Genomic DNA, 125,632 nt, shown 5'->3' on the forward strand with positions numbered 1-125,632 from the left:
CGAATTGGGGTCTTCATGACATAGACATTAAAACTTTTATCCGATTTGCATGAAATTCAAAACGTAGAGGTACTTTTGGTCCATTAAAAGCTGTGCCGAATTTGGTGTGAGTCGGTCAATGTTTTGGTACTTTTTTCGAAACAAGTGGTATTTGTTCGGCATCGTTTTGCAATTCCAAATTGTGGAGTCTACACGTTAAATCTAAAGCACAAGGGTGCACAAAATTTTCCTCCAGAACACGTAGAATTTTATAAGGATTGTAGTCCTTCTAGACTCAAAATACTGACCCCACTTTGTTCAAATTTTGCAAAAAAATAAATTGTAAGGCCCTATCTCGCAAATATTAGATATATTCGCACACATACACAATCTTTTTATGGTAGTTTATAAGCTCTATCCAGCAAAGCAAAAATCATGACAATCGGTGCATAATTGCGCGTTTGCCAAGTAACACTAAATTGCATACATCCGAGGTGTCCAACTTCCAACGTCTATAGACCAGCCCGTGAATCCACTAGGGACCTACAAACCTCTAAATATAGAGAAAAACATTTCAGCTTTGGCACAAAGAAAAAAATATGATGATATCTTAATCCATTAAAAAGTTACAGATTTATTTCCAAAGAAAAAAGCGATTTGGAACTACTTTAGTTTGGAAAATTTGAAAACAAATAATTATTTTTGTCATGACACATCTACAACTTTTACTCGAAAGAATTTGTCGAGTAACTTGTAGTAAAAAAATTTTAAAAGAGACATGCATTTTGACATTGTTCTCTTAAAATTGTTTACTACTTTTACTATTTTTTGGGGTTGAGGAACGGTTTCTAGTAAAAACTAGTAAAAGTAGTAAGTAGTAGTACGTAAAGGAACACAACTAATGTCTGTTTGGTGTCATAGCAAAATAAAAATGCAGTTCTAAGTACTCGAGAGAATAAAAATTTCCACTTCATTTAAAATTTCCACTTCATTTAAATGTTAGACGTATTCGTGAAGTTCAGTCCTAATTTGGAGATTAAGCTTCAAAAATGGAAAAAAGCACAGATAGCACCTTAGCGTAGACAATCGAGTATTAGACTTCTATTTCCATATAATGACGGCGTTTCAAATTATATCCTTGTTCCTTTTTTATAAGAAATGTTGTGTAAACCGGCGTGATGAGTGTCGCGTTTACTAACTCCGGACATAAGGCGAAACATTGAAACTATTTCTGCTTAGTATTAAAAACTTTTAATCCAACTATCCAAAAATGTTGTTCTGCACTCATAGAAAAAAGTCTGCTTAAAACAACAGTCGATGTCTGCTGTTATATTTTTGTAATTCAGGACCTAATGAACAACAAATTATAAAATGTTTATAAAATTTTCCTCGAAGCATATTTAAGAACCAAAAGTAGTTTTTGGTATATTTTTGCACTGTAATATACTTACAAGCTCCTAAATACGATCAGCAAACATTTTGTTTGCTATTATGCCTCAATTCGATAAATATTCAGATTTTTGGTCAAATACTTTAGATACTCATAAAATATTGTTTTAATCATGTTAAGACAATATATGTCAGTTGACATTTTTATTTGTTTCAGCCAAAATAAAACAGGTTTTGCTGTAATCGAGCTTAAAAATAGCAGGGAATGTTTGCTATTTCAGCAAACAGTTACTGCTGTCCCTTTTTCAGCAGACTTTCTGCTGTTTTAGCAGACTTTTCTGCTGTCCCTACTAACAAATTTCTTTGGGTGTGTTATCGTAAATATTTGAAAATTTTGACATGAACTTTATATTTTGCCCTCTATATACCCCAAACATAATATTCCAATATCTAGATTTAGTTTCGTAAGTGTCCTTTATATGGATTTTTAGTCCAATGCATTTGAATTTGCTATCACAGGTGGTGAACTTCGCTCTTATTAATGTGTCCCTAACACGGTTGCCACTCGAGCCAAAATTAATCTACCAAAATTTGAATAAAAAAAAATTACCAAAAAACTACCAAATAAAAAATCTTATTTTGCAGTGTATGGTTAAATTTTTGCGGTAATTATGAAATAAATATTTCTTCCAAAGAAAGTTTTTGTTTTTTATTTTAGAATTTTATTATATGATGCTCACTCCTAATAGCGACAATTTTTTGTGGGTGTATAAATATCCCTTGAATTGTAAATGTGTCGAGAAAAGGAAGAAAAAAAAAATGAGACTTTGGTAGTATGGCCTAAAACGAAAATAAAACTTTTTATAGAAATTTCGTTTCGTTTTTTTATATGAAATTTTGTTACAATTTTCTTTTCGATATGATTTTTTTTAATTCTGTCAAAATTTAATTTCCACTGAAAATTTGATCAAAATTTTATTTCTATAGAAAAATTTGCCAAAATTTTAATTAATAAATAAAATTTTTTTTCTATAGAAAATTTTGTCAAAATTTTAGTTCTTTAGGAAATTATGTCAGAATTTAATTTTTACAGAAAATTTTGTCAAAATTTTATTTCTATAGAAAATTTTGGCAAAATGTTATTTCTATAGAAAATTTTGTCAACATTTTATTTTTATAGAAAATTTTGTTAAAATTTTATTTCTATACAAAATTTTGTCAAAATTTTATTTCTATACGAATTTTTTTTCAAAATTTATTTCTATAAAAAATTTTGTCATAATTTTATTTCTACAGAAAATTTTGTGAAAATTTTATTTCTATAGAAAACTGTAAAATTTTATTTCTACAGAAAATGTCAAAATTTTATTTCTATAGAAAATTTTGTCAAAAGTTTATTTCTATAGAATATTTTGGCAAAATTTTATTTCTACAGAAAATTTTGCCAAAAATTTATTTCTATAGAACAATTTTTTATTTCTATAGAAAATTTTTATTTCTATAGAAAAAAAAAAAATCTACCATTTTTGATAGAATTGTACCAATTGTGGCAACCATAGAGACCACGGTCTCTATGTTTAGGGACTCATAATGTTTAGGGACTCATTTGTATAGACCAGTCCGAACCGAGTATAGAGCAATTCAACTTTTTAGAGAAAGCTTTGAGACACTCAGAAAGGGCATCAGCATTACAGAGAGGATACAAACCACCACCTAAAACTAGAAGATAAACCCATGTCCTATGAATTCAAGATGGGAAATGGAACCACCTTGTTAGCTCTCATGTATCTCCAACATCCAAAAGAGTGTGGTAACGTCAAACCTGTTGACACTCGGACAACTTTTAGGATATTTAGTTTTTTCTGGGACTATCTCTAGATGACTTTGTCTTTAGACCACTCTAACATATAGCATCCACAGTTGGCTTTCTTTGCTAGTTACTACCAAGGATTAGGTTGTTAGATTTTCCACGATGACAAATATTTTGGAATGTAACTCATACATTTAAATCAAAAACTTATGTACTTAGTTCATTTTGGAATTTAGCTTTTCACTTTATCATTTGTGGTGAAATTACGTAAGAATCGAAAGAGAACAAATTATATCTCACTTTCGTTTTACTTTACAATGCGGGTGACTTTTACTTTCTTCTCAATAAATGCCACCAATTGAACCCCTACTGTGTTAAAAAAAATCCCAAAATATATATACAGAAAATTCTATATTAGGAAATTACTTGAGTACATTACCATTTGGGAGGTAGTAGGTTATTGACCATCTTATATTTAGGAAACATTTGTATCGTAGTTGTACGACAGAACATACATATATAAACAAAATGTAAGAGGGATAGAAGGCGTGTCTCCGTCATGAAAAAAGGTCATCTATAAATAGATGTAAAAAATCAGAAGGAATGTTCTTAAGAAAATGCAAGGGTGCAATTAAGTAGAAGTAACGCGTAGAAAATGCTAAAAGTGCGTTTATTTGTTTTTATGTTTTTTTTTTCAAAGTAATGCATTTTTATGAATTCCCTAATTTAGTTGAAATGGATAGGACAAGCATGTTATATCTCATTAGGTTTATTTACCAAATGTTGGCCCCAGTGTTGAAAAAATATGAAGTAACATTATTTGGTGATTATATGAAAGATGTTCGAATTAATTCTTGTTAGCAACAATTTACTCAATAACTGCTGAAAAATGGGAAAAAAGTCGCTTTGATCTTAAGTATAAAAGTAACTTTTAATTAAAACTTAATTAGATTGAAACATTTTAGAAAAAAAATTGAAAAAAGAATATTCAGATCCAATTTTTTAATTTCTGAAAATATGCACAACAAAAAAATTTTCTGGTTCAATTACGAAATTAATCTAATTATTTTTTTAATTGAAATATCTTCAAACACGAAAATAATATTATCAAACACAGTTTTAATTGGACAATAAAAAATATTTAATTAAAAAATTAATTGATTTCATTAGCAAATTTCAATTAAAAATTTATTTGATGTTGATTACAAAACTCAATTAATTCTTTCATTTAAAACGTAACTAGTTTCGATTACTTTCTTAACTGACTTACCCCCATTTTCATGAAGCTCCGTTAGTGCAACGTTAGCTAACGAACTTTTAAACCGAACTAGAGACATATCTGTCATCTTGTATATATATTCCATATGCCAGGTAAGAGCTTATCTGCTGGAAATTTTTCAGTTAAAGTTAACTGAAGGGAATATATTTGCAATTTACTTTCTGTTAACTGGCAGTTAAAGCCTAACGAAGCCACATGAAAATGGCCGTTAGAGGTTTTTATTTGTCTTTAATTACCAATGTAATGTTCAAGTTTTCAATTCTTTGTAATGGGCTATTTTAGATTGATAAAATATTTGAAAGTTTGAAATAAATCACTTTTTTAATTGGCTTCGTCTTCCGAGTTTGATTAAGAAGTTAATTCTTTCAATTAATTTTGTTAATTAAAATGTTTTAAATTTTCAATCATTGTCTTAATTAACTTAATGCTTCTATATTGATTAAAAAGTTAATTGTATGAATTAATTTATTAATTTCAAAAAATTTCAACTTCAATCAACTTTTTAATTGGAAATATTTTGATGTTATTTTTTTTATGTAGACTACAAACTTTATTTTCAACATAGTTTGATTTTATTTCTATAGTTGACACGATAATATATTGGTCAAGCGGTGAGGGAAATTACTTATTGAGCAACCATCTTGGTAGAATTAAAAAAAAAAAAGACTAAAATCAGGCAGACACAAAAAGGTCTATAGGTAGTATATTCAGTTTTTCCAACCAAACACTAATTTAGAAGTGCACAGAAAATGTAAAGCGACTATCATATTTTTATCACATCTGGTCAAATCATTAATGGAAAAAGATTCTGGGTATTAATTACGAAACATTTCTAAATGCATTACTTATAAAAAAGGTTACCTTGAAAACCAGCTGGGTTTCGGCGCGAAAACCGACCATAGTGTCCAAGCAATTTCATCTCTGAAGTCCCACAAATCTCCTGGTCCAGACAGCATACCTCCAGAGTTATTGAAAGCCGAAAGTTCACTGAGTGCCGAACTTTTACAACCATTTGTTTTACTTTGCTCCCAAAGAAAGGCGACCTATCTCTATGCAAGAAAAGGGGAATCACATTATTAAACATGGCCAACAAAGTAATTTGACATATCCTAAATAAGCGGCTATCAGACTTTGTGATGTGTCCTCTCACCACTCCTCTTCAACATACTTGTCGATGTAATCATGTCACGAGTATCTGAGAGTCACAGAGGAAAAACCTGGGGACTACAAGGAAACCTCTGCGATCTCGACTACGCCGACGACATTTGCTTTATTTATTTATTCATAAGGGCACAGAAATCCAAGGAATGCTGAACGATCTAAATAAATATGCGGCGACTGCTGGAATGTCCATAAATATGAAAAAAAAACAAAAGTCATGCGAATTAATGCGAGCAACAACGATATAATTGCAGTAGGTTAGGTTAGGTTAGGTGGCAGCCCGATGTATCAGGCTCACTTAGACTATTCAGTCCATTGTGATACCACATTGGTGAACTTCTCTCTTATCACTGAGTGCTGCCCGATTCCATGTTAAGCTCAATGATAAGGGACCCCCTTTTTATAGCCGAGTCCGAACGGCGTTCCACATTGCAGTGAAACCACTTAGAGAAGTTTTGAAACCCTCAGAAATGTCACCAGCATTACTGAGGTGGGATAATCCACCGCTGAAAAACTTTTTGGTGTTCGGTAGAAGCAGGAATCGAACCCACGACCTTGTGTATGCAAGGCGGGCATGCTAACCATTGCACCACGGTGGCTCCCATATATTGCAATTGTAGTAGAGGGGAAGTCAATTGAAAATGTAAATACATTCTGCTACCTGGAAGCATTATGACATTCGAAGGTGGTACCTCCGAAGATATAAAAAGTGGCCTCAACAAGGACCGAGCCGTCCTAGAGAAGGTATGACATTCAGCATACATATCGAGGAACGCGAAAATTAAAATCTTCAACGCCAGTATAAAATCAGTAATAATGTATGGCTGTGAGATATGGAATTCCGCAAACAAAGAACTACAGGCTAGTCTATTCAAGTGTTTATTAATCGCTGCCTAAGGAAAATAGTCCGAATATTTTGGCCAAACACTATCACTAACGAAGACCTATGGCGTACCACCAAGCAGCAACCTGTATTATTGGAAATTCGAAGAAGAAAATGGATGTGGATCGGGCATACCTTGAGAAAGCCGCACGATGACATAATAAGAACAGACTGGAATCCACAGAAAAGCCGAAGAAGAGGGAAACCAGCAAACACGTGAAGATTAGTAGATGACGAAGTACACGATGCGCGATACTCATAGCGTGAACTAAAAAACTTAGCTAATGACAGAAGACAAGGAAATGCATTTGTTACGGCCCTATGTTCCTCCTAGGAATTTCAGGAAAATGTATAAAGGTGGGTATTAAGTTCTAGTTTAGCCGCTAAAATCGCAATGCAAACTTAAAATAGTTAATTTCGCTTTGGCAAAAAAACATGTACACATAAAATAAAAATTATTTTAATTAATGATAATAACAATATAATAATAATATGAAGTAAATATATACTTCATATTTTTCATATCGTTTCACAATTTATTTCAAATTGATTAGTGTACAACTTTTTTGCTGTATAATTTACATTTTAGTAGTGGAAAGCAAAGACAATAAACTTTAGGAAGATAGGAAATTGGCTACTGAGAAGATCAAACCATTTACGGTGTTAGTTTCATACTTTTCGTTTATCAAACCAAACGTGTATACGAAAGTATTGACATAGCATTAAAATGCAAATAAAATGAAATTAAGTGCAGGAAATAAATTTCCATAAACGAGAAAATGTAATTTTTTTGTTGTTGCCTAAAATTTAACATTGTTTCATTAAGAAAATTAAGTTTTTCATTTAAAAAATAAAAACGAAAAACAAATAAAAAAATTACAAACATGTATGGAACTAACATGATAAATACATTTGGTATGACGCAAGCCAATTTCCTATCTTCCTAAAGTTTATTGTCTTTGGTGCAAAGTCAACGTAAAGAGTTTACCCAACGTAAGTAGTTAAATTTCTCAAAAAGCTTTGCATTATTTTCATTCTTAAAACAATTTATTTATTAATACTACAAAGCTATACTAGTAAGATTTTTTTATTTAAGACTGATCCATATCATTTTTAGTTTCAATTTCACCATTTGTGGATGATATACGCTTTCCATCCTTATCAAAACGTATGTGTAGGCCATGTTTAATAAAACGACCTGCAGCTCCTTTATCCAATGTAGGGCGTATTGTATTGCGTTCATAGATTTCTTTATCTCGCAATATTGTTTGGCGTGTGCGGGATAATTCGTTTTTAATTCCATGCTACAAAAAAAGTTTTCCATTATTGTATTTACATAGTTTTTAAATTGGGAAATAGCATCGGTGAGTCGTTATTTTATTTAATACCTGAAAGGTTAACGCACCATAACAATCCCTCTGTTTTATAATGCATTAATATTTACCTCATTTGGATCCAATCCTTGAAGTTTTACATACATCCAATATAATGAATTTATCGAATATGCCAAATAGTTGTCCAGTTTAACACGTTCTTGTGTCGATAACTCATCATAGTCCTTAAAATTCACAGCCTCCAATATTGAAGCTTCAATTTTGTCCAAACTCGAGTCAAAATTTTCTACACAATTTATGAATTTCTCATCATTTTGAAGTTCTGCGTAGTCACGTTTAGAAGACATTTGGTTTTTTAATTGAACTACTTCAAACCCGATACCCTGTCAAATCTACGGCAATAACTTTCCTTCTTTTCCTTTGTCCAGTTACTTCCGAGGAAGAATTATTTGGCCAATAACTTTTGTTTAAAAACAATAACATGTGCGATAGTGATGTTAACGTGTTGAGTATTTCTGCACCGAATACTCAATGTCAAACATGTTTTTCGGTATTTAATACATGGTCGGTATTTAATACATGGTTTTATCCATAGACCCTGCCAGCATTTCAAAGTTCCATTTCAACCTCATCGTTACCACAGACTCGTAAATGTCACTTCAACCATCATGAAAAGGTACATCAAAAAGTACATACATGTATTTTGCCATCACTACTTTTACAAAAGCCATTTTATTTTTTGTGAAACGCCAAGCGCAACCAGCTTGTTCCCTGCCAGCATTTCAAAGTTCCATTTCAACCTCATCGTTACCACAGACTCGTAAATGTCACTTCAACCATCATGAAAAGGTACATCAAAAAGTACATGCAAGTAATTTGCCATCCCTACTGTTAAAAAAGCCATTTTTTTTGTGAAACGCCAAGCGCAACCAGCTTGTTATATTTTAATTAAATAAAAACGAAAATAAAGTTCTGAAAACATAGATTATACGCTTAAAATTGTGAAAGGTATATTGGTGAACAATTTGGTGATTTTCCAAATGGAATAAAGTGATTGTTTTTCAGATATTTTACAGACACGCTGCCTCCATGGAATAAAAACACTGGTTGATAGACGCAGCAACATGTAACTCGCTACTTGTAACTCAACATCATCATTAATGCCAAAAATTATGTTAAATGTAATGTGATAGTGGTATAAATGTTATATTTTTAAGAATTTGTAAATGTTTAATCAAATTAATAAATATCTAAACAAACGTGTTTTACTCGACCACAATGATTCTTTTACAACTATCTTAAAATGCACTTTTTCTGATTGTTTGGAGGGTCCCTTATTGGCGTCGTTCTAAATTGATCTATAAAGGCACCTAATAATTGCACTCATGCGAAACATTTTTGTAGTAACTTGGCGTGGTACAACTTCTCAATAGTGACGGCGCTTTTCCGACGAGTTTTTGATGTCGTATATGATTGTTTTCGACGTAGTGGGGATTCTCAAAAGAGTCCCCAAATTCAAAAAATGTTGGCAGGGTATATATGAGGACATCAAAGTAAAAAATGGGCGTCTGGGTCACGAGTCGTTTCACGAACTCAAGTCAATGGTCAATGTAATATACCAAAAAGACCCAATAAACACAAGTATGAACATGTTTCGCGTGCAACGTTCTCACTAGACAAGAAAACATTATAAAGGGGATTTTTTACCGAAATGCTGGCTGGCAAAATATGTAGATATTGGTCATTTAGCAAATTTACTGAAATATATGTGGATTTCGACAAAAATCTACTGTATGATTTCGTGTCTAGGGTGAACGGTCGCAAAATTAAAAAATGGCTGATTTATATTCTTTAAGACAATTTGTTTAGACAGACAAATACAAAATTATGTTTTTACGGAAGAAAATGTTTAATGTACAGTAGACAAACATTTGCGCTGCGAATTGTCTTAAAACGTCGTTATCGTTCTTGGGCCGTTTCAGTGTGTAAATATAATCATAGCGATAGGCGGTAGGCGAAACATTTTTGCCGCAACGGCAAATAAAATAAGCTTGACGGCGAATAATTCCCTCTTTCACGTTTCCTAGCGTTTTTGTTGTCAATACAGCACGCTTTGACAATATTAAACAATGAAGTTGAATAAAAACATACAATGGCTTGTTATTTGTTGAGTTGAGGCAACAGCATTTCCTAGTGGCGAGTTAAAAAAAATTGATAAGCGATGGCAACACTATACCAGTTTTCGCCAAGGAGTTAGAATAAGTTTTAATTTAGCGACACGCCGCTAGCCGTCACGGTATTCCGTCGCTGATTTTGGGCTTCCCATAAGAAATACACGTAAATAAGTGTTCGCCTACCGCCTATCGCTATGGTTATATTTACACACTAATTAAGTGTTCCCGCCTATCGCTATGGTTATATTTACACACTCACTATGGTATAGTGAAACGACCTCTTATTGTGAACGAAACATACTCTACGTTACTGGCAATAAGCACTAATCAGATCTTGAAACACCTGATTGGAAAATATTACAAACAAGTGAAATATAAACATACTTCTCATATTTCTGGTCTCGTTATGTTTAAGGAAAGTTTCAAATACTACAAATCCAAGTGGCCTATACCCGATTTTAAAAATGTTATAGATTTCAAGGATCAAGGGCTTGATGAGGTTTGTTTTAAACTGCTCAAATCAGATCTATTTTACATATCTGCATTGCTTTAATCTAATAATATTCGAAGATTTTATCTAATACCTATTTCCGTATTATATACGATACATAATAGATTACAGAAATCAGTTTAAACGATTGTGACTGTGTTTCGTTGCCTCTGGGTCTTAATCCGGTACATTGTTGGCGCTTATTTACACTGAACTCACATCCAGGTTTGATAATAATACGTCATGCATTCACCACACATGGTCAGAGATACTGGATGGCACGTAGTCTAAAGGATTATCCGAAAGCTCCGAATCGTGTCAATTTGAATGAACGGCTATTTCAAAAGTCTGTCATCGATGATTGGTGGTCTTCATTGCAGAACTGTGAGGATAAAGACGAAGCTAGACGTATGAAGATATCCATGAGATGGACAACTTTGGGTTACCACCATGATTGGGATACGAAAATTTATAGTGAAAATTTGCATACTAAATTTCCAGACGATTTGTACAAACTAAGTAGTTTTTTCGCAAACATCCTTGGCTACAGTGATTATCAGGCGCAAGCAGCTATTGTTAATTATTATCCTATTGGAACAACACTTGCCGGCCATACAGATCATTCGGAACAGAATCTAGAAGCTCCATTATTTTCTTTCAGGTTAGTATTTTACAATAATTTCTTTTCAAATTAAAGAATCAATATGGCTATATTTTCTTGTTGTTAATAGCTTTGGTCAAACGGCCATATTCCTTATTGGAGGTCATACGAGAGAAGAAAAACCCTCAGCTTTACTTATTGAAAGTGGTGATGTGCTGGTCATGTCCAAAGAATCACGTCTATGTTATCATGCGGTACCTAGAGTAATGAAAGCCCGAGAAGAAATTTGGAATACATTCATTGAAAAATCAAACAAAAACGAATCACAAGTTGAGCCACCTACACAGCCTACTAAACGTTTACGCACAGAAGTTCCACGTATAGATAGCCCTGAAACACATATAGCCCTACAATGGGATATGGATCCTATTCTATATCACCAAGTGGCTGATGAGTATTTTTGGTCACCATTCAAAAGTTATCTACATGATTCACGGATTAACCTGAATGTGAGACAAGTACTCTACCAAAATCAGTTGACTTTAAATGGAAGTGTAGAAGTTAATTAAAATTAGATGCGTATGCAAAATTTGTTTTCTATTGACGTAGATTATAATTAATTTATATTTTCATAAATTGGAAAAAAAAACAATTATTTTGTCCCTTTTTCTATGTTTTTAGGTTAGATCAATATTTTCAGTATGGTGGTATAATATTGTCAGTTCTTATTTTTCCTTGAAACTTCATTTTTGAGACATTTGGGGTATTTTCTTAAATTTGAATTGTGCTCCAGAAAGCATATATGGTCGCCATAAATGCTGTGAATGAACAGGTAACAGATGAATCAGTCCCAACAAATCACATGTAATCGTTCCCAGAACAAGAGGCAAAAATAATTTCCCCAACGATTGGCTTTGCAGGAGATAATTGCCATTTGTATGGGTGCTCTATGGAAAAAACGCCAGTACATATTTTATGGGAATAATGAATAATTTGTGTGAACTTACATAAACCCTATTGTCAGGCATTGTTTTTATATGATTTTTATTTTTCTTTGGTTTTTTGTAAAATTCTTTTCAATATGTTTAAATTTTTATTGTATTACTTGTAGGATTTTTTGTTTTTGAAATTGGAAAATTTTTATTTTTTTATTGTAATCCCTGTCAGCATTTCAAAGTCCAATTTTAACCCCATCGCAACCATAGACCCTTAAGTAATGGGAAATGTAACAACAAATTTTAAATGTATTTTTCCCCATAGTAGAAGATCCATTTTGATATTTTGCGAAGCGCCAAGAAAAATGGCTTCATATAAATTAGGTGAAGAAAACCAAAAAGTCAGTACTGCATAGTTATTGCATTTAAAATTGTGAAAGGTACATTGGTGAAAAATTGTCGGCATCCAAAATGGAACAAAGCGATATTTTTCCAAAGATGCTGCCTCAACCAAAGATAGACTCTGGTACATACAGAATCACTACGAAAAGGAAAATATCTATGGTGGGACATTAATTTTTCATATTTTAAAGAGTGCCAGCTATATGGGGTTATTCTAAATAATTTTCTAAATTCAGCCTAAATTTGGATGGCCATTGCGTTTACAGTCTTCAGTGCTCCCTGGTAGCTTCGTCAAATGCCAAAACGGGGGTCTACAATTCAACCACAAAAAATGAATAAACATCTTTAAATATTCTGTGAACGGCTGAAAGTCTTTTAGGACTGTCATTCGGAATCGATTCGGAACAGAATAAATCCCGCGATTCGGGATTTCAAAATATTGAATCACGGAATTTTTTCGGGATTCTTTAAATATTCTGAGTAATAACAATCTACAGCATCAAAAAATAAAGTAAATTTGGTTTAATTAAATTTTATCAACAAAAAACGTAACAAAAGAAGATGATTAAATTAAAAAGCAATTTCAAATTGCTACTTTTAACAGAAATTTGAAAAAAAAATAAACTAAAAAGCTCTTTCGTATTGTTTTCATTTTAAGTAACCTCTTCAAAATATTAAGGCATCCAAAGTTTCATCAGAAAAACATCTCTCACAGTAGACACAAGTGTTGCCAGGGGGCTCTTCTCTCCCTAATATATTTTTGACAAGTTTTTATAAAAAAAATAAAGAAATAGGCTCTGCGGTAGAAAATCGTTAAAAATAAAAAAAGAAAATATTCTCACACCAGCTTGCGAGCTGCAATAAGATCAACATTTCGAACCCCAACACTAGGTGACCGGTGATTGTCTTCTAAATATTCGAAAAATTAAAATGGGGGCTTGTTCACCATGCATTTATGGACGTACATTTATTACTAAATGATGATGAACACGGATGAGAGGGCAACATTTAAGCCCGAGTCCTCACAAATTGATTTCGCAATTGTAGAAAAATGTCTTAAGCTGATTAAAATTATAAATTAGCGGTTGGACCCCCCAAAAAATCCTGTGTCCGCTTCTCGTCCAAATGCTTCATTTGCACCCTTTCGTATCTTTTTATTAACGTAGAAATAAACCGAATATCTTGAAAATCATTAATGCAACCTGATTTATTATACTGAATGGATGTCGAGAAAATCCCCAAATGTATGGAAATTCCCCACCACATTCCCAACTCAAAAAGTCGTCCCCATTCACGACAAAATCAGCGTTGCCATAATTGTTTCACCAAAAACATCTAGATTTGGGCGGGGCAGACTATGTTATACCCTGCACCACTTTGTAGATCTAAATTTTCGATATCATATCACATCCGTCAAATGTGTTGGGTGCCATATATAAAGGTTCGTCCCAAGGTTCGTGATGCTACAGAACTATCTATTAACTCCCATCTTGAATATATCGCGGGACTTTTAACGACAAATGGTCTTGTCATAAATCCTTCCAAAACAAAGGCAATACTTTTTCAGCCCAGGAATCGTTCAAATTTTTCTCTTACACTTTCCATTTTAGGTCAGACAATTAATTATGTTGATTCTTTAAGGTGCCTTGGTATTATTCTTGACTCCAGCCTTTGTTTTGACAATCATATTGATAATATGGGTAATAGGGTATGTCTGACTTTGAGGAGACTATATGCTCTGCGTGCATATACGCCAAAGCATGTTCGTCTTCGGTTAGCACATTCTTTGTTGATGTCTCAGCTTAATTACGGTATTGAGGTTTATTCCGGGACCTGGTCATATAACTTGGATCGAATGGAGAGAGTCGTGAGGAAGATCGTCCGATATGTGTTCAATTTACGGGTTCGGGATCATGATCTAGTTAACCAGTGTATTCCTGATATCTTAGGATGTTCCTTCAGGAACTATATTAAGATGAAGTCTGTTTTTCACTTTTACAAAATTTTTAAGTACGGGAAGCCGGAAGTTTTGACCCGTGAATTTACATTTATTAATTCAACAAGAAATGTACAGATCGATGTACCGAGAATTCAGTCTAACATATACGAACAATCCTTTCTGGTCCGAGTTTTTCGTTTGTGGAATCGATTGCCTTCTGATCTAAAAGTTTTCTCTTGTTCTTGTAACGAATATAGAAGGAAACTAATTGACTATTTGAATAATATGAGTACGGTAAACTGACGCATTGATGTCTGGCACTTATAGGACTTTTTATTCTTTTATTCTTTTTTTGTATTAATTATATTATATTCATGTGGCTGGGGAGCCATATACTTTTGTTATAAAATAATTTCTAGGTATTTAAAATTAGTTTTACAATATCTAACATAGCTTCTTTATTACAATACATGTATAATAGGCCTTTAGTGGCTTCCTTTGTATTGATGTTTAATAAAAATGAAAATGAAATGAAATGAAATGAAATACATACATTTAAATATCACTCGATTTGGACAGAATTTGACAGACTTTTACAAAATCTATAGACTCAAAATTTAAGTTGGCTAATGCACTAGGGTGGAACACAATTTTAGTAAAAAAATATGGGAAACATCTAAATCTGAAGCAAATTTAAGGAAACTTAGCAAAAGTTTATTTATGATTTATCGCTCAATATATATGTATTAGAAGTTTAGGAAAATTAGAGTCATTTTTGCAACTTTTCGACTAAGCAGTGGCGATTTTGCAAGGAAAATGTTGGTATTTTGACCATTTTTGTCGAAATCGGAAAAACATATATATGGAGCTATATCTAAATCTGAACCGATTTCAACCAAATTTGGCACGCATAGCAACAATTCTAATTCTACTCCCTGTGTAAAATGTCAACTAAATCGGAGTTAAAAATTGGCCTCTGTGGTCATATGAGTGCAAATCGGGCGAAAGCTGTATATGGGAGATATGTCTGAATCTGAACCGATTTCAACCAAATTTGGCACGCATAGCAACAATTCTAATACTACTCCATGTGCAAAATTTCAACAAAATCGCAGCAAAAATTTGGCCTCTGTGGTCATATGAGTGTAAATCGGGCGAAAGCTAAATATGGGAGCTATATCTAAATCTGAACCGATTTCAACCAAATTTGGCACGCATAGCTATTGCTAATTCTACTTCCTGTGCAAAATTTCAACAAAATTGGAGTTAAAAATTGGCCTCTGTGGTCATATGAGTGTAAATCGGGCGAAAGCTATATATTGGAGCTATATCTAAATCTGAACCGATTTCAACCAAATTTGGCACGCATAGCTACAATGCTAATTCTACTCCCTGTGCAAAATTTCAACTAAATCGGAGTTAAAAATTGGCCTCTGTGGTCATATGAGTGTAAATCGGGCGAAAGCTATATATGGGAGATATATCTAAATCTGAACCGATTTCAACCAAATTTGGCACGCATAGCAACAATTCTAATACTACTCCATGTGCAAAATTTCAACAAAATCGCAGCAAAAATTTGGCCTCTGTGGTCATATGCGTGTAAATCGGGCGAAAGCTATATATGGGAGCTATATCTAAATCTGAACCGATTTCAACCAAATTTGGCACGCATAGCTATTGCTAATTCTACTTCCTGTGCAAAATTTCAACTAAATTGGAGTTAAAAATTGGCCTCTGTGGTCATATGAGTGTAAATCGGGCGAAAGCTATATATTGGAGCTATATCTAAATCTAAACCGATTTCAACCAAATTTGGCACGCATAGCTACAATGCTAATTCTACTCCCTGTGCAAAATTTCAACTAAATCGGAGCAAAAAATTGTCCTCTGTGGTCATATGAGTGTAAATCGGCCGAAAGCTATATATTGGAGCTATATCTAAATCTGAACCGATTTCAACCAAATTTGGCACGCATAGCTATAATGCTAATTCTACTCCCTGTGCAAAATTTCAACCAAATTGGGGTAAAACTCTGGCTTCTGGGAACGTATTAGTCCATATCGGGCGAAAGATATATATGGGAGCTATATCTAAATCTGAACCGATTTCTTCCAAAACCAATAGGGTTCTATTCTGAACCAAAACACATACTTGTGCCAAATTTGAAGTCGATTGGACTTAAATTGCGACCTAGACTTTGATCACAAAAATGTGTTCACAGACAGACGGACATGGTTATATCGACTCAGGGACCCACCCTGAGCATTATTGCCAAAGACACCATGTGTCTATCTCGTCTCCTTCTGGGTGTTGCAAACATATGAACTAACTTATAATACCCTGTTCCACAGTGTGGCGCAGGGTATAAATAGCTAAAAAAGCTTAAAAAAATGTTTAAAAAAAAGCTAGAAAAAAGCTAAATTTTGTTGTATCAAAAGTCACATTTTTGATTGAAATTTAACAAACTCAAAGGCTCATAAGGCTAAGCCATATGAGCTCTGTTTGCGTACTCGATACATTTTGATTACTATCCCAAATTTTTACTGGAAGTCCGTCGTTTACATTTCCCAGTAAAAACTTGCAATTATCAACTGGTTAATCATCAACAAATCCAATGTGCGATATATTGCACAATGTCACATACACGCTCACAAAAAATCGCTTCTGTAACATATACTCCCAAACATATTTTGCTTCAAGCATATACATTTTTGGGTATTGCCCAAACATTTATATGTTTGATCTCTTCCAATATATAATATGTTTGAAAGCATATTGGTCTAAAAAATATATGTTTGGGTAGTCTAAGTTCCAAACATTTTGTATTTTTGCATCCAAATTCAATAATGTTGTCTTCCAAAAAACAATATGTTATTATGTGACCATATAATATGTTTGGAAGCATTTTGCACCCAAAAATATTATATGCTTAAAAAAAATTCTCCCAAACAATATTGTGCTCAAAATTTTATTTATTTATTTATATATTTACAATCATAATGAATTATGAAAATAAACAGGTAATATAGGTGCTAACAACATAGGTTTTCGACCTGATTGCTCAAAATTTTGTTTCTGCCTAATTGTATATTCCCCCACATCTTTCTCACTTCCACGAGATTTTTTAGTTCTTAGCACCTTTTTCTGTAATACAAACATTGTAGAAGAAATTATTCAATTTTACGATTTTTTTTATTTTAATTTTACCTTTTGCCGGACGGGGATTCGAACAGCGGACCACACAGTTTGTAAGGATCAAAGAAGTAGCTGATCAATTGCCCAAGGAAAAATAAAATGTTAATTTTGTAATAACAAGCAACAACCACCAACTTAATTCAATATCGCTCCCTGTTAAATAGCGCTCCAAGCTACCAAACACATATATGTTTATAGGCTATTTCTAAATTAATATATGTTTGCATCCAAGCATATTATATTTACAAACATTTTATGTCCCAAACATAATATGTTCTAACATATTAACATATATGTCCCAAACATGTTATGCTAGTTTATGAACATTATATGATTGCACTCAAAAATATTGTGTTTAAAAATTTGTGTTCCAAACATATAATGTTTATAGCCAAACATATGAAAAACAGCCTTTTTCATCCGTGTAGAAGTGCATTAGAAAATATCAATATATTTAGTTTTAATTGGTTTACAGCCAATTTCTCATATCCGAAACGAATGCTTTCGTTCGACTAGAATGCCCAAAACAGCTGAATTTATAAGGGAAAATCAGCTGTTTTTGGCATTTCAGTCGAACGAAAGCGTTCGTTTCGGATATGAGAAATTGGCTCTTAAAATCGCTGAATTAATGGTAAATTCGTGAACGTGTACACTTCTTCTAATTTTACCCAAGATAATAAAATCCATTTTTACTGTCTTGCAAGTTTATACTGAATAACTTTTATTGGAAAATTACCCAAATAAACCTATTATTGTCCAATTTTCGTAAATGTAAATCCATTCTATTAATAAATAACAGATTTGTTTATATCGCGCTTTTAAAAATGTTTTGATCCTATCAATAAATACTATTTTATTTATTGTATTTTTTTGATGTTAAAAAAATAATGCCACATTCAAAACTTTATTTTCTTAATTATTTCTTACGTACACTGAAAGAAGCATGTCCGGTTCCAAAGATTTTATACACTAATGATTTTGGTATTGATTCCGAGTCAAATTTTAATTTATTCGTTTTTTCAGCTTTTTCTTCATGAATGAAATAAAGTGCTCAAAAACATCTATTTTTGAAGGCTTTTTTGGTTTGTGATCAAGATACAAAAAATCCACAAATTTAAAGACTATTTCATTAATTTTAATAATATTTTAGAATTGACCCTAGCCTTGTTTCATGTAAAGATAACCATTTTTAAGTTGAATCAACTTAACCATAAGGAAACAACGACTTTATCGGCTTTTGGACAAGGAAAACAGTTTATATAAGAGAAATTCACAAATTCTATTATAACCAAAATTCGCGTTCGTATTTTAAGGACATGAAATCATTGGCCTCACGACAATATTTTTTCAGAGGACAAAGCAATTCATATCTACTATTTTAATTTAGTAATATCATAATAACTTTAGAATATTATAATAGGATAAACGAGTCAAATGCTAATATTCCTAATAATTTAGTGACAGTTTATTTAAGGAATATGTATCTGTATCTACCATTAGATTTAAAGTTTACGATAATTTTTATGAATATGAGGAAAAAACTTTACAACAAGGCTGGGATCATTATTAATGTTTGAATTGAGCTTTGAAATATGTGGAAAACCTTTTTCTGACAGCAAGGCTTAGATAAAAACGCCGTTTTATCCATATTTCAATAGAAACATGTCGAAAATAAAAAAGCCAAAAATAGCTAAAAGGGTCATGAGAAAAAGCCAGAAAAAAAGCTAAATACATTTTTTTCCCGCTAACGACTTCAAAAAAGCCAAATCTAGCAGGAAATAGCTAAATTGGCAACGCTTCTGGCAACACAGATCTAAGGGACGTTTATACTGAATGCATACACCAATTTATTAATAAAAAAATCCTAAAAGCAGATATTTAAAAAATTTAGATAATTATTTCGGGATACCGAAAAATCCCGGGATTCAAAATAAAAAAAAATCCCGAATGACAGCCCTAATGTCTACCGACGGTCCATTCTTACAAGTACGATGATCTTACACCAAAGCGAAAAGGTAAATATTCGAATGAAGTGTAGTGAATTTCCACGAGAAATTTTTCCGAATTAAGGATATGGTCACACTAGACAAATATTTGCCCAAAATGAGGGTCAAACTTTTTGCCAGGATCACTTTCGAAATATCTGTATACAGTCTTAAACAATACTCTTATTATTACATATTATTTATAGAACCAATACGAGCTAAAAACTTTTGTTGGTTTAACTGTGGTGACGCATTCTTTTTTGATTTCTGTCAAATATTTGACCAGTGTGACCACACCGTAAGCAATTCGTTTACTAGAAAAATATTCCTGTTTACTTAATCAAAAGCACAAACAAGAATGGGGTTACTCAGAAGGCGTCTCTACAATTGTTTTCGCGATCGTGGCAAAAAGAAAAAAATAAAAAAAAAAATCCCGAATGACAGCCCTAATGTCTACCGACGGTCCATTCTTACAAGTACGATGATTTTACACCAAAGCGAAAAGGTAAATATTCGAATGAAGTGTAGTGAATTTCCACGAGAAATTTTTCCGAATTAAGGATATGGTCACACTAGACAAATATTTGCCCAAAATGAGGGTCAAACTTTTTTCCAGGATCACTTTCGAAATATCTGTATAAAGTCTTAAAAAATACTCTTATTACATATTATTTATAGAACCAATACGAGCTAAAAACTTTTATTGGTTTAACTGTGGTGACGAATTCTTTTTTGATTTCTGTCAAATATTTGACCAGTGTGACCACACCGTAAGCAATTCGTTTACTAGAAAAATATTCCTGTTTACTTAATCAAATGCACAAACAAGAATGGGGTTACTCAGTAGGCGTCTCTACAATTGTTTTCGCGATCGTGGCAAAAAGAAATGGACTTATATGGAAATTTTGGTGGTAGTCTATAAAAAGGAGATCTCTCCCTTGTCATTTAGTACTCATTGATAAGTGAGAGAAGTTGACCGTTTGTGGCACCATTTACATATATATAAAAAACAGCCCAAAAATATTCTATATATTTTCTTTTTTTTATTAAATCATATTTGTTTTTCCTTGTTTTAAAGTTGTTGCTGTGGTTGGTTGCAATTCATGTTTTTGTGTAGTTTGTTTCGTTTGAAATGTTACAGTTTTAATTACAGAAATATAAATATGCGAAAAAAAAAATGTTTTTGAGTTTCTCTCTTGCATAATCAAAATGGGGGTTTTTGTTTTGTTTTTTTTTTTTTTTTTCAAATAATTGTTGTATATTTTTTAAATCATTTTTTATTTGTTTATAAATAATCCGTAAAGCTACTTAAATTAAATTGATTTTGTTTTTGTATTCTCATATTAGTTATAATTTAATAATATATGTTTTTGAATGTTAATATTTTCTTGCATTTATTTATTTTTTTTTATTTATAGAAATATTGGTTTTGTTTGTTTCCTTCCATATATATACGCATTATAATATAATGTATATATAGATTTTTTAATTGATAATTAGTTATGTTTTAATTTTAATATTCTTTCATTTGTTTGTTTGCTTGTTTTGTTTTTCGTAAGTTTAGAGATGGAGAATCCTATTTTATAAAAAAAAACTACTAAAAATTTTGTGTGTTTTTTGTTTACTTTTCTACATTGTATATTCATCATCATTATCGTTTTTTATATATATATAACAGTATAAATTGTTTCATTTATTTATAGCAAATTTGTTAACATTATTTGATTTTTTTTATATTTAGTTTGTTTACAATGCGCGGTATTTATAAGGGGGGGTGGGTGGAGAGGTTGGTAAGGGATTTTGATGCCTACAGGAGAGGGGGGAGGGGGAGAGTTCAGGGTAACATGTGAAAGAAAAAAATCTTTCTTCTTTAATGGGAGTTTTGTTTTTGGATTTATCTTTAGAACAACATTTAGTACAATATTTATTATAAATAATAATAAGTAATAATAAACTATACAAATAATACAAATGCTCTAATTATGAAGCGTCCTATTTCCTAATAAAATAAAAATAATAATGGTAAAAATAATAAAAATAGTTAATATATATGTATATATATACCAGACCAATAAAATGGTAGTTCTTGTTATTTTTTTTTTCTTTAGATTTTACTTAATAATAGTATATAATATTGCATAAACGTTTTATATACTTTGTTAATTGTTTAGCTTGTAATTTTAAACAATTATGTATATATATATGTGTTTTTTGTATTTTGAGTTTATAGATTTTTTGTATGCCTTTAAATTATCTTTTGGAATTAGTCAATTTTTACAATAGCAGGGGCTGTATACGAAAGTATAATAGGGGAAAAAAATAAGAATTGACACTTATGCCAATAGGTTTAAATAATAGGCTTGGATAGTCAATCTGTTGGAAAGAGCAGAATGAATTTCTTTGTAAACAAAATATTATTAGTTAACTTTTATACACTTCTTCCAAAAACTGGAGAAAAATAAAAATGGAAAAGAAATTCCTCATCCACTTTCTAAGGAGGCGATTTATAATAAAACAAAGATATACACAGTTCTTATATAGAGTTCTTTAGAGTAGGTATGGGGTGTGGGCCAGTAACCTATTCCCATTTTCTTTTGCTGTTGCTATAGTCTATAATACAAAATATTTTCTTTTAAAGATTACTTGGTCTCGTTTCAAGCTTATTATTGTTTTTTTTGATATCTTTTATCATTCATATTTGGAAATTGCCTGTGCCACCACCGACCGTTCGATTCGTTCTCTCAGGTTAAGTCAATGAAAGAAGCTTTTTTGGCCGAACTAATATCAATTTATCATCGGCCAGGCGCTGTATTTGCTTGATTGGTGGTGGTAGGTGTCATGCCCATTACTGTCTGGGGCGATGCCCCGGGCTCTTCTTTTTTGGGCTGCATCATTGGATCCACAACCATGGGATGTGGCATTCCTCCTAAACTAGGTGGTTTCCCGCTAAGCGATGATCCTGGAGGAGGTCCTGGAGGTCCACCGGGTCCTGGACCCATGGGGCCTGGTCCCATTGGTCCCGGTTGTAAGCGATGATGTGGAGGCGGAGGTGGTCCCAATGGCCCGCCCACACCGCTGGGCGGTGGTATGGGTGATGGTTCTTTGCCCCTTAGATGGGCCGCCGATTGTACTGCATACATGCTCATGGCAGCTTTATGGCGTTCTTCTTCATGCCTTAGAGCCACTTCCATTAGGGGATTGTAACGCAGAGCTGACATTGCATAAGGATCTCGGTATGGGTCCATAGGCCATCCAGGTCCGGCTGGTCCGAAATGTGTTATGGGTGGTCCCCCAAGAGTTGGACCCATCATTGTTCGTGTTAGATGCGGAGGTGGTGGTCCCACATGGGGGCCATGGCGGCTAGCCATAAATGAGGCATGGTGTGCAGCTGCTGCGGCATTGGCTTGGGCCGCCGCCAAAGAATTATGATACCGGGGATCTGCTGCTGCCGCCGCCGCAGAGGCCCTCATCATCATGGCATCTTGTTCTTCCTTGGTCCTAGGCATCTCCTCTTTGATACGCATTTCGCCTCCCACCGGACCACCAGGGCCACCTTGCATGTCAGTAACACTACGATGAGGAGATCGCTCACGTGCTTGATTCATTGCAGCTGCTTGAGCAGCAGCTTGAGATAATTTGTTGCTCTCGTTAATACGCTGTTGTTGCAGCATTCTTTCTCGTTCCATTTCCCTTCGTTCCATTTCTCTGCGTTCCCTTTCTTTTCGCTCTCGTTCTCTTTCTCTTTCCCGTTGTTCACGTTCTTGTTGCTCGCGCTTAAGTTTCTCTTCCTTCTCTTTGCGTTCGCGTTCTTCACGCTCACGTTGTCTCTGGCGTTCACGTTCCCTTTGCTCACGCTCCCGCATTTCACGTTCTCGTTCACGTTCTTCAGCCTCACGACGAGCATTGTCTAAGGCGGTAGTGTCGGGCTTCATGGGCCAACCAGGAGGTGGAGCACCTGGATGATAAGGCACAGCGCGTTGTTGCAAAGCCGCCCTAGATAAATTTGAGCAAAATTAATGCAATATTCTTTGATTTGTTTTTTGTTATGCTACACTTACGCTCTCCAAGGATCATGCATGGTACCTCCAAGAGGTATTTCTCTGCCAAATGGTGATAGGCCAAAACCAAAAGGACCCACATAACGTCCAAAAGGCGATACGGCAGTACCTAGGGCAGAATCACAAAATATACGATTTGTAAATAAGTAAAAGGGGGATCCATGTCGGTTTTAATGTTGGACATACCTATATGGCTCGGAGGAGCACCAATGAAACTTGCCGATAATGGCGATGTTTCGAAAGGTGATCGACCCTGCATGGCTGAAGCATAAGCACTTGGAGGAAGTTCGCCAGGTCTGTGCATAAGGTGTGGTGATGGCCCAGCACTTAATGTTAAGGCCGGTGATGATTTCATACTTAACGATGATACAGCCGATGGTGAAGGGCCAGCCCCTAAACTTGATGATACAGCAATACTTTGAGATACCGTTGTGGATGTGGGTGTAGCATTGGCACTGCTATTTGCCGATATTCCTGGTGTAGACGGATTACTTCCCGAACCAGGGCCCACAGATGCCGTACTCGAACCTAACTTGTCGGAATTTTGTTTGTTTTGATGATAGTAAATTTCCCACGCTATACGAACATGCATAGCATTCCAACGACCAGTTTTCTAAAGAAGATATAAGGTAAAATAGCGTTAACAAAATGGTATAATGGTTGATGGGGTTACGTGAAAATAATGTAATAGCTGCTCCCCGTACCATCGGGTCAGCAGCGATGTTTTGTCTAAAGCTGGGCTACAAAACTATGAACTACGCGAAGTTTGGAAAGTCTCCAATATATTCCATCATTCATAGTTTTGTAGCCATGCATTAATGTCCAAATTATATATCCAGGCAAATGAATGAATGAAACATACCGTGAATTTAATAGATTTTGAGGAGGAATCAACAATGTTGGTTGGTAATGGCGGTTGAGGTTGTTGATGAGGATTTGTGGAAGGCGATGGTTGTATCGTCTATGATGGTGATGATGGAATGGATGAAATTTTGGATGGATGGTTTTGTTTGTTTTTTTTTTTTTTTTAATTTAGTTGGTGGATAGATGGTGAGCATGAAAAACGAGGAAGGAAAGTATAAATGTGTGTGTGTCTTTGGTTATAAAAAAATGAAGTCTATAGAGAATTTATTAGCGTGTATGCGTGTGTGTTTTTTTTTGTTTTAAGTTAAGAAAAGGCAAACTAAAACTAAATGAAATTTGACAAATGATTCGCCACAGTGGCGAGGACATACCTTTGGCGCAAATGAAGTTAAATGGCTTGGAGGCATAAATGGTGTAGCACCTCCCAATCCAGGATGTATTAGCCCAGCTGGACTGTAACCGGTATAGCCAGGCAAGCCAATGCCTGTACGATAGAAGGGTGATTCGACGGCAGCAATTTTGGGAATGTCTTTGAATAGTGGTGGGGGAAAGAGGGGAGCCGGGGCTGGTGGAGGTGCTGCCGCTAAAGCCGTGGGCAAAAGTTGTTGATGCTGATGCAGATGGGTGTGCTGATGTTGGTGATGATGCAATTCTTGCCTTAGATAGGGAGATGGCACAGCCGCTGTGGGTGCATGCGGTAACGGAGCCGTTGGTTGAGGTGCCGATGGTAAGCTACCACTGCTAGATGTGGGAGGAGGAACAGTTGCTGGAGATGCATTGGCCGCAACCGAAGGAGATGCTGCCGCTGCTGATGTTGTATTTTGACCACTTCCTGTAGATCCATGACTGCTAGGTTGTTGTTGCGTACTACGATCTAAAAATCGATTATCCAATTCACGTCGTAATAAATCAGCTTGATCATCTAATGGATAGGAAACGAAAACATAAGAAAATAAATTATTTGACCACATTCTTATTCTAATTTGAAGAAATCCACTTACTTTTACTTGGTTGGAATAGAGATTCCGCTGAGAAAGGATGTGGAGCGGAACTTTGTGTAGTTGTTGTCACTGGAGCACTGTTGGCCGCTGTTGTTGTCAGACTTGAAGAAGGTGGCAAAGATGTTGCCGATGTTACAGCTAATGCACTACTTATGGAACTAATTGGCACACCGACCATAGCTGACGACACCGGAGGAACTGACGGCATAGGAGGCACAAAATACTGTGGATGAAACCCACTTCCCGCCGTAGGAACACCTGGCGGAGGTATAGCCGATGAGGAATGCATAGTTGCAGTGTGCGGTGAAACCGATATTGGTGGTGGTGGCAATGTTGCCGAGACCGCCGCTGATCCTGATGTCGTCGGCGGTGGTGGTGTGGGCCTTGTTGGTATGCTTGAGGGGTGTGAAGTAACAACAGACGATGGTGGTTGTATCGACGACAACGACGAGGAACTGAAAATTGTCGTACATGTATTAAAATAAGAAAGTTACATTTATTGATCTACAAATCTTACCTTGGAGGAGGCCACATGGAGTGTTTAGGAGCACCCGGATATGTCATACTACCCGGAGGAGGCTGCGGCAGTTGTTGTGTAGCCATCATAGGCATCGCACCTGCCGTAGCATATGTTGTTGTAGGCAACGAAACCGTGGAACTATAGGAGGCATTTGTTAAAACCATGGAAGCAACTGAATGTGGTACAGATGACGACATGGACGAAGGAGCCATTGATGTTGCTATATAGGCAGCCGTTGATGATGGGGGGAAACCACTGAGATGAGTATTGGCAACAGACGAACGTGGAAGGTAGGCATTATTATCACTACGCTCTTTAGTTGGACTTTCACTTTGCGGTGAAATTCCTTTATGAATCACAGATGCTGAAGAAGTAACCGTCGAATTCGAACTGGTCGGTGGCGCCGGCGCTTGACTACTATTAGTGTTCGGAGTAGTTGTTGGAGAAGCCCCCCTTAGAAGAGCAGAGTGTGTGGGTGGCGGAAGCATATGTGGTGGCAGAGGGGGCATATGTGGTGGTCCTAAATGGGGATGCGTTAACAAGTGAGGCGGAGGTGGACCATGCAATAGTTGCGTTCCATCTCGGCCCATGGATGGTGGATTCAATCCACTTGTCATAGCACTGCCACTTAGTGTGGCACTAAGTGGTGTTGATGCTGCCGCTGTTGTTGTTGTCACGCTCGATATACTGCTATGAGCGGGATGGGAAACAGATAGGGGATGTCCCATTGCCGTTGAGGGATGTGGAAAAGGGGGAGCGCCTAGTATTTGTGGTGGTATTGGTAACGATGCAGGATATGGAAGATGCGGATGATGCAATAAGTGGGAGGCCATCGAAGATGTAGGCATACCAGGGGGCGCACTGTGACTTATGCTGGTCGAGGTTGCAGTCATAGATGTAGGTGTTGGAACAGATGTAGGCGCCGAACTAGTGGGAGTACTAGAGCCGCTATTACTATTTTGCGGTTGGGATTGCGGCCCCTGTGTAGCGGTTGACGAAGATGATGACTGACTCACAGGCGTTGGAGGCCTTATACTGGGCGCTTTAGTCATTTGTGACATCATTGGAGATTCTCGACTTGTTCGTGGCGAGGCACTTGGCGATGGCACTGCAGGTGGCAAATAGTGACTATGGGGCAACCCACTATATGGAGCGTATAACGCATAATTGGGATAGGGCGGGCGATATGGCGATGCGTGTAATAGCATTGGTGAAATGCCATTAGGTGGTATTCCTCCAGGGATCATACCAGGATGTCCAACACCAGGCGGTAAGCCATGTGGCAAACCTCCAGGACCAAAAATCCCAGCTGTTGATTGCATGGGAGGCAAGCCACTACTGCTATGAGGCGGAAATTTAGCCATTGACGTGGCTATTGACGATGGAGGCATCGTAGAAATTATAGAAGAAGACGAGGGAGGAAGTGACGAGGCAGATGAATGGGGAGAGGCAGAAGTTGTTATGGCATTGGAGGCTTTACTGGTAGCAGTCGAAGATGATGAAGATGGCGGGTGCGATAGTCCAGCACCAGGAGGCGTTGCTGTTGCTGGTATACTATTTGGGTGAGGTGAGATCCTAGAGACACCACTGGTTGCTGATGAATTCTGTCCAGTGACAAACGGAGGCAGATAACCATTTATCATGGGTGGAGGCACAGGACCACTGCCCGCACTGTGAGTACCTCCTTTGTCACGACTTTCCGGTTCATTTGATTTGAGAATCATAGAGGAGTTTGCGTTGACATTGGAATGCAATGATGAGGGAGGGAATGGATGCGTAGGGGGTGGTGGGCCAAGTCTGCTATTTATGGATCCTGCTACACTAAAACTACCGGGACCAGGACCACCGTGTAGAGGAGATCCAGTTGCTGATGGCGGCATTTGCGAACCAGGAGGCAGTTGTAAATTGGCTGGCGAACTTGGTGCTACTGTTGACGGTGGTAAACTAGAAGTGGACTTCGAGTGTATACTTGGCAATGGCGAAGCATTGGGTTGTGGTGGAGCGGGAGACATGAGATTACCTGTAGCAGATGACGGCGATCCTGCCAAATGCTTTGGTCCAAACGGACTATCACTAGAAGCATGAGGATGTTGAGAATGCGGCGAAGGCCCCGCAGACGAAGGCGACGCAATGGCACTTCGAGGATCACTCAGATGTTGCTGTTGTTGGTTAACATTAGAAGAGAAAGCCGGAGATGAGTGTGCAGAATGTGGTGGTGGGCCCAGTGCAGACTTATTCTCCGATGTATTTGGCAGGCTCGACGATGAAACAGGTGGTCCAAACACAGAATGTGTTGGAGGTGCTGATGTTGTCGCACCTGTTGTTGGTATACCGGCACCATTTGATGGTGGTCGACCATCATGCATATGATGACTGCCGCCCGAAGATCCCCCGCTAACCTGAGACAAAGGTCCACCAGGTAACATAGCTCCACTAGTGGGAATAGAAAACTGTTGTGGAATTTGTTCATTGCTGGGAGGTTTCTGTTGTAAACCGGAGCCGCCAGATGTTGTGGAACTTGTTGTATTGGAACTTGTCGCCGATGATGATGCAGTAACTGTTGCACTTGTCGCCTGTTGAGGATAATCAGACGATTTTCTGGGAGTTGTAGGACTCGGAGTTGCATTTGTAATTTGTTGAGTGGGCGTCGAAGGAAATACGATGGCTCCTAACTTTTCAGAACCCTGAGAAAAAAGAGATATAGAATAGAATTGTTTAATATTTTATAAAATTACAACAGAACAATTTAGTTGTAGGTTTATAGATGTGGCAAATATGTGAAAGATCAAGAGTTTTTTTGTTTGTTTTGCTATAACATTTTAAATTTGCTATTTCCATATTTTAATAAATATGTTATACTTTTTTAAAATTTTAAATAATTTTTTGGTTTAAATATATTTTACACTGTTGTTTTTGGCACACTACTACCTGTAGTAGTTTTTCCCATAAGTGCTATGACACTTTAGCGCCATCTACTAGCAATAAATTTATAAACCATATAATTCAAATACCTTGACAGTATATTGTTTCTCAGTAATTGACCAATATTGCCATCGATTAGAAATTTCATTTGACAACTCACCGTATGGCAACAATTTAAAGGCTGATATTATGTTCGTTTATCGCATTGGCACTTTCTAGTTAACTTTTTTTTAAATAGTGAATTTTAAATCCCGCATGAAAAATATATTATTTTGTTATTTTATATTAATAACAAAAATAATAACAAGAAAATAAAATGTACAAAAAATAATACATCATTGTTTGGCTGGTCTTTGTTATGTGACGACGAGAGAATGGAGGCCAAAGTTTATCATTTATGTTTGACTGCAGCCAAAACATAAAAGAACAACTCACCTTTTGCACTGTTGACGTCGTAATTGTCGTCGTCGTTGATTTATTAGAAGACAGTAAGAGCAGTGGTGTTGTTGCTGAAGTGGTACTTGTCTTCGCCGATGATGACGATGTTGTATTGACGACGACGGTGGTGGTGTTGTTGTTGTTAATGTTGGTGCTGGAGAATGTTGAAGATTCGACAATTTTGCCTGAAGAGATGATATTGGCGGTGGTCGCGGAAGCAGAAGATGTTGTTTTTTTACTGTTATTAAGGCCCGATTGCATGACGGCAGATGCCGTTGTCGCCGCATTTGCCTTTGTGGTATTGGTATTACTATGACTTCCGGAGGAGTTCGCTCCTGAAGATTGGCGTTGTTTGGCTTTGTTTGATGTTTTGCTGGAAGTGGAAGATGATGAAGCAGACGATGATGATGAGGATGACGATGTTGTTGTCGCTTTTCCTGATACCGCTGTTGTTTGCATTGTATTGCGAGTACCCGCCGTACCAGACGATGTGGAGGAGGCGGCCTGTAAATTTGCCGTATGCTGAGTTTTTGAAGAATTTTTTGACGAGAGGGCCGTTGCGCCCGCAACGACAGCGGCAACGGCTGTTTCAGCGGCAGCAGCTGCACAAACACCATCTTGTTGTTGTGCATTGCTACTGGAAGACTCGACACGTACAATAATCGCTATTTTGTTAACTTGTCACAGATGTCGCGTACCGTGTTGGTTGTCGATTTTTTTAGGGCAAAAAAATCGAATCAACACGGAATTCTCAACACTTCTCAATTAAAACAAAAAGGATGAGGAAGGGTATTAACAATGACCGGTTAAAATGACGAAGAAAAGTTCATGGATTTAAGATGTCCTCCTCCTTTGGTAATTTCGCAATTTTCAAGGATGGTAATTTTTTTTCAATAATTTCTGTCAGTGGATTCTGTTTCTCGGATTCGAAGTCTTCTTCAAATGCAACGGGATTTTATACAAAGTGTTGCCAACCCATGCGACACATTACACAGTCAATCACTATGATTTTAATATTGCGGTGCTTTATAAAAAAGTGTTGCCACATCTATGCGACACATTACATTGCCAATCACTAGGTTTTTATCATTTGATTGCTGTATTATAATTTTAATATTTTTACAGTAGTTTTAAATTCTTCTCACTGAATTAAAATGTTTTTTTTATATTCGTTTATTATACGTTATAATTGTGGTATATACTTTTTTTATTTACAACGTGGTGGTGGTGGTAATACCCACTCTGTCATCACTTGAGCGACATTCATCACATTCTTTTTGTATATTGTTCTGTGGTTTCCTTCTTTTGTTGAATTTTATTTTTGTAGGAATAGTATTTTGAGGTTTGTATAGATGTATGTGTTATTATTGTTTTATTGACGCTTAAGTTTATTCCATAAAATCATTATGTTCTTATCTGGTGATGGATGCTGTTGCTTTTTTTATTTCTTGAATATTTCATTCGTCGCGAGGGTATATTATCATTTGGCCATGGGCGAAAAAGAGTTCTCTATTAACATTTGATGTTCGCCCAAATGTACAGCAACGAATGTTTTGTATACAGATCTTTAAGTAAAAAAAATTAACATTCATAATCACTTCATTTGGAAGAAAGACATTATAGATGTAGTGTTGCCATTATGTCCTTTCGACACCATCATACACATATCGTCTTTTTTCATTTGAAGTATTGGCATGTCTGTCAGAGCATGCCTTTCTACTGGATGGATGGATGCTGAGTATTTCTTTTTCGAGTCAATTTTCATTATTTCACTTTCTTATATTCGTCATACTTGTCATTTTTCCCGAAACTTTTTGTACTACCTTTATACCTACATCCCACCATTGAGCTTTTCATCCATTATTTTGTAGCTTCATTGAAATTCATTTGCAATTGTATGCACTTTGGTCGTTATCAGTAGTAGCAAAACTTTTGTCAGCGTACCAAGCGAAACAAAACAAAAAAAACTTCAAAGGAATGTGCACAACCAGTGATGCCAACTCCCGAAGGGCAAAAAATCACCAAAAATATTTTATAAATTCTAACATACCAGAGTTCCCACTACAAAAACTACACCAGCCTGGTGAAATTCAATATGTTACTACTACTAAAAAAAAAACAACTTCCAAAGATGTATTGTAGAACTTTTGGCTATTGATTTCATTTGAAGCATTTTTACGAAATTATGAATACCTATCCACGTGTACATCTTTATAATTGTGATTGCTTATTTTACACTCATTCAATTAATTTTTATCAGTACTATGTTTTTTGAGAGGAGGAAAAAAAAGGTTTCGGCATTAAATTTGGAAATACATATTAATATTTGCTTGAAGTCTATTTCTTATATCAATTATGCGTGTTTTTATGAATTTAATACTAACGTTTTTAATGATATCTGTATCAAGTTCAGAAATTCTGCACTCGTCCCTAGACTTTTAATAAGAATAACAATATTGATTAAAAAAGGAGCAATACCACCTTCACAACAATAAAATTCCATGTCAATATAGTTGAGTTTCTTAAGCTTTTGACAGTCTAATCAGAATTTTTATATGAAAAAAAAATGTCAATTATACTCAATACTGTTCAAATTGAAAAAACACCAAAAGTATTAAATGAAAACGTCAGAAAGCACCAATTTGACGATTTTTTTTTTTTGAAAAGGCACTAAAAACCAATTTGGTGATTTTTGGATATCAAAAAAGCACTAAATTTGGTGCTAAAAACACCAAATTGGCATCACTGAGCACAGCAACAAAAATATGATGATGTGAATATATTGTTTGTTTGGCTTTACAGTTAGTGGCAAATGTAATCGGGTGTATTGGAAAAGCGATAGACATGCGATCAAACAAAAACCATTAACTACAAAGATAATAGAGAAGAGAAGATGGTAAATTGGCTTGCGTCATATCAAATGTTGCATTTACGGCACTAGGACTAAAGTGGTTCCTATTATTTGTTTGTATTTTTTCCCTTAAAAAGTACACACAAAAAAATATCATCAAAATGTTTCCAATTAAAATTTTAATTGAATTGTTAAAAAGGTTCAATTAAAAATCTAATTGGTTCAGCGAATTTATTTAATTGAAACAAAAATCAATCACAGAAATTAATAGTATCAATTATATTTTTAATTGTGTCAATTATATTTGTAATTGACGTTGGTGATTGATACTATCATTTCTATGATTGAAGAAATTTTAATTAACAATTAATTGGATCATTGAAGATTGGATTCTGTATATAAAGTGGCAAAAAAAGTGTCACACGCAATAAAAGGTGGCGAACAAACTGAAAAAAAAACTAACAAAGTATTTCCAATAGATTGATTATCTCAATTCCTTGGACCAATATCATACAGTAAAGCAACTTTATTTAATTTTTCAATTATTGCACTAAAAAACCTTTACATCCATAAAAACATTCATAATGTGAATGAAATATTTTAAGTTTCTTAAATTTTCATTTTTTTTTTGTACACAATAGTGTGAGTGAATAATGTGCACACAACAAATGTTTCGACAATAGCAAAAATAAACCTACTATGCCAAAAAATATGCAGAAAATCATAGAAACTAACCTAAAGAAGTATGTATGGAAGCGAAAGAATGCATTGTATAGAGAAATGCCTATGCATAGCCATACCACAGATACCAAGCCATCACCATGTCAATGTGACAATATCATCAACGGCAACTTAGAACAACAATAGCTGAGGAGAGAAAAACAAAAAAAACAAGTATATACGGCCGTAAGTTCGGCCAGGCCGAAGCTTATGTACCCTCCATCATGGATTGCGTAGAAACTTCATCTAAACACTGCCATCCACAATCGAATTACTTAAGTTGCGGTAACGCTTGCCGATGGCAAGGTATCTTAAAACCTCCTAACACCATCTTCTAAATTGTATGTAAGTCCATACGTGGTATATATTAAATAAAAAAAAGATCGATCCAATACGTATATAATTCAGTTTGACAAAGTGGACATCAAATTTTGACAAAATTTTCTACAGAAATAAAATTTTAACAAAATTTTCTATAGAAATAAAATTTTCACAAAATTTTCTATAGAAAAATTTTCTATGACAAACCGAATAAAATTTGAACAAAATTTTCTATAGAAATAAAATTTTGACAATGATGAAAATTTTATTATGAACCGAATAAAATTTTAACAAAATTTTCTCTAGAAATAAAATTTTGACAAAATTTTCTATAGAAATAAAATTTTGACAAAATTTTCTATAGAAATAAAATTTTGGTAGATTATTTTTGGATCTAGTGGCAACCATGATTATGAACCGATATGGACCAATTTTTGTGTGATTGGACCAATTTTGGTATGGTTGTTAGCGACCGGATCGGATGAATTTTGCTCCTCCAAGAGGCTCCGGAGGTCAAATCTGGAGAATATTTTATATGGGGGCTATATATAATTATGGACCGATATGGACCAATTCTGGCACGGTTGTTAAAGATCATATTCTAACACCATGTTCCAAATTACAACCGGATTGGATGAAATTTGCTTCTCTTGGAGACTTCGCAAGCCAAATCTGGGGATCGGTTTATATGGGGGCTATATATAATTATGAACCGATGTGGACCAATTTTTGCATGGTTGTTAGAGACCATATACCAACTTCATGTACCAAATTTCAGCTGTATCGGATGAAATATGCTTCTCTTAGAGGCTCCACAAACCAAATCTGGGGATCGGTTTATATGGGGGCTATATATAATTATGGACCGATGTGGACCAATTTTTGCATGATTGTTAGAGACCATATACCAACACCATGTACCAAATTTCAGTCGGATCGGATGAAATACGCTTCTCTTAGAGGCTCCACAAACCAAATCTGGGGATCGGTTTATATGGGGGCTATATATAATTAAGGACCGATATGGACCAATTTTTGCATGGTTGTTAGATACCATATACCAACATCATGTACCAAATTTCAGCCGGATCGGATGAAATTTTCTTCTCTTTGAGGCTCCGCAAGCCAAATCTGGGGATCCGTTTATATGGGGGCTATATATAATTATGGACCGATGTGAACCAATTATTGCATGGTTGTTAGAGACCATATACCAACACCATGTACCAAATTTCAGCCGGATCGGATGAAATTTGCTTCTCTTTTAGGCTCCGCAAGCCAAATCTGGAGATCGGTTTATATGGGGGCTATATATAATTATGGACCGATGTGGACCAATTTTTGCATGGTTGTTAGAGACCATATACCAAATTTCAGCCGGATCGGATGAAAAATGCTTCTGTTAGAGGCTCCACAAGCCAAATCTGAGGGTCCCTTTATATGGGGGCTATACGTAAAAGTGGACCGATATGGCCCATTTTCAATACCATCCGACCTACATCGATAACAACTACTTGTGCCAAGTTTCAAGTCGATAGCTTGTTTCGTTCGGAAGTTAACGTGATTTCAACAGACGGACGGACGGACGGACATGCTTAGATCGACTCAGAATTTCACCACGACCCAGAATATGTATACTTTATGGGGTCTTAGAGCATTATTTCGATGTTTTCCAAACGGAATGACAAAGTTAATATACCCCCATCCTATGATGGAGGGTATAAAAAAAATTGTTGATGTCGGCAAAATGAAGAGACTACTCAGAAATTGACGGCGGCTAACAATTGGGTGCGGCGGCACTGCAGTAAGACAACACTGCGAATAAATTTCAGGTATTGTAAGGTGATATGTTTTCATAAGAAATTTGAATGTGGATAATGCATATTAAATGGACAATGCCCACTTTATTATTGGCTAACTAAAGCTTTTTGTTAAATGATGACTTTGTGTTATTGAATATAAAAATGGAAATACATAGAAAAATTAAGTTTTTTTTCTAAATTTGAGTACGTAATAAGTTTTAGATATAGTTTCTGGTTTGTTCTCGTGAAACCCTATCATACGGTCACTAAGATAAAAAAGTTAAGCACATATCGATAAGAGATAGATTTGTCACGAAAATGCTTGTCGGAAATGGATAAAATCTGTGACTCAACATGAACATTAGTGTGTAAAAACAACCATAGGGATAGGCGAAATACCATACCACGACGAACAAATACCATAATAACCTTGTCGGCAAAATTGTCCTCTTTTTCTTGCTTCCGAGTGTGTTTTATATGAATATTGCATGTTATTTTTCTTATATACAACATTGAAGTTGAATAAAACTTATTATTTGTAGAGTTATTTGAAGATGAAATAAGTGCTACGGATCAGTCAATAACAATGCCTTGCAGTGAATTAAATATTTTGGTAAGTGATGGCAACACTATCCCATTTTCCGCCAAGAATTAGATTTTAATTTGGAGTGTTGCCCGGTTGGGGGTTTTCCCCCCAAATTTTAGGGGGATTTTTAGGGGTAAGATTTATTTGGGGGATTTTTGGCGGTAAAAAATATCATTGATGTTATATAGTGGAGCAATTCTCAACCAAATTCGGAACAATTCTGGCATGAAAAAAAGATCAACCCAAGTTCCTAAATATAAGCAAGTACAGTATGTCAAGAGTCTTTTGACATTGCCAAATATTTCAAATTCCAGAAATAATTGAAGTAAAAATCGAGTTGTTAATTCGTTTTGAGAAAAATAAAATATGTATACTTTGCAAAATACATAATAAAATATTTTTTAAAATTAAATTATATTTAATTTTGGAACAAAACATAAGTTTTATCCTATTGTCAAAACACTTTCTTGACATACTGTATGCAATAGCACTATTTTCGTTATCTTTTTCAAACGCTTCTGTTGAAAGGGCAATTTCAATATTTGACACAATTAAAAACAAATTCAAAATGGTACTTTAACTTAGCAGCTGAAAGCATTTTAAGAGCTGAATTTTCATTAAATTATTGGTCTTATAATTTCTCGCCTAAAATTTTGGCGAATAACTTTAATTTTTGTTTATTTTTCTATTATTTATACTTACAACCCGTTTCTTTAAATTAATTTGATTTAAAAGAATTATACATTGAATTATTTTGTTTTGCCTGCTTTCCTTTTTGTTCTATTTACATTCTTAAAAAAGTCTAAACCAATTTAGGGGTTTTTTTCTTAAGATTTGGGGGGAAGAATCAACACTGCGGCACAGTATTCTGTCGCGTATTTTGGACTTCCCATAATAAATGCACGCTATGGTTGTTTATACACATAACCTTTCAAGTTCAGATAACAAAATTATTTTATGTACAACTTTTTTTTATTAATTTCACTGAAACTGACATCATTAGAAGTCAAATCGACATTGTTCATGTTTTATATAAAATACCCAAAAGGTGGTACAAAGAATTTTGTAGTCTGAACGTCGCAATTAACATACCTACCGATCAGAGTATAAAGCCGAGTTATTTTTATCGGCGCCGGTTCTGAGCCAATATAATCGGCACAGATATTTGATTAAACTAACGGTACCCTATATATTTCGTAAGAGAAATCGTTATAAATTTCATTGTTTTTTTATTATTATTTAAAGAAAATAGGCGGAATTATTATTTTATAAACAAAATTCATACTAGGAAACTGACACATATTTATGTCAGATTTTTTTACAGCCCCTGTTCAAATGTAAATTTCAAATAAAAACATTTCATACGTTTGCTATATATTATTCACGACAACTCACACTTTCTACCCCACGTCACTCCACTCCACGAAACTGTGGAATATCCAAACAACAAAGAAATACTGCAAGACCCGTACCACACATACGACTGTCTGACAATTTTTATACTATTTAAATATTCATTTGGCACTTTAAATTCCCTTAGCGCCACTTAAATTTGTTGTCACATCTACACCCACCGACAAGACCCTCTAACACTACAGAGAGATTATTTCATCGTTGCAAATTCCCAATGTGGGATTTCAATGACCACACCTGGAAACACTATACCCAATGCACAACAAAGAGTATTTAAGTGAGCATATAGTGGTTGGGACGCGGCCAGGTCTACCTTATAAGTGCGCGTTCAAAACAATTTGTAAAGTAAGTTTCCATTTTATTTTGTACCCCCATTCTGGGCACTGGTAAGGGGTTTCAATTTGCACGAGGAGACAATATAGTACACTGTAGCGATGGCTAGGTTTGGGTGGTTAGGCGTTGGTAATACATGTATAATAATAGATCCCAAGAGCTCGTGGTAGTATTCTATATAGGTTGCTGCATTACAACGTACATGCCATAGACTGTTGCCCGAGAAGGAAGCAATGGGAGAGAGAGAAGAGGCCTCTGAGGGTCTTATGTTGTCTTACTTTACAAAGCTTTGCACACTTTTGCGTTTGTACGCTCTTGTGTTCTTCGCTCATTTGTGGGTTGCTTGATTTTTTGCGTGTGGGATTTTGCAGGAGGGTGGGAGTATTTTCATTTTACACAAACGTCTATGTCAGTGAATCTCTTGTTTGTTTGTGTTTTTATAGCAGCAGCAGCTTCAATCGCTGTTGCTGTGGTTGCTCTTATGGTTTCTACAGGGTGATTTTCTCTACGACAAAGAAAATGTAAAGGAGGAAAACGTCGTTGTCGTATGAAAAAAAATCCACTTAAGCTGTGTGTGGTGCGCATAGTAAAGCACTTAATTAGAGAAGCGATTACTTTACTACTTGAATGCTTAAGCTGTGTTTTTTTGTTTTGTTGAATGCTTGTAAGTTTATATGTATATATATATGTGTGTGTGTGGCGACTACCAAGGGTTCTAAGCTTTCTCTTTTCATATTTTCCCCTCTGGACTTCACAATCATTGTGAAAAGAATTTGTTCTTTCTTTCATTCTGGTAGCGTCTATTCAACAGTTCTATTTATAAAATGAATAAAGATGTAGAACGTAACGAGTGTATTATAATGGTATGTGTGTGTGAGTTTAAAGTTATGTTTGTTATTAGCAAATGATAGTGATGCCAGATTTGTGATAACATAACCATTTAGATATCCGTTCCTTTACAATAAAAAAATACAAAATTCGGGTTTAATCACGAATATAATTGAAACAATTAGTCTATACTTGAAAACTCTTCAATCCAAAAATTATTTTATCATTCTTTTGAGTCAACTAGAGTTAGATGACTAATTAAAAATTAATTAAATCAATAAAATGATTAAAAATATAATTAAAACAATGAAATGCATATGTCAACTCAATCAGTTATTATATAGATCCACATCCATTTTTTTTTGTGGATTTTTTTTATGTTCTTTTGTTATCTCACAAATTGCACCCTGAACCAATTTGACGGCAGGGAATAAATAGTAACTGTAATTTAAAGTATGCAAAATCTATATTCTTACATGAAAAAAAGTTGCTTTCACATTCATTTTACTTTTTTGATTCTGATTTTGAATTTAAATTTTGCATATTGCATACATTACTATACTATTTGGTATTAAATCAATTTGTAGCTGTCAAAATATTTGATCAAGCGAAACGAGCATCTTGTTCGTAATTACTTCAATTTTATAATTAACTCAAATATCTGGCAACACCATAATACCAAAGTGAAAGATAAACACGATGGGATAATGAAGAGGAGGGGAGGCCTTTAGGCATTTAAGCCGAAAGGCATTAAAAATTGCTTATAACACACAATCATACTCGCGCTCATACAAATGCAAACAAACAGCACTCTTTTACTGCTTGAGCAAAGTGAGAAGTATGGAATAATAATAAAAACAACACACACGCTCATACACACATACCAAGTAACCGACTTGTCGGCATGTTTCTCGTAATGTTGCACTGCAACGTAATTAACACTGTAATCCGTACCGATTATAAATTAAGACAAATTGATGGAGTGTGTCGACGAGGAGGTATTATAAAGTTTTTTTCCTACTCTTCTTTTTTTGGCAACAATCCACGTAAATGGGAATGTGTGCACAAACAGGCTAACCAGCGGACTACTGCTATGCCATCACAAACAAGGAGGCTGCACAGAAGGGGGAGATACAAAAACAAGAAAAAAATAAAACACACACACAAACACTCGTATTAACTCACTTATATGCTCAGTCAACTCATAAAAATGGTAATGTATGGACAGATGAATGGTTGAATACAGGAAGGGTCGTTTATATGACTCTTTAAACAACCAAGGGAAGAGATGGATGAACAAAAACACCAAGGAGGGACGATGAAAGCCAACAAAAAAGGAACACACACAGCGGGTACCGGAAGAAGAGAGGTTGGTGGTTGATGATTTGAGAAGGACGAAGCCAAGAGGTAGGTGGATTTATACATCGTGGCGCGTATAAACGCAAAAACAACAGAGCTTTAGCCGCTAAAAACAACACAAGGCAAACGGGACGAAAAGTAAGTAAGAAAACTGGCAGCAAGCGTACAAACAAAAAAGTGGTGTTTGCAAATAAATTCACAACGGGCAGCAATATTAAGCACACAAGCGACGACAATAACAACAACTACAGTATATGCTCGAGAATAATACTCATGAATATAACAACAAGAAAAACCTCAGCGCAGTAAGTCGTCGTAGTCGTCGACATTGTATGAATCGTATGCAAGTAAGCAAACGGGCAAGGCAAACAGTCAGGTCAGGCATACGGCAAACAGCCAGCATACTTAATCCCCCCAACCCCACCAGACGTGCCTTTGCGCCTCTCAGCAACAACAACAATAAATGCCGTAACAGAAACAAGTCAAGACAAAAAAAAACAAACAGTGGAATTTGCAAGATAAATTCATTGCTCTAGGAAATGATTCTTTCTATGTGACCACAGAATAGCTAAGAAGAGGAATATCTTCACAGATCAACCGGTTTAGAATTCAACAACGTCGTTGTTATGCTAAGCGGAGAAGCCACTACTAAGCATTTATCATCGCATAATGAAGAATTTAAATTAAAAGCATACATTGAATCTGAGACCCAATGTCTCCTCTGGCACTTAAAAGACAATGCCATCATCACCTTGGGATTATGAGATTCGTGACAAAAGACTAGAACATTTAATAGCTAGAATTGGACAAAACAATTGAGTTTTATAGTTGGACAATAGAAATAATAGAATAACAATAATTATTGGCATATTATCGAAATTTTCGTTTGTAAGTTTGTAATAATTAAAAAAAAAAAAAAACAATGGCAACACTGTGTCATTCTCAGCCAAAGAATTATACCTGGAGTAGGAATATGATCACTTCAAAGATATTTTAATACCAAAATGCGACATTTTCACGGTGAACATATACAATATGGTTATCGTAACCATATTATTTTCTCCGAAATTATCCAAATGAGTTCGGAATATATTTCTCGAGAAAACAATATTTTTGTAACGAAAATGTTCTATGATCCCAGTGAAAAGCTTAGATTGTGAAACATATTTGAGTAGATCATTTTCCTTTTTACTGTTTAGACGATTTTGCGGCATGCTCTTAGCCACCGCGCATTTTGGGATTCCCATAAGGGAAATTTATATTAACATTCACGATTACGCAGCCCAATATGAACCTTAAATATCAGTATATGGGATATAGCGATATTGATTCATAATCTTGAGATTCATAAAAAATTGTTCAGGAATATTTTCCTTTATCCTTAAACCACTGTCGCCAAATAGCTCTGACAGGAAACAAGGTTCGTTCAAACAATTTTTGTATTACCAATAAAAAGGAAAAGTACAAATGAACAGACATAATAGACTCTTGTACCACTTTACAGAGGCGGCAATAAAAGGAAAAAATTCAATAAGGAAAAAAAGTATTGCCAACGATTATACGATGACTTTGTTGATGATTTTATTTTTTATTTTTTGCTGTTTGACAACAATACATAATTTTGGGAGGGAGTCCATGCATGTGAATGGATGGTGCCCCAAATAAAAAAAAACACACTGAAGAAAAAGTGAATTCTTTTTATTATTTTTTTTATATATTTGTTTTTGTTGCTTTTGTATTTAATGTTTTTTTTATTTTATTTTCATTTCTTGTTGTCGCTTGTTGTTATGCGCAACGCGTACTTATGCAAATTTGCAAATGAATAAAGTACAACAACAAAACTGCGACGCCATGCAATAAAAAAAAATATATAGGAGGAAAAAACCAGTACGATAAAAAACGTAATAAATGAGTGGACGACGAACGAATGTTGATGATGATTGCCAAAACCGGCCTGGCTGACCATACCAAAGCCATTCAGCCATCTTCTACAAGGGGTATACGACGACAAACGGGCCGGTCATGCTGTCAGACCAGACGACCGACCATGTCCGATGTGCAAGCCAAACAGCCCAATCAACAAGGCAAGTAAAAGAAGCTTAAACGTTTGGATAATTGTTTTTAACCACACTGGGGCAAAGAAATTTGCAAACCATTTTTTTTTCTGGAATTATTATTGATTTTATATGACGAAGATTTTTATCGTAGATTCATAATTTTTCTACACAAGGAAAAAATATTTTTTATACAAAAAGTCAAGGCGGGAATAATTGTTATTTTTGAGGTGAACTTTGAAGTATTGTGGAAAACAATATTCTGACAGCAAGGGTTAGATAAAAACATATTTCAATAGAAAAAAGGCTAAAAATCGCTAAAAAGGGCATGAAATGAATTACCTCTAAGACTTAAAAAAAAGCCACATCTAGCGGGAAAACAGTCAAATTGGCAACGCAGTTCTCTGCACGCAGAGAAGGAATATGATCACCTCAACCATGTTTCGAGAGCTAAATGTCATTTTTGGACGGAGAACATGTAACATGTTTGCGGCAACCATGTTATTTTCTCAAAAAGCCTATGTCTGACTTCGGCAACCATGTTTGCCGAGAAAACAACATTTTTGCGACAAAAAAGCTCCATGGTCACCGTCCAAAAATAACATTTTGCTCTCCAAACATGGTTGAGGTGATCATATTCCTTCTCTGCGTGTGCACTCCATTGATGGCGCCTATTTTTTGTAACGTATTAATTTTTAATTTGTATTTAATTTCTTTTGAAAAAAAACTACGAAATTACTAAAAAATTCTAAAAATTATGAAATTTTGCAAACAATAGACTTGAGGCGTTTATACCTTCCTTGGTCTACAATAGCATCTCAGTACAAATGTTTTTGTTGCTAATAAATATAGTTTTTTTATTCACAATGACAACCTACTGTCATGTTAAATAAATGGTATTCTCAAAAGTAAAACATAATAAAAAAATACTTTTTATTGATATTGGGGATGATATGATGATTAATTTGTACAATTAACAAACGCCAATTATTGTGAATGAGAATTGTACACAGAAAAAAATTTCACCAATATATTTCCAGTTAAAATTTTAATTGAATTTTCAAAAATATTCAATTAAAAATTTTATTGTTTCAACAATTTTTTTAATAAAAAAATTATCATAAAAATTAATATTATTAATTAATTTTTTAATTGGATCAATTAATATTTTAATTGATTTCGGTGATTGATACTATCATTGAAGACATTTTAATTAAAAATTAATTGGAATAATTAATTTCGTGATTGAATCCTGTGCTTATTTTCTTTTAGTACTGGATACCCAAGCCGTGACGGACAAAAAGAAAACAGAGTACTCGTTTATCCACGATATGTTCAGTGACACAAGCTGTTTAAAAACCAGTGAACATTTTTAATGTTTTTTTTAGTGTACAAATTGTAGTAATTATTTACTGCTGCGATTATTTATGACACTTTACCACTTTTAATTTCATGTTATTCGACAAATTACTCAAAATAAATTGCTATTGTGAATCGAGGAAACGTCGCTTTATCAAAATGCAATCTGGTAACACCGATGCGATTTGTACTGATGAGATGTTCGGGATGGAACACCTGAGCAACGATGTTTGGGAAAGCTCGTACAAATCTTGCATCGAGCATTAAACGAAAACAGGCAAATTTCGCAATGCAAAGAAAAACTTGAATTGAAAAATTTTTGTAAGATGAAGTAAAAATTTTTTACATTCTTCCGTAATGTATATCCATAACTATCGTAAGTAAAATATCGCATTATTTTTCCTTGGGAATTTATCCCAACTGCATTTTTCTTTAGACCCCAATGTTACAATTACAATCCTAAGAATTAGGGTGCCAACAGTATAAAAAAACATACAACTAGAGATGGGTCCTGTTGGTAAGATTCGAATAAAAAAAAAACAAAATATGCCACAATAAGCGCTACTACGTGCATTACTTGATGCAATCTGGTAAAATTGCCGTTGATGTTTTGCTCGTTGTTGGCTTCTCTTACAGTATTTCGGCCGACCAGCGAAAGATTCTTTATCAAAAAAAAAATGCTGATCCATGCACAATGGGGTATACAAACGACAAACTCAACATACCTTTGTATACCATATATGTGTATGTAGATGGTATGTATTTATGTTCTCATTTAGTCGTACCAAATTGCATAGATTTTTGTTGTTGAGTATGTTTGTATGTAATTTGGCATGTCTACCATGTATCAACATACACATTAACTGCACAAAACCCCAATGGTCGACACATAAAAAAAAAACAAAAACGATGGGGAAAAAAAACTTAAAATGAATGATCAAACATATTGCATGGTAGATTCTATGGGCCTAATATTAAAGTAGGGAGGGAGGAGATTTGAGAAATGTCAACATTTACTAAACTCAATTTATTGTGACTCAAGATTTCTCTGAGAGAGACCAGAGGACTTGTCAGCAGTGCTGCCAATAAAATATCTAGAAAAATTATCACTATTTTCCGAAGAAATCGTCATAATCGGCACTTGCATATTAAAAATCTTCAAAAAATCGGTAATATAAATAATATTAATATAAAACATATTTTTTCGGTTAAAAACAACACATGAATATTTATTTCATACAGAAAAACAGAAAATGAACACGCACAACTATCCATTTCAATAATAAACTATTTCGAATTAAGTTAATTAAATTAACTTAATAACATTGCAGATCAATGCAGATCAGAAATATTGATTTTAAAATATATACCGAACGGCTCAGAATAACCTCCTAAGTCGATCTAGTCTTTTGTGTCCATCTGTCCATGTATTTATTGTTTGCAGAATTCCGGTCGCAATTATTAACCGATTTTGATGAAATTTAGTTCAGAGCGCGTTTTTTTTTTGGCAAAAGGACGAACAACTAATGCATTTAAAAAAAAAAAATCAAATCAACTTTAGATATAGTGCCCGATTTCAAGAAATGGGGTCGTATTGCATTTATTTACAAACTGATCGTTTTCAACTTGAACACAAAGTAATTTTTTAAGCACCCTTTAAGCAACATTTTATCGAAATCGATTCAGATTTGGATATAGCTCCCATATACATATATGTATCGTTCGGTTTGCTCAATCTTGGCCTTAATATATTTATTTATTAGCCAAACTTACTCAATTCGATCTAACTAGATTTAGATATAGCTCTTACATAAATAAATATTGTCCGAATTATACAAATTTTGCTATTTCATATTTTTTTGAAATCTCCAGCAAAAACTTTCAATTTCTTGAAGAGATTTTATATCGTCATTTTTGGGGCAAAAATCAGAAAATCGGCATTTGCAATTTGTTTTAGCAAAACATCGTCAAAACCCGATAAATCGGCAAAATTAACAGCCCTGCTTGTCAGCTGATCGTTTTATGGATACATGATTAAATAAAACAGGTAGTGTCACTTCTACAAAAATACACTAGTTGTTCTCAAAAAGTTACACCGGGAAGTAGTCATAATTGTGAATATTGTAATTTATTAAAAATGGGAGGATTTTCTTTCAGGGTTGGGGAGATTTTTTGGTAGAACTTAAAAAAATAAATAGTCGACATGACGTTTTCAAATTTTTAGTCAGCTGATTTATAATTGTCTGTTCATTGTATCTTGAACTTTGATTGTACAAAAAACAAAAAAAAAAAAACAAAATAAAGTTTCATTTGAAATATCTTTACATCATAAAATTTCATATCGACCCATCTTAATATACTTGTGCATTTCGAACACAGAAACATTTCGAGGCTTTGAAAAAAAGAGGGTATGGCCTCCTTTTTTTCGTGGTTGGTGGTGTTATCGGCTGGCTGGTTGACTGGCATCATATCCGAGAGAGAAAGACAGTGGCGTGTATATATAGGATGGATGGTAACATACAGAAAAAACCCATGAATATTCTCCCCAAATAAGCATTGCATGCACACAAAAGAAGGGATCAAACGAACATAGAATTTATTGCAATTATCTGTTAAATGATGAACCTGATTGGGGGGAGAGGTTATTAAAATGGCATCAGCCAGTTTTAATCAATTTTCCCCATTCTTTCACCATTACCATCATCATATTTACATTGCACCTCATACCATAATCGGCATTCTTATAATCGAGAGCGGCAGCAGAAATCTGTTAAATTTAATTTTATTATATTGCAGTATGATGGGGCCTAGATACATGGGTAAGTGGGGAAAATGCATATTGTTCGCAGTTGTTGCGTATGATGATGATGTTTGATTGGTGTTATCAGTCCAATATAAAATTAATAATTAAATATTGCTAATTGATGTGTATGAAAATGTAGCATGGGTAATAATATAAATGCTAGTAAAGGCGAGGGATGATCTACACTGAAAAAAAAAAGAGGAGCGAACTTTCAGACAACCGAAGTTATTTTTGTTCTTAAAGAAAATAGGGATATTTTGTTTGTCTTATTTAACGTTTTTGTTTATTGATCTATAATTTTCATGATTGAGTTTCAGTTCAAAATTAATTGGATCCTATATGTTCATGATTATGTAAAAAATTATTGCTTTCTATAGCTAAGTTTGCAGGTGAAAAAATGGGGTTTAATAAGAAAGATTGTGTGACCACCCCCATTTTAGGCCACAAAATTTACTCCGTTAATGTAAAGATATTTTAATTAAGCCAGAGTTCTTTGTGTATCAATTTGTTTCATTAAACTTAGGATACTTGGCTATGAAATTAATTAAGACGAATATCTCTGCATTGTCTATACAGAAAATTTTTTCTGACTTACGGCCATTTTCTTGTAGCTCCGTTTGGCTTTAACTGCCAGTTAACAGAAAGTAAATTGCAAATATCTTCTCTTCGGTCAACTTTAACTGAAAAATTTTCGGCAGTTAAATTTCTAACTGGCATGTGGAATATATAGGCAAAATGACAGATATGTCCATAGTACAGTTTAAAAGTTCGTTAGCTAACGGAGCTTCATGAAAATGGGTGTTAAAGAAATAATCTTTAAAAAAAAAGGAATTTTCCTTAATAAAAATAAAAACATTCGGATGGTAAACACGGTTGCCACTCGAGCCAAAAACAATCTAACAAAATTTAAAAAATCTTACTTTGTCAAAATTTTATTTCTATGGAAAATTTTGTCAAAATTTTATTTCTATAAAAATTTTTGTCAACATTTTATTTCTATACAAAATTTTATTCAAAATTTTATTTTTATAGAAAATTTTGTCAAAATTTTATTTTTATAGAAAATTTTATTCAAAATTTTATTTTTATAGAAAATTTTGTCAAAATTTTATTTTTATAGACAATTTTTTCAAAATTTTATTACTAAAAAAATTTTTTTCAAAATTTTATTTTTCTAGAAAATTTTGTCAAAATTTTATTTCTATAGAAAATGTTTTCAAAATGTTATTTTTATAGAAAATTTTGTCAAAATTTTATTTTTTTAGAAAATTTTGACAAAAGGAATTTTTTCCAAAATCTACCAAAACATGAAGAATTATACCAATCTACCAAACAGTAAAAAATTTACCAATTTTGGTAGATTTCTACCAACTTTGGCAACCGTGATGGTAAACCTAAATTTAAAAGAGAATTGAGTCTGAAATATGTATTTAGTGTAATTCTCTGCCTAGGGATCAATACCAAATCATTGAAGCAAATACAAAATCTTTGAAGCTGGATATAGAAAAACTATTTTTAATATCGATTAGTTGAAAGATTGACTACGTTTATGTTATTTTGGTTATTACAATGAAATTTTTGATTCAATACTTGGATGATATATTTGGGAACCCCTATGGCGTAATGATTAGCATGCCCGCCTTACATTCAAAGGGTCATGGGTTCAATCATAATTTCGACCAAACTACAAAAAATTGTTCAGCAGTGGATTATTTCAGTCAGTGATGTCATTATTGGGGATTTCCTCCAAATTGGGAATATTTTTCGTGGATGGGAGCGACATTTTGAGTTTAGAACTTAGGGTTTGGTGGAGATTTCCATAAATTTGGGGGGTTTTTGTGGAGACTTGTTTTGAAATATATTCAGTGTCATAAATCAGGTAAATATGACATTCTTTTTATTTCTTCATCAATTTTCTACAGAACCACAGCGAATCCTCAAAATCTTTTTTCCACGCCATACAGTAGGGTGCAAGTAGAACATTTGGCCTACAAGCGGATTTGGAGGCCCAAGCACTAATTCATAATTTTCTTCAATTACACATTTTTCTGCATTTGTCAAATCATTCAGTGAGGACTCGGACCTAAATGTTGTCCCATCATTAGTGTTACTCACTGATTTGGACAATATATGTCATAAATATACTGATATACCACCCATTTTGATTCATAAATACATGGTGATCGAATTGTCATTTTCATTTCTTGAGCATTTAGAAGATGATCACCGCTTTTATTAGTTTGTGCTTCGAAATCTAGGCTCTATTACAAACTAGACTATGACAAAACTTTTATATCTTTAATTATTGATTTTCTATACACTGAAAAAAGGCATGCCCGGTTCCAAAGATTTGGTCTTTACTTTAAAATTTTTATTATTGATTCAGAGCCAAAGAAGCGAAGAATACAAGTAAGGATACAAAACTTTGGGTTTTGCGTACTTGATTCTAGGAAGCAAATTTTAATTTTTCGCTTTTTCAGCTTTTTTCTTCGTATGCTATTAAAGTCCTTTAAAAACGAGTTAACAACTTTATTTTCCAAATTGAGACTCGACTTCCAGTAGAAATTATTCTATGTTTCAAGTAAAAAACGTCTTTAAAATAAAGTGTTGAAAAACATGTCCTATATTTGAACGATTTTTTGTTTTGTAGTCAAGATGCAAAAAGACAATTTTTCTGAATTATTAAAGTCAAGTTGACCTTAGCCCAAACATTTTTTCTTTCATGTTATGATACCCATTTTAAAGTGAAATCACTTAATTATAAGGACAATACGACTTCATTGAAAAGTTTATCGACTTTTAGACAAGGGAAAAAACTTTATATTAGAGAAATGCGTCTTCTATGCTAAGCAAAATTTGCATTCGTATTTTAAAGTCATGAAATCTTTGACTTCACGACAATATTTTTTTCAGTGTAGAAAAGCATATTTTTTCATAAAAACTTGTCAAAATTTATTGGGGAGATATTTTAATTTAAATTGGGTACAAGAGCCAGAAAAATACTGGCAACACTGCTCTAAGTAATGCTGAGAGAATCGGGCAGCACTCACTAAAAAAAGAGAGATGTTCACCACTTGTGGTATCTCCTGAATAGTGAGTCTGAATGTCCTTTTTTCGATTTTATAGATATTTTTTTTTTGAAAACAAGGACAATATTGAAAGCGCTCACGACAAGTTGTCGCCATGTCATGATTTTGTCGATTTTTATACACCCGCTATAAGATTTTTCGGACTACTATTGATTTGAGCGCCGGCAGTTTTTCAATTCAAAAAAATTGTTAATATTTATTTGCTGTTATTCTTTTTTTGTGGGGTTGCTTGATATATGTTTTATGATTTATTATATAAGGGCACATTAGTGATTTTCATACACAAGAAAAATCCGCATGATCTTGACTTTAAATCTCCTTATTTTAAAAATTGAAAATTTTTTAAATGAAAAGGAAAATTTTCAGATTCTTGAGGGATTTGGATGCATATGGAGAAATATGGGTTTCGAAACTATGAAGCGATCTTAATGCAAACCCTCTCAAAAAACTAATTATAACAAAACTCATTGCCGCCGACCTTTTTTGAACTGAACCATTTCATCAGACGTCTCTGAACATTGATTTACAGGGGGTGCTTACACATCGTATATGTGAACAGTTTAGGAATACGAAGCAACATTTTGGTTGTTTTGTTGATGAGAATGACGAGGAGTACGATAAGCAATCAACATGCAACCACAATAAACCACAACAGGCTACCAATCAGCCAGTTAAGTCAGGCTGTTAGTTGTTCTCCTCTCCTTTGCTTATCCGCCCATTCATCCTGCATTTTCTCTCCGTAAGAGTGTCGAGCAATGAACAATTGCAAAAAGCAGAGAGCCTGTGGGCCACAACTATCATCCTGACCAACTAACAAACTGTAAAACAGCCCCTGTTTGTACGAATAGATGTTAATGAAAAACAAAAATGCTGAAAACAGCTAAAGCCGGCCCTCACGCAATGGTATATGGTACCGGGAGAAAGAGCGAGCCAATGTTGCTAAACCCAAAGCTTTGGTAGTGCACACACACACACGACACTCACTTTTGTGACTGTGGCAAATTTACAAAACGAAAAAACTGAAAACACCGAATTGGCAAAATAGCCCCAAAATGCACACACACACACACTCACTCTCAGTCAGGCATTAAAGAAGATTGCAAATGAATAAATGTTGATGCAATGGCATCCAAAACAGAAAAAAGTGACCAGAGGAGCACATACAAAACTACATCAACTGATATCCAATGTTAGCATTCGGGATCCATTCAATGTACACAGTAACCCACACTAACCCAAACGCACACACATACACACACAGCCATCACCATCTCATCTCGTCGTTCTCAGTTAGTCAGAGCCAAACATACGAGACATGACATGAAACGTAAATGGGTTTATTTGCTTGTTGTGCTGTTTGCTGTTGCATACTTTTGTATTTGTTGTTGTTTATTCTCTGTAGTTTATTCATCTGTCCATATATCCATCCATCGGTGGTCTGGTCGAAACGTTCGCTTGCGCTAGTCTATCTAATCGTACAAATCCGTCCGTTTGTCTGTCCTTCAGTCTATTCCAAATGATGATGATGATGTCGAGGATAAAATACATGGCAAATATACATCAGCAGCAAAGTATCAAACATTCCAAAATTTCTTTTCATATTCCACAAGAGAAATATTTATTTTTATTTATATTTGTTTACTTCTTTTTTTTTAATCTTTGCACATATTATATTATTTACACTGACCACATACACTAAATAAATCACAATGAGATTGTGTTATTATAATGCCGAAATGAATTTTAACAACTAAGACGACAAATCGATATCAATTAATCGCTGTCACACATTGAATTATTCATATTTTTTTTTTTTATTTTCTATACCGAGACAATTCAATCGACGATTCGTATCGTCTGTTATAGCGTATCGCGTACCGTCCGTTAACAAAAATACCAACGTGAGTGGAAAAAGCTCTGACTGCTTTCATATCACGAAATACTCTGAATGCTAAGGATTTTGCCGAGCATTCGACAACCCAACTTTGATTTTCATTTCAAAGATATAAAATGTAAACTCTCCCTCAACGTATTTCACTCTCTTTTTTCTCTTTTAGTGAGTAAGAGACAGAGTTGCCAAAAGCACGAGCATTGTCTAATAAAAAAAGTGCTGAAATTGTGTAAACTGAAGACTAAAACAGAAAATAATTTTAACTAAAAATTAAATTTTAGCGACCCATAATTCACATTAGAAGTTTTTTTTATGAATAATAAGAAATATGCATTCGTGAGTTATTCTCCTAAAAACAAACTTAAATTTATGTTCTAGCTTGATTTTGGATTTTTCAAGGGAAGTCTGTATAGCATCTTTACTTCACTAATGATTCATTGCATACATACAATGCAAGGTCAGGGTAGACACATGAAAATTACGATGTGCGTGGTGTAGTATTGTCCTGATAAATAGCGTAGCCATTTCTGTTGACCGTTTTCTTTTTGAATACTTGCTTCAATATCATCAGTTGTTGATGATTTGATAATCAATAGTACGACCCTAATGTTTTTTCGAATGTTATTGTCGAATTTGATCCACTTTACGTCTCATGATACCATTCGCTTCAGAAATCGTTTCTTTTCTTTGCAACAATTCACATAGACTTTCAACTACCCACTATTTAATTGTCATTATATTTTGTATATCAGACGTAATCACTGTGGTAAACACAAAGATTTTCTGACGAAAAGAATAATTTTTAAAAACTTTATATAAGACATAATTTTTGCTACAAAATTTATTTTTTTTTTCTAGAAATTTACACTAAAAATTGTTTCAGAATTTAGAGTTTTATACTATGTACTTTCATACTATGCTTGCTTTTTGAAATTTGCAAATCGTCTTTGCATACACATTCGAGATTTCAAATGTCAAAAAAGTTTGTTTCGTTTATATTCTGTACAAAGACAATCTAGATACATGATAAAGCCTTGTGCTCTGAATATAAGAGAACAAATGTCAAGGGCTATAAGAAAAAATTGCGTTTTTTGTAAGATTTTTTCAAGGCTACCCTGCCCAGCTATATTGGTAAAAAAAACACAATAAATAAAGGATAAGGGTCTAAAGTGGCAATATAACGGAAATCGTTTTTTTAACACCACCTACAAAAAACTGACTTAAATAGCTAATTTTTCCTCTTAAAATGGTGTTTAGCATTGTTCATAGTTTGTATGACTTGAAGTCAATGTGTAAATCACTAAAATAGAAAAAATCATATTTTCCCTCTGCAAAGATTTGTTCTTAAAATTCGTGTAAAATTAAGTGACCCATGGCAACTCTGTTCCATTGGCATATTCTCTCACAAAAAGAAAACAATTTGTAGCTCACTCAAATACTATGGCAATGAGTACCACCATTGTTGATGTTATGCGGTTGAGGGGTACTCTATATAGCACAACGTACTCCCTTCGTTTTTGTTGGCCATGTTTTTTGTGTGAGTAAATGGCAGTATTAAAATTTCAATTCATGCTTAAGCAGTAAAGGCAGCCGCCGCCGTAGCAGTAGCAATGACGATGGAGATACAATAATCCCCAAAAAAAAAAAAATCTAGACAAGAAGAGCTAAAAAAATCACAACATTCACAATAAGTATATTGTAAAACTACTACCATGGTACTCTTCTCCATTATGGTGGAGGATACTTTTAAGAGATTTGTTTTGTTGTTTTTTTTTTTATTATTTTCCTGCTTTCTTGTTTCAAGACTAAAGAAGATATCGCCGATGTTGTGCACAAATCTTCCTGGTTTGTGTTAGGGAAGAAGCAGTGGCAACGGGAGTAGGGATGACTAGTACGAAAGAACATCTTCCACTGCACACAATAGAAAAGAGTAGTTTAATTTAAAATAGAATCGCATTGAATTTAAATGGAAATGGAAAGGAAAACGAAGTCGATGAATATACCATAAAAAACACAAAAGGGTAGGAGAACCAAATTGTAATATTGTGCAGAATGACATAGCAAGCAAGGCAGCAGCAACAGCACATTCCAAAGAAATTTATGCTATAAATTGAATGGACAAACGGATGGATGTAGTACATATTCGTAATGGTACGGATAGCCAAGCTACGACCACTAGGCTATAAACGATAGCGAGAAGGTGGAGGAGAGGGGCCGTGGCCACATCGTTTAGCTTTGCATTCAAGTGGGATTAGACTAGGACTGGGTATTTCGGGGAGGTTGGGGGATAAAGGTAAAAACAAATGAAAAGAAAAAAAAACTCACAACGTATGAAGAGAGAAGGGGTGATTTTACAAAACCACAAAAGGAACGTCGAATTCGAAAAACTATGAACAGAAAAACCCTACGAACTTAAATCTACACTACCCTTTTTTTCAGCCCATAGTGTGTGATTGTATGAAAATATGCGGACATTTACATGCAGTGTTGGTGCTGTATAGTTGGTACTACACATATAATTTGATATTCAGCATCAGTATAGCTATCAAATACGAGTATGGCAAACATAACGAGAGATATTGGCAATAAAAACGACAGCAACAGCAACAAAAACCACCATACATATCGTGGAATGAATATGCAGCAGCCATGCCAAGCCATTCCATACCATGCTATGATATGCACTGCTATGCAATGCAATAACTCCACATAACTCCAGCAATCCACTAGTCAAGTCGTTGGGAGTCAACTCAACTGAACTCAACTCCATGTTACAACAACTCCTCCTCCTCTTAACATGTATGCAACATGCTTGCCTGCCTGCCTGACTGACTACCAATATCCATCCAAGAGCCATATACCCAGTGTCTTTATGCACTTCACATTATAATTTACTTATATCGACGAATAAGCTGGACGTATTGGGGGCCTTTGCGTTGGCACGTAAATACATTTCGTCCGTCCGTCCGTTTGTTCAACAACGGCAGCCGGAAAGCTATAACGACAAGCCATTGTATGCAGTAGTATTCCCCACATACCACTTGCATACCAACGATACAATCCTTCCATCCATTCGTCCGTCCATACGAATAACCCAGCAATCCAATCTATGGCATGTTGTCGTCGCCCCATCGCATCGCACTCACAGGCACACTTTGCTCTAAAGCAGATATGACTCCTCTTGGGTCGAAGCAAAAATATTGAGGTGGAGGTACGTGCATTCATACTTTGGACACTGCAGCTAGCATTCTATTCACTTTCACCCCTTCCCCTTTCTGTTCTCATCATAGCAGCAATGCCGCACATCAAAACAATTCCGTCATTGCTTGCTTACACTCTACTACTCTTCATATGCACACCACTTGAGGACTGCGTCGTTCCCCACTCCACCCCAAATTACTTATTCACTGTTACCAAAATAACCAGAGTCCCCACCACATCACAGGTCTTTTACACACTACTCACGTCGTATAGCCACTGAAAGTGCAATATGCATGTGCATGAGAATAGTGCGTGTGAGTGTTTTTACCACCAACAGTAAGTAAGAAACAACAAAAACAGCTTCAGCAACAAACGACACCACACCACACTCTGTCGATTCTGATATTTCACTGCTGCTGCCATTACCTTATACACCAAATTTAACAGCTATAATAACAGCAAACCACTTACTTATTTAGTACCTGGTGAATTAAAGCAAATACAATAAATAAATAAATACGAAAAATGCCATATAATCACTGCTAAAGCATCTAAATTAGCGGCAATCACACAAAAACATTCACACATTATACTCCACTATACTTGAGAGCCAAGCAAACTCAACCAACCAACCAAGCACTTCACTCTATGTGACGGCAACAGCAACAACAACAACAATTATAATGGGAAAACACAGTGTTGTAGCTGTAAAATGAACGATGAAAGAGTCGAATGAGAGGAGTCGCACCATGCCGTCAGTCAAGGAAACCAAAGCACACAAAAGCAAAAGACCCAATAAACCCCAACGAAACGGCCCAGACGACCTAAGCATTCAACCATACAACCAATTCACAATTAAACGAAAACGCCAGACTTATCGTTCAATAGTGTGAAAGACAAACTGCCGTGCACAGTGGTGGGTTAAGATTGAACGTAATTTAATTTCAATGCATGGTCAGGACTTGGATTATTTGTTAGAAATAAATACAAGTTTTAATATACGTGGATTGCAATATGTCAAGAATCATTTTACGCATATATGAATTAAAATTTCATCGCTCTTGCTATAGAGAGTTCTCAACTGCAATTGCATATTTAATGGAACTAAAATTACAAAGTCAATTAAGTGTTTGAAAGTGGTTACGTTTTTAATTAAAAAATTAATTGAGTTTTGCAATCAACCCAAATTAAAATCAATTGAAATTTGCCAATGAAATAAATTAATTTTTTAACCAAGTACTTTTTTGATGCCCAATTAAAACTTTGATTGACACTACCATTTCCGTATACAGAAAAAAGTCAGGAAATTTTTTCCAATTAAAGCCTTAATTGAGTTTTAAAAAATATTCAATTAAAAATTTAATTGATTCAACAATTTTTTGAATTAAAACAAAAATCAATCACAAAAATTAACAGTATCAATTAATTTTTTATCAACTATCATTTTTGTAATTGAAGACATTTAGACTATTAATAAACTAATTGGATTAATTAATTTCGTGATTGAATGAGAAAAAATTTTCTGTGTATATTTACGGGTATGGTTCGATATTTCGATGTGAATGATGGGCCTTTTTTTACATACTTCTAATAGATTCTTGCATATCTACTTCAAAGAAAGGAATTTCGCGATTTAGTTTGATTTTGATTTTTTACTTATAATTCACAATAAAATGCTATTGTGAATTAAAAAGCAAAATTTATTTCATCATATTTTTTTTCTTAATGCTTAAATTTATTTGAAGTATTGTCTTGGCGACCATGGGCTCCAACTTTTAATCCATTGATATTTCATTAGTAAAATGTGACAATTAATTTGAATCACAATAAGAAAAATTATATATATATATATATATATATATATATATATATATATATATATATATATATATATATATATATATATATATATATATATATATATATATATATATATATATATATATATATATATACATATATATATATATATATATATATATATATATATATATATATATATATATATATATATATATATATATATATATATATATATATATATATATATATATATATATATATTTTTTTTTTTTTTTTTTTTTTTTTTTTTTTATTGAAATATAGACATTGTTAAAGCATTTACAAATTTTCACATTATAGCCCACTGTGTCTCATGACAACGTAGCAATACCATCAACCACAGAGGGCAAAGTAAGTATCCTCAATACTTTTCAAGTAGTATCGTAATTGTTCTTGTTGTTGTTTTTTTGTTTCATTCGTCGTCATCGTCCAAGTTTTGCCATCATCGTGATAGTATGACGAGTAGTGGTGAGTAGTAGTAATAATAATATACAAGTACACACATTCATTTAACTATACAATAGCACGGCGGTCTACGATAACCACGATATAGTGACGATGATGTTGTGCCAAAAGGAACAAACGCTCGTCGTACGGTACGTCGTAACTTAACAATCAACCAAGCAGGCATTCGACAGTCCAAACCAAAGGCAGTCAAATAATCATCCATACGATCCGAGATCCCAACCCATTCAATCGAGAACTACAGCAAACCAAGCACTCATGGCTTAAGTACACTTCTCATGCTTGTAGTCACTTGAGTGCTTGAGAGGGAGCCCAGAGGAATGAATCAAAAGTAGCAGCTTCTACACTCAGTTAAATTGTTCATCGTAGTGCTTGGTTGGTTGTCGTCTGTCCCCTGTCGTAGTCGTTGTTGTTGTTCTTGTATTGCAATAATAAAATACTTGAACAATCATTTTGCACAACGTAGCAGTAGCAAAAGTTAAAAGATTTTGGGATTTTTCGTTTATACGGGTATGACAAAGCTGGCAAATAAATTGAGGGCCATTGTGATTGAATTTATAGAGACCAAAAAGGGGATTTTGTTGAGAATAACGGTAAAACGATAATAAATACGTTTAACATACTCGACAATCTGGTGAGTTTTTGCATTTGGAAACATAAAGACAGATATCAAATATGTTTAAAATACTTTTATTTTTATTATTTTTACCTTTTCCCTAGCTTTACAAGCCATTAGTTATTGACAATTTGTTTGTGGCTCTCACAATATCCAAAGACAATCTAGAAGAAGACGAAGCCTGGTTCTCAGAGAAATCAAATGTCAAGGTGTAGATCAGTGATGTCAATTTGGCGCTTTTAGCACCAAAGGAATTAATTAAAACAGCAATATTTTCAAAATGCCGCAATAAATATTCGGTTTATCATACATATACTTTCCATTTTAATTTTCTATACTCGTTTTGGTATTGTTTTGTGGTTTTTAATTTAGAAATTTATTAAAATCACAAATCTTATTGGTATTTTCCGACGCAAACGGCAGTACATTTGAGAGAAACATCGATACCAGCCACCAGCATGCAAAATGGCATTAGGAACATGAAAGACGACTTTAAATTAAATCACAATAGAAAAGTATATCTTAGTTTATGAAATAATCAATTGATTAAAATCGATTATTAATCACTAATTCATTGAAAGCGAAGTAATGATAGTGTCAATAAAAAAAATGATAGTATTAATAAAAAAAAAATATTAGAAAGTCAATTAAGAAATTAATTGGTCCAATTAAAAAATTAATTGATACTATTAATATTTGTAATTGATTTTTGTTTCAAGTAAAAAATTTGTTGAATCAATTAAATTTTTACTTTAATATTTCTTAAAACTCAATTAAGGCTTTAATTGGAAAAAACTTCGTGAATTTTTTTCCTGTGTTTAATTGCTGTTTACATATTAAAAAAAAAATTAAGATTTTATTTATATTTTTGTATACAATTTGCAATACAACCCTTTCTGGAGATCCCCCATTTTTTGTTACGCCTTCAAGGATATAGTGACTTTCTTTGTAAAAAGAATTAATAAAAGGATACCAGGGGTGATTTCAATTTTATTTATGTACATATAAAGCAATTGAAAAAAACTGGTTTATTTCGAAAAAGGGGTGCTCACCCCTTCCAATTGTGAAAACCACATATTCCTATTGTTTACATTTTATTAAAGTATTTAACAATATTAAGAGACAATCCTTTTCTTCCCCCAAAATGTTTTATGAATAGAAAACACGTTCATTTCTGAAGAATAGCCTAAATGTTTGTTTGTCATTTTATTTTTTTTAAAGAAATCTTTGTATTGTTAAGATCCCTTCTGGTTGAAGAAATTTCCCACCCATATATCCCTTATTGAGCGAGACAAAACGAGTGTTAACAGTCTTTGTTAATTGTAAGACTACAAAAATATGGCGCAAAAGACAAAAATGGGGTGACTCAAGTTAGGACAAAAGGGGGCTAGATGTGATTTAAGTTTACCGCTTCTCGCTTTTGTTATTCCTAATTATGATAATTATGTACAAAAAGGGTTACTGGTTTCCCTAAGTGTTTAGATTGTAAAATTATTTTCAATTCAAATTGAAAAGATCAACACTTGAACTGCAATTTTTCATCCGTATCGAATTGATGTTAATTGAAATATGTGAACTCGTTAAAGATGTCTTAAATTTTTGAAACAATAGTGAAAACTACAACGAAATCGAAAAAAAAAGTTTGGAGTGTTGGCATATATCATTGTATTAATATAAATTAAAAATAAAGTAATTAATATTTATTTTATTTTTAAAAGTATTATTATTTTTTAAGGCGAAAAATCTACAGCAAAATCTTGTTACTTTTCTATTGGATAAACGTCAAATTTGTCCTCTCTCTCTCTCTCTCTCTCTTGGGCTCATTTTTTCTGGCTTTTTGGAGTAAACGAACAAACGACTTACAGTAAAAATTATATATAGGATACCCGAACGGAGCTACATATTAATGGTAGTCAGCTGTTTCAGTGTTGCCAACTTTTATACTATGGCTACATCTTTAATGTCATTTTGAGCTAAAGTGTCAAAAACCAGAAAACTAAATTTTAAAGCTGAGTTTGAAAATCTCATTTAAAATTGTTGAACGATTTTCCGTCATTTGGAGTATGAAATATAAACTTCCAAAAGCACGTGCCAAAGGTTGAACGTGTAAGTACTATTTACCAACACCAAAGATAAAACGTTCGTTGTATGCTGTATATATACGGCAAATATAGGAATGGTTAGCAAAGGGAGTTGTGTATATTACGACGATGACGATTTTACCTCCTTGTTGAATTGTCCATGGTTTTAAAAGCCGTGGTAGAGGACCAAAAAAAACGAAACATAAGATTGAAGGGTTTATGGTAGTGGTGGTGGTGATGATGTTCTAGCGACTGCGAGACGTCAGGCGCAATGTATGAGAAAGTCATTTTGTCCGTCCGTCACACCGTAGTTGATTTGATACTTCAGTGTTTTCCTTGGTCGTATTCTTGGCTTTTTTTGTTTGTGGCACACAAAATGTCCGTCCATGGTCTCTTAACGTTTGTCCATTTAACCATTGTAACCATACATATGTTTTTGCTGGCATGACTGCTTGGCTTTTTTTTGCTTGTCGGTTAGCGTAAAATAATCGTTTTGCTGTTATCGTACAAAAAGATTTGTTTTTGTTGTTGCATGGTGTTTTTTCTTTCTGGGAGTTTTATTTCATTTTCGTTGTTTTTTTTTTTGCTGCTACTGATGGTTGTTGGTGGCTTTAAGGAAGGCTACCACGACTAGCAAGACGACAACATACAACAGTGTTATGTGAGTTGTACGTTCCGAGAGTATGCTTGATTATGGTCCGTCCGTGCGTCCGTCCGTCCGGCAATACTCGTATGATTTTCAAGTGCCATAGATTGCACTGTGGAGTGGCGTTGTAGAGAGTATGTATAGCCATGGGGCAAAGTGCCATGTGGTGTGTGTGTGTGGAGGAGAGCGCAAAGTGGATTTCATCAACAGAATAAGTAGTACTGGTTGTAGTTAATGTAGGGAGAAGCACGAAGGCATACAGTCGAATGCCTCTAATCGTTGTTGCCGCCACTGTTGTAATCGTAATAATGCGCGTAATTTAATAAATCGTAAAAAAAGCTACTTGAATGAAACATGATTACTATTTATGATATGCGCACGCCGAAGCGAAAATTACCGACAACGATGATGGTGATAACAACAACAACGCGAATATGGCATAATGACGACGGCGATGGCAACGACTATGATGAAGACTACGACGGCGGCAAACGATAACAATAACAAGTTTTTAAATCTTTGGTATTAATACACATTTGTGTCGGTCGGTAGATCAAGAAATGGTGGTTTGGGGTAACCGTGTTTTTTTTTTTGTTGTTGTTTGTTGCTTATTTTCCTAGAGGGTGTATAAGATTAAGAGTAAAGTTTATGATAGCTTAAGAGGAAGCATATGATAATGCACAATGGCAAGGGCGGGGTGAAAAATGTTGATACTTTGTCAAAATCATCAATGCAGACAGAAGATAGACCATCACATAATTATGTATTGAAAAAACAGTGTTGCCAAATATATATTTTATAATTAAGATCATTTATGAGATTTTAATAAGATTTTATATTCAGGTAATTTAATTTGTTTTTAAATTACACGGTAATGAGCCAAAATGCTGGCAGTATATTTTTGCCCATCTTGCAAAATTATTTTTTTGAATTAGCTTTGAGCAATTGTTAAGGTTAGATTACTTACACACATTTTTGTCATTTCAATCAATACAAAATATTTTTACACCCAAAAAAGATGGTCGTTTGAATTTGTAACACTCCGTGTCATCTACCCTCTATAAATATTTGTTTTTATTTCTTTTTAATGTTTCTTTTTTTTTCATATGAATAATTTCTATTAACATACCTAAAAGAATTACAGTTTGTAAACATTCGGAAAATATTAACTGCTGCACACCATTAAAAGTTGGCATCACTGTGACATATGCCATATTAAGTGCTAAATTGCCAACCCTTAATAAAATCTCAGTCAGTACCAATGAAAAGTACACATCAATGATAATCTTACATTTCTGTCTCTCTCTGTCTCAAACTCAAAATGTACACCAAAGAACATAATTGTTGCTGTAGCCTAATAAGATTACGTAGAAGTTTATAAATCATCTAATGTCTTATGATTATATTGATGACTTACTCCTGATAATCTCTACAGCTAGAGAACTAACTTAATAATTCATTTAACACAAACTATTTGTGCTTCATCTAAGGACAATCTCTCGTCTGACTCCTCCATCGTGTAATCTCTTTATAAACTTTCGTCGTACCACACTTCTTGTTGTAGGGGTAAATAGCAGCATGGCATACAAAAAAAAAAGACACACACACACACAGCACCATCAACATTCAGAAGAAGAAAAACCCCAGTGTCATCAACAGTGGTAATGTGGCAAAGTGGCTGTGCTTTGACTATAAATGTTGATGATTGTAAGGATGAGAATGACTATGATATTGTCTACTAACAACGATGGCCACGATGTGAAAAGTGCGAAAACGTACTAGCGATATAAACGACATTGTGTTTTTTTGTGCCACAACAGCAACCAAGCAAGCATACATCCTCTTCAACAACAATAGCGGCAAAAAAACGGCACGAACAACAACAACAACTGTATCGTCATCATCCATCCATCCGTTGAGGCAAGCATGCATCCATCCCATCATGCGGCCACCAACCACATTTATCCAAAATCAACTAACAAAACGACTAACAAACGGAGCGTATAATTTTTTACACAATCTCTTCCACTAAGTACTCAACGAACAAGAACAACAACGACAAGATAACCTCAACAACAACAATAAGAAACAAATCATCACTAGCAAGCCGTGCGAATAACTGAAGTTATTTTGCTCACTTTTTTTGTCGTCTTTTTTTTCTTTGCTTCACTTTTGGCTTGCCAATTCGTTTCTACTACTCCTTGTGCTTTTTTTGCCGTCTGCCACCACAGCAATTCCGCCCCTTAGCATCATCGAGAGCCCAGAACACATCAAGAGTATCAGCTACATACTATATAGTATGGCCAAGCAGAGCCACCGTTCTATGATTATGCGGCAGTGGCGTGGTTTGCTGATAGAAATTATGGTCAACGATTCAAGAATGGTGGGATAAGGTCTAAGATTTTATAATTTTTTATTGTAATTATTTATATTTAAATTCAGGCCATCTCATTAGGGATTCTAGTTTCTAAACATATTTTTGTTCGAAAAAATTAGGTGTTCCTGAAAATCCCTTTAATAGAAATATGTCAGTAAATATTTTTGATGGGTAAAACCATCAAGTTATTAAGTGGAATCAGACAATATAGTTAAAATATTTTAATGTCCATATGCAAAACAATTTATAGACACTTTATCGAATGAATTTATATGGCAAAAGTAGGCTTGAAGTATGCTGTAACTTTATTGCATATGGGGGTAAATGTTTTGTGGTTGACAAGGAAGATGACAAATTTTCCCTGTTAAATTAATTCCATATGTATATTTTGTTAACTATTTTAAAATTATACTATTCTTTTTCTTAACAATACCAAATATATAAATTCATTGTCAGTCGTGGAGGGCACATAATCACCATCATTTAAAAATTATTTGTTTTCCTTTATTGCTTTCATTTTCTCACCACCCTTTGATACTCGAATTCTCATCACTGTTATACACAACAGCATCAATATCCATTCTCATTCTCTGTTAGCAACATACGAGTGATGCATTATTTATTGGTGTTGTTATTCAAACTAGCTTATCCTCGATATAATACAATGAGAATTGTAAATACAAATCGTTCGAAACATGAATATAAGGACAAAAGAAATAAATTGCTCTTGCATTATTAAAGTTACACTGTATTTTATACAATTTGACTGACAAATGAAATTTTTTAATGGCTAAACCTCAAAATACGATAAAATTCATAGACCAATTTAAATAAATTTGGGTTTGATATATATAATTTATTTAATGAAGGATTTTCCCTATTTTCCTTTAAAAAGTATTGTAATATGACGATCACCAATTAAATGAAACTCGGAATTATGTAAATATTATTAAAATGAAATATCAACAAAGAAAAATAAAATTATCATTTAATTTGTTTTGTATCCTTAATTTTTGTGTATACTTTATAAAGTTTTCAAATTTTATTTCTCAACTAATTAAGACAGAACGTGTACTGAACACGTCTACAGAATAGAGGCCATAATATATACCAGGTCTTCTTATGGCTTTATAAATATAATATTACTTGTGAAGTTAGATTTGCGAACAGAAAAAACATAGTTCTCCGTTTTTCTCCTTTTTTTGCAAACAAGTACAGCAATGAAATTTACAAATTGATTATACAATAAGAGATACACATGCTACTAACAGAAAATCAATAAACCCCTGTTATGATGAGTACAATAGCTATGCCAAAACCCCGAACAGTTATTTTCCTGAGAATAACATGCCAATAAAATGAGATATCTCTCAATGTGAGTATAGAATTGATATGTACAAAACTATCATTGTATTTGTGAGATAACTATTGTAATAGATCAAAAAACTTATGTTAACAGAAGTACACAATTTAGCATTTGGAGAATTTTAACATAAGATGCTAACTATTGTATGGTTTAATTAGCACTGCTACAGTTCATTATTATAATTGTATTATTATACTTTTCCACACGTATTTCAAAAGGTATAAGGGGAAAAATTCTTTCAACCGTCTTCATTATATAGCGGACGTCTCTGCTTTTTTGCATTTGGCAAGTACAAAAGACGATGAATCTCATAGCATGGCAGTCAGCCAGAGCATGCAATGCATAGTACCATTGAAATGAAAGGAGCTGCTAAACTCTGACTAACTGCGATGGATGATGTTGTCGTTGCCATCGTAGTCGTCCGTCGTTCGTTTGGATGCCAACCTCCGTGTAAAATTGAAATTTAATAACATTTGTGGGGTCGTGGAGAGGATGACTTAAAAGCCATCATGCACCATTATACACAATCTCACCCATAATAATAATAAAAAAAAAAAAAAAACAACACGGCGAGAAACCCAACAAAAACAAGAAAAAGGGTCGTTTTTATTACTGCCATATTAGAGATGTTACGTTACGTTGGCGGCCCCCCCTCCCCCACACAGAGCACAAGAGCCACCAACCATACCGATTGCCTTATGATACACAGCAGTAATACACCGAGTCAGGCTGGCAGGCAAGCAGCCTGACAGATTCACAATGCAAAGTGATGCTGCAGCGGGCCAAGTGGAAACGAGACATCATAGCATTCGGGTCGAAAAGGAAGCAAAGTTAAATGATGTTAAGAATATAGCCCCCCCAAAAAAAAAAAATCCAAAGGAAGCAAGTTAGCAAGCAATCTCCATGAACTGATGCTTTTCATATGGATCATGTGAAAGGAACTGGCTTCTGTGTGTGTGTGTGGAGGGTGAAATGGTTTGTTGGATACGTTGATTTGTTCATTGTTGTACATGGGTTTGTTGTTGTTGCTGCTGCTGCCATTGATGCTTGCTATCATTGTTGGTTTTCAACAAAGCGCACAAAAAGGCAAAAGAAATTTCAGCCGAATACAAAATGTTCGGTTTTATTTTTTTCTGTTTTCAAAAGTCGATTAGTGTTTTGTGGCCTACATGAAAAGCCGGTTTAAAAAAATTAAAAGTTAATTATTTAAATTTGAAAATTACCAAGAGCTGATTCGGTTTTGTATGACAAAAAGTTAATCGAATTATCGATTTTGGGCTAACTTCAAAAAAAAAAAAAAAACATTAATCGATTTTGACCAACAAGAAAATTCGATTAGTTGATTAAAAAGTGTATTATTTGAACCTGAAGATTACCAAAAGTCTATTAATCGAATTATCGATTTTCGGCTAACATCAAAAGTCGATTAATCGATTGTGGCAACGATGAGAGTGGGTAAGTCGATTAAGGGAGCCACAGTAGTGCAATGCCCGCCTTGCATACACAAGGTCATGGATTCGATTCCTGCTTCGACCGAACACCAAACAGTTTTCAGCGGTGGTTTATCCCGCCTCATTAATGCTGGTGACATTTTTGAGTGTTTCAAAGCTTCTCTAAGTGGTTTCAATGCAATGTGGAACGCCGTTCGGACTCAGCTATAAAAAAAGGAGGTCCATTGTCATTGAGCTTAACATGGAATCGGGCAGCACTCAGTGATAAGTTCACCACTGTGGTATCACAATAGACTGAATAATCTAACTAAGCCTGATACATCGGGCCGCCACCTAACCTGGCCTAGTCGATTTAAAAAATTAAAAGGTTATTGTTTAAATCAGAAGATTACAAAAAAATTTGACTCATACTATTTATAACAAAATGTTCATTAATGGAATTATCCTATCAATTCCTAAATAGACCCACCGATTTTTTCTTCTTTCAATAAACAAAACATGAACCGAACAATATGGAGGTAAAATGAATGGATAGCATGTAAAACGTCCATGGGGATAAGGTGAGATGCGCAAGGAGCTTGCGGGAACTAAGGATATGTATGCATGACAAATTGTTGATGTTAGACACAAGATACTCTTCATTCTTCAACATATCATCCTATCGCTATGGTCGGTATTGTGTTCGTCATTGTCGTTGGCTTTTGGGGTTTTTTTCTAATGGCGAGTATGGATGATGATACACTATGCTCCTTCAGTCGGTAATACTACTGGTATTCTGACAAAATGCCAATGATAATGCTGTTGCTTTTGCTTATACTTCTAATATAGTGCTGGGTACCTTTGTACTACGTATAAAGTACTGTTTGTGGATGTGAAAGCTTTCCGGGTTCGAATAAATCCATGCGGTTGATATGTCTTGATGTCTATGTACGTGTGTGTGTGTTTTGATGCTGAATGGTTTCCCATAAAATGTTTATGGTTGAAAGTTAACACATAATACACAAATGGAAAACAACAACATCATGCATATGTACGTTTAGGGATTTTATAACAAGGAGGAAGCAAGCAAGGACGGACGGACAAACAAAATTCACAGTTCCTTTGTGATAGGATTTTTTGTTGTTATTGGGATATTTGCATAAAAGAAGATAGGTGGCTGCGGTGGCATGACTGGGGATAGCAATAAATGTACCCAATAGGAAATTATATGTAATGGTAATTGATATTTAAATGAAATTATTTGGTTTGGTTAAAGGCAATTGAATACTTAACTATATAAAGGATGCATTTAAAAGTCCCATGAACATTTTTTTAATTCTGTGGAATCGAAATAAATGCATTATCGATCATGGATAATAATTCGCAAAAATATTGCTATTGTGACTCAAGAAGCCACTTTATCGAATTTAGCAATACCGGCGAGATGTTGGCAACCCTGCTAGGAGAGCAAATGTAGTTTTCTAAGCTCTGTCTCAATCCCCACACTGCGTAAAATGATCCAATGAGAATTCCCTAATAACAAAAGGCAAGCACAAGACGTCTTGTAAGACATTTCTCTCTATTGAGAGTATACACTGAAAAGTATTTGTTCCCGCTAATACGTTGTTATTCCCTACAATCATCAATGCATGTGTATGTGTGTGTGAACAAGTACGAAAACTCTTGTCAAGTACGAAAACTCTTGTCTTGTCTTCCTACAAATTCATCATTTTATCGTTTACATTATTCTCAGGTATTTTCCAAGTCCATCATATCTACATAAACTATTTTCATCTTGTGAAATTTAAAAAAACAACGTGTATTAATAGACTAAACCACCACCATTGATTTTTGAGTTGATGATGTGAATAGTCGTGATGTGGAGAAACTTAGAAGCTGATTAGAGTAAGAGGGAGCTAAGTCAAAAACCCCCCAAAAAATTTAGAAATGTAAATAGGTTTCCAAATTTTGTTCAAAAATCCTGTAGTTATACACTTCAAAAATTCAATTGAAACTAGATAATTCCCCCCAAAAAATTTTAGGAAGATAAATACAGTGCGCTCGCGGTAACGTGAACTAATTAAAACCAAGAGAGTTCACGTTAGCGAACTTCAGCGAATTTCCTAACAAAACATAGCCATATTTGTGAGTTTTACGCGTTCTAGCGTGATAGCCTTTTATTTGTTATTAGTAATATTAAAAACTTAATTTAATTACATGCGGTGTTCACGTAAAATTCAATTGAAACAAGATAATTCACAATAAAATCAAAATACAAAAATTCTAAATAATCTGCAGTTGCAGTGTACAAATTATGGAATTACTTAATCGTTTCACTTGTAGGTGTAAAATTATTACACTCCTTAAAAGAATATTTAAATCTCGAAATGTTGAAGTTAACATACAATTTCTTATTTTTTTATTTAACTATGTCGAATAGTAAAAATATCCTTTCAACAAAAGCATTTGAAAAGGGTTGGGTTTTTTCTCCAAACTCATGGCTGAATCGTTTCGAATTTGGTTGAGAATTTTTCAACTTTAGTAAGATATTTTTTGCTCCTAAAAAACCCCCAAATACATGTTACCCCTAAAAATCCCCCTAAACGTGAAAAAATTATTAATTAAAAGTAAATTTGGGGGAAAACCCCTAATCTGGCAACACTGAGGTGGGGTCGCCATGTTTCGTGTGACGAGTTGTTGTTGTTGTTGTTTTGTTTTATTTAGGAGAGATGCAAGTATTTGTATTTTTTCTACGGAATGATTTTCAAAGGGAGTATTCCCAGTGCAAAGCATAGGAGTAGTGCATTTGGGGAAGAGAAACACACAATCTTCTTCGACTAGAGTTATTATTTGTCCTCTTATTTATACTCAAAGGTCTTGATTCATTCACTAAATACTACTGAAATATTTGCCGGTCAACTACATTTGTGCATGCCTCTACCTCTGGCTCCGACATAGCCTACGATTTTCACAAATAGAGCCATATTATAGTATCTTATTCAGCTGTTTTCTGTTTACTCCCAAAACCCTGCAAAAGAGTCCTGAATACAGGAAAAAATTACAATTGGCAACTAGCGAGATCATTTTGCTAGAAATTTCCTCGTAGTGTATAGAAATTTTTTTTATTCTGGTCTCGTATATGTTCTGCTAATTTTAATAAAATTCCGCATAATCTTCAATTAAACTAAAACAAATTAAGCTATACATGTACAGTGAGCGTATGATTACGTATAGATTATACGCCATGGGGAACGTGTTTTTGACATCGTTGTAATAAATCTGGGCGTATAAGTAATCATACGTACATCTTGAGTTTTTGGAAACATATCATCAGAAACAAGTAAATTTCGTTAATTTAAATTGTTTTCTCATAAAACACAAAATAAAATCTTAAAAAATCTCAATGATAGCCTACGATTTTCACAAATAGAGCCATATTATAGTATCTTATTCAGCTGTTTTCTGTTTACTCCCAAAACCCTGCAAAAGAGTCCTGGATACAGGAAAAAATTACAATTGGCAACTAGCGAGATCATTTAGCTAGAAATTTCCTCGTAGTGTATAGAAATTTTGTTTATTCTGGTCTCGTATATGTTCTGCTAATTTTAATAAAATTCCGCATAATCTTCAATTAAACTAAAACAAATTAAGCTATACATGTACAGTGAGCGTATGATTACGTATAGATCATACGCCATGGGGAACGTGTTTTTGACATCGTTGTAATAAATCTGGGCGTATAAGTAATCATACGTACATCTTGAGTTTTTTGAAACATATCATCAGAAACAAGTAAATTTCGTTAATTTAAATTGTTTTCTCATAAAACACAAAATAAAATCTTAAAAAATCTCAATGATATCCAAAATGAGTTGTAGCTTAACCGTAAAAAATATTCAAAATTGATCTCTGGGGTATTGATATTTAAACTCATTTTAAATTCACGTATATTGCTTTCTTAAAATATATTTAGCTTACATTAAACGATTCAAATTTATCTATATATATAAATCGACGTTTAGTATTTAGTCTTTTTTTCAGTTTCACAAAATATCCAATTTAATTTTCCAACATTTGTATGCCACTGTAAAATTTCTACAAATTCCAATATATTGTCATGTTATTTTTCCCATTTTATAAATGAAATTGTAATCAATAAACTCTAGATAAGTGTATATAAATTTCCCATTTTTGTGTTTAAGCATAAATTTTATTGCAAACATTTCATAGATTTTATACACAGACACACACACAACACGCCTAATTGCCATACAAATACAATAAACATCATTTTCATGCTCAATTCCATTTCGAAATATGCCAAATAGAAAATTGAAATGATGTGGAAATTATTGCTACAATTATTTCAGCCACATAATCATATATTTCCTAAAGGGACTTACTTGTATCTACTATAGCTACACTTCATTCCAATTTGAGTTCTTTCAGTCATTCATACGGGATATTAATCTCATCTTCCCTCTCTCGCATGAATAAGCAAACACGCTCAAACACACACATATACCATATACATTCAACACATAAAATCCTTGGTATATTGCGATGCGGCAAGGCAAATGGCAGTGAATGAGGGAGCAAAAAACAAATGCATAAACATTACCAAATAAACCAATTTTTTTGTTGTTCTTGTTGTTGGCCCATTCGTTTGCCATTCTTGTATGAAAATCAGGATACAATAGAGGATTTCAATGATAGCAGCAGAGTTGAATCACAAAAACGCTTTATGACATAAACCACCATGCCCCCACCTGATACAACCCCAAATATACTGTTTTATGTGTGAATATTTTTCTGCCCCCCACACATATACTCTCCCTCTCACTGTCACAAATTCTCATTGAACAATCTCACCAAAAACGACCAACAGAACGAGGGGACTACGATAACTACACAACAGACATAAAAACTGATGCTCTATCGGCAATGAAAATCATTGCTATGTGATGAATACAAAATACATATTGATATAAATGTGTATATATGTACGGTGTGTATGTGCACAATATGAGAGAGTGGGAGAAAATTGATAGGCGTATGGGGGAGTACAGGGAATACATCTCTCCTTTGTCATAGTCATCACCATCATCAACATATTTGGGAATTTTGTGTGTGCGGGGATTTGTTTCGAGTTTAAGCTTATCAAACGAGGGGAGCAATCAGCTACAACAACAACGATAGCTATGCTAACAATAACAAAGGCAACAACAACAACAATAACAAGGACCAGGACCATATTAATATCTCAAGAGGAATTGGAAAAGTTTTATTATTATTTTAGCAACAAACATAATCGTCGAGTACATATTGAATATCAATTGTTTGACTGCTTCTAGCTGGCTGGATGGATGACTGACTGAATGGCTTTACATTCTGCCTTTGTTCGAAAGTTATGCGAAAATGGGAAGGAGTACCTCATAATAGAACAATGAATGTGGAGAGAGGGGAGAATAGAGTCTATACAATGGATGAATCCCTTTCAAACACAGACATTCTTATGTTGGCCAAGAGAATAGATTGTGGATATTCTCGACATTAGTAGCGCTGCGTACCAAAGTAGACTAAATCGCAAATCATACAGCCAGAATAGGGAATTGTTAACATTATAGCAGCAATTATTTTAGGACTTATTGGAAACTAAGGCAATAAGAAACTTCTCACATATCAATAAGTTTAAACTGATAGACCTTAATAAAGTGGTGGAAAATTAACTTAAAAGAGTATCTAAATAAAATGTACTGAAAGTAAAATAAATTAAACAAAACAATTAGGTAAAGCTAAATTTTGTTTGATAAAACTAAAATAAATTGTTTCAAAACTATAATAAATTAAATCAAAATGATATAAAATTTAAATTAAATTTAATTCAATATATGTATTAATTTAATCTAAATTGAACTTTAAAATATTAGTTATATATTCAATATATTTTAATAGATATATTTTATGTAAAACTTAAATATAGGTTAAAATAAAATGAATTATAAATTAGAAGATTCCAGAGAGCATGACATTAAATTAAATCGAATTGAAATACAATAACGTTAAGATAAATTTAAATAAATAGTATAATACTAACTAAAGCGAAATTCAATTTTTAATAAAATTAGTTAAAAAAAACAAATTGGAGATATTTCATTAATATGTAATAAAATAACTTCAATATTAATTGAAATTTATTCAATAATAATTTTTAACTTATAGTAAATTTTCGATATTACCACACACAAAAAAAGTTTTTTCTGATTCAATCACGAAATTAATTATTTTTTTAATTGAAATGTCTTCAATCACAGAAATGATAGTATCAATTAAAAAATTAATTGACAGTCAATTAAAAAATTAATTGATCCAATTAAATATTTAATTGATACTATCAATTTGCGTGATTGATTTTTATTTCAATTAAAAAATTTGTTAAATATATTAAATTTTTAATTGAATATTTTTTAAAACTCAATTAAGATTTTAACTGGAAAAATTTTCGTGAAATTTTTTTCTGTGCAGGTAGTTTTACCACTCTTACTTCTTAGAACATGTAAAGTCGACTTAGGATATTACAGAATTATGTTAACTTTATGTTTTCATTATGAGTGTGAATGGGAGAGCGTGTGTGTGTATATGCAATGATGATACAAATACTACGAGGGTTTACTCTAAAGGGATTTTATTATTGTTGTACCATTTGAAAACATTCACGCATGCACATACAGACAAACGCCATCTTCAATATCTGCTTTATTCAAGTACCGCCACCACTACCTCCACACTGTATAATACACTAACTCTGTTATAAAATCATATTAATATTTGATTAGCTTGTACCATTTTCATTTCCCACATCAGTATATTACCACGTTCTGTTCCATCATACATTCTCACACCCACAATTTAAGCATTCAGCAATTCACAAGAGACCAACCAAGAGACGTGCCATTGTTGTTATCCCCCAAATTTTTCCTGCTGTTGGCTGATATTCGGGCCTCCTGCCATCAACAGCATCACACACACACACATACACAAAACCCCGAAATACACAGATTATGCGGAGAACGATGGAAACATATTATTGCCAACATTTAAGTGAGTAAATATGTTATGGGTATTTTCGAGCGGGCGAGAACGATGGGGTCGAAGAATTAAAGGTTGTGCCATGAGTGTGTCTAGGGGATTATGTGGCAATGTGACGAGGGGTATGACTCTGATATCTGAGGGACAAATAAGTTTAACGCTAAGGTAAGGCAATGAATTTGTTTGACTTATTCACCCCTGGCCCTCCCCCCACGCCATCACTTTGCCTAAATATAGACTGCAGCAGTCGGTTATAGTTATTGGCAAGAACACGTATAATACACGCCCTCCTACTGTGGCTATTTAGTATGCCCGGTTGTAATGTTATGGTTTAAGTGATGACTATCACTCTGTAGTACCACACTAGCTGCTATTAGCAGGAAAAACAACTATGGTAAAAATGGAAACTAATGGGAAGGGGCAACCCTAAAGGAGATCAAATTAGAAGTAGTAAGAAAACATGGGTATGTGTGAACAAGCAGCAATTTGTTTTTTATTTTCTTAAGAGAGAAGTTTTCCGGTATTTGATTTGTGATAAAGTGTATTCAGGAATAGGAGTTGTCAACATAATCATTGAATCTCAGTGTTGCCAGATTAACTTCATAAAACAAACAGACAAAAATGCTATAGTTTTTGACATTCAACTTTTCGAACTTTCTCAGTAAAAACTATTTTTTTTTTAATTTTGAAAAACCAGACTTTTGATCATTTGCCGGGGTTACGTATAGATTTTATAAAAAATGCATTGCATGTATTTTTCAATGTTTATAAATTCTCCTAAAAAGCTACTGTAAAAAAATCCGCAAGAATGGCCAACCTCCTATCATTTATTCATACCTAAACTTTTAAAACACCCCTCGTTGGTATATTATCACACTGTACTGGGAGAAATAGGCAAACCCAACAAAGAAAGCTGGTATTGGAAAGAAAATCAAAGGACAGACGTACGGACAAGGTAGATAGATGGATGGATGGTTATATAGATGAAACAACTAACGCAGCAAACATCCTAACGATCCATGGGTTATAAAAAGATATACAAATGTTTATGTTACGTTTTTTTTTTCGAAAAGCTTCAGGTTTTACTTTTTGTCGTCCTACAAGCATTACAGTACAAAAGCAAATATTAAGTTCTTACCCATAGCTTTGTGGGATCATAGATGAAGGGGCTCTGTGTGCCCCCCCCCCCCTTGTTTGGGTTTATTGCACAAAATAATAAAAACGTTACAGTACATCGTCGTTACGTAGGATTATGGCCACCAAAATGGAAGGGAGATATCGTTAGAGTGGAAGGGGTATTGATGAGTTCGTGTTGCATGCCCTCGTAGGGCAAAAAAGGAAATATGAAAGACGCACAAAAAAAGGAAGGCAGATACTAGGCATGTGTGAAGCCGAGGGGCAGCAGGCACACCGGAAAACGACAATGGCCAGAAGATAGTGATGTATGGTTATAAAAAGGCCAACATAAACATTATGGTATATCACGTCAACAACAGTAAGAACACCAACGTGCCACCAACCTTCATCACCCAGAGCATAGACCAATGGTTCACCAGCCATCAGTATCTATGCTAGAGGACTCCAGATTATCCGGGCAGCACATATCCACATCTACACCCAGATAGAGGACACAACAAATATGCTATGTGTTTAACTCTCTTAGAGGCACTTTACACTGCCACAGGCTAAAGGACAAACAAAAAAAGATTGCACATCACACAACCACAATAACAACAATAAAAACACGAATGTTCCTATTCATATGGCATGCGACACAAAAACCAGGAAGGCAGGATATGTAGACTTTACACATGAAACACTGTGTAAAATTGTTGGGGAAAAATCCCAGATACTCATCATTGAACACACCGACAAGGACATATATACCACTATCCTCTCGGTCCTTCTCGGTCCCTTTACCATCTTGCAAAGCCATCAAGCAAATAATGGTAGCATAGTCTTTATACATAGTATATATGTATGGGAATGATACCCAAAGTGACCAAAAAAGATTTGAGATTTTCTATGGCATAGTAGAGGTTTACCATCAAGGATAGGATAGTGAAGGCTCATAAAAAAAAAAAAAACAAATAAAAACAAATTCCTCTGCAAGATTCAGGGTATATGAGAAATACCATTGTACTGAAGTTCTTTTTGAGAGATATTGCTGCCCCTGATGTGTAATACAAACCTGGCAAATTGGCCAAGTGCTTGTTTTTCAAAGGGGAGTAGGTGGTTGCAGGATTATAGGCTTAATAGACACAAATGTCAATCCTTAAGAATTATGTTCAGTTAATTTATTAGGAAGTGGTTTGTGCAAAATGGTTGTTCCACAACTTACAAATAAAAATAAATATCACTTAGGAAGATGGGAGGCAAAAGTATATCTAGCTACAATACAGAGAGGATATGTTATGAGACCTAAGATAACATTTTTTTTTCAATAAAATGAATTTGAAAAATTGTTAAACTAAAAAAATCAATTGATTCAATGAAATTTTTATCGGAGCAAAAAATAATTACACAAAGTAGTTAATCTAACTATTTGTTCTCGATTCATTTTTTAAGTGGATCAATTAATTTTTTTAATTAAAAATCTGGTAAATCAAAAACGATTAAAGGCATGTATATAAATGATGTTTTTGGGCTGCGAACCAACTACCGTTAATCCTATTTTCATTCCATTGAGCACCTGTCCAGTTTTGAGAATACGGTAAGCAAACTTCTATTTTAGCATAATATATAACCGATACAATAATATATAAACTATATGTTAGAGAGACAGAGAGAGAGAGTAAATGTCTTTTCTAACAGCTGTTAATTTTTTGAATTTGTGTAATGATTCTTTTTCGTGAGCAAAATAATTCAAAGAGAAAATTGAGAACAGTAATAATAAGGAGCATAATGGCTATAGTACAATAGTTGAACCAGTGTTGTCAAATATTGGAAAATAGCTAGATCAAACAAAATTTATAGCAGAGAATAGCTGAACTTTGTAAAAAAAATAGCCGCTACAAATAGCTAATTTTCTTTAATTTTCCCATTATTATTTGCATAATGTTCCCTTGGCTAACATTCGTTCTACTTATACATTCCACAATTGAGACAATTGAGATATCAAATTCGTCTAATCAATTGGAACGTTCCAAGGCTCGGTTTATATGAGGTATATAGCTAAATATGGCCCGATTGCAATGCCATTCCATCTACATTAATAAAAACTACTTGTGCACAGTTTCGAGCTGATATCTTGTTTCATTCGCAAGTTAGCATGAATATACGGATGGACGGTCATGGCTATTTCGCTTCAGAATTTTACCAATGGGCAATGCTATATATATTTTTTAAAAATAAATTTCGGCGACATCTTTCACTATAAACATTGATTGACAGCATAGAGCATATTTCGCAATTTACAGGAAGTGGAAGTAATATATAACGGCCAGTTATTGATAGCAGAATTGAAAAATTGCTATATTTCTAGCTAATAACAACTATACAGATTTTCTAGCAACACTGAAATAACTTTCACGAACATTTTTTCCAATTAAAGTCTTAATTGAGTTTTATAAAATATTAAATTGAAAATTTAAATGATTCAAGAAATTTTTTAATTGAAACAAAAATTAATAATATTACTTAATTTTTTAATTGGATCAATTAATTTTTTAATCGACTTTCAATTAATTAACTTTTAATTTATCCCAATAAAAAATTCCTGCAGGTAGCACTTAATTACCATATTTTTATACCCTCCACCATAGGATGGGGGGTATTATATTAACTTTGCCATTCCGTTTGTAACACATCGAAATATTGCTCTAAGGCCCCATAAAGTATATATATTCTGGGTCGTTGTGAAATTCTGAGTCGATCTAAGCATGTCCGTCCGTCCGTCTGTTGAAATCACGCTAACTTCCGAACGAAACCAGCTATCGACTTGAAACTTAGTTGTTATTGATGTAGGTCGGATGGTATTGCAAATGGGCCATATCGGACCACTTTTACGTATAGCCACCATATACACCAATCCCCAGATTTGACCTCCGGGGCCTCTTGGAGGAGCAGAATTTATCCGATCCGGTTGAAATTTGGTACGTGGTGTTAGTATATGGTCTCTAACAACCATGCAAAAAAATTTTTTTTTTTAATTTATTACATGTCCTCTCGATTTGTAGCACATTGTTATTGAAAGCGACCAAAAAAATCAAACCGATTTCAATTCCACCTCCTAGGGTTTACATGCATCCCATTTTTGTCACTCATTGTATAAATAAAATGAACTGTTGCGAACACACTGACATAAGAACAGAAAAAAAACATGTTTATAAAAAATTACAAAGGAGCGCAAACGAAAAAAAAAAACAACAGTAAACTCAAGCAAAACCAAAATGAAATGAACAGCAGCTCCATAGTTTAGTTTTGCTGCAGTATCAAATAAAAAAAAAATCTACAAAGAAAAAAGCTTCCAAAAAATCTACTGACAACGTCAAAGCAAGATCCAAACAGTCGTTTGGTCGAATCAACTCCAAGTCTATGAAAGCATTCAAATGTAAGGATACCCCTCCATTGGATATATGTGGTCTGAGAATGCAGTGGAATGAATAAAAGTGCCAAGCAAGCAAACAAATTGTCTGTAAAATATGTGTTGCTGTTGTTCGGATTCAACAGATTCAAGAAGACCAAGAGTTGAATTCAACAAAAACTGAACCGTAGGGCGCCAGCCACTCCCTCTCCCATAACACCTTATCCATGTAATCCATATATCGGCAACCAACCAACCATTTCAGACCATTTCAGTTCAACCTTAGACACAAACACACACGACAAACATATACAAAACCCATATTAAAGTCATTTTGAAAAAGACTTGAAATGATGGTTATACAAAGTGTATGACAAGCACTTTGTTGTAATCTCATGTTTGTTTAAAGTATGAACACACAAAAACAACAATAGCAATAATAATATGACGAGCAAAAAACAAACAACAAAAAACACAACATCAAATAAAAACAGCAATACAGAAGCGCCGACAGTAGTCATCGATATGGGAAATTATTATGAAGGGCTTTGAGAGAGAGAAGTGCCTTCTCAAAACTACTCGCACACACAAACACACGTAGAGTGTGGCTAAGATAACAATCTCGGAAAGTGCTCGAATATAATGTTGTCCCCCCCTTATCAGGTAAATTAGTAAGTGGTGCGATAGTATGAAGTGTAGGAATGTAAACAAAACTGTCACTCAACTAGATTGAGGGTGTCACGTAAAACTGACACTGACACTATAAAATTCATAGAAGAGGAGATCGTAGCTAATATAAGCGTGATATTAATCTTCATGTTTTGAGTATAATTTGTCGAAACAATATTAAGAATTTATAGTCTTAGATTAAATTATTTTGAGAAACGTCAGAATTAAAATCATATTTCATAATTGTGGACATATATAAAAATCAATTTTGACAACATTATTCAATGAAATATAAAAATAAAATTATTGGTAAAAGATTTCAAAAAAACAAAATATCTAAAGAAAAGGAAAGGTTATTTAAATTTTTCTATAACAATCTTTTGCCAAAATAAGCTTAAGTAATTTTTAACAAATTCTTAAATAGAAAAAAAAATTACCATAATTTAAAAATGGTCGCAATTTTCCTTAATAAAATATAGACATAGCAATTTTGAAAATTTTGGTATAGAAATAGGTATTTAGCGACTTTTCTTCTATATTACACTTCATATTATTGCCACAATTTTCTATTGAAATATAAATTTTTCCACAATTTTCTATAAAAATATACATATTGTCACAATTTTCTATACACACAAAAAATTTTTTCTCTGATTCAATCACCAACTTAATTGATCCAATTAATTTTTTAATTGAAATGTCTTCAATCACGAAAATGATAGTATCAATCACAGTTTTAATTGGGCATAGAAAAAATTCTTGATTAAAAAATTAATTGATTTTTTTCAGCTAAATTCAATTAATTTTTTAATTGATTCAATTAAAAATTTAATTGATGTTGATTGCAAAACGCAATTAATTTATTAATTAAAAAAGGTAACTATTTTTAATTACTTAGATTGGTTTAGAGTTTTTATTTGGATTAACAAATGATTGTTTGAAATACATTTTTAATTAAAAAAGTAAAAAAAAATCAGCACTTTTTTTAACTGAATTAGTCTTCCGAATTTGATTAAAAAGTTAATTGTATCAATTAATTTTTTAATTAAACATTTTAAAAATTTCAATCATTGACTTAATTAACTTAATGTTTCTATCATGATTAAAAAGTTAATTGTATCAATTAATTTATTAATTGAAAAAATTTTCAACTTCAATTAACTTTTTAATTGGAAATATTTTGGTGATATTTTTTTCTGTGTAGAAATAGAAATTTTGCCATAATTTTAATTAGAAATTTTTTCACAATCTATGGAAAAAGAAATTTTGAAAAAAATTCTAGAAATAGATATTTGACAACTTGTCTTCTATAGAAATAGAAATTTTGCCACAATTTTCTATAGAAATAAAAATTTTGTCAAATTTTCTATAGAAATAAAAATTTTGCCCCAATTTTCTATATAAATAGAAATTTTACCACTTTAATTTTTATTTTCTCAGCATTTTCCTAATACCCTCCCCTTTCAAAATCCTAACGACGTTACTGAGAAATTTATCTTGACTTTGCTAGAGATGTGCATAAAAGATTTACACAAAAAAAGAAGCTTTGTATTGTCTATGTTATACATGTGTATGTTATGGACATACATACCCTAAGAGTATATCTACAAGGTATACTCATTGCAGGTCCATAGAAAAAAAAGTAAATAGATTTTGTTTTAAACAAATGCTGCTGAGTAGGCAGCCAAACACTCTTGCACACACACACACAAATGAAAACACTTCACTCTAAAGAAAAACATGAAACTTTTTATTATCACTGTTTTTTGTTATTGTTGTGGGGCTTGAGCTCCTTCAAAAGGCCTAAAAGGCTGTTTACAAAATAACATCAACGCTTGCTTATTCTATGGAGGGAAAACCCTACCTATAAAGAGCAAGAAAAAAAGTTGGCTTGGACAGACGAACGGACTGACAGCTAAATATGCCCACAATCCCTGACAACATGTGCAAACATTCACACATTTTCTGAGAGCGTGAATACACCGCACATTCACATACAAGGTATGTGGTGAGAGGAGACATATCACAATTTTTCAAAAGTATACCGGAGGCGAATAAAAAAAAATATAAATAATATTTACATGTCTCTCAGAGTCTTGCTTGCTATTCGTTTTTTTTTCTGTTTGCTCCTTAAAGTCTATTCTTTACATTTCATTCAAAATGTGTAAAACCAAACAGCGTAACCGACAAGCCGACAACAACAGCAATAATAACATTAACAAGCGGCAATTCTGCAACAGAAACAACAACAGCGTAAAAAAAGCAAACACGAACAAAGTGTAAAATTAAGCTATGTAAGTATGTACATAAAGAGCTTAACTCTTTTGTCTGTTAATTTATCGTTTAATTTGCATGTGAACGACAACGACAATGATGACAGAATGTTGGCGGCATTTGAACAGCTGTAGAGGGAAGACGGCCGGTCGGTCTCTGTGAGGCTTACATACCACGATGTAGTAGTTGTAGTATAACTCTTAAGAAAAACATGTAATTTACTAATTTGCACTTAATGTGCGCAAATTAACCTTTTTCCCCTCCAACAAGCCACAACAACAAGAATGACGACATTGCACAAAAACCACATCATCACGAACATGAGGTGTAAAAACAGCAATAACAACAACAACAAGGAGATAGACCCCTAGTATAGAAATACAACACATAAAATTAGCAACAACAACAACACTAAGTACAATAACATGACATGTAATTGAATTTTATCTTGTAGTATTTTAATTTTCTTTCAGTTTTATTGCTGTTGTTATGGTTGATGCTTGTTTTGTTTTCATTTTGTTGCCAATTGTGAAAATAAGGTGACAACATAAAAGTTTAAAATACCGATTGAGTAGTGGCATGCAACCCTAAGAGATTATACGAGGGCAAATTAACCGACAAAATAGGATTAAGGGATTAGGTTTTATTCGTGTATACACACACAGAGATAGAAACACTAACAGTTGATTAGGCATATTCCCAATGACTAAAGTGGGGAAATCGAATAATGAAATGTAATAGATACTAGCTGAAGTAATCGATAGCCATGAAGTGTAGTATTTAATATGGTGATTTTGCCAATTTTGTAATTGCTTTGAAGATTAATTATTTTTAAGTTGATTAAAAAATTATTTTTGTTAGTTAATTTTTTCATTGATTATGTTTTCAGTTTGAGTCAACTTTTTTCATTGAATATACATATTTTGGTTATTTTTTCTCTGTGTATCCCAACTCTATTGTAAAAATTTCCGATTTGCCATTTAACTTCATTCTCATACACATTCCCATAAGCTAATTAGATGCCAATTTCCCAATATATTGAAGTAATTCCATTTTAATAGTTATCAAAATTTCCATAAAAAAAATCCCATTTTAAAATTCCCTTTGTATACAAAATTTCCCACAAGATTTCAAATCTATTGGGCGCATAATAAGGCCATATAAATTTTAATAGCATTCCACTTGTTTGATTATCATAAAAAAATAAAACATTCGAATAATACACACATTTTTACCCTTGAGTATTATAAAATTTAATGGACCAAAACACAAAATGTGATGAAAAAATCGATATATAGACAATATATTTGAAACAATCAACACACCATCAATAGTCAATAACATAGATTCCGCCGGCAAGAAAAAACTATTCATTAAATTAAGTACAACTACAAGCGTTTGTATAATTAAGTGGATGAGAGAAAAATAAGGTCTTATACATCGTAGGCCTTTTCAAAGGCATGACTTCAGGAAAAAGTACTTTGTAAAATTTTTCACAATAGGCCGTTCACATTGACATTATTTGTTTCACGATGGCAACCCTTGATTTGAAAAGAAACGTTGGCAACATTTTGTTGAATTTCGGTCACACATTGTGGGGTTAAACGTGTCGGACTGGAATATCTCATAAGAGAAAAAGTTTCCCTTGTTCCTTCGGGAATATTGTAACCACAGTTGGCAGAATTCTACCAAAAATGGTAGATTTTCACTTTTTGGTAGGTTGGTAGAATTCTTGATGTTTTGGTTGATTTTGCAAATTAAATAAAATTTTCTATAAAAATAAAATTTTTAAAAACAATTTCTATAAAACTAAAATTTTGACAAAATTTTCTATAGAAATAAAATTTTGACAAAATTTTCTAAGAAATAAAATTTTGACAAAGATTTTCTATAGAAATAAAATTTTAACAAAATTTGCTACTGAAAACAAATTTTGAAAAAATTCTCTATAGAAACAAATTTGACAAAACTAATAACCACAAAAATTTGATCAAACTGCGAAATAACAGTTTTCTATTTGATAGTTTTTTGGTAAAATTTTCTTAAAAATTTGGTAGATTATTTTTGGCTCGAGTGGCAACCGTGATTGTAACCCTTGGGAATTACTTAAATCTTGATATCTTAACATACGGTTTACTAAAAAAAAAAGTTTACATGAATTTCAAGAATTTGACTTTCCCTTAAGGGGAATTATTTTAAGGGAAATTTTTTTAATTAAAAGTTCTTTATTTTAAAGAAATTATTCCTTACTATTGTTTAAATATTCACATAATATGAAAAATTTTGGGATACCCAACTTTTTCATAATTTCTTTCAAAAAAATAATTTCTCTTCTGGGAGACGCAATTTTGGACCAACGATATTTTTAATGTTTTTTTTTCGTTCAGGTTAAACAGAGTTCGTTAGTCACTATAAATAAACTTTAACATTAACAGAAAACTTTGGTTTTGGTGAAAAGAATTATATTTTGAGTGCAGGTTCAAAATCATATCCGAAAAAATTCTTTTCTAAGGGTATGGTCACATTAGGCAATGAAGAAACACTTCGTGTCCACAGCCATACTAAAAAACCTATTTAGCCATAATTGATATACAACATCTAGATTGGGGTATGTTCCGACAAGAGTATCCAACATATTAATAATTTCGAAATAGTATCAATAATTTCGAAAGCCCTTCGGGAATAATTTTTCACACTTATTTTGATCAATTATTTGCCCATACGACCATACCATACTAAGCCAAAAAGGCTCGTTCATTTTAAACTAAAATCTAAATATTGACATTGGAGTAAGGTTCTAAAGTGGTGATTTTGGTTGAAAAATAATTTTCAATGATATCGATAAATCAAATATTTGAGAGCTATCAAAATCGATTTTACACAATTTTATTTGAACTTTTTGAGGATTTTATATAAAAACATGGCAACCCTGATTTGACTCCTATGAAAGAGAGAGAGCATTTAGTATTAAGGGACAGATTTGTCACTACAATCCTGAAGAGCTAGACGTCTAAATATCAATAACATTTGTGTCTTAGATCAAGTTATGATTTAATAAAAACCAAAAAAGTAATACAAAAATTATGACAGAATATTAATGTAATAGAGAGGCCTCACTTTAACGGAGTATCCCATCCGTTTCCCTCTCCCATGGCAAATAATACATTGTTTTAAATGCTACGCTTAAAACGTTTAGCAATTCAAAAGCTTTGATAATCTGTTGACAATTGGCTATGATTGTTTTACGAAACTACAAACCCAATCCACACTCATCCCCACACCAACTACAAGCCACTAAACTGCTAAACTTTTTTTTATGGAATTGGAAATCTATTCATTTGGGGTTTTTATGATTAATTAAAAGAAACATAATAGATTTTTAATGGGATACTTTGATGGTGCTATAGTGATACCAACAAATGTTGGTTGTTGGCTGGCTATATATGGCTCTATGGCATAATAAAATGATCAAATGGTGATTGTCTGATAAACTCTATACCCACATATATGTGTATATAAAATTTTATATAATTAAAGGGTTTATGATTATGTGTTTAGAAAGGGCCAATAGAAATGGTTCAGCCCTCGAAGATGGACAAGCCATTTATAAGCCTCTCCAAATCGTGTATGTTAAGAACATTAAATACCAATAAAACTCTTAATAAATACAAGCAAAAGTTTGCTAGGTCAAATTTTTAAATACCCTTCATAATATAAGGGAAAAAAGGTCATACACTATAAAAAAATGTCATAGAAAGAAATATTAGACGCCAAAAAATTTGTTAGTTGACGCAGTAGAAAAATTTGCTGAGAAAGGGAAAGGATTATTGGGTTTTAAAAAAGCTAACATAAATGCTTTTTTTTACTTAAACAAGCAGAAAATGTGACCATTGGAATACAATAATATACTCTGATAATATATTATCAGAGTTATCTCACAAATACAATCATAACTTTGCGCATCTCAATTCTATTCCCACATTTAGAGATATCTCACTTTTTTGCATGTTACTCTCTCACTAAAATAACCGTTTGCTGTTTTGCATAGCATAGCTATTGTGTACTCATCATAACATTGTTTATTTTTGGGTTTTGATATTTTACGATAAACATATACATCTCTTGTGAGAGTTGCACCAAATCACGTTTAATGTTAACAACTCGGAGCTTAGCTTGGTGTAGGCATATTCTCTATTTGGATATGGATGTAACATTTGTATAACATCATAACCCTGGAGTTCTATTCATAAAACCTCATCACCGCAATTCTCCGCTGTATTGTCCCATTGCATTTATATAAATGGCATTTCTTTGATTCACAATAACAGCTTATTGTGAATAACTTACACAATAATATGAAAAGGAAACTACTCCCAAAAACATAATTTTTGGATTCAATCGCGAAATTAATTGATCCAATTAAATGTCTTCAATCACAGAAATGATAGCATCAACTCAATTAAAAAATTAATTGATCCAATTAAAAAATTCATTGATACCATTTATAGATTTATAAATTGATGTTCGTTGAATCATTAAAATTTTAATTGGAAAAATTTTGGTGTAAATTTTTTCTGTGTAGTAAATTGAAATAACAATATGTATTGGACACTAAATTAGTAAATATTATCCATTAATTTCGATGATGAGTTCGAAACAAACACTGACAAAGTTTGAATAGCCTCATTTTATTCACCAGCAACATCATCCATTGAAAACTACATCACTACCATCTAACACTAATTCATTGAATCTTTGTCATTCGCCTTATCTGTTTAGCCAGAAGGCAATTTATGGTAAATTTGAATACATCCACTACCACCTACTGTTCCATCATCAACACGCATCGAATCGAACACTAATCATTGGAATGGATGTTGTGATAATGATACTAAAATCAATTTCTGTAATAACTTACTAATGTCTATATAGTAAACAACGCCAGGCAGTAACTCTACAACAATAATAACTCAGCAATCATCATAAAAAACAAGCGACAACAACATGAATGAATTATTGACCATATTATGAAGACTATTAGTTTTTTTGATGGCATAGTTGATAAGGAACATGAGAAAAAATCAACTGAAAACATAAAAAAAACTCTCACAAAAAAAAATAAATAAATAAATAATTGGTGAATACTAATAATATCCGTAATTTGACCAATAAATTAGAAAACCATTTAAATAAACAGGTTTTTCACGCCACGTTTCACTTTGATTTACTGGCATAACTGAGCAGTAGGCAGCAATACGATAACATGGCAATACGAGGTACTTATAAATATGGGAGGTTTATGAGGGGCTATCAAAACAGTGATCAGTTATGAGGTTTGAATGGGTACTTATTGTCCAGCACATTTTAAAAAGCTTTAAATTGCTAGGGAATATCGATAATATTATTAAATGAAAATTAATTAAAAACAATATTATTAAATAAAAATTAAATTTAAGATATATAAATATGAGATTCAAATATCGTCGACATGTTACTCACAATAAATTACTCTTGGGATTCGGAAAAACATCGTGAATTTATAAAATGTGGCCTGGTAATACTGGAGAGATCTGCGGCGATAGGCTCTTCTAGCTAACACAATGTATTTTGGGACATTCTATACAGATTGTAGGTCTGTCGTGGCGAACCATAACCCCGCCGAACTATAACCCGGTCAACAGTCACACAGAACAGAGATACTTCAAATTTGGGTTTTCGGAGCCTCAGAAGACTATTTTAAACCTACACCAGGATCTCTCCTTTCTTATGTAGCGACATTTACATATATCTTCTGAGAAGAGCACATTGATTGCGCTCCAAAAACTCCTTAAATTTTCGAGAGCTTTCACATCGACTAATCGCTGATTCATACTGCAATTTTATTTGATTTTTTTGCGTATGTTATATAAAACCATGGCAACCCTGATTTGAAGAGAGTGAGAGAGCATTTAGTATTAAGGGGCAGATTTGTCATTGCAATCCTGAAGAGCTAGACGTCTAAATCAGTGTTGCCAATTTGGTGCTTTTGGCACCAAATTTAGTGCTTTTTGTTTTCTAAAAAGCACCAAATCGCCTTTTTGGTGCATTTTCAAAAAAAGCACCAACTTGGTGCTTTCTGGCATTTTTATTTAGTGCTTTTGGTGTTTTTTTTATTTTGAACAGTATTAAGTTTAATTGATACAAAAATTTTGATTAGACTTTCAAGAGCCGAAGAAACTCAAATTTATTGCCAAATATAGAATTTGACTGTTAGGAAGTTGGTATTGATTATTTTTTAATTAATATTGTTATTTAGGGTATTCAGTAGGAAAGTCGAGCGATGAGTGTCGAATTTTTGAATTTGGTAAAGATGTCATTAAAAACGTTTTGTATTAAATTCACAAAAGCACGCACAACTGAAATAAGCAATAGACTCCTTCCATATATTAATATTTTGAAAGTTGAAACATCACTGATCAAAATGAACTGATCAAGGTGTATACTTGAATAGCGGTTCATAATGGTGAGTACTAAGTTTGAGTTTTGCCGCTAAAGTTAAAACTATATCAGTAAAAATGGGCATAAAATTATGCATATTTGCTGCAAATTTTATTATAACTTGATGGGGAATAGCCAAAATTTTCACAAAGTTTGTATTCCTTAAAATGATTTATTAAAGAAACGTAATTGTGAAAAAAATGACTATTTTAGCGGCTAAACATCTTCGGAAGTTTTTTTTTTTTTTTTTTTTTTTTTTTTTTTTTTTTTTTTTTTAGTAGAGCATTTAATTTTCCCGATTTTGTGGTGGAAGGTGGTATGTTAGAATTTATATTATTTTTTTTTTTGGTGCTTTTTGGCCTTGGGGAGTGGGCAACACTGGTCTAAATATCGATAACATTTATGTAACATTTATGTAATAGATCAAGTTAAGAATTAATAAAAACCACAAAATACGAAAATTTTGACAAAATATTATTATAATATATTGTATGAGTGAGTGATAGTGAATATTTAATGTGGTTTTTGAGCCTATTGCCTTTTTATGTTTTTTTTTTCTGAACAGAGTCGGCTGGAAAAATTATCGAGAGAAAATCTATTTCTATTCTTGCTCTCTCTTGACATTTTGTTTCTTTTTTTTTCTCTCTCTCTCTCTCTCAATAAAACAAAGCATGGTTAAAACTTAATTACTTAAGTTTATATTAATTATTTTTACCCTGGACAGTCATCCTTCGTCAAAATGACGACGCATAATTTCATTTTCGATTTAAAATGCATTTTGGTCGATAAGGAAATGATAAATTTAAGTTATACTAATTCAATTATTTTATGAATTTTTGTCTTATACTAATTAAACACAAATTGAATAAGGAAATAAACTCAATTTTGGTTCTTATTTTTGCTCACGATGCAAATTATAGCGCCGTGAAATAAGCCGTAGTCAAAATGACGAAGGATGACGTTAATGTACAAAAAATAAGGATGACTTTCCAGGGTTAAAGAGATTAATAGAATTTCAATACAGTAAAATTCTAGAGTTTATCAGAAAAACTGTCTTTAGAGTTTTTAAAATAATGAAGTAGTCGATTAGACAATTAAAAATTTCTAAAAGTCTCGTTTTGTATGACTATATGGGTCGACACCCAACCAGGCAAAAAATATCGATATCGCCTGTCTTTAAGTTAAATGGCGAGAATTCGAATTTTGTATATCAATATCGAATTTCTAACCTCATAGCATGCTCTAACTACATCGACATAAATGTGCCACTAGGTGCCTGGTCATGTTTTCCAAAACATTGCTAATTATCGTCCTACCCTTTTCTTATTTCTTTTTATCCCATACTGTTCCCCCATCCAGTTTTGGACCGTATTTTATAGCCTTTGATGGAAAAAATTCTAGCTAATTTTTACACTATCCTCGTTAATCTGATTGTTTTGCATGTTTCGGTAAGTCAAAAGCACAACCTAACACTGTAATCGTTTATCATAATTGTAGTGTTTTTCGAATTTTTATGGCCTTTTTAAAGTGTTGCTTGTTTTTGGTGCTGCTCTGCTTGATGTTGTTGTTGCAATTACTATAGCAAATTGTTTGTGTGTGAACATATCATATAATATATTAGAGTAGTGGCGGCAGCTTAACCTGAACCTGAAATTGATCCAACACACGACAGACTAGATTTGAATGATGCCAAACCGAAGAGCAGAGATTGATAGTTGTTGTATGAACTAGAAGGCATATTGAGGGAGAGGGGTGATGTGGGAATTATGAGAAGAGACTGACAGACATACATGTGTGGTATGTCGTTTTGCATGTTGTTAAAATTTGCATGTTTTAATCTAAGTTCCTTGACTTGTCTATATGATGTTTTTTTTTTTTTTTTGTTTTGTGGGGATTTTAGAGAAAGTAAAAATTAAAAAAAATATATATATAAAAAGACTGGTCATTACTGACAGCACTAATCAAGATATTTATATGAAAACCCCATAATAATCAATGTTTGTAATAAAACTAAGGAGAAAAATAGAATAATAAATATTAATAAATATTGTTTGCTATAGTTTATCACTAGATTAACAATTCGGTCTACTTTTCGACTTATTGAAATGTTGAAAGTCATCTTTTTTCAGAACTCAACCCTTTCACCACCGAAATAAACCTAATGTTAAAAACTTTAATTTTTCTTCTGTACTAACAGCATGTAAAACAAAAATTGTCATTTTGAGATCCTACCTCAATTACTTCAAGAGCTATATGAGCTTGTTCTGAAAACTTGATTCTTGAATTGTGACAAAATGGCCTTACGAAAAGAAAAAATACAAAAAAGAACCCGAAAAAGTATCAGCTATAGTTTTTGTATAAATATCCATTTACTAAAGACATACAGTAGAAGAATTTTCAATATTTTTCGTTTACTGTTAAAGAAGTTTATAAAAATGTATTTTAGTGCTCACCAATATGGAAAATATTTATAGCTTATTTAGATTGAAGCCTCTACTTTAAAATAACATCGAGAAATAAATCGAAACTATGTGGGAAAATAGATTTTGGTGTCTTTTTCGAATGTCCTTCTAAGTGGACATCGGTAGTGAAAGGGTTAAAAAATACACTTTTCGATTTTTTTTTAATTTCTTAGTATGTAGTTGTTTCGAATATCAAATTACATTTACCGGAGATCATTCATGTTAAGTACTCATTAGAGTATTATGTAGTCATTGCTATGCTAGTGATTATTTGCAGCATTAACTCTCTTGTTCTCATGACAGCAGCATTAACTCTCTTGTTCTCATGAGTAGAGTTATGTTAACTAGCTCACTTGCATACTTCTGATGAAAACATCAATTGTTACAAATTTTTCAGTATTCATAGTGAGTACAATTCTAGTGCAATGCTCGCCTTACAATAAAAACTGACGGATTATATATATAGTGGTTTATGTCCTCTCAGTAACGTGGAACTAGAAAAGAGGAATAAAATCACTTAATCGTTCAATATTACGACGATATTAAATATTGGTAGATATGAGGCATTTCCAGAATACAAATCGGATATAAACTTCAACTTGGTTACATTGGTTATTTTATTTATGCAATTCCAAGTTTTTAAGAGGCCGATTCACCAGTAGCAATGAACACATTTTAATATTCCTTAGTTCACGCAAACATTTATTTTGCATATACCCTTTAAATAACAAATACACATATTTGTTCCGTATGTTAAATTACATTTACCAGAGATCATGCATGTTAAATATTCATTAGAGTATTAATTTGTCATTGCTATGTTAGTGATTATTTGCAATAACAAGAGCACTAACTCTCTTCTCTCACCATTAGAGTTACGTTAACAAGCTCACTGGCATACTTCCAATGAAGACATCAATTGTTACATAGAGAGTAGAGCAAAGTGTCCATAGAGAGTACAGCAAAAACAACCACTCACTTAGCATACGAAAGATGGCAGATTATATCTCAGTGTTGGCTTATACAACTAAAGGGTTTTCAATAGAGATTTATCGCTTCTCAGTAATTCTGAGACAGCCAGAAAAGAGAAATAAAATCGCTTGATCATTCAATATTACGATGATATTAAATATTGCTAGATATAATCCATTTCCAAAATACAAATCGAATATAAACTCTAACTTTTAAATGCCTAAGATATAAAATCGAAAACATTGGTTGGGGAGGGATATAACAAATTTACAGGGTTAACGAATTGACAATAATGTGGTTCCGACGCCACTCTATGAAAACTTTAGTCGATCTAGGATTTTGGAGCTTGTCTTTGAAATATTCATATTTAACAGCTCAAATCAAGATATTTATATGCAAACCCCATAATAATCAATATTGACAATAAGTACATAATAAAAATAAGCAGAAAAAATATTAAAACAAATTTCCATTTGCTCCTTCGAAATATTTGAAAATTGTATGCTATAGTATATCATTAGATTAACAATTCGAATTTTCGACCTACTGAATATTCTAATATTCAGTGAGTCGATTTTTTTTTTTGTTCGAATGGAAAAATCCCTTTTCGACTTTTGTATCCCTATTCGAAAAATCTATCTGTAATGTGATACCATCTACAAAAATATACTCGTAAAATAACAAAAGCTACACTATACCTATAAGGCCTCCAAGGCCAATCACATTTAGATATCAATTAAGCTAAATAAATATCACTGATTAAAGTATGACATATAGATTGTATTAAATCGATTATCACATTCCATACAAATTTCAAAATTATATAAATAATAATAATACATTCAGTATCTTAGTTTGCCACTGAAACAAGTTCTATTTGTCGTTGTACAACACCTATCATTTTTTTTATTATACCATAATTATAACAGCAGCAACCTGTCAATAAGTTAAATGCTATAAAAAAGAAACTCGTCGAATGTGCTTAGGTAGGTACTTAGAAAAATGGATATCATTTATAACTGTTAATAAACTAGAATTAAATATTTGCATATAAAATTAATTGATTATTAGAGAAGGTCAGGTATTCGGTTTTTTTATTTTTTATTTTTTCTTACACCCAATAGTGAATCGAATTGAAAATCAATATGATTGACTATAATTTCCAGGGAATCAATTTGCGGTTTTTTTTTGTTATTTCCCAAATGAAATTAAAAGAAATGTGGACGAAACTTCCCAATTTCTGTAACGAGTTGCTTACATATTCATAACGTTTGGAGTGGTTGTCACAATAGGGTATCGTGATTGTAGAAATTACAATTAAAAAATTAATTGGACCAATAAATTTCGTGATTGAGTCTGAATATATTTTTCTTTGTATATTCATGCCATAATCTCATTCCATAGACTTCATTGTCACGGTGTATCATTTGTCCGAAGTGTACAACACATATTATTTTCCTATCAATATACCAAGTTTAGTGGGCACAAACTACACACAAAAAATGTTTTTCTGATTCAATCACGAAATTAATTGATCCAATTAATTTTTAATTGAAATGTCTTCAATCACAGAAATGATAGTATCAATTAAAAAATTAATTGAAGGTCAATTAAAAAGTTAATTGATCCAATTAAAAAATTAATTGATACTATTTATTTTGTGATTAATTTTTGTTTCAATTAAAAAATTTGTTGAATCAATTAAATTTTTAATTGAATATTTTTTAAAACTCAATTAAAATTTTAATTGGAAAAATTTTCATGAAATTTTTTTGTGTGTAGCATTTGCGGGAAGCCAGGGCATCTGCACCAAAGGAAAGTTTATTTACTTTGCATTTTTCCAGAACCATTTCCCAAATATCTGGATACGGTTTGTGGAAAATAACCCTGCCATGATGTTATATATCCAATATGAGCTCAAAATGTTTGCTGGATTAGCTTTTTCGATTTCTGTCAAATATTTGCCCAGTGTGACCATAGCATAAGTCTGTTCAAAAAATTATGGTCATTACATATTTATTTTAAATAATTTTTTAATCAAACTAAAAAGAGTAATTCTGTTAAGAAAGTGATTGAAAATAGCAGGTGAATAAAAATATATTCACGGCCATTTTCATGTAGCTCCGTTAGACTTTAAATCCCAGTTAACAGAAAATAAAATGGAAATATCTTCTCTCCGGTTAACTTTAACTGAAAAATTTTTAGCAGTTATGCCTAACTGACATATAAAATATATAGGCGAGATGACAGATATATCTATAGTACGGTTTAAAAGTTCGTTAGCTAACGTAGCACTAACGGTGCTTCATGAAAATGGGGGTTAATTGAGTTTTATAATCAACATCGTTAAAATTTGTAATGGAATCAACATTTAGTTGAACTTTTCTAAGGAAATCCGTTAACTTTTTAGTCAAGTATTTTTCTAGCGCTATAAAACTGTACTGACATTTCAAATAAAATATTAAGGAGATAGCCAAAATAAGTTTTTCATATAAAAATTTGAATTTTTCGAGAATTTCCATCGAAATTTTAGTTATTTGGAGAAAGGTCACGAATTAACGTTCTTTTCGCTCTAGGACGCATATTCAAGGAAATATGGCCAAAATAAGTTTTTCATACAAAAAATTTAATTTTTCGAGAATTTCCATCGAAATTTTATTTTTTTGAGAATGGTCTCGAATTAACGTCCTTTTCGCTCTACGATGCAAATTTTAGGAGATATGGCCAAAATGTGAGCTGCTCCTGAAACGATCACAGGAGCTTTGTATCGAACACAATTGATAAGACCACAATATTGTGAGAGGCACTACAAGGTGATTTTGGAGCACGACAACGCTCGTCCACATTTTTAAACCCCCATTATTTGGATACTCTCAAATGAAAAGCCCTACACCATCCGACATATAGCCTAGGTATTACCCTAACAGATTACCTCTTGTTCCGATCGATAATGCATGACCTGGCTGATCAGCATTTTCGTTGTTATGACGAAGCCAAAAATTGGGCCGATTCGCGGAGTGAGTTAAAAAAACGAGTCGTTATTCGTCACGGTATTCGTATGTTTGCTAGAACGATGAAAAAGTGTAGGCTAGCGATAGACAATACTTAGATTGATCTGTCTGTTACAATTTTTTTCGCTATAAATACTGAAACATTTGAAAAATCCCATATTTTTAATTTGCGCTCCCAATATTTATTTATATTAGGCAAAAATCAAGATGTTCCTTTGATCGTATCGCCTTTATTGGGTAATCTAGCAATTATTATTATTTTTAGTTTTTTTTTTTAATGGAAATATGAATAAGCTCTCTTATCTCTCTACAAGAGTTTGCAAAGTATAAGGGGCTTGTCAATACATATTTTTATCTAACAGCATTTTAAATCACCAGTTTAACAAAAATTAAAAAAAAAAAACACTAACTAATTATACAATTATTTTTCGAGCTTTATGGACAGATATAGATTAAGGATTATCTGTCCATAAAGCTCGAAAAATAATTGTATAATTAGATATAATGCATTTGGACGTCAATTGCCTGTTTCGGTATCAGGCTAACATGTAATATAAAAAACACAAACATTTAAAAAACAATACATATAACTCCTAAAGTCAATAAAGAAAAGAGTGAGGTTCTAATAAAACAAAAATTAGCACCATCATGTGAAAATCTAAACTAATTTATCCAAATTGATAGCAAACAGGTTATAAATTAAAATACCCAATAAATCTTAGTGAATAAATTCTAATGTGTGAGGAAACAAACGTCACGGATTCTTAGCCACCGATAACGATGATTAAAATCAAAAGTCAATCAATCATATCTAACGCTTAGATGGATTTAAGTGGTAATATTTCATAATTTTCATAACGATCGGAAATGTCAAACAAAAATGGAAAATCCATTTAACACCATGTATTTTGCGTTCTATGGTGGAGCGCCTTTAATACTCTTGATCTTTCACATATTCATTATACAAAATAATTTAGATAATTCTTTTAAATGATTAAAAAAAAAATAAACAGAACTTACCTTATTTTCATCATTGCCGCTATCACACTGAAAAAATACGTAAAGAAAAATTCCAGTTAGTTTTGATAATGCCGCCCCATCTATGGGGGTTATAAATCGATTTGTACTTACGATATTAAATCCTTTTCCAATATTGTTAACTCTACTGTTTGCCTGTAGTTATGGAAGGTGGTGTGGTGGCGCATTAAGAAACACGAGTAGAAACAATAGATTAGATTATAAGTATATTACAGTAGTACTAACTAAAATGATTTAACGACTTTAAAGATATTAATGGAAAGCATATTAGGCCATGAAGTGAATGATTCAATCGACAAATTGTGGTATCAAGAAGAATATAATAAAGGTGGATGTTTTTTTTTCACCGTTGCCACAGATGGTAGAATTCTACCAAAATTGGTAGATTTTTTACTATTTGGTAGATTGGTAGAATTCTTGATATTTTGGTAGTTTTTGCAAAATCTTGTTCCCCAACTAAGATGTACTTCAATTTTCTATACATAGAAAATTTTCTATAGAAATAAAATTGTGACAAAATTTTCTATAGAAAACAAATTTTGATAAAATTTTCTATAGAAATAAAATTTTGATAAAATTTTCTATAGAAATTAAATTTTGAGAAAATTTTCTATAGAAATAAAATTTTGACAACATTTTTTATAGAAATAAAATTTTGATAAAATTTTCTATAGAAATAAAATGTTGACAAAATTTTCTATAGAAATAAAAAATTTGACAAAATTTTCTATAGAAATACATTGTTGAAAAAATTTTCTATAGAAATGAAATTTTGAGAAAATTTTCAATAGAAATAAAATTTTGACAACATTTTTTATAGAAATAAAATTTTGACAACATTTTTTATAGAAATAAAATTTTGACAAAATTTTCTATAGAAATAAAATGTTGACAAAATTTTCTATAGAAATAAATTTTTGAAAAAAATTCTATAGAAATAAAATGTTAACAAAATTTTCTATAGAAATAAAATGTTGACAAAATTTTCTATAAAAATACAATTTTGACAACATTTTCTATAGAAATAAAATTTTGACAAAATTTTCTATAGAAATAAACTTTTGACAAAATTTTCTATAGAAATAAAATTTTGACAAAATTTTCTATAGAAATAAAATTTTGACAAAATTTTCTATAGAAATAAAATTTTGCAAAATTTTCTATAGAAATAAAATTTTGCAAAATTTTCTATAGAAATAAAATTTTGACAAAATTTTCTTTAGAAATAAAATTTTGACAAAATTTTCTATAGAAATACAATTTTGGCAAAATTAGAAATAAAATGTTGACAAAATTTTCTATAAAAATAAAATTTTGACAACATTTTCTATAGAAATAAAATTTTGACAAAATTTTCTATAGAAATAAACTTTTGACAAAATTTTCTATAGAAATAAACTTTTGACAAAATTTTCTATAGAAATAAAATTTTGACAAAATTTTCTATAGAAATAAAATTTTGACAAAATTTTCTATAGAAATAAAATTTTGACAAAATTTTCTATAGAAATACAATTTTGGCAAAATTAGAAATAAAATTTTGAAAAAATTTTCTATAGAAATAAAATTTTGACAAAATTTTCTATAAAAATAAAATTTTGACAAAATTTTCTATAGAAATAAAATTTTGACAAAATTTTCTATAGAAATAAAATGTTGACAAAATTTTCTATAGAAATAGAAATTTTGACAAAATTTTCTATAGAAATAGAAATTTTGACAAAATTTTCTATAGAAATAAAATGTTGACAAAATTTTCTATAGAAATAAAATGTTGACAACATTTTCTATAGAAATAGAAATTTTGACAAAATTTTCTATGGAAATAGAAATTTTGACAAAATTTTCTATGGAAATAGAAATTTTGACAAAATTTTCTATAGAAATAAAATGTTGACAAAATTTTCTATATAAATAAAATTTTGACAAAATTTTCTATAGAAATAAAATGTTGACAAAATTTTCTATATAAATAAAATTTTGACAAAATTTTCTATATAAATAAAATTATGACAAAATTTTCTATAGAAATAAAATTTTGACAAAAATTTCTATAGAAATAAAATTTTGACAAAATTTTTTATAGAAATAAAATATTGATGAAATTATCTATAGAAAAAAAATTTTGATAAAATTTTCTATAGAAATAGAAATTGACAAAATTTTCAATGGAAATAGAAATTTTGACAAATTTTTCCATAGAAAATTTTGTCAAAATTTTCTATAGAAATAAAATTTTGACAAAATTTTCTATAGAAATAAAATGTTGACTATAGAAATAAAATGTTGACAACATTTTTTATAGAAACAAGATTTTGACAAAATTTTCTATAGAAATAGAAATTTTGACAAAATTTTCTATAGAAATAGAAATTTTGACAAAATTTTCTATGGAAATAGAAATTTTGACAAAATTTTCTATAGAAATAAAATTTTGACAAAATTTTCTATATAAATAAAATTTTGACAAAATTTTCTATAGAAATAAAATGTTGACAAAATTTTCTATAGAAATAAAATGTTGACAACATTTTTTATAGAAACAAGATTTTGACAAAATTTTATATAGAAATAGAAATTTTGACAAAATTTTCTATAGAAATAAAATTTTGACAAAATTTTCTATAGAAATAAAATTTTGACAAAATTTTTTATAGAAATAAAATATTGATGAAATTATCTATAGAAATAAAATTTTGATAAAATTTTCTATAGAAATAGAAATTGACAAAATTTTCAATGGAAATAGAAATTTTGACAAAATTTTCTATAGAAATAGAAATTTTGACAACATTTTCTATAGAAATAAAATTTTGACAAAATTTTCTATAGAAATAAAATTTTGACAAAATTTTCTATAGAAATAAAATGATGATACAATTTTTCTATAGAAATGAAATTTTTACAAAATTTTCTATAGAAATAAAATGATGACACAATTTTCTATAGAAATGAAATTTTTATAAAATTTTCTATAATATGAAATTTTGACACATTTGTCGTGAATAGTGGAAATGTAATTGTAGTCGATATCTGAAAATGAGTGTTAGTGTAGGATATCTAAAAGTCGTCCAACTTTCTCTCTCGTTAATAATGACCTATGTATATTTATATCATTTTCAATTAAATTATTTTTATTAAACTAATTTTATGATATATTATTCTTGGGAAATCCCTAAATAGCCATGAAAAAAAAAACTTAAAGCCACGGCGTCAAGAAATTAGCATGAATAATCACCATATAATTGTTGTTTTTTTTTTCGTTTTGTTTTTATAAATGACCAAATGACACACATACAAAAACAAAAACCGATAAATAATACCCCTTCTGTAGAAGAAGAGAGATTGTTTCATTTCATTGCTTTTTGTTTTTTAAATCATTTCTATAAGACAATTGTTATTATCAATGTTCATTTAAAAAATGAAATGATTATTAATTAACAAATTATTGGCACCATTTAGCGTCGTAGACACTTATCAATAGCACATTTAATTAAATCAAACCCAAAAAAATATATTCCTCCTTAGGGGGTGACATGACAATGAAAAATATTTATATAGATATTTAAGTATTAGTACATATCAATTATAATGTAATAATTATAACTGCTGGTAATTTTTAATACAAATTGTTAATATCTTTTCAAAACAATCAATTAAATTGTCACTTCAATGCAAAATACCTTGAACAAATATACTAGGCATGCTCGTGTTAAAATGTGTAAAACATGGTGATCACCCAGGGGATATTTAGGCATGGTTTTTATAGTAGTGATATTGGATATCTAGAAATCATTATAAGCCAATATCATTATCATGGGTAGAGTTAACGTTGCACTTCACAAAAATGTGTGTTATTGTGAAAATAATTTTTCGCATTGATAAAATATTGCTTTTTGGAGGAAAAAAATACATTTGTAACATTGGCTCTATGACGGGTCACCGGGACACTGTCTAAACTTGGTGAAAAGAAAAAAAATTAAAAATTTATTGATACAATTAACTTTTTAGTCAAATTGAAAAGTGAAATAAATAAAAAAATGATTTAACAGTTTTATATTTATAATTAAAATATTAATTATCTGAAATAACATTTTAATTAAATTTTTTGTTTAATTAAATTTCAAAGAAAAATTTCCACCTAAGAAATTATAATAAATTTCATTTCAAATCTAAAGAAAAATTCAATTGGAAAATTTATGAGAAAGTTGTACTTTCTTCTTATAAAATTACTAGAAATATTTGATAGCCTAAATTAAAAATTGAGTTTTTCGACCAAAATCGATTAAATTTTTATTTGAACCAATTAAAAAAAATATTTTAAAGTGCCAGAAAAAATCAATTAATTTTGTTATCACTAATATTTTTTATTTTAATACTGTCATTCCTGTCATTAATACTGTCATTTTATTTAAAGAAATTTCAATTAGAAAATTAATTGGATCAATAAATATCGTGATTGAATCAGAAAAAAATGTCTGTGCATATAAAAAATTTTAATGACATAGACATATCAGAAAAAGTTTATTGTACCAATCAATTTGTTATTCGAACAAGTTTTCAGCTTCATTCAATGTTTAAAATGGAAATTTTTTGGTGATATTTTTTTCTGTTTATGTGCAAAGTAAGTGCCTCACTTTGAAGAAATTTTCGTCAAATGTATGAAGTATGAGCCCGAACAATCAAAGTGCTCAAATCCAAATTAAGGATACGCCTGTTTTCAAATTTCTTCACGAATGTTTTGAAGCTTAGTGCTAAATTCTATGTCTATGTCACACATCATGGACTTTTCAATTGGCCTAATACGATTAGGGTTATTAAATTACCAAAATTTGAATTAGAATAAGATCGGTTAATAGGTTAGAGTAATATGGACGTATTTGTAAAAATTGGCCGATATATTTATGTAGGAGCTATATCTGATGATTGGGCCAATTATTCTTAATTTTTTTCCATTCAATATACATACAATTATTTTATTTTAATAGAGGTCATTATGACAAAATTGGTTAAGTTATTTAAAAACAAGTGAACGAGAGAGAATTTGGTGTTGTCTTTTTTAACCACATAATAAGTCTTGAGTTTCAGAAAAAGGACTCTTGGATACTTATTACAATCCTTACGGCAGGTCTCAGTACTAAAACCAAAGTTATAAAGGGCAGTGTAGTGGATTTTGAACGAGATTTCTCATTGCGTATATGAAAAAATCTCTAATTTCTTGATTATCCAAAGGCAATCAAATGGATCTGTTGCATGTCTCTTTTTGGGTATTTTCTCTTACAATTGTGATGTTTGTATGAAACTAAATAAAGAATAGCTTTGGGAAGTTTATATATAAAATAACTCCTTGGATGTAAGAAAGGTCTCTTCTTTTGTATTTCTTTTGGTGTCTCGAGAACATACAACCTATTAGGGAGCGAAAAATAATGTCACAAACATATTTTGTTCAGCTAGAAAAGTTTTTATGTGCGTTAAAAACGTGCATTGGAGTATATTCCTTATATTTAAAGCTGCTTGAGAGCTCTTCGCAATGTGTTGTTGTGAGTCGATAGTTTGAACAAATTGAATTAGCCTAAAAGAGGCTTCAAAATAACTGACAATTTTGGGGAGAGAGTAACGAAATAAGACCTCAGTTTTACTTTTATCGATCGTTAAATCAAGAGGTACAGATGAGGTCAGACATGAAGGATTCGTGGACACTGCTGCAACATTTGGTAGAATTCTACCAAAAGTGGTAGATTTCATAGATTTTGCAAATTTTTCAATATTTGGACAAAATTTTCTATAGAAATAAAAATTTTGACAAGATTTTTTATAGAAATAAAATTTTGACAAGATTTTCTATAGATATAAATTTTTGAAAAAAATTTCTATAGAAATAAAATTTTGACAAGATTTTCTATAGAAATAAAATTTTGAAAAAAATTTCTATAGAAATAAAATTTTGACAAGATTTTCTATAGAAATAAAATTTTGAAAAAAATTTCTATAGAAATAAAATTTTAACAAAATTTTTATAGAAATAAAATTTTGACAAAATTTTTATAGAAATAAAATAATAACAAAAATTTCTATAGAAATAAAATATTAACAAAATTTTCTATAGAAATAAAATTTTGACAAAATTTTTATAGAAATAAAATATTACCAAAAATGTCTATAGAAATAAAATTTGGACAAAATTTTCTATAGAAATAAAATTTGGACAAAAATTTTCTATAGGAATAAAATTTTAACAAATTTTTCTCAAAAAAATTGGACAAAAATTTCTATAGAAATAAAATTTTGACAAAATTTTCTATAGAAATAAAATTTTAACAAAATTTTCAATAGAAATAAAATTTTGACAAAATTTTCTATAGAAATAAAACTTTATCAAAATTTTCTATAGAAATAAAATTTTAACAAAATTTTCTATAGAAATAAAATTTTGACAAAATTTTCTATAGAAATAAAATTTTGACAAAATTTTTATAGAAATAAAATATTACCAAAAATGTCTATAGAAATAAAATTTGGACAAAATTTTCTATAGAAATAAAATTTGGACAAAATTTTCTATAGGAATAAAATTTTAACAAATTTTTGTCAAAAAAATTGGACAAAAATTTCTATAGAAATAAAATTTTGACAAAATTTTCTATAGAAATAAAATTTTAACAAAATTTTCTATAGAAATAAAATTTTGACAAAATTTTCTATAGAAATAAAACTTTATCAAAATTTTCTATAGAAATAATATTTTAACAAAATTTTCTATAGAAATAAAATTTTGACAAAATTTTCTATAGAAATAAAATTTTGACAAAATTTTCTATAGAAATAAAATTTTGACAAAATTTTTATAGAAATAAAATTTTAACAAAAATGTCTATAGAAATAAAATTTGGACTAACTTTTCTATAGAAATAAAATTTGGACAAAATTTTCTATAGGAATAAAATTTTAACAAATTTTTGTCAAAAAAATTGGACAAAAATTTCTATAGAAATAAAATTTTGACAAAATTTTCTAGAGAAATAAAATTTTGAAAAAATGTTCTATATAATAAAATTTCTATAGAAATAAAATTTGAACAAAATTTTCTATAGAAATAAAATTTGAACAAAATTTTCTATAGAAATAAAATTTTAACAAAATTTTCTATAGGAATAAAATTTTAACAAAATTTTCTATAGAAATAAAATTTTGACAAAATTTTCTATAGAAATAAAATTTTGACAATATATTATATAGAAATAAAATTTTGACAAAATACTTTTTTTTTAGTTTTTTGGTAAAATATTCTCAAAATAGGTATTTTGGGTTCGTGTTTGTGGACCATCGTAAGATTAAAAGATGCCTTAAAATATTTGTACTGAGCGCCAGTACAACTACTTTAAACCAATACAAAGTGCCTGACAGACAGAATGCCAGAAAATGTTGGGCATTGGTCATTAAAAGAAAAACAGGAGATGAAATTCTTGACTTTCTATTTGTCAAAGATGTTTTCATTAATTAAGATCGCAAGTTAGACATTTGAAGGCGATAAGGCAATATCCCAGTTTTAATCATAAACAATAAACGGTTATTTTCAGTCACTTTGATACCACTAAATTCCTAAGAATTGGCCTAATATGCATGTATCATCATAATGATAGTCATTTCAATAAAATATACCTTTTCAATTGTCCCCTTGTCACTTACATCACTTAAACGATCTTTATGATCACCGCTGCTGCTGCTGCTATTATTACTGCCACCACCACCACCAACAGCATTGATATCCTTGTGGCCATGAATTTGCTGATGATGCTGCATTGCTTGATGGTGGTGAAGAGAATGATGGTGGTGATGAAGAGGATGTAGATGGGAAGGATGTGGAGGAAGTGATGGACCACCCATCAAAGATCCACCATGATGATGATGAAGAAGATGTAAATCTTTTTGATTTGCTAGACCCCCCATTGCACCGGGGGCTACGGTTGATGGTATTGATGTAGGCGCAGGACCACCCATTATTGGACCACCATGATGATGCGGATGATGCGCATGATGTAAATCCTTTTGATTTGTTAAGCCCATAGAACCGGGAGGTCCACCACCCATGCTCATGGGTCCACCATGATGATGATGAAGATGCATTTCCTTTTGATTGGTTAAACTTAAAACTCCAGGCACCACCGTGGATGGTTGTGATGATGGCGTTGATACCGAGGCAGACGAATTGGGTGGGAGTGGCTGTTGAGATGGAGTATTTGATTGTTGATGTGACGGAGACGGAGGCAAACCTCCAGGTCCAGGTCCACTAGCCATATTACTGCCCGGCGTTGAAGAGGGCGATGGTGTTGCCATATTTGTTATGAAATCCGTATTACTACTATTATTGTGCATCTTTTGATCCATTAAATGTGCGTTTGATTTCTAAACGTATAGGGGGGAATTATATTGAAAATTAGCATTATTAGTTATACAAAAGTATTCGCACTGATACTTACATTAAATGCTCCTGGTTGTGGCAGGCCACATCCTGCCAAAGAAGACATTGATTTAAAGGAAGGTGGCCCTAGACCAGGATGTGGATGTATACTATTTGATTTGAAATTATCACTTGAGCCCTGCGTTGTTAAAGGATTTAGGCCTGTCGAAGGTGTTGTTGTTGTTGTTGTTATTGTTGGTGTGGCATTCATAGTAGTTGGCATTGCCAAGGTCGTTGGATGATGCGGCGGCTGCTGTTGCTGCTGCTGGTGGTGCATATGTTGATGTTGTTGTTGCGAGGCAGGTAATCTATCTTTGCTATGGGAGGAGGCGGCGGCATTAGCATTTGGCGTTGTTGTTGGCCCACTTGCCATTATGGATTGTAGGAGAGGTGTTGTGCTACTGCTTGTATTCATGGCGACGGAGGATGGCGCTTGTGTTATAACATGCGGTGTTGTGGTGGAAACAACAGCCAGAGAATTTGTGCATTTTTCATTTGTGTTATTAGTGACTTTTGAAGTCGTCGTTAAAGGCGCCGTAACCATTGTTGTCGTGGTGTCCATTGGCGAAGGCGATGAGGAATTTGTAGCATTGGAATTTGTTGGTGTTGCACCACCAAATGATCCTACTAAATTCGTTGGACCAGTGATCGCCATCACCGCCATTGAAGAACCAGCACCAGTTGTATTGGCTGTGCCCATAACTGCTGCTGATGCATTTGTTGGTGTAGATGTCGCCGTCGTCGTCATTGATGTTGTCGCCGTCGCCATCATATTCCCATCACATGTATCCATCATAATACTGTTATCATTACCATTCTGCCCACTGGGTAGGCTACAATGCATTCCCGCCACCGCCGTCGCTGACATTGTCCCACTATTCATTGCCCCTATGCTGCTGCTGCTGCCGTCACCCACCGCACTAGGATCAATACTACCATTGTGTGTCGTGAAAGCCGATGATGATTGCTGTGGTTGGTGGCTATCCTTCCATGAGATTGCCGTGGTGTCCATAGGAATTGGAGGTGTGGGTGCTGCAGAGTTGCCGCCACCTGATGATTTCATTGTGGGCAGGGAATTTGAATCTGTGGCAGGATTTGATGGCGGTGGTGTTGATGTCATATTAACATCTGTGGTGACACTTAAATTGTTGCCACTACCACCACCAGTGCTATGGATAATGTTGTTGTTGGTGGAGGAGATATTGTTATTACCACTGCTACTATTGCCATTATTGTTGCTGTTGTTGTTGGTATTATTGCTATTAACCATCATCAGTGAATGGGTGTTGTTGTTGTTGTTCGAGATGGCATTGGCATTCATTGTGGTGGGTATACGAATACTGGTGTTATTATCCTTATGGTGATTACTATTACTGTTGTTGTTGTTGTTGTTATTATTATTATTATGATTCAGATTTAAGGAGCCCAAACCACTGACAACTCCTGCCGCAACAGCACCAAGGCCACCATTGCCATTATTACCAATGATATTTGCAGCACCTGTATTACCACTGCCACCACCACCGCCACTCCGTATGGGATGCGGTTGTCCTGTATCTATGATCTTTGGCATTTTTATTTCCTCAATGCTATATGTACATGTCAGCTCTTCCAGCGCTGACAAACGCTTCTCTTTACGTTTTTGACCCAATTTTATTGCAAACTGCAGGGAGTGTGGGGGAACCAAAAACAAATAGAAAAAAATTGTGTTATTAAATATTTGTTCAGTAATGAAATTAAGAGTGCTTTTATTTCCATTTTTGTTGTTGTTTAGATTAGATAAAATATATGATTTAATTTTTATTAGTAACTTAGTAAGTAATAAGTAGTACTTCTTTAGTAGCGTAAGCACTTTAAGCCACTATCAAAATACCGAGAGAAAGAGCGAGAAGTTGTTGGGATTTATTTTGGGAATTTTATTTTCGTATCATTGTTGATCGTCTTATCAATCATCACTGTCATTATATGACAAAAAAAGTTGCATTTTTATATCCCCCCACTCCAAATTTAGCACAAGTATGTGTTTAAGGTCCGAATAGAACACTATTGATTTTGAAAGAAAAACGATTTCGATTGGGGAAAAAATGTGCAACATTCTCGAAATTAATGGCCAAATATAAAGGACACTGTCAAAGATTTTGGATCCTGCCCACGGTTACCACTCGAGCCAAAAATAATCTACCAAAATTTGGTGAAAATTCTACCAAAAACCCATCAAAGAAAAAAATCTTCCATAGAAAATTTTGTCAAAATTTAATTTATATAGAAAATTTTTTAAAAATTTAATTTATATAGAAAAATTTGTCAAAATTTTATACCTATAGAAAATTTTGTCAAAATTTTATATCTATAAAAAATTTTGTCAAATTTTTATATCTATAAAAAATGTTGTCAAAATTTTATTTCTATAGAAAATTTTGTCAACATTTTATTGGTATAGAAAATTTTATCAAAATTTTATTTCTCTAGAAAATTTTGTCAAAATTTTATTTCTATAGAAAATTTTATCAAAATTTTATTTCTATAGAAAATTTTGTCAAAATTTTATTTCTATAGAAAATTTTGTCAAAATTTTATTTCTATAGAAAATTTCGTCAAAATTTTATTTCTATAGAAAATTTTGTCAAAATTTTATTTCTATAGAAAATTTTGTCAAAATTTTATTTCTATAGAAAATTTTGTCAAAATTTTATTTCTATAGAAAATTTTGTCAAAATTTTATTTCTATAGAAAATTTTGTCAACATTTTATTTCTATAGAAAATTTTGTCAACATTTTATTTCTATAGAAAATTTTGTCAAAATTTATTTCGATAGAAAATTTTGTCAAAATTTTATTTCTATAGAAAATTTTGTCAAAGTTTTATTTCTATAGAAAATTTTGTCAAAATTTTATTTCTATAGAAAATTTTGTCAACATTTTATTTCTATAGAAAATTCTGTTAACATTTTATTTCTATAGAAAATTTTGTCGAAATTTTATTTCTATAGAAAATTTTGTCAAAATTTATTTCGATAGAAAATTTTGTCAAAATTTTATTTCTATAGAAAATTTTGTCAAAGTTTTATTTCTATAGAAAATTTTGTGAAAATTATAAATTGTGTCAAAATTTTATTTCTATAAATAATTTTGTCAAAATTTTATTTCTATAGATAATTTTGTCAAAAATTTATTTCTATAGAAAATTTTGTCAAAATTTGATTTCTTTTTATATAGCACCATCAAATTTGAAGGACTATATTAAAATGTAGATCTACAAAGTGGTGCAGGGTATAATATAGTCGGCTTCACCCGACTTTAAACTCTCGTACTTGTTTCTGTTTTAGAGTCAAAAAATATCGCAAAACGAAAATTTTGTGATTTTCTGTTGTTGTTATATATTTTTTTATTTTTAATTATTCCAATTAAAAAAATAATTGGTACAATTAATTTTTGTTTCAATTAAACATTTGTTGAACCAATTAAATGTTTAATTAATTTTTTTCTTTAATGAATAAAAAACTTAAATTCGAAATTGTTTAGTAATATTTTTTCAGTGTATTTTCGAGTTTATCAGGAAATAAACATACTCCGAATGGGTGTTTGCATTCCTTTGACAGGTTGAAAATACGCGTCTACGGCTGCGAAGAAGCTGGGGAAAAGTCACCATGAGCTTAAGAGTTATAACGGCAACTTCTCCAAGCTGCTACAACAACAAGAATGTTTCAGTTTCAATTCAAGTTCGACTTTCCGGTTTTTTCTGTTAAATTCAATTTTCAAAAATATATAAGCGAAACTCCCTATGATGGACTGACTTGACAGATATATAATGAATGCCACATCATTCTGAGTCCATCCTCTTGCACCAATATGTCTGAAAGGCATATTTTTATGTAATCATATATTTTTTTCGGGTCAAGCACTAAATTTCATAAAATTAATCGTGATTTTCCAAAAGAACTTATCTACCTTCTATAATTCATTCGCATGATCCTCAATAGAAATTAATCGATTTTATTGGCAGCAATCTAATCATAATCGTAGGTGGATTTTTCTATGATAGCAAATCTTTTCAAAATTTTTTCGTTAAGCTCTTGTGTCATTCGTGTCGATTTTTCAGGATTGAATATGAAATGATATCTTATTATGTAGATGTACACCGAACACATGTTTTATACTTTTGAGTTGATGTGCCCATAAAAATATTACCACCCAAACTTAATTTTTCTTTTTGCATTTTACTCGTTACGAAATTCTAACAAAACTTCTGTACAAGTTCATTAAAAACGTAATTATGATATGATTAGAATAATTGACTTATAATGCTACGATGTTATATGTTCTAAGTATTTCTTCAGCAGGTTTTTGTTTTCGATGAATATAATTAAAGAATAGCCATGCCAGTAATATTCCCTAGACGGCACAATCCTCCTAGGTTACCTCAATCCCAACGAAAAATCGATTTTGAAAAGACGGCTAAGAAAATACCCACCAAACGTTCCCGAAAATTTGCACAAAATTAAGCAAAAAAAATTAATTTTATACAAAATCTTATTGGAAGTGTTCCAAAAGATATTAAAAGTGACCAAAACTAAACATTGAGTTTGGTTGGATGGTTATATGTATACAGGTATTTCAACTCAAAAGTACTATTCATGTACTCAGTTTTGCACCCTACTGTATATAGAACTGAGTTGCACTCATTGATCAAAGATAACATTTTTCTCCGGTATCCTTCATGGGCCACTTTACCAAATATTATCATTCTATGTCTTAAATTGTAAGAAAACAACCCATTTTCTTTGCACCTTTTCGGAATCTTTTCAACACGCTGATATTCTTCTTTTGCAAAACAAAAGGCAAAGTCATGACGACACGAATAGAAATCGATAAACATCAATCATCTGTTTTGTTAAATTTTAAATTCAATCGACCACACAAATCCCGACAAATTTGAGCTAACCACAATAAACATGATTTGCATATGAGATTTCGCCTGCGGTCGGTATAATTTAATGGACCAATAAAATAAATAAAAACAAACACAACAAAAACAAAAAGTAAATGTTGATAATTTTATTGAAAAAGGAAGCATTAAAAAAAGGCAATTTGTGTAACGCCAGAATCCAAGTGATTTTGTGTGTTTTCCGCCTGTTTCAATAATTAGGGTAGTATTTGATAAACTGCTTCTTAAGAAATTACATACAGATAGATAGACATACAGATAGAATTAAAACAAAACACTTTAAGTTTATCCAAGGAATAGTTATATTAAACAAGTAAGAAAAGTCTAAAGTCGGGCGGAGCCGAGCTACATCTAAATCTGAACCGATTTCAATCAAATTTACCAAGCATTGGTAGAATGTCAATTCTACTCTCTGAGCAAAATTGCACGAAAATCGTTGATAAACTTTGGTCTCTGTGGTCATATGAGTCTAAATCGGAAAGATATATACACAGAAAAAAATATCACCAAAATACTCCCAATTAAAAAGTTGATTGAAGTTGAAAACTTTTTCAATTAAAAAAATTAATTGATACTATTATCCTTTTAATCAAACTAGAAACATTAAGTCAATTAAGTTTATGATTGAGAGTTTTTAAATTTTCAATTAATAATATAATTAACTTTTTAATCAAACTCGGAAGAGTATGACAGTTAAAAAATTATAGATGTATTTTTTTTTAATTCTTAAAATTTAAAATTTTTTTGAAACTATGAATCTTGGAATCAAACTAAAAAGGGTTAAAAATATAGAAAGTGATTGAAATATAGTATAGCGATTAAAAATAGTTTCGTTTTTAATTGAAAAATTAATTGAATTTTGCAAGCCAACGTCAATTAAAAATTTAATTGAATCAATTAAAAAATTAATTGAAGTTTGCTAATGAAATCAATTAATTTTTTAATCAAGTATTTTTTTGGATGCTCAATTAAAATTGTGATTGATGCTATCATTTTCATGATTGAAGACATTTCAATTAAAAAATTAATTGTATCAATTAATTTTGTGATTGAATCTAATAAAAAAATTTTTGTGTGTATGGGAGCTATATCTAAATCTGAACCGATTTGGCTAATATTTTGCAAGCTTTTCGAGGCTCATAAAATATTCGGATGTACGGAATTTGAAGAACATCGGTTGATAAACACGCCAATTATGACCAGATCGAGGGTAAATATATATGGCAGCGATTGTCTCTGTCCCAAATTTGAGAACGATCGGACTTACTGCCTGTTCGTGGAATTTTCCTTCGCCTCGTGACGAATGATTCGTCAAAAATCACATATTGATATCTCGAAATCCAGTGTCTGTGAAATCTCAATTGTTTCGTTGTTCGATAGTAAATCATAAATAATGAGTTCATTACAAAATTCAGGATTTTCTAGAAAATATATCTAAAGTTATTTTAGTCTCAATTTAGACGAACGATTCGTCTCGAGTCGATTTTGTGTTTCATGAACAGGCAGTTAAACTGCGACCTGTACTTTGCACACAAAAATACATGAACAGACGAGGACGGATGGACAGACAAACGGATATAGCTAAATCGACTCAGAATTCAATTCTAAGACGATCGGTATACTAAACGATGGTGGTAGATAAATATGAAGGTGAACCATCATCATCATTTCTGTATTTATGGGATATATTTTCAAAATCAGTGATGAACACATTTAGGCCCGATTGAAGAAAATAATCGTGACGGTTCAGCGTTTAAAACTAGAAGTGTCCATATGTAATAGGTACTTTCAGTTAATGTGGTATTACAATGGACTGAATAGTCTAAGTGAGCCTGAAACTTAATCGGGCTGTCTGAACCGAGCTGAGTAATATTATAAATTAGCAAATAAAATGCTGTGTACCATTTCTAGGAGCCACCGTGGTGCAATGGTTAGCATGCCCGCCTTGCATACACAAGGTCGTGGGTTCGATTCCTGCTACGACCGAACACCAAAAAGTTTTTCAGCGGTGGATTATCCCCCTCAGTTATGCTGGTGACATTTCTGAGGGTTTCAAAGCTTCTCTAAGTGGTTTCACTGGAATGTGGAACGCCGTTCGGACTCGGCTATAAAAGGGAGGTCCCTTGTCATTGAGGTTAACATGGAATCGGGCAGCACTCAGTGATAAGAGAGAAGTTCACCACTGTGGTATCACAATGGACTGAATAGTCTAAGTGAGCCTGATACATCGGGCTGCCACATAACCTAACCTAACCTAACCTAATATTTTAAAATAAGCATATAAAATGCTGTGTACCATTTCTAGTCAAATGCTTCCAATTTATGGAAATTCCAAGTCCCCAACTAAAAATTTCCTCCCTATTTAAGAAAAAACTATACCGAATTTGGGGAAAATTCCCAATACTGACAACACTGGACCAAAAGCCTATTATCGATATCGATCATAAGTAAAGGTCGATTTGTGCAAAATTCTATCAATCGGTTTTAGAAAGCATTTTTATCGATCATAAAAAAATTGATTTTTATCAAATTTGAAAACCATGAAAATTTTTTATCCAAAATTGAATCTTAAATCTTTTTTATTATTATTGTCTTTCAAGTTGATCGATCAGCTGATTCATAAAATTTTCTTTCATAATCTACAACATAATTTGATGAGAGGATTCATCTTTTAGGCTTAAATCTATTTTAGTTAAAGTGGTCCGATTGGTCCAATTTTTGGCCAGCGTGTAGACTTTTCGATTCTAAGCACAAAATGTTATATACCACTTTTTGGCGTAAAGACCTATTTTCGGAGTTACGGGCCCCTAAAGTTTTCATTATCACGTATATTGGATTTAGTATTCATCGCACATAATCATCCCAAAAGTAAAATATTTCGAATAACATGGACCCGGAGAGGTCCTGGGTTCGTGTTAGCCCACTTTGGACTCTGTCCGTAGGAGAAAGTCCAAACCCCGGCCGAAGGCCGTCTACCTATCCCCTTTGGGTTTGTGTTAGCCCACTTTGGACCCTGTCCAAATGAGAAAGCCTCAAACCCCGGCCGAAGGCCGGCCACCTATACCCAATTTTTAAGGGTCGAAAACTACGCTCTTCCGACAAAATTTTTACTTCATATTTTCTGCTTAAAATGTACTATTTTTACCAAATACGAAAAAACGGAATTTTATCGATTTCATGAAAAATTGCTGTCAGAAAACAAAAATATAAAGGAATATACCGATTTTCAGATGTCGATATCTCGAAAACTAAGCTTTTCATTAAAATTTTTTATTGTACATTTTCGATTTAAAATCCCTTCTCCTACACTCAAAAAAAAATTGTTTATTTTTAACAACTTATGCTAAAGTAGATTTGTGTTCCATCTTTTATTTTGCCCAAAGTGTCTTCCTTTTGCAATTATATACGGAGAAATTTTTCTTGAAGCTCTTTACTGCTTAATGGGCCCAATTTTATTTAGCCCAGAAAGCCATCCGTTTGCAATTCTATTCGGAGAAATTTTTCTTGAAGCTCTTTACTGTTCAATGGGTTCAATTTTTGCAACTGACATTCACTTAGCTTAGACGATTTTTCATTTTGGAAAATAACTTTTTTTATTTTTCGATTTTTAATTTTGGCACAAAATAAATTGTCAATCGTTTTTCTATTTCTACAAATGTCGAACAATCGAATACGTTGTATGCTAAAATCGAATATTATGCTGCAATATCGAAAAATCTAAACTTTGTTTATTTTTGAACTGTATTAAGCAATTTAAATTCTATATAAAATTCGATGTCGACCAAAAACGACTTCCAATAATGCTCAAATTATAATGGATAAATCGACTTCAGTTGATTCAATTCGAATGCGTTGTTGCGTTAAAACAATTTCTAATAGGATATTTTAAAAGTCGGTCTAATTTTCCTTTTCGACTATCCTATTCCTACGTTTTTGAGTCGAAAAATATTTCTGTTTGATAAATTTCTGAATTAAAAATCAATACAGTAACGCACAAATGAGATCCAAGGTGTATGTGTGTGAGAGCGAATATTTGCAAAAGAAAAGAAGTTTCTTGACATTTCTTCTCTCTCTTGGGCAGAGAACAAAGTTGTCTCTTAAGAACTAAATGCTCTTTGTGTAATGATATCACACGAAGAGTAATCAATGTTGATATTGATTTAAATTCATTCTTGTAAATAGATTAAATAAATTATTTTAAAATGACAGTCTACAGCTCTGAGCATATGTATGACCTCTAATAAGATCAAACTCTCCAGGTTTCATAGAAATACCCCCACCATAGTATAAATTAATTTCATATAAAATTTGCAAAATACCCACCTCTAAATCCTCATAGGTTTTAAATTCCAATATTGCAAAACCATCAATGATTTCCTCCTCCAATACCGGAGATCGGGGCAATTTTCGACGAACAGGTGGCGGGGGTCGTGGTATTGGCTTATCACGTGGCAGTAATAGGGTCGATGACGATGATGTCGATAGTAAATCTTCATCTAGTGATTCGCCCTCACTGTCACTGGGACTGGCCATAATGCCCGAATGACAATCCGGCGAATGGGGAGGATTCAATAGCAATGATGCAATACTGTCTGTGGGTGGTAGTAGAGCATTATTATTGGCGCTACTACTGGAACTTGTTGTAAAAATGCCACTAGAATTGTTACTATCTTCGCCCATACTATTGGCACTACTGGCATGATAAAGATGTTGATTATTATTGCTGCCCGTTGTAGCCGAGGTGGCCGATGTTGTGGACGTTGGTGTGGAATTGGTGGATGCCACCCCCGACGATGCTGACGATGATGATGATGAGGAAGATGTTAAGGATGTAGCACCACCACCACTGGTAGTCATTCCGCCGCCACCAACACCACTACCATTGTTGTTGTTGTTGTTGCTCACATTGGCATTTGTGACATTAGGAAACTGTAACGGCGTGGAGGAATTGTTTACATTATTGTTGCTAATGTTGACATTATTGGCGGCAGTAGATGCTCCGGCAGCAGGGCTGTTCGATGCTGTATTATTCGCACTGCGATTATCACGTTCAGCCTGTAGACGTAGGGCTCTCTCACGTCGTCTCTTCTGTTGCCTTTGCTGTTTTGTATTTAGGGAAGAATTGGAGTTGGAATTGCTGCTTAAATTGCCATTGTTGGTATTGGAAGAATATCCGTTAGTGGCGGCCGAGTTGGCCACAGCTGCCGCGGCAGCTGCTGCTGCAGCGACTATTGAAAGTTCGGTATCCGAATCAAAGTCGCTATTACTAGGTCCCACGGAGCCACCCAACACAGATGTCCCAACTGGTACAGATGTTGAAATGTTATTGTTAACAAAAAAGCTGCCTGATGTTGTATTAACTCCGGGACCATTACTGCCGCCACTACCCGCTATCACCGCTGCTAAACCTCCACCACTAGCGCTTGACAGATTAGATGTGGTGATATTTGCTATATTACCCCCAGGACCCCCTAGGAGGGCACCCATGCCATTGTTATTGCTGTTGGGGTTCATAGCATTTTGTGCTGCCGCTAACTGACCAGTGGGAGGAGGCAAGTGGAGTTGCTGATCACCACCTACTCCGGATGCTGTACCAATGGTCATTTGACCGGCAAGACCTGAAGCCGGACCTCCACTACTTCCTACTCCTCCCCCGACGATTCCACCGCTTCCAGTTGTAGCATTTATGGAACCGCCACCTACATTTTGTTGTTGGGCACCCACAATTAGACCATGGGAATTCGGTGGCAAATGATTGGACCCAGGCGGCGGCTTTTGATCTTGTGCACTACTGCTACTGTCCATAACGGGATGGATGATGTGCAAGAGGAAGATCTAAAGTAATTTATTGCTTTTGAAGCAGGACAACATGATAGGTCATTAGTTGGAGACCCAGTTTTACTTAATAACTTAAAAATGGTAGACACCACCACACACACAGGACAGACAAGCAAACAGGAGGCAAGCTGGCAGGCAATAGGCCAACTGGGAAACGGATGGTAATCAACGACTTAGCTCCTCAAAATCCCCAATGCACCACAAAACAGAGTATTGAGAGGTTGGAGGGAGGCACACAAAAAATCAAAATGCAACTAGGCAAAAGATGAATGTGAAGGAAGCAGCAGACAATCTCAAGTAGACAACGACAACTTTTTGATGACTTTTCCTTGTGTCGTGTGTCTATGTTGTCGTATTTCTCAAATGCCTCCTTTGGTGAGTTTTATTCCTTTTCATCAGCAGACAACAGACTTGCTTGGCATACGTTTACCGAGGGGCTTGATGACTTGCTGGCCTGATTGGTGGGCAGGAAGGACTATGATGGAGACGCCAAGGAAGAACTCCACTTGAGAATACGGCAACAAAAAAAAATCGATGGATGTTCCTGTCGTGCCGGATTCGTTGTCGTCGTCGTGGTCGTCCTCGTTGTTAGTTGTGTGTGTTTTTGGAGCTTTGTTGTTGTTGTCGCTAGTTCTGTGCCCTTTGTTGTAACACAAAAAAATTGCTGCTGTTGTTGTTGTAATAGTAGTAGATATTGCCACTGAATGTTTAAAGGGGGGCCGTGTTATGCCTATGACGATGACGTTGTGATTAAAGTATCCCAATAATCTTCTTGTTGAATTTCACTAGTGGCAGCTGCCTTGGTGTTTCCGAGGAATCTATGAGCATGCACAGACAATTTCACAAAAAAAAAAAAAAACAAAATCTTCCACAAAATTTGCAAATGTTATTTTCTTCTCCGACCGAAAATCAATTGATTTTGTATCCACACTTCTTTTTGTCAAATTTCAACTTTTCATTTTCATCTAATCTTAATCACTTTTTGTTGTGTATGTATGTATTTTTTTACTAATTAAAAGAAATGAATAAAAAACACTCAATTAATATTAATTTTTTTATGCTGAATTGCTATGCCTCTTCACAAGAGGATTCTTCTTGATGTTTTTTTCACTTTTTCTTTTGTCACTTGACAGAAATTTTTACAACAGCGAGAGTAGAGAAAAATATTTTTTTTTATTTTTTTCTTGTATCACTACACTCCTCATTGCACACTTTTTCACTATTTTCCATATCGAATATTTTTTTAATAATTTTTTACATGTCGTTTCTTTTATTTTTTCTTTTCCGTTTATTTTTCGTTTTTAGTTTTTTTTTTTTGCATTTCTCTTTTTTATTATTGACATAACAGTTAAGCTATATTTTGTTTGCTTGCCTACTTTACACTAGTTGTCTCTTTTCGATAACAGCCCGATGCGCTGGGACTAGTAATCGATACAGTTTTTCTATTTTTTTTTGTTATTCTCTTTTGTCTCTTTCATGTGTGTTTTGTTGCGAGAGCCTCTTAGTGTGAGTGTGTGTGCGAGTTGATGTTGTATACTACACTCTATTCTATTCATAATAGGAACATAGGAAATATACAAAAACATCAAAAAGCCCGGTGTCAGAGTTGCCATCCCATATGTAGTACATTGGATTGGAAGAGGAAGAATACGTTTTAAACCAATGTGATATGTATGCCAAACGAAGAAGAAGGAAAGGCAATTTGCTTTGCTTGTTAAATGATTTAGAAATGTGTGTGTGGTTTTTGTTTGTTATATTGCATGTGTTATCTTTGTTGTTTTTTGTTGTTGTCGCTCAATGTATTGTTATTTTGTTGTTGTAATTAAAATAATAAATTCCCAATTGGGATATAGGTGTGTGTATGTGCGTGCGTTGCGATATTTTTGCATTTTGTTTTTTTATTTTATTTCTCTGCTCTATTATAATTGATAGTGCCGATGACCTTGATGAATTTTATTTATTTGATTTTAATTAAATTAGATTAGAGAATTTGACAAAAATTCACATTACGAAGCGTATTGCCGGCTTAAAAAATAAACTATAATGGTTACCATAAATTGTCCAAAAAGAATATCATGCGTTAACTATACTATATTTCTAATAAATATGAATTTATTCTAACTTTAAGGTGGGTACTAAGTTCGAGTTTAGCCGCTAAAATCCATAATAAATCAGTAAAAAAATGTATAAAATTATACTTCTTTGTTGCAAATAACTTGATGGGGAATTGCCCAAAGCAATTTTTCATAAAGTTTTTATTCTTTAAAATGGATTATTAAAGAAAAGTAATCATCACAATCAAACCAGCAAAAAATTTTTAGCTAATGTTGGATATACCGGTATTCAGATATTTCAAAAAATGTTCAATCCCAGATTCGGCCGAAAACTAAAAAAACTTAACGCTACCCAGTTATGCCAGCGAAATTCATACCAAAAGTTCAGCGCGATATAAAACTTTCTTCGATTACATTCACCTTTATGGACGAAGAAGATTGAAGAACATATTCAATTGATCTATTGAGAAGAAAACACCAGATACAAATCAATACACGCGTTTTCCGTTCGGAAGAATGAATTTATCCATAGATAACTCAATTTGGGCCCTATATGCTGACTTCTAATGGAGAAAACACATGTTCGATATCGGGCTAACATGGAAAGTGTGTTAACCAAATTTGCCCAGCTACATTAGGTTCGAAATCTACTAAAAGTGGATTTGAAATTCCTTTTTTAAAATTGATATCTGGGTAAAGTGAATTTTGGAAATGTAATGTGAATGAGGTATAAGACTTCTTCATACCTAAAGGTGGGTATTAAGTTCGAGTTTAGCCGCTAAAATAGTAATTTTTTTCATGATTACTTTTCTTTAATAATCCATTTTAAGGAATGCAAACTTTGCAAAAATTTGCTTTGGGCTATTCCCCATCAAGTTATAATAAAATTTGCAACAGATATATATAATTTTATGCATTTTTTACTGATTTAGTTTTCAGTTTAACGGCTAAGCTCGAACTTAGTACTCACCTTAATGGGCAATACATGGATCGAGTAGCAAATATCTCGTGAATTATTATCTAACCTAAAACTTCGGCTAAAAGACTCTGAAATACGCCACTAAATATTTGGACTATACTTTAACTAACTACACACAAAAAAATTTTTTTCTGATTCAATCACGAAATTAATTGATCCAATTAATTTTTAATTGAAATGTCTTCAATCACAGAAATGATAGTATCAATCACAGTTTTAATTGGGCAAATTTCAATTAATTTTTTAATTGATTCAAGTAAAAATTTAATTGATGTTGATTGCAAATCTCAATTAATTTATTAATTAAAAAACTATTTTTAATTACTTTCTGAATTGGCTTAGAGTTTTTATTTGGATTAACAAATGATTGTTTGAAATACATATTTAATTAAAAATTAAAAAAAATCAGCACTTTTTTAAACTGAATTAGTCTTCCGAATTTGATTAAAAAGTTAATTGTATCAATTAATTTTTTAATTAAAAATTTTAAAATGTTCAATCATTGACTTAATTAACTTAATGTTTCTATCATGATTAAACAGTTAATTGTATCAATTAATTTATAAATTGAAAAAATTTTCAACTTCAATTAACTTTTTAATTGGAAATATTTTGGTGATATTTTTTTCTGTGTAACTACACACAAAAATTTTTTTTCTGATTCAATCACGAAATTAATTGATCCAATTAATTTGAAATTGAAATGTCTTCAATCACAGAAATGATAGTATCAATTAAAAAATTAATTGAAGGTCAATTAAACAGTTAATTGATCCAATTAAAAAATTAATTGATACTATTATTTTTGTGATTGATTTTTGTTTCAATTAAAAAAATTGTTGAATCAATTAATTTTTCAATTGAATATTTTTTAAAACTCAATTAAAATTTTAATTGGAAAATTTTTTGTGAAATTTTTTTGTGTGTATAGTTAACTGGTAAATCAACAAATGCTCAATGAAGGTCCCCGTTATTTCGCAAAAAATATGTTGACCTGGTGTTACACTACTTTTTCCCTCATTGTATTTTTGCTCCAAAGTTATTGCTAGTTCATAATATTGTGAGGGATACAGGATCCAAAATCTATGACAGGGTCTTTCATATTTGTCAATCAATTTTTTCCCAATTGAAATCGCCATTAGACTAATCAATGAAAATCCACAGTGGTGAACTACTCCCTTGTCACAGAGTTCTGCCTGATTCCATGTTCAATGCTCAATGTCAAGCTATACATGGAATCGTTAAGCACTGGGAATAAGGTTGGTAACAAGAACCGGTGTATCGATGTGTACAACCGACCTATAAATATTCCAACTAATAAAGGGAAATCACTCAAGAAATAGTTTTAAAGATTGCAATGTTTTTTTTGTATTCTAAAGATATAGTATAAGACTCCGGAGTACGCTGTTAATTAACGATTGTGTATGTAAGTTGTAGAATATAAACAAAATCTAATAACCTTCTTATGAAAAGTCAACAGAAAGAAGATAAATGGCGAATATAACATAATGCATCCCGAATGTAATCGAAAAAAAGTTTTATCCTGCGCGGAACTTTTGGTATGAATTTCGCTGGCATAACTGGGTAGCGTTAAGTTTTTTTTTTCCTTTAGGTTTAAACATCACATTTCTTTGTTTTTATTTTCATAATTTTCATATATATTTCGTTTTATTATAGTATTTTTCACTTAATGTTTTTAAAATATGTATTAGTTAGTTTAATCATTTCAAGCAAATACCTGTAATCATTTGTATTATCTATCAACATATAGTCCGCATGGGCTCGGTTTGATTAAATAAAGATGAATATGAATATGAATCTGGGATTGAAAATTTTTCGAAATATCTGAATACCGGTATATCCCACATTAGCTAAAAATTTATGCTGGTTTGACTGTGATGACGAGTTCTTTTCGAATTTCTGTGTGACAGTACCGTAACTGTCCGTAACATTCCGGCTATATTAAGAAGCTTTTAGTGGGAAAATGCGCTGCGGATTTTTTTTCTTTTTTGATCTTGAAAGGCCCAAATAAACGTTTTATTTTAAAGGTATTGTTAACTTATAATATTGTTTTGGGATACTTAATCCCAAATCTCTGACAATTTTGAAAATGTTGGACTTTTTATTAGAATCGTACTTTTTGCCAATTCTTTGATGTTTATGTGAAAAGTCGGCTAACATTTACAGCCTGTTTCAGTATGTCGATCGACTGAAATGGAAACAAACAGCTGAATTTATAACCAAAAATCAGCTGTTTTTATGCATTTTGCTCGATCGATAGAGCTTGTTCGGCATACAGAAACAGGCTGTTAAACTCAAAACCGACATTAAAATTCCTTGGTGGGGAAGATGTTATCACCTACATATCATGCTGACCGTGAGTCCATATTGGATAGGATTATTGTTTTAAAATAGTGTTGTAACACTTTGGCGATACTGATTTTGTGAATAAGTCATGGTTTGAGATTCGGAATTTTGGTAAACGAGAGGAAAGTCATATTTTTTTTTATTTTATTTAAAAATGTTTGATCAAAATTTAGTCCATGGTAAATTTCTACTTAAATGGCTTTGAAAATGGTGTGATATCCAACATTTATTTAGCCACTATATTTAAGAGGACATATGATTTTGAACAAAAAATTACATATGAATTTCACATAATCCCCTTGCGGTATGGTTAATCTGGGTAAATATTTGACACAAATAAAAGCTTTGTCATTTTCATATCATATTACATATACATCAATATTTTCCAAAAATGTTGAAAACAGATATTTGGAAAATTCGCATGGAAAAAAGTTTGACATATCCTAAAACTTTTATCGAAGAAAAAAAAAACACATATATTTACCAACAAGTAAATATGGATATGGCAACTACAAAACTTTTGCACTTGATTACATTACGTTATTGTCGATTGATTTATGGATGTAAAGGGCACCTAAGATATTTTAAGGAGGTACCTTACATTTCTATATAAAAATAACTCATCATTTTGGCCTCCACTTTTATAGAAATGCTCTCAGAAATAAAAATTACTTTAAGAGATCGCATTTCTTCGCAAATCGCAGTACATTCATAAATACATACATGGGAAATCATTTACATTTGTGCCAATTAAGGGGAAAACATTTCATGACAAAAAAGAAAAACAAAATGCAGAAAAGCGCAATGCAAAAAAAAAACAACTTAATGAAAAATCTAAAATTTACGATCATAAATAATAATTGGATGGCGCAGAGTAGAAATGAAAAGAAAAAAATCATACACTCAGCAGAAAACCCGCGCGACGAAGACGACGAACAACCCACCGTCTGTCTCTCTGTCTGCTCGTTGGACCAACAAACATCGGACTCACGATCCCCCAAACACAAAAACAAAAACAACAAAAGCTATGAGAAAAAAAAAACTGGAGAAGATACATACGAAAAAATAAACAATACACAACAGAAGAAGAACGTGTATGCATGTGGTTATGTGTATGTGTGTAGATGGATGGATGGATGGATGGTTGGTCGGTCGATTGGTATGTTTTCGTGGGGCGGTGGTGAGGGAGAGCAGCTATAGAAGATGAAGACGGACGAAGAAGAAAAACATTGCAAGTTTATTAACCGCAAAGCCAATGAAACACAACAACAACAAATACATCACACATTGAGAGGAAAAAAAAAACAATAGCACCATAAACGACGACACCATAGCCACAATAAAAAGAACAAAATAAAAGCAAATACAACTATCGTACGAAATAATATATGGGTAATTTGTATTTCAAGATTTATTTCTTGATATTCGTAGAATTTTTGCACTTTACAGATTTCAACTTTTCGCAGGATTTTACTTCTACTTTTTTTTTAATATATGTACATATTATTTTAAAATTTTTATTAATGACACTGATTTTTTGTTGTTGTTGATTTTTTTTAGTAACTCAATGGGGGAAGGAATACGTTATAAAGCATGTTTTAATCCGTATGTAGTAAATGTATGCGCCATCTATATTTTTGTTGATTGTATGGGAAAAACGTAACTTTTTTTGTACAACAAAAACATTATGAACACTGAACATCCATATACACTGTTATCCACTAGTGCACAGCAGCAAATATATCTCAAAAGAAAATACAACGATTGGGGAAAAAGGACGTGTTCCTTGATTCCTTTTTCCCACACAAAAACTGACATACACATATATAGAGAACACACACTGTTATACCATTTCATTTCCCATCAACCTTTTGCAAAATTATGCCAAAGCCGTAAGCCGTAGTCGCGTACACTATAAACACTCGCTCAATCGCATATATCCGAATCGTTGTTCACACACACACACACAAACACGGACGTCTATGCATACTCGCATCCACAGACTCGGCACGCACATATAATATTTGTTGTGTACTCTTCTTCTCTAGACGACGAAGAAGAAAAATAAAAGAAACTTAGAATAGAAACCACAAGAGCGAAAAAAGGCAATGATGAGAGGAGTGTGGAGAGTTGCTAGCGCAGAAGTAAAATTGTTGATGTAAATGTATTAATATATTTTTTTGATGTTTTTTTTTTATTGAAAAGTTATGTATTGGAGAGATGGTTTTGAGTTTTTTTCCTCGAAACATGAGACACTTTTCTGACGTGCTATATACTGCATTTTTGCCACAAGATTTTTTTGACGAATTTCTGTATTTATTTTTAATTACATTTCACACACATTTAATTTTTAAGTTAGTTTCGTTAGAAATGAATTTTTTGTGTGTGTATTTCTTACATCGTCGTTACATTTACTATTTCATTCGCCCATCACTCGGCATGTGTAGTTCTATCTCTGTCTCACGTATCTGTTTTCGTATACGCTGAATGTTTTTTCTCCCGCTGTGAGGAGTTGAAAAATTTCCCGAGTTTTTCTTTATTAAAAATTGTGTTAATTTACTGAAGATTTTCACATAAATTCCATACTTTTACGATTGTGCGTTAATTGTTTTGCATGCTGAAGCGAAACACGATAATTTTTATTAACTATTTTGCACTTATTTCTTGTTTTTTTCTTAACCGAAACATACGCCCGACGAAAACGAACGCTATACGATTGTTCGATTGTGAATTGTACTCTTTGTTCCGAAGCGTTTGACACTTGACAATTTGCGGCTTATTGTGATTAATCAATCAAATCACAATAAATGTGTATGTCGCATATGGTGGGTTTAGATTGTATGACTTGTTTTACGGATTTACTTTCTCTGCCTCATGCGCAGAGAATGAAGCCGCCGAGTCGCACCGCCGATTTTAGCCGTCGCCGACCCGTTTTTAGCAGTCGACGACGCCGCCGAATATGTCGACTCATCTCGCCTCAAATTTAACCGCCAATTAATCTAAAATATTGATTTATATCAGAAAAATTTAATAATATTTGTTATAGTTTTTGCCAAAATTTTGAACTTTCCACTTTCAATCAATTAGTATCAAGTTGCTATAATAGTTTTACAAAAATTTTGCTGTAAGATTGGTTTGATTGTAAGATTGGTTGTACAACTAATCTCATTACAATTCGGAAAACTTCAAATTGATTTTATAATAGATAATTTTGCGCCGCCGAACAGACAATTTTTTATCGGCTTAGCCGTCAAGCCGCCGCCGCCGGAGACAAAAATTTGGTGTTAGCCGCCGCCGACAAAAATGGGTCGGCCTCATTCTCTGCTCATGCGCATACCCGGCGAACATTTTTTGAATTTGACGGCGCTCCTGATGCGCTTTACAGACTATCAGTTATTCCGGACGGAATGTCGGTGTTTGTAAAGAATCTTACAGAGTGTCGCATCGATACGACTTGTCGGCGATTACTAAATAATCGGTTAATGTGTTATCGATCCCATAAACATGCAGCAGTATCGATATGGGATATGTTCGACACGAGCACTGTCGTCCGGAATAACTGATAGTCTGTAAAGCGCAGAGAATCCCCATCACGTCGAAAACAATCGCATACGACATCCAAAACTCGTCGGAATAGCGCCGTCAATATTGAGAGGTTGTACCACGCCACGTTACTACAAAAAAGTATCGCATGAGTGCAATTATTAGGCGACTTTTTTAATAAATTTAGAACGACACCTATAAGAGCCCCTTCAAACAATCAGAAAAAGTGAATTTTAAGATAGTTGCAAAAGAATCATTGTGGTCAAGTAAAACACTATTTTTAAGATGATTATTAATTTGATAAAAATTTATAAATTCTTATACATATAACATTTTTACAACTATCACAGCACATTTAACATAATTTTTTTCATTAAGGCCGGTACTATGTTCATTCTTGCGAAAAATTTTTATGGAAACCATTACTTCGCACATAGAAAGCGGCGTTTTTTTAGGTAGCTTGGAGCGCTATTTTACAGGGAGCGATATTGGATTAAGTTGGTGGTTGTTGCTTGTTTTTACAAAATAACATTTCCCAATAAACACAGGATGAGCGTTTTTCAAATACAACACCTTTTCAGTTTGAGGATAAATATCATTTTCAACATAAATTCAACTTGACTTGAAACAAGTCATCTTCAATACATTTTCAAATTGTTTGCGGATCACTTCCAAACCGCCAAAATATTGACGAAAACTTTGAAAATGTGTTGAAGATAATTGGAGAAAACTTTGACAAAACACTACCATGAAATGCAACGAAAAAACCACATGGTTTTCAATACTACTTTGTGCAACGAAGTTCGTGGAAGAAATAATAAAATGTGGAAATTTTTTGATAATCAATAATCAACTGAAATTTCTTAAAATATTTTATAATAATTGGTAAGTAAAAATAAAACACGAAATGAAAACTTTAAGGAAGTCACTAAACTCAAATCTCTTTGCAGACAACTAAAATCTTTGGATGCTGCTGCTTGGAAAAATTAAGAGGCTGGTTATGCTTTCCCATACCAACTGGATGATAAATCACATCGATAGTTTAATTTACATCGCATCATCGGTTCAATTTGTTATTTTGTGAATTCATATTGCTAGAAAATTATTCTAACTCTCTGGCCAGCACGTTAGTTGCAAATTGCCGGAATTTTAATGAATTTTATAACCATTTTGCGACACCAACGTTCTTGAGGAAATCGAATTTTGTGGGTCAGTTGGAAGAAATACAAAAATACGAAATATTTTGGATAATAGACTGGAATTAATCCAAAAAGCTAACTATAATTGGTAAGACAAAATAAAAAGTGAAATGAAAACTTAATGGAAATCACTAAACTCGATTGTTTGCACAAAACTAAAATCATTGGATGCTATATTCTTGGAAGATGTTGGCCGATAAAAAATGATGAAATAAACAACAAGGAAAAGTTTCCAGAAAACTTTCAAAGTGCAACAATTCCCATATCAAGAACTTCTGGATGAAAATGTGCATTACATCAATTTACATCCCGCCATCAGTTTCTTATTTTGTGAAATGCTCTTGCTGGAATCTATTACAATACGCAGGCCAGCAAGTTCCTCGATAGTAATTATTTCAAACTGCCAGCATATTAATTAATAATTAATTAATTAATTAATAATTATGTGACAGTTTTATTGATAGTTTGATAGTTTTATTTATTAATAGTTAAATAAGATAATTATGTTTTGATTGGTATTATATTATTATTTTTATATATTATTAATGTTATTTGTAATACTATTCTATTTTTTACCGAAAAAAAAATTAATAAATTAAGGTGGGTATTAAGTTCGAGTTTTTTCACTAAAGTGAAAACTAAAACAGTAAAAAAAGGTATAAAATTATACATATTTGTTGCAGATTTTATAATAACTGGATAGGGAATAGCCCAAAGCAAGTTTTCACAAAGTTTGTATTCCTTAAAAAGTATTATTAAAGAAAAGTAATCGTGAAAAAATGGCGATTTTAGTGGCTAAACTCGAACTTAATACTCACCTTTATACAAAATCCCTAGAAATTTAGCGTTGACTTTCAGTTAGAAATGGGATTGAATTTCATACAAATTGTGGTTAGAAAATATTCGCAACAATATTAATTTTTAATTTGTCTCACATTGAAAACTGTTTGAGAAATTATTAAGTAACGATGCATTGCAATTTGGGGATTACAATTGAGAAATTATTGCTGATGTGTTGAATTTTACTATTGAGGGTAATGTCTGTTTTTTGTTGAGAACGCGATTTTCTCAACAATTTCTCAACTTGAATATTACCCTAATCCTTTGAAAAAATGTTTGAAAAATTATTGCATTTTAGTATTTTTCAAACGTTTGTGTTTATTGGGTTTATTTTTCCTTGGGCAATTGATCTGCTATTCCTTTGATCCTTTGTATAGTTTCGGAACAAAAATGTGTGTTTGATTTATAAACCCGCACAAATAGTTTTTAATAAATAAATTATTTCTTAATTCACATTGCAAATGGCGCCGTGCTATAAACGTCAGTTTTTCAACACGAAAAAACAAAGTATCACAAATGGAAAAAATTTCGCAAATTTTTCGCATTTTTTGGTTTTGTATGGAGTTTCAACGCGAAAACCGAACAGAGTACCGGCCTTTAATAATAGAATGATGTTGATTTACAAGTGGAAAGTTACATGTTGCAACGTCTATCAGCCAGTGTTTTTATTCTCGATGGAGGCAGCATCTCTGTAAAATATATGAAAAACAATCACTTTGTTCCATTTGGCAAGTCGAAAATTGTTCACCAATATACCTTTTACAATTTTAAGCGAAATAACTATGGTTTCAACACTTCATTATCGATTTTATTTAAATAAATTATAAGAAGCTAGTTGCGCTTGGTGTTTCACAAAATGTAAAATTGCTCTAGTGATGGCAAAATACTTTCATGTACATTTCATACTTTTTCATACGCTTCCCCCATCACAGTTGGCGATTGTTGCAGTGTCACTGACGAGTCTGTGGTAGCGATGAGGATGAAATGGAACTTTGAAATGCTGGCAGGGTAGTCGCGCCGAACATTTTTGTCAGTCGACGCCGCCGCCAAATATATCGACCCATCTCGACTAGAGGTGTGCGCGTGACACGAAATTCTCGTGGCACGCGTGAATCACGTGAGTCGTGAACAAAATTCAAAGCAACTCTCGTGAATGGGACTAAAATAAACATTTCGTGCATGAACGTGCGTGATAAATAAAATCAGTTCGTGAATGTGCGTGAATAAAATTTCTGCAAAATCACGCTCACGAAAAAAATCAAGATTTAATTCATACTCCTATGTTAACTGTAATTAATTTAGCTCTCGAACTATATTCTATTTTTGGTGAATTTTGTCACCTTTGCCGATTTCCGTTTGGAAAATGTCGTGAGTCTCGTGAATCACGTAATTTGTCGTGAATCGTGCGTGAGTGTGAGTCTTTAAAAGTAGCTCGTGCGTGAGTACTGGATTTCATTTCGTGAATGTGCGTGAGTGGGATTGGCTACCACACGTATCGTGCGTGAATAAACATTTTGCTTTTGCGTGAGTGTGAGTGAAATTTCAGTCACGAGCACACCTCTAATCTCGACTCAAATTTAGCTGCCAAATAATCAAAATATCGGTTTAAATATGAAAATTGTATTAAAAATTATCGTGTTTTTTGACAAAATTTTGAACCTTACACCCACAATCAATAAATTTCAAGCTGCTATAATAATTTTCCAAAAAATTAGTTCAGAAAATTAGAATGCAATATAAATTTGATTGTACAACTAATCTCATTACCATTCAAATAACTTCAAATTGATTTTATAATGGATAATTGTCCGCCGCCGAAGAGACATATTTATATCGGTTTAGCCGTCAAGCCGCCGCCGCCGGAGGCAAAAATTTAGTGTCAGCCGCTAAGAATTGATGAACATAAGTAAATATTGATAAATGTGTTATCGATAGCACAAACAAGCTGCAATATCGATTATATAACTTATAATATGGCCAATATCTGGGATAGGTTTGACAAGAACGCTGTCGTCCGGATAAACTTATAGTCTGGACGGCGCATCATATGTCCTTTATGCGCTTTACAAACTATCAGTTATTACGGACGGAATGTC

At 32.7% G+C, this 125,632-nt stretch overlaps 4 protein-coding genes and 1 long non-coding RNA gene across 8 annotated transcripts; 2 read left to right on the forward strand and 3 right to left on the reverse strand.

Annotated features, from left to right (window-relative positions):
- Positions 1-7,526: 7,526 nt before the first annotated feature.
- Rrp47 (Ribosomal RNA processing 47) lies at positions 7,527-8,339 on the reverse strand. The gene is made up of 2 exons (XM_075300653.1): positions 7,946-8,339; positions 7,527-7,805 (listed from the first exon to the last, which is right to left on the reverse strand). The coding sequence occupies exons 1-2, from the start codon at positions 8,180-8,182 to the stop codon at positions 7,593-7,595; spliced, it is 450 nt and encodes a 149-aa protein (XP_075156768.1). The 5' UTR covers positions 8,183-8,339; the 3' UTR covers positions 7,527-7,592.
- An 87-nt stretch (positions 8,340-8,426) lies between these two features.
- Positions 8,427-9,094, forward strand: LOC142230044 (uncharacterized). Its single transcript, XR_012720564.1, has 2 exons — positions 8,427-8,843; positions 8,901-9,094. It is a non-coding gene; the product is annotated as an uncharacterized LOC142230044 (long non-coding RNA).
- A 1,256-nt stretch (positions 9,095-10,350) lies between these two features.
- On the forward strand, positions 10,351-11,752 carry AlkB (alpha-ketoglutarate-dependent dioxygenase AlkB). The gene is made up of 3 exons (XM_075303250.1): positions 10,351-10,508; positions 10,625-11,160; positions 11,231-11,752. The coding sequence occupies exons 1-3, from the start codon at positions 10,416-10,418 to the stop codon at positions 11,667-11,669; spliced, it is 1,068 nt and encodes a 355-aa protein (XP_075159365.1). The 5' UTR covers positions 10,351-10,415; the 3' UTR covers positions 11,670-11,752.
- Positions 11,530-12,212, reverse strand: LOC142232433 (uncharacterized). Its single transcript, XM_075303251.1, has 2 exons — positions 12,108-12,212; positions 11,530-12,047 (listed from the first exon to the last, which is right to left on the reverse strand). Exons 1-2 carry the CDS (start codon positions 12,126-12,128, stop codon positions 11,844-11,846), a joined length of 225 nt encoding a protein of 74 aa, XP_075159366.1. The 5' UTR covers positions 12,129-12,212; the 3' UTR covers positions 11,530-11,843.
- An 8,369-nt stretch (positions 12,213-20,581) lies between these two features.
- On the reverse strand, positions 20,582-120,676 carry tay (tay bridge kinase). Of its 4 annotated transcripts, none has more exons than XM_075303255.1 (13): positions 120,541-120,676; positions 111,040-113,562; positions 101,791-103,434; positions 101,000-101,716; positions 93,407-93,448; positions 93,296-93,322; positions 26,001-28,687; positions 25,484-25,938; positions 24,854-25,404; positions 24,481-24,579; positions 23,805-24,231; positions 23,619-23,727; positions 20,582-23,553 (listed from the first exon to the last, which is right to left on the reverse strand). In XM_075303255.1, exons 2-13 carry the CDS (start codon positions 112,519-112,521, stop codon positions 22,353-22,355), a joined length of 9,441 nt encoding a protein of 3,146 aa, XP_075159370.1. In that variant the 5' UTR covers positions 112,522-113,562; positions 120,541-120,676; the 3' UTR covers positions 20,582-22,352. The 4 variants fall into 4 exon arrangements, with proteins under 4 accessions (XP_075159370.1, XP_075159367.1, XP_075159369.1 ...); XM_075303252.1 differs by having other exon boundaries at positions 100,973-101,716; XM_075303254.1 differs by having other exon boundaries at positions 100,973-101,716; positions 120,353-120,664.
- Between the last annotated feature and the right edge of the window lie 4,956 nt (positions 120,677-125,632).

Source organism: Haematobia irritans, chromosome 3 (assembly GCF_050003625.1).
Source record: "Haematobia irritans isolate KBUSLIRL chromosome 3, ASM5000362v1, whole genome shotgun sequence".
Taxonomy (NCBI): Eukaryota; Metazoa; Arthropoda; class Insecta; order Diptera; family Muscidae; genus Haematobia; species Haematobia irritans.

What these genes read in the sequence shown, in the direction of transcription:
- AlkB (XM_075303250.1), top strand. Translation starts at nt 10,416, where the DNA reads ATGTTTAAGGAAAGTTTCAAATACTACAAATCCAAGTGGCCTATACCC. An exon ending in AGGATCAAGGGCTTGATGAG is followed by an intron (nt 10,509 to 10,624) that starts GTTTGTTTTAAA and finishes GATACATAATAG; the next exon opens with ATTACAGAAATCAGTTTAAA. An exon ending in GCTCCATTATTTTCTTTCAG is followed by an intron (nt 11,161 to 11,230) that starts GTTAGTATTTTA and finishes TGTTGTTAATAG; the next exon opens with CTTTGGTCAAACGGCCATAT.
- LOC142232433 (XM_075303251.1), bottom strand. Translation starts at nt 12,128, where the DNA reads ATGCCTGACAATAGGGTTTAT. An exon ending in TGCCTGACAATAGGGTTTAT is followed by an intron (nt 12,048 to 12,107) that starts GTAAGTTCACAC and finishes TTTTTTCCATAG; the next exon opens with AGCACCCATACAAATGGCAA.
- Rrp47 (XM_075300653.1), bottom strand. Translation starts at nt 8,182, where the DNA reads ATGTCTTCTAAACGTGACTACGCAGAACTTCAAAATGATGAGAAATTC. An exon ending in AAGGATTGGATCCAAATGAG is followed by an intron (nt 7,806 to 7,945) that starts GTAAATATTAAT and finishes CTTTTTTTGTAG; the next exon opens with CATGGAATTAAAAACGAATT.
- tay (XM_075303252.1), bottom strand. Translation starts at nt 112,521, where the DNA reads ATGGACAGTAGCAGTAGTGCACAAGATCAAAAGCCGCCGCCTGGGTCC. An exon ending in ACAAGGGGACAATTGAAAAG is followed by an intron (nt 93,449 to 100,972) that starts GTATATTTTATT and finishes CCATAACTACAG; the next exon opens with GCAAACAGTAGAGTTAACAA. An exon ending in TAACTTCATTTGCGCCAAAG is followed by an intron (nt 24,580 to 24,853) that starts GTATGTCCTCGC and finishes TCACCATCATAG; the next exon opens with ACGATACAACCATCGCCTTC.